The 124,577-nt window shown below is 26.0% G+C and overlaps 24 protein-coding genes across 24 annotated transcripts; 9 read left to right on the top strand and 15 right to left on the bottom strand.

Moving 5' to 3' along the window:
- Positions 1–1,159: 1,159 nt before the first annotated feature.
- Positions 1,160–5,528, top strand: OCT59_024261 (uncharacterized protein; the record flags this gene model as incomplete). The annotated part of the gene is made up of 10 exons (XM_066135305.1): positions 1,160–1,180; positions 1,255–2,232; positions 2,518–2,546; positions 2,619–3,126; positions 3,201–4,279; positions 4,470–4,675; positions 4,750–4,828; positions 4,902–5,055; positions 5,122–5,259; positions 5,334–5,528. The coding sequence occupies 10 exons, from the start codon at positions 1,160–1,162 to the stop codon at positions 5,526–5,528; spliced, it is 3,387 nt and encodes a 1,128-aa protein (XP_065991340.1).
- Positions 5,529–10,878: 5,350 nt separating this feature from the next.
- Positions 10,879–11,457, top strand: OCT59_024262 (uncharacterized protein; the record flags this gene model as incomplete). The annotated part of the gene is made up of 3 exons (XM_066135306.1): positions 10,879–11,061; positions 11,220–11,332; positions 11,412–11,457. 3 exons carry the CDS (start codon positions 10,879–10,881, stop codon positions 11,455–11,457), a joined length of 342 nt encoding a protein of 113 aa, XP_065991341.1.
- A 3,660-nt stretch (positions 11,458–15,117) lies between these two features.
- On the bottom strand, positions 15,118–16,695 carry OCT59_024263 (uncharacterized protein; the record flags this gene model as incomplete). Its single annotated transcript, XM_025315737.2, has 1 exon — positions 15,118–16,695. One exon carries the CDS (start codon positions 16,693–16,695, stop codon positions 15,118–15,120), a length of 1,578 nt encoding a protein of 525 aa, XP_025182138.2.
- A 1,069-nt stretch (positions 16,696–17,764) lies between these two features.
- On the bottom strand, positions 17,765–18,052 carry OCT59_024264 (uncharacterized protein; the record flags this gene model as incomplete). Its single annotated transcript, XM_066135307.1, has 1 exon — positions 17,765–18,052. One exon carries the CDS (start codon positions 18,050–18,052, stop codon positions 17,765–17,767), a length of 288 nt encoding a protein of 95 aa, XP_065991342.1.
- Positions 18,053–20,198: 2,146 nt separating this feature from the next.
- OCT59_024265 (uncharacterized protein) lies at positions 20,199–22,453 on the bottom strand (the record flags this gene model as incomplete). The annotated part of the gene is made up of 5 exons (XM_025325218.1): positions 20,199–21,295; positions 21,375–21,735; positions 21,826–21,998; positions 22,075–22,147; positions 22,226–22,453. 5 exons carry the CDS (start codon positions 22,451–22,453, stop codon positions 20,199–20,201), a joined length of 1,932 nt encoding a protein of 643 aa, XP_025182139.1.
- Positions 22,454–24,284: 1,831 nt separating this feature from the next.
- On the bottom strand, positions 24,285–25,351 carry OCT59_024266 (uncharacterized protein; the record flags this gene model as incomplete). Its single annotated transcript, XM_066135308.1, has 9 exons — positions 24,285–24,298; positions 24,371–24,439; positions 24,501–24,560; positions 24,631–24,675; positions 24,769–24,822; positions 24,923–24,955; positions 25,031–25,072; positions 25,160–25,171; positions 25,255–25,351. 9 exons carry the CDS (start codon positions 25,349–25,351, stop codon positions 24,285–24,287), a joined length of 426 nt encoding a protein of 141 aa, XP_065991343.1.
- Positions 25,352–27,968: 2,617 nt separating this feature from the next.
- OCT59_024267 (uncharacterized protein) lies at positions 27,969–28,877 on the top strand (the record flags this gene model as incomplete). Its single annotated transcript, XM_066135309.1, has 4 exons — positions 27,969–27,971; positions 28,415–28,465; positions 28,550–28,631; positions 28,702–28,877. 4 exons carry the CDS (start codon positions 27,969–27,971, stop codon positions 28,875–28,877), a joined length of 312 nt encoding a protein of 103 aa, XP_065991344.1.
- A 5,966-nt stretch (positions 28,878–34,843) lies between these two features.
- Positions 34,844–35,056, bottom strand: OCT59_024268 (uncharacterized protein; the record flags this gene model as incomplete). The annotated part of the gene is made up of 1 exon (XM_066135310.1): positions 34,844–35,056. One exon carries the CDS (start codon positions 35,054–35,056, stop codon positions 34,844–34,846), a length of 213 nt encoding a protein of 70 aa, XP_065991345.1.
- Positions 35,057–35,780: 724 nt separating this feature from the next.
- On the bottom strand, positions 35,781–37,301 carry OCT59_024269 (uncharacterized protein; the record flags this gene model as incomplete). The annotated part of the gene is made up of 6 exons (XM_066135311.1): positions 35,781–35,813; positions 35,997–36,269; positions 36,342–36,620; positions 36,706–36,767; positions 36,828–36,989; positions 37,097–37,301. The coding sequence occupies 6 exons, from the start codon at positions 37,299–37,301 to the stop codon at positions 35,781–35,783; spliced, it is 1,014 nt and encodes a 337-aa protein (XP_065991346.1).
- Positions 37,302–37,940: 639 nt separating this feature from the next.
- OCT59_024270 (uncharacterized protein) lies at positions 37,941–38,294 on the bottom strand (the record flags this gene model as incomplete). Its single annotated transcript, XM_066135312.1, has 3 exons — positions 37,941–37,976; positions 38,045–38,207; positions 38,272–38,294. 3 exons carry the CDS (start codon positions 38,292–38,294, stop codon positions 37,941–37,943), a joined length of 222 nt encoding a protein of 73 aa, XP_065991347.1.
- Positions 38,295–40,303: 2,009 nt separating this feature from the next.
- On the bottom strand, positions 40,304–40,591 carry OCT59_024271 (uncharacterized protein; the record flags this gene model as incomplete). The annotated part of the gene is made up of 1 exon (XM_066135313.1): positions 40,304–40,591. One exon carries the CDS (start codon positions 40,589–40,591, stop codon positions 40,304–40,306), a length of 288 nt encoding a protein of 95 aa, XP_065991348.1.
- Positions 40,592–40,811: 220 nt separating this feature from the next.
- On the bottom strand, positions 40,812–41,302 carry OCT59_024272 (uncharacterized protein; the record flags this gene model as incomplete). The annotated part of the gene is made up of 2 exons (XM_066135314.1): positions 40,812–41,011; positions 41,146–41,302. The coding sequence occupies 2 exons, from the start codon at positions 41,300–41,302 to the stop codon at positions 40,812–40,814; spliced, it is 357 nt and encodes a 118-aa protein (XP_065991349.1).
- A 2,305-nt stretch (positions 41,303–43,607) lies between these two features.
- OCT59_024273 (uncharacterized protein) lies at positions 43,608–45,292 on the bottom strand (the record flags this gene model as incomplete). The annotated part of the gene is made up of 6 exons (XM_066135315.1): positions 43,608–43,621; positions 43,704–43,733; positions 43,813–44,079; positions 44,437–44,524; positions 44,594–44,680; positions 44,774–45,292. 6 exons carry the CDS (start codon positions 45,290–45,292, stop codon positions 43,608–43,610), a joined length of 1,005 nt encoding a protein of 334 aa, XP_065991350.1.
- A 3,371-nt stretch (positions 45,293–48,663) lies between these two features.
- OCT59_024274 (uncharacterized protein) lies at positions 48,664–50,037 on the bottom strand (the record flags this gene model as incomplete). Its single annotated transcript, XM_025315741.2, has 1 exon — positions 48,664–50,037. One exon carries the CDS (start codon positions 50,035–50,037, stop codon positions 48,664–48,666), a length of 1,374 nt encoding a protein of 457 aa, XP_025182146.2.
- A 3,924-nt stretch (positions 50,038–53,961) lies between these two features.
- Positions 53,962–55,005, top strand: OCT59_024275 (uncharacterized protein; the record flags this gene model as incomplete). The annotated part of the gene is made up of 1 exon (XM_066135316.1): positions 53,962–55,005. One exon carries the CDS (start codon positions 53,962–53,964, stop codon positions 55,003–55,005), a length of 1,044 nt encoding a protein of 347 aa, XP_065991351.1.
- Positions 55,006–57,220: 2,215 nt separating this feature from the next.
- Positions 57,221–57,927, bottom strand: OCT59_024276 (uncharacterized protein; the record flags this gene model as incomplete). Its single annotated transcript, XM_025315742.2, has 6 exons — positions 57,221–57,237; positions 57,329–57,397; positions 57,470–57,523; positions 57,594–57,641; positions 57,711–57,776; positions 57,858–57,927. The coding sequence occupies 6 exons, from the start codon at positions 57,925–57,927 to the stop codon at positions 57,221–57,223; spliced, it is 324 nt and encodes a 107-aa protein (XP_025182148.2).
- An 8,725-nt stretch (positions 57,928–66,652) lies between these two features.
- Positions 66,653–67,681, top strand: OCT59_024277 (uncharacterized protein; the record flags this gene model as incomplete). Its single annotated transcript, XM_066135317.1, has 1 exon — positions 66,653–67,681. One exon carries the CDS (start codon positions 66,653–66,655, stop codon positions 67,679–67,681), a length of 1,029 nt encoding a protein of 342 aa, XP_065991352.1.
- Positions 67,682–70,609: 2,928 nt separating this feature from the next.
- OCT59_024278 (uncharacterized protein) lies at positions 70,610–72,978 on the bottom strand (the record flags this gene model as incomplete). Its single annotated transcript, XM_025331796.2, has 5 exons — positions 70,610–71,822; positions 71,886–72,246; positions 72,328–72,500; positions 72,592–72,664; positions 72,751–72,978. The coding sequence occupies 5 exons, from the start codon at positions 72,976–72,978 to the stop codon at positions 70,705–70,707; spliced, it is 1,953 nt and encodes a 650-aa protein (XP_025182150.1). The 3' UTR covers positions 70,610–70,704.
- Positions 72,979–79,407: 6,429 nt separating this feature from the next.
- On the top strand, positions 79,408–82,219 carry OCT59_024279 (uncharacterized protein; the record flags this gene model as incomplete). Its single annotated transcript, XM_066135319.1, has 6 exons — positions 79,408–79,698; positions 79,790–79,856; positions 79,946–80,114; positions 80,426–80,477; positions 80,559–80,736; positions 80,955–82,219. 6 exons carry the CDS (start codon positions 79,408–79,410, stop codon positions 82,217–82,219), a joined length of 2,022 nt encoding a protein of 673 aa, XP_065991353.1.
- A 746-nt stretch (positions 82,220–82,965) lies between these two features.
- On the top strand, positions 82,966–84,085 carry OCT59_024280 (uncharacterized protein; the record flags this gene model as incomplete). Its single annotated transcript, XM_066135320.1, has 2 exons — positions 82,966–83,857; positions 83,922–84,085. The coding sequence occupies 2 exons, from the start codon at positions 82,966–82,968 to the stop codon at positions 84,083–84,085; spliced, it is 1,056 nt and encodes a 351-aa protein (XP_065991354.1).
- Positions 84,086–86,324: 2,239 nt separating this feature from the next.
- OCT59_024281 (uncharacterized protein) lies at positions 86,325–88,668 on the top strand (the record flags this gene model as incomplete). Its single annotated transcript, XM_025330221.2, has 5 exons — positions 86,325–86,564; positions 86,652–86,724; positions 86,806–86,981; positions 87,059–87,395; positions 87,464–88,668. The coding sequence occupies 5 exons, from the start codon at positions 86,325–86,327 to the stop codon at positions 88,354–88,356; spliced, it is 1,719 nt and encodes a 572-aa protein (XP_025182152.1). The 3' UTR covers positions 88,357–88,668.
- A 6,070-nt stretch (positions 88,669–94,738) lies between these two features.
- Positions 94,739–97,115, bottom strand: OCT59_024282 (uncharacterized protein; the record flags this gene model as incomplete). The annotated part of the gene is made up of 5 exons (XM_025325220.2): positions 94,739–95,943; positions 96,013–96,373; positions 96,452–96,630; positions 96,728–96,803; positions 96,888–97,115. The coding sequence occupies 5 exons, from the start codon at positions 97,113–97,115 to the stop codon at positions 94,826–94,828; spliced, it is 1,962 nt and encodes a 653-aa protein (XP_025182154.1). The 3' UTR covers positions 94,739–94,825.
- Positions 97,116–98,336: 1,221 nt separating this feature from the next.
- OCT59_024283 (uncharacterized protein) lies at positions 98,337–100,884 on the bottom strand (the record flags this gene model as incomplete). Its single annotated transcript, XM_025331798.2, has 5 exons — positions 98,337–99,744; positions 99,812–100,172; positions 100,254–100,420; positions 100,501–100,576; positions 100,648–100,884. 5 exons carry the CDS (start codon positions 100,882–100,884, stop codon positions 98,624–98,626), a joined length of 1,962 nt encoding a protein of 653 aa, XP_025182155.1. The 3' UTR covers positions 98,337–98,623.
- A 9,555-nt stretch (positions 100,885–110,439) lies between these two features.
- Positions 110,440–112,384, top strand: OCT59_024284 (uncharacterized protein; the record flags this gene model as incomplete). The annotated part of the gene is made up of 3 exons (XM_066135321.1): positions 110,440–110,545; positions 110,851–110,964; positions 111,024–112,384. The coding sequence occupies 3 exons, from the start codon at positions 110,440–110,442 to the stop codon at positions 112,382–112,384; spliced, it is 1,581 nt and encodes a 526-aa protein (XP_065991355.1).
- Between the last annotated feature and the right edge of the window lie 12,193 nt (positions 112,385–124,577).

Below are 124,577 nucleotides of genomic sequence, written 5' to 3' on the forward strand. Positions count from 1 at the left end.
CTAATAATCTTTTATTACTTTATTTCTGTGTGTATGTTATTACAAAAAACAAAAGTAATGTAACTAGAATCGTAAAAAATGGATGGAATGTTTTGGTTATCTTCTCCTTTTCACGAAGTGATGATGTATTTTTTGATGTCGTAAGATAATCACCCGATGGGACTGAAATGACCACCTGTTTTTCATGGACTATTTGTTTGCCCATATCTGTATCACGACATGTATTAGTTATTTCATTCAACTTATTATTTAGTCAAATGGTAGTCTATCAGGTGATTTTGGTATTACAGACACAATTTTGGGCAACGAAAATTATGAAAATCTTTCAGATTAAGCATTAAACGCAAAGTAACCAAATCCGCCGGTATAATATTTTGTTATTATATTAGGTATAGTAGTTATAGTAGTTTTACCATAGCCTGTTTCTTCTGAAATGGTTCGTACAGAGTCACCAGCTTCGTAAAAACCAATAACTTTTCCACACTCAAAATCCGTTGGTTCTCTTTTTCTAATCATCTTGCATTTAGAATGAAAAAAAAAGCCAAAACTTCGTGTAATAAACATTACCATCATAAATAGTTTTAGTTGCATCCCTTTTTTGTGTGCTGTGCCAGGTTCGTGGCACAGCCAACAGATTGTGGCGCAACGAAAATCATAATTTTTTTAATAACAGATAACATATAACTTCAAAAATTACTAGATAGTTGTAATTTTTGCTGCTCTCCAAGTTTACTTAGAGCGACAAAGGCGATTTTAAATATCATTATTGACTTATTTAACAAAAGTTTTTCTTTCACGAAATCCATTTTTGGAAATGATCGACAAAGACGGTAGAATCAATCATTTATATGTAAAGTCAAAATCGGCATTCATAACCTTCTTCCGAATTCTAATTAAACATGCAGAGCAGGTGAAATTACATCTACAATATAAGTTTAAAAACTTTATATCAAAGAAAAAATCCTTAATGATGTTTTTTAAAAAGTTTCTGCGCCACGAACCTGGCACACAAAAAAGGGGTGCGTTTTAGTTTAAATCACACAAATACATGATCATTACTGTTTAGGTTATGTTTATGCAGATCTTGGATGGTACTGCATTTTGATTATAATTTTACTTAATAAAATTTTTTCTTTGCTTCTTTTTGTAATAAAAAAATATGGAAGGAAGTTCAAGTCAGGTAAATTATTATTTTAAACAATATTAAAATTTAATTAATTGCATATCAATAAAACTAACTTTATATAATAATAGAGTGGAAATTCTTCTACTAATACTACTTCTGGTAGCTTAGAAAATAATGACCCTGTTTCATATAAAACGATTTTGCATAAAAATATTCTCAATAATCATATCCTTCTCAAATTAGAAGAGGATGGTTTCACTACGCCAGATGACAAAGTGGAAGAACTTTTAAAAAATCTAACTAAACCAAGTTATTTGTATGCACTTAAATTACTTTTTGAAAATTTACAAAATGAATTTTCATCTCAATCATTAATAAATTCGTTAGAAGCTCTAATTGATTCCACATCTTTTAATTATTATTCCAAAGAAAGCATGGCTAGACTAGAATTACATTTAAGGACTTGGGTGACAGTCTTAGAAAGAATTTGTTTTTCACCAATAGTACTTAGTAAAGTACTTCGAGATAAAGTTTATAATTCTTTAGCAAATTTTGCAGAAATTCACCGTAAAACAACTCAAGTTATCGAAATAGGACTTGATAAAAATTTTAGACCAAATTTCAATCAATTCAATCAACAAAACAATAATCAAGATGAACAAATTATTAAAAAACGTAATTATAATATTGATTTTTTATTAATCCATTTGCGAGATACTCTTCATAGTCTACGTGATGATGAAACTTGGTTTCAAGAAATTATACGAAGGACTAAAGATTTTCTTAAAGCTGCATTAAATATTACACCAGGAATTTTATCAATAACAGGAGTTTCTCTTCCAAATGATAATTGTTCAATCTTATCATTGCTTAATCAAGTACGTCAGAGTTTAAGTTTTAAATATCCAGTAGCATCTTATTATGTAGATTGGAGAATTATGTTAATAATTCAACATAATCTTTTCATTTGGTCTGAAAGTGAAAAGATTATAAGTAAAAAATTTGGAGAATTAGTATTAATGGAATATATTTGGAGCTTTTTGGAAAGAGAATGGGTTAATGCTGTGGACAAATCTATTTTAGATTCTCAAACAAAATTTGATGAAGTATCAAATAAAGTCACTAAAGCTTTGAAAACCCTATAAAAAAAAATTTCTTTAAAATGTACTTAAAATATACTTATATATTTTTAAAATATATCTAAAATATACTTAACATTTTAAAATATACTTAAAATATACTTAAAATTGCAATTTTAAGTATATTTAAAGTGTAAAATTTTGTACTTAAATTATACTTAAATTATATTTAAATTGCAATTAAGTATATTTTAAATATAATTTAAGTATAAAATTTCATACTCTAAATATACTTAAAATTGCAATTTTAAGTATATTTTAAGTACATTTAAAAATTTTAAGTACATTTTAGATATATTTTAAAATATATAAGTACATTTTAAGTATATTTTAAAGAATTTTTTTTTTCATAGGGAAAATACTGGAGGCTTTTTAAATGAACTTGCTGGAAATGAACCTATAGCACTACCACATAGTTTGTGGTTTGGAATATTAGATCTTGCACAAAATCTTATCCAAAGATCATCTCGAATAGCAACATATGGTCTTTGTTATTATTTAGCAATTGAATCACTTAATAAAGCACCAAGCAGTTTTATTCAATTTAAATCTATTGAATTATTATTAAATTTATATAATATTGATAATAAAATGTTTTCAATGATTGAAATTGATTTTGATCAATACACGCAAAAATCAAGTGAAAATAATTTGGAAGATTCTTTAGAAAAATTTCAAAATTTATTAACTTTTGTTAAAGAGAAATATCTTGAAGATTTAAAAATTCTAAGTAATAATGCTGGAAAAGGAAAAGAGGGAAAAGGAATAAACTTAAATCAAAATTCATATTTAAAGAAAGAACAAATATCAAATTCTAACATTTTAGATGTTATAGCAGATGAAATTACTTGTCCAATTAATGTGAACCAACGGATCAATTATGTATTTTAAAATGCCAACATATATTAGCATTAAGCAATTTAAAAAAATTGAAGCAAAAAATATGTCCTAATTGTCGAGAAAAAATTGAAGATAATGATATTAGATATTTACCACAAAATTCAATTTATAAAAATTTATATACGAAATTTTTTGAATCTGGACATATTTTACCTTCAATTGAATTAGAAAATTCTGATCAATTATATGACAGTGATGAATCAGATAATTCGGAAGTTGAACTCATATTAACTAAAAAAAAGAAATTTATGAATTCAATTATTAAGTTAAATTCAAAAATATCATCCCCAATACTTTCAAGAATCACAAAAAAACAACATCCAACATACCAAAATATTATAAAAGAAATAAATGAAAAAAATTATGAAAAAGCTGAATCTTTATGCAAAGAATTTATAAATTTTTTTCCTAAAAGTTATTCTTTAAGATGTATTTTAGCGTATGTTTATAGATGTCTTAACAATTACGAACAAGCACACTTATTTTTAAATGAGGCTATTGATTTAAATCCCAAAAGACCAGTTGCTTATTTTATTTGTGGAGAAATATTTTTTAGACAAAATGATTATGATGAAGTAATATATAATTTAAAAAAGTCAATAAATTATAAAGCAAAAATAAATAACTCATATATATTACTCGGAAATAGTTACTTATTACGTAATTTTCTTGGTGATTATGCAATAGCTATAGGAAATTATAATATTGCATTAAAAAATGATCCAAATAATTATTTATGCCTTAAAAATTGTGCATACGCTTATGAAAAAGAAGGAGATTATTTAAGTACATTAAATTTATTAGATAAATTATTAAATATCAATAAGGAGGATTCTTTGATTTTATGTTATTATGGAGAAATTTTATATAATATGACACAATATAGAAAAGCTATATCATACTTTACAAAAGCTTATACTATAGATCCAGAAAACATTCATAACTTGAATAGGAGAGCTATTACATACTATATTATTAAGGAATATGATAAAGTATTATCAGATCTTGATAAAATTATACAATTAGATCCATTAAATAGTTTAGCATATTATCTTAAATGTTTAACGTATTATACAAAGAATGATAATAACAATGCTAAAGTATCATTTAAAAAGTATGCAGAATTATTGAATTCTGATAATATTTTAGCAAAGATTCAGTTATTACATCTAGAATACTTACTAAATAAAAATAGTTCTAAAGATTTAAACGATATATTAAAAAAAAATCGATCAAATTTTTGATTTTAAAGATTATAATCTTTTTGATGGAGATAAATTATATAAATTACTATATTTTATTAGGTACAAAATTTATATTGAATTAAAAGAGTATAGTAAAGCAAGACTAGCTTTAAATGATACATCGTACTATGAATTTGAATCTATTAGTTATTTTATACAAGATCATCCAGATTTTTGGTCATATTTATATGAAGATTGTGAAATTAACAAAAACGATTTTACCGAATTTGGAATTGTCGATGAATTTAGTAAATTTATGTATAAAGGTAAGAAAATATTTAAATTATTTATTATTTTCTATTAGTTAAGTTAATGATAATTAATATCTTAAACTCATTAGAAAAACGAGTATATTTTATTTCAAATCTTACAAATTTGAATAGTGAACTTTGTCAATTTCAAGAAAGTGATATAAGCAGGTAAGGTTTACTCATAATAATACTTTAAGTCAAATTGTCTTAAATACAAATAATCATAATTATAAAATTAAAGTTTATCAAGGCTGGTAATGTCTTCTAAAAATGAAAATCTTCATTTGGTTTTGCCTAAACTAAAAAATATGTATGATTATAATTATCTCATTTGTAAAATGAATGTTAAAAAAATATTATCCAAGGATTGCTTTATAAAATTTATATTCAATGACGTAAGTTAATTAATTAAAATCTCTATTGTTTTGTTTAATTTTAAATTAATATTAACTTAATCATAGAATTATCAAAAAGATCATATGTTAAAACATAAAGATGTATCAAAACTTGAGGGGTTAGGTTGGATAGAATATCAGACTTCAATAATTGGCCTACCTTATGATGCTCAACTTTCAATTGAAATAAATTCTATTGAAATGGTTTGTTCCTATTTACTTATTCAGATTAATTTCCTTTTTAGAACAAAATATAATAATATTTTTTATTCACATAGCAAATAGAATATATTCGATTAGAAGATATTCCATACACAATAACTCACATTACCAACATAAATTTAATGGGTTATTTGTTTCCAGTTTATCGTAAATTTTTCTCAAATGTTCCAGAAACTTTCAAAGACAAGTATTTTTCAAGAAAAGAAATGGAAAATTTGCTTGATTTAAAAGATATCCTTGACAGCTTATAATTATTTACTTTTCTTAATATTACCATTTTTGTTTTATTCAAAATACTTTGAAAATTTTCTAAAATAGAACCATTTTACCTGTAAAAGAAATCTTTCGTTTCAGAAATTTTTTTATTGAAAAAATTAATTGATACATATTGGAAATTTACTATTTACTCCTGGAATAATATACAAAAAAATTTGTATGGTGTAGAATACTTCATAAAATATTAGTAACTTCACTTTATAGCAAATGATATAATATTATGTAAAATGTTTTTTCAAACAAGAAATGAATATCCCCTTTGTGACAGATTTGTTATTGTCACGAACAAGGGAAAAAGAAGGAACAACGAAAATAACCCTTTGTAACACATTTCTCCAATTATTTTCGCAAACAAGGAAGGAGGAACAATAATAATAACCCTTTGTAACAGAATATCGTCGCACAACTTTCCTGTCTATCATTAGCCGCAGTACCGCAGTAATGACAAACTACCATTAATACGAGGCCCATCAAAGATGGAACTGCCATGCCTTTTAATTTCCAGAAGCCGTTTGGCTCAGCCTGGTTGACTAAACTATTAAAGTGGAATCCTAAAGGTAAGGTAAGAAAAATAAAAATAAATTTATCCTATTAACTATTACTTGTTTTTCTTTCGCCAAAAGTGCCACACGTAAATGTTGCCAGGTATGGAGGCGCCAGGTGTGTATAGGGATTACCACTTTATTATTAGTTTTATAAAAGGCCAAAGGAGTATGATGCTGCTACTTTGATAATATCAAGCACAATATCAAGCGACGCGACGATCGCGACGTTTCTCAAAAGTGTGATCAATGATCAGCAAATTTCCAACACGTGACATTTAACCATACGTCAAATATCCCTTATGACAGATCAGTTTGAATCTTCGCTAGCGAATTTGAGATGAAAACCTGAGAATCGTTATATCGAGAGCTGAAATTTTATTCTGATCAGACATTTCGAATCCTACGTTGTTGGGTGTTATGGAGGTTATATTTTCCATTTGGATGACTTTATTTCAAGCGGTTGCTGATTCTATAATGTTTTTATTCGGTAATCATATAATGTTATCTCACAAATTAATGCAATGAAGTGTTTTTAAAATAGTCGTAAGAAATAAAATCCAAGGCGAAAGATTTTGATCTTGATTTTTATTCATTTTACTACGATTTCTATTATTAATTCTTTCTTTTCCTTTTCTCTCTTCCTCTGAAAGGAGAAGGTTTAAATGTTTTATGGATTTCCAAATTAATATATATAATAAATATATGTAGTAGTTCGTACATTTTAATGCCAAACGTAAATATTGATTTCTATAAAAAGAAACTATTGTAAGTTTTTTGTAACTAACTATTCATACTGAGTTAAAACTTCTCTAAATAAAGCAAACGGTGTAACTAAATATCTAGATTATCATAAACACCAAATAATTATCCGCAGTGACGATAGTTTAGCTTAACGATTAGTTTTTGAGTGATTTCCATTTTAAGATGCTGATCCCCCATCTTTGGTATTGATTTGCTGATTATATAAATACATTTCGAATCAAGCTTTTCTATTTTAGTACGATCGGCAACTAACAATTCTTTTAGTGTTTTAATAATGATCTACAAGGGTTTTTAAAAAAGGATGTTAATGATGAATGGGATTCAATTTGCACAAATAATAAAAAGATTGAAGTTAATTTGAAAGATGGTATAATTGGAATTAAGCTATTTAATGATAGTGATATCATTATATTAACAAAAGTTGGTCTTCTTATTTATCATTTTAATGAGAATAAAAATCCATTTAAGTGATAATCATTTCCGAAACTGCGATAACAGGAGTTGATGCCTCGAAAAATAATTAGCCGCAAAATGATCTGGACCCGGCTCATGCGTAGATCGTCGTGGAATTCCAGGGGATTTTCTGCGATTAAACCGGATCCGGATGATCGGCAATCAGGAATTCGGCTCCGTTTTTCGGCTAACTACACCATTATTAATATAATATATAAAATAAATATAATAAATGTACCTCCTTAGAACTTTGTGTAAAAATATGGAGACATAGTCACCAATTGATAAAATAAAAAGGTCATTGTTCACAACACTAACTGATACTTTTTATTTAGGATATTAAAAGTTGCAATCGAGAAATGAAGGTGTGTGATCGATGATTTTTAATCGATCAATAAATTTAAGCCACTATCAATATAATTAAACATACCACGAATTGCGTTTACAGAGGGTGCATTTAAAGAGTCAACAATCGAATTCGATATGTTTCTTAAGAAATACTTTACTCTTGATACAGTGTAGGACCAAACCAAATTACCTGCTCAATTCCAGAAAGGGAATAAATTATTGTGAATCAAAATGTTCGATCATATACTGTAATTGTTAGTAAAATAAAACTATATCCTTCATATCCTTCTCACACAATAAATATAATTGTCATTTTTTTTGACAAATTTACATAACAAATATTATAATATAATTTTCGTTTCTTTTGACTTGTAATTTAGATAAACGCTATATAATGTATTACAAAGAGAATTATTTATAAGCATATTTACCTTCCAAAAAACTTTCTTAAATACTCATAAACATTTTGACTTTCTAAAATTTCAAAATATAATGAATGTCATTGGATATTTAGAGTATGGGAAAAAAAAAGATTAAAAAAAAAGACTTTATTTATTTGTTAAAAACATTTCTTTCTCTTTACAAAAATTATTATTATACATACGAATTTAAATTATTTTTATTAGCAAGACTGATTATTACTTTGGTACTAAAAAATTTTTCAAATTACAATTCTCACATTTACAATTTCTCGTTTACATATACCAACTGGATAAAAATTCTTGAATTTTGTTAGAAAGGTTTATTTTGTAAAGTAACTCAACAAACTTTATTTATTTGCGTACATAAGTTTTTAACGTTAAAAACGCACCAAAAGAAATAGCAGTTTAGCAGGATTCTTGGCAAGTAAGGAAGGAGAGGATTTATTGCAGTAAATTTACAAAAAAAAAAGTTTTATTGAATTAGTTGTGATCATATGATATCGAAGAATACTATGGTAAATTAGATTCGAAACATGGAAAATTTTTGGGAAAAGTAATACATTATATGTAAGAAAAAGATTTTATTAAGTCAATTTTTCTCATATAAATTTTAAAGATTTATAAGATCGAAATATAATAATATTTGATAAAAAATATCAAAAATCGAGACATTCGCAAAATTATGTTAGAAAAAAAATTTAACCTCGTTAAAAAATAGGTGTTGGAAATGTTTAGGATATTTTACAAAACTGATAAAGAAACATTTAAGTATAGATTTTCAATACATGGTTTTTTCCGAAAAAATACCAATCAAATTAGATCATACATTAACGACTTTGAAAAATAAAATTAAAGAAAAAAAATTCGCTCCACTTCTCTTATTTTCAGTCATTATTCATCATTAACAAGGGTGGGTAAGGCTTTATTTCATTTAGTCGACATCTAATTATTTGTTAGTATTAAAAGGTGAGTTCAAGACCAACCTTTTAATGTCTGACAAAATAAACTTGTTTATTTATAAATTTCATTCTACGAAATGAGAAAAGTTTTTTTTAACTGACTTTGAACAAAATATTTATAAATTTATTTTCACCACATATTTGTTTGATCCACCAATTTGTGTTGGTTTTATTTACTTTCCATTGACAGGCGAAAATAATGATGTAAGTAATTTCAATACATATAGTATGACACTCCTCCTCTATATACAGGTTGTGTATTTCCTAAAAAATAAATTTGATTTATGCAATTTCATATATTTTAATTACATACTTACTTATATGAGTTAATTTTACGAGTTAATTTTACAATAATAATCTACTATTCGAATTACAGAAGCGATTTTTGATAAAATATTTACTTCCTTTTTATTCTTTATTATCTTTATTAGGAATTGGCGCTAAACTTTGATCAAACTTAGATGGAGTTAATTTATTTATCTAGTTAAATTTATTTACCAGGTGCTACATTACGTAATGAGGCTAGTGGCTTAGACATGAATATCTTACCACATTAGGAATTACGTTCTTGATTGTTTCTGATCTGTCTGATCTTTGCCTCAAACGCGTAACGCGTAAAATAATATTCTCTGAAATGTATGACTCAATAATTATACAAGATGAGTAGAAAAAAAAAGTATATATACCCTATATTTTTTCCTTTTGTCTCAATTTTTTTGTCTTTTCTTTATCCTCTTTATTCTTAAGCCCCTTTTCTTTACGTCTTCCTTTAGGTATGTGTAAGTTTGTATATGGTTTGTGTGTGGGTGGTCTCTTTCCCTTTATCTTTCTCTTTCACTTTTACCTTTCCCTTTTGCTTTGTTTTCCCTTTCCCTTTCCCTTTTGTTTTTCCCTTTCCCCTTTCCCTTTCTCGTAATTTAATTCATTTTTCGTATGTTTAACGTACTTTTAACAATATATATATATAATCTATTGTAAAATTATTAAATACCAAATGTTATATAATAGAACAGCATTGAAGGGTTGCTAATAATATAGTTATAACATCAGTACATACAAAAGGATTAGATATATACCAAATTCGTCATACCTATTCCCGTTGATCCTACTGTAACTAAAAACGCGTCTAATAAAGACAAGAATCTTTTATTGGTCCCTTTCTTAATTCGTAATCCGCAACAAAAGTAGAGAAAATTATGTAAGTTTACGGTAGTGACAGTAGTGACAACGCGTACTCAGTAGTGACAACGCGTACTCAGTAGTGACAACGCGTACTCAGTAGTGATGATGCGTACTCACGTAGCAATTATAATTTAATATATATAGACCAACTCTTGCTCGCAATTTCTCTTTGCTTTGAGTGCGTTTGCGTTTTTTACTCTCTTACTCTTCACTCTTCACGACTACGACTAGGCAAGTATAAAAAATTTTGTTAACCTCTTTTTTTGTTTAGATTGCTTATAAGGTCTATCAGATCCGGAGGAGGGTTTGATTATGTTTCTTCTTTGTAGCAATGTGAATATAATATCTATGGGATAAGTGTTCACCACGAGTACTCTTACGTATGGATTCTTGTTACCATAGTATTCATGCATAATTTCTCACCACGATGTGCTTCTCTTGTGCATTGGTTCTCACTACTACATCTACTACGAGTTCTTTTGTGCATGAGTTCTCATTACCACGAGTTTTTATGCATGTGTATTTCAAGTTTTCTTACAACATGAGCAGTACTCACCACGAGTGCTAATCTTTGTATGGCATTATATTCATCTGAATTTTTATCATACTTGCTTATATTATCATCTAATCACTTGATTTATTTTATAGTTTATTATGGAAAAACATATAATTGATTATCTTAGAACAAGTGAATATCGAAGTTGGGGTGTCCTAAGTGTTTTACAATATTTGTCTGTTAATATTAAATACACGAATGACAATATCAAAGAAAATTTCTCGGATATTACAACAACAATTAGATGTAACATTACAGGATCCCAATATCTTCAAGTTAGCGTGAGATAAAGCAAAAAAAATTTCAGAAAATTTAGCATTAGATATAAATAAACCGGAAGTTCAAGATTTTCTAAGCGTAATGGTGGCTAGTTATAAGCTTACTTTTAATGTTTACTACTAAAATTTATTAAACTAACTATACTAATAACTGCCAATAGGAACAAGAGGAAGAAGAAATACCAGCCCAAGACGTTCAACCTTCTCAAGACAAACCAGAACTTTCACAAGAACTTTCACCACTACCATATACGTTATATGAAAACGATATGCAGTTTGTATTATTTATTTCTGTTGTAAAGGATTTGCATTCAATTTTATATATATTTATGTATTTTTACTTTATTTTACAGTTATACAATCATTATTTATACTCCTAGTATAATTTCAAAGAATTAATTAACAATCGGAGTAGAAAATAAATTACTAGTAATAGAAGGAAGTTCTTACATAAATGATGAAAGTAGCAAATATGGGAAAATAATAAAAAATTCATGGCCCCTAGGACTCAACTTAAAGATACTACTTCCGACTAAGTAAGTTGTGATAAAAATTGGAAGTATTTTATTAATATTTAATATATACTAATTTGCTTGTTTTTTGAGCAGAGTCGATCTAACAGATAAAGTTGTAGTTAACATTGAACAAAAAGGGGTAACAAAACTGGTAATTAAAAAGTCGCGAGTAATGCTAACAATAGCATAATTTAAATTTTTTTTTGCGGTACCTCGAGCAACAAACCAGTAAAAAAGATTTGGGTTTGATATGATTAAACATTTAGCAAAAAGACATTATGAATATAATTATTAAAAAATGAATTAAGAATAATATTATGTTACAAATCTACATTTCTTTTTGAAGCAAGAAGTTCTTTTCCTTATGTTTGACTAAGCTTATATAGAATATTTGGATTAGTTAATTGTAATTAAATATTATTTTGTGTGGAGATATTTTTACTATGTACAAGATATCTTATAGGTTACTTGGATATAGTTTTGTAACTTACATGCACAGTTCTTCATAGTATTATTATATTTTACATAATATAGTGCTCAAATAATTAATAAATTGATATCACTTTTAATTTTTAATGAAATATGTTTAGATTGTATTTTATTTATTTATTTGTATGTTATTATTATTTATTTACAGCGCATAGCCGTAAACTATCATTTTCACAAATCATTTTTTGACTAAAAAATGTGTATTGATTTTTTAATAAGGATATAAAATATCGATTTTTGGAAACTGATCCGATCTTGTGGATACGATAAACACTTCTCTTTAATAATAATTTTATTTTACCAAAACTCGTTCTTGCTGAGGGTAATTACTTGACAAAATTCACAGCAGAAGAATTAAATGGATTCTGGGGAGGATATTTGGGTCAACCTCTCAAAGATCATACTCACATCATCATAGAATACCTTATTTGGTTTTGAAGCAAGAATTAACAGGAGTATTGGCACGTATAGAATTATGGGATCGAGGTAAAAGTTCGTCTAGGGTCTAGAAGTGTCTAATAATTATATATATTCGTACTATACTTTGTTTTACACTCTAAACTATAAATTATCCTGTTACTATCACAAGAATGCGACGAAAAGCGGTGGAGTTAATTGTCTATTATTGACATATTGTTATTAAAAAAAAATCCTAGAAAATTTTTTTATACCAAACTATTACTAAAAAAAATCTAATTAAATTTTTTATAAATCTCACTAAACACAATCTATTGTTATAAAAAAATCTTTCATTAATTTATTAGTAGTATTAGTATAAAACTCACTCACTATATCCAAAAGTACACTAGTTTATTAATTAAATCTAACAGCCAATGTTTTATTATTTACGACAAACATCACTAAAACAAATGTATTGTATATTACTTTATTTGATATAATAAATTTTATTTAACAAATTATAAAATCTATATTTTAATCTTTACTAGAAAAAAATATAAATTTATTTGTCATACTCCCATAGACCGAACATAGCTTTTAGCCTACCCCCAAATTAAGATAATTTTAAAATTCATATATAAAAAGGCTTTTAGCTATAATAAAATGATTTAACATTTAAATTCCATAGAATGTTTCAATTTCAATAATATTAATAATTTCATTAATAGGCGAATTATCCCAACATTTTATCATTAAATCAAATAAGATTTTGGAGTTCCTTTAATATCGAAAATTCATTACGTAATAATAATATATCATATTATAGTATAACACTATAATTTGAATCTTCCAAAAAGATTCTGAAAAATTCTTATAAAACGTTTCCCATATGAAAATCGCGATGTATGTATCCATGATCATGTTTAACTGCTATTTCTAATAATATTTCTAATCAAGTTGAAAATATTAGAAAGGGAGAAGAATGAAATATAAGATCTTCGGTATGAAAGCCATCTGATCTACTTAATCTTCCATCAACTTGTGTCCAAAGAACTTTCTAACATTATTTACAGTTATACTAAAAAATATTCGAATCTCCGTTTCATTACTATTGATTTCTTATCTATTACATTCCATACGGAAATGACAACAATTCACATCCTAAAAAAAATGGAAAAACTCCACTATATCATGACACGACAGAAATCTAATTACTACAAGCAATCTTCTTGTAAAAGCAAACAGTGTAATAATGATAGTAAGGTCACTTCCCGCAACATTACCTAGCAAGAACTACCGTTCCAACATCATCACCCAGAATGAACCTGAGTTCTCTTTGATGTTTGACTCGTCATCAATACCATTTTGTACCTCTTAGGATGGTGAATGGTGTCTAAATCTGAATGGTAAAAATTCTGGTGGTATGCGTTTATTTTATTGTCAACAAATTATTTCTATTTTAAAAATAAATTTTTTTTTTAGCTCTATCAATAAAGAATTTGAAGTGATCAGCCAGATTGATGTGCTACGGTAAAATTGCTTAATATTATTAATTAGGCAATTTCTATTTGTACACGGGGTGTTTAAACACGGGTCATATTAGTAGATTAAAAACGGCATTCAAAACCTCCTTTAATGCCTTAAGTAAATTTGCAGAGCAGGTGAAAATACATATATTTATCTGTAATATAATAAGAATAAAAAGTAAAAGAGTATAATGTTGGTAGCATTCAATTTCAAATTAAAAAACAAAAAATTAGTCTATTAAAAATTATATTTATATGACCCGTGTACAAACACCCCGTGTAAACTTAGAAATTTTCTATTAATTATTAAATTTCTACTATATTTTTTTATTATTATTAATAAAAAAATACATTAACAGTTAAATTAAAATTAGTGTATTTTGTAGTTATTATTAATTATTTGCAAATTATTTATTAATAAAGTTCGAATCAAATGAATCAAATGGAGAATTTTGAAACGATCAGCAATACTCTCTATCGTGATTAAAATAGTTGGTCGCATTTTTTAAGGAATTGATCACATAGCTAGCTGTACGTAACAAACAATATTAAGAATTACTTGGCGGCTGTTATTCGTACTCTGTAGTAAACCATGTGATTAGAATCACGTAAATTGTCAGTTTATTGCGCCAGAAGAGATCTTTCTTGTTTTGAGTTGGTGGATCAAAGAGAAAATGCACTCTATGCCAACAGTCTGGACATAATTCTCACACTTGCCAATTAAAGATTGATTACAAGGAGGGTGTACCTCCTAAAATCTAACTTAGAACAAAAAACTATATATATATAATGAAAATATTATTTTTAAATTTTATATAAAAACTTAATAAAATTTAAACTTGGTTTAATTATTATTCAGTCATGGAGTAATAGTTAGAATGGATTTACTTTATTTATTAGGATTAGTTGTTTTGAAAAATTAATGAAGGATCCCGTTGAAAAGCACATTATTTTTATATAAACTTCTGAAAATTCATAAGCAATATATACTAAAACAATATGTGGGTGAATCAATTATTTAAAATATTAGAAATTTCATATTACTTGTAGTAGGACGTCCAAAAATTTAAAGAATAAAATTTAAGTTTATTTATAAAATTTACAAAATTTTCTATGTTATACCACTAATATTAAAAATCTTCCAATTCTTCTACAAATTTTAATTTAGAATCAATAATTAAATCACGATATTTTTGAATTTTAATATTATATAACTCAAATTCCTTCACTTCATCTTTCAATGAAAACAAATCAGTAGTGATATTAATAATAGCCAAATATTTGACTCTTTTCTTTTTCATAATATATTCTTTTATATAGGATAATATAAGATCATTAGTATCATCACAACCTTCCTTATCTTTACTTCCCCTATTATTGATTAACAATTTTTTAATAAAAGTATTCTGAGAATTTTTTAAGAACATTTCAAAATCATTCTTATATTTAATACTAAGAGTTAAACTTAAATATTCTAATTTAATAGGAAGTAATTGACCTAAATTTTGTAATATAATTGAACTAAGTTCAATAGTACTTGAAAGACCATAACTGTCAAAGATATTAATAGAAAGATGATTAAGATTTTGTTTTAAATTTTCAATTAAATTGAATAATGGGTAAATAATTCGACTATTAAATACAGTCAAATCAAGAAATTTGATACTTTTACAATATTTTATAATTAATTCAAGTAATTGTTTCTCCTTAGATAACAAAGCAGAACCAAATCTAAATCCAAAATTTTCTAAATAATCACCATATTTTTGTAATAATGATTCAACAATTTGTAATTCATTATTACTATATAAGAATATAGATTTTAACTTAAATGGTCTATTTAAGTTAATTATTTGTTGAATAAAATCAGTACCTAGAATACAATCAATGATATGAACAGATTCTAAAACATTTAACTGTTTAAATAGTTTGCCTAAATTGGTCATAACTTTGAAATTGAGGCTAGAAAATATGATTGTATTTAAAGTATTTGATGAATGATTATAATCTTTTGATAGCAATGATGATTGATATATAGGAAAACTATTATAAGTCAATGAAATTTTTTTAAGATTTTGACATAAATTAATCATTTGAGATGTACGATTTTTTGTATGGCTAAATGAGGCATCAGTACAACTGAGTTTTAAATTTCTAATATTATGAAAGAAACCTGGGTTATGTAACATTAATTCAATCATATCATCTATATAGGAATCATAACAGTGATAATAGGTGATGAAAATATCAAAAGTATGTATGTTTACTTCATTTTCAATAAATATTTTAAATAATGACATGTAAATTAATCTCTTAAATTCAAGTATTGAGCTATTTTCAAGTTTTAAAATTCTATCAACATCTTTAGACCATTCTTCAATAGAAGAAATAATTTTTTGTGTATACAAATATTTTAAAAAAATGGGATAATTAAAAAGTGTATTTGAAGGAAATAAATTATCATCAATTTTATATTCATTTAATTGTGCTTTTAAATCACCATTTAAATTATATAAATAAATTCCAATAAAATTATAATTTTTGTTAGGAATTGAAAATGGATTTTCCCATAATAATGGAATCGCTAAACGACACCATAATCTGTTAACTAATATACATGAATGTAAAGTTGAAAAATCATTCTTAAAATATTTTATAACATCATATGTTAATTCAGGTAAATCTGAAAATATTTTTGAATATGACATATTGTAAGCGGTGAGAAATAAAAGTGGTATTAGTGTATGGGAGTATCGCTTATATTAATTTCAGAATTATAATTTCCGAGTATTGTCGATCCATGTGGTGTAACATACTCAATAATAGGGTATTAAGTTGTATTATGTCAATCAAAGTTTACCGATGATGATCACGGAAATTATCATTTGACGCTTTAATACTCAAAAATTTTATTTATTAAACCATTTCATAAAATAAATAGTATGAAATGGAATACACATATTATTAATTTCTTATCAATTATAAATTATTTAAGTTGGTCTTTTTTTTAACGGAAATTTGCTAAACGTCACATACATATTACATAATTTCTTTATTTGATAAATACATAACGAATTTATTGTGAGAAATCCAAAGTCAAATTTTTGCTGGAAAATTTTAATTTGATCATTTATTATTGAGAAATTATTTTTGGTTTATCTACTTTTAAATTTAGATAATTAAATGGGTCGGATACCATAGAAGTAATGTTTCTTGCTAAAAATTTTTTGATTTTTTTTGGCTGATTAGCTGGAATCACTTACGTATTACATTGATTTATTATGTCAATCTTAAGACTATTAGAGCGCTAAAAAAAGAAAGTTTTTCAATATTCAATACTTTACAATTTTTAATTTTAACTATAAATAAATTATTCCGAAATAAAATTGGTATTTCTACAATTTACCGTATATTTTTTTTCATCGGTAAAATGTTTATCATAAAAAATAAAAAAACGAGGAAAAAGAATTTGAGATCAAATCATTCCAAAATAAGTTTAGATAATTTTAACTAAATAGTTTATTTTGAAACAAGGTATAATTGAAACTTGGAGGCTTAACTCCGAAGTCCACTAAAATGACGTGACGATGTACAATATAGATTATAAGTTACTCATATCAGTCATATGAATAACAAGTGAGTCACAACACGTCATGAGTAATTGAGTATATAATTTAAAAAAATATAAATATCTTTTATCTTCTTTTTTTTCATCTTCTTTATCTTCTTTTTTTTAGGTCTATTTTTTTCGTCCAGGTCTTCTCTTTATTAGGTCTCTTAGGCTCCTTTCTTTACGTCTTCCTTTAGGTATGTGGGTTGGGAGTGTGGGTTTGTGTTGTGTGTTGGTAGTGTGTGTATTTTTCGTATTCCCTCCTTCCCTTCGTCTCCCTTTCCCTTTCGTACTCCCCTTTCCTTTTCGCCCTTTTCGTACTCCACTTCCCCTTTCGTATTCCCCTTTCCCTTACGTTCTCCCCTTTCGTTCTCCCCTTTCCCTTTCGTATTCCCCGTTCCCTTTCGTATTCCCCATTCCCTTTCGTACTCCCCATTCCCTTTCGTATTCCCCATTCCCTTTCGTATTCCCCATTCCCTTTCGTATTCCCCTTTCCCTTTCGTATTCCCCTTTCCCTTTCGTATTCCCCTTTCCCTTACGTTCTCCCCTTTCGTTCTCCCCTTTCCCTTTCGTATTCTCCGTTCCCTTTCGTATTCCCCTTTCCCTTTCGTATTCCCTTTTCCCTTTCGTATTCCCCTTTCCCTTTCGTATTCCCCTTTCCCTTTCGTATTCCCCTTTCCCTTTCGTATTCCCCTTTCCCTTTCGTATTCCCCTTTCCCTTTCGTATTCCCCTTTCCCTTTCGTATTCCGTATTTCCCTTTCCCTTTCGTATTCCGTATTCCCCTTTCCCTTTCGTATTCCCCTTTCCTTTCGTATTACCCCTTTCCCTTTCGTTCTCCTCTTTCGTATTCCCTTTCCCTTTCTTACTCCCCTTTCCCTTTCGTATTCCCTTACACTTTCGTATTCCCCTTCCCTTTCGTATTCCCCTTTCCCTTTCGTATTTCCCTTTCCCTTACGTTCTCCCTTTCGTTCTCCCCTTTCCCTTTCGTATTCCCCCTTTCCTTTCGTTCTTCCCTTTCCCTTTCGTTCTCCCTTTCCCCTTCGTTCTCCCTTTCCCCTTCGTTCTCCCCTTTCCCTTTCGTATTCCCCTTTCCCTTTCGTACTCCCCTTTCCTTTCGTTTTCCCCTTCCCCCCTGATCAATGTTGCTGCACCTCAACGTGGTGATCAGGTGACAACAAGTTTTTTAAAAGACTTGGCTAAGTCAGCAACAAATAATCATGAATGGATTTAATAGAACATGCCGCAAGTTTTAATTTTGAAAGAGCCGTTTATATTAACTTATTAACTCGTTTTCCGGAGATCCAAATACTATCGTAAATATTATCATTGAAGCCAGTTCAGAATTCGGATGAATATGGAAGTATGTATATATATATAAATTTCAACAAGTTCTGTGATTAATAACTATTTAATTAATATTTATTAGTTATAATAGGTATTATCAACTTTTGTGTGGTACTCTTCAGAGCTACTTCCAAAATACGCATTGAAATGTCCTTTCCCAACTTTGTTTTTTTATTATCCCATTTCCTGTCAGTCCATATTGCTTTATAAAAACACCTTGAAAAAACCCTGACCTTAATAAACCAAATATAATGATCTACATATAATTCCGAATGATTTTTCTATTCCTAATTAATTTATTATTATTCTTGAAGAAATTAATTAAATATATAAACAAAATTAAAAATGCTTGTTTCAATAATAATAAAAGATCCCTACAAAAGTTTCTAATAATAGTAAGTTCATAGAATAATTTTAACTTCTTATTAAAAAATTTAGTTGCCATTCTTCAAAGAATTTCAATAATTTTTTTACCTGAATAAACACATTGTTTATCAACGATTCTTTTCATTCATTAGCTGAATAGTAAATAGACATGAATATTCTTTAAGTTATTTCAAAATTCCTATAAGTAATACAATACATTCCTTGGAAGACCTTTTTTTCCTTTTTAATTGAAGGTAAAAAACTTAAAGACAGAAAAAAACGATTTATTCATGTTTATATGATATAATTTATAATGCGGATTATATACACTCTTTTTTTTTATTTTAATCGTTCTGCCATGATGATCTTGAGAATAATATGATTTCTTTATCTGTTATACAGTAATTGCTTTAGTTTGCACTCCAATTTTCTTAAACTTGATTTATCTCCCTTTAAAAATCAACTATATAAATGATAAATTTAGAAAATTTTATAGGATTCTAATATTATATATAGAGAACTAAATTCTATAAAAGAAGAACTTTGAGTGATTAAATACGAATGTTACAATTAATTATTCAATTAAAATTCAAGCAATTATTCCATTTTTATAATTGTTAAGGTTAATAACTTTTATTTATTTTATTAATTTATTTATTTATTCTATTTTTTTTTGATGGGAAAAAGTTAGAAAAGCTAAAATCAAGTTTATCAAAAATCATTTTGTAAATGTTTTACGTTTTTACTTATTTATTATCTGAGTTTTTTCTTATAATTTATTTTTAAAAAATAGAAAAGAATGCAAGCATTAAATTTTTATCCTTTTAAATTTCAATATTTGAAAAATATTTTAAATTAAAAACGAAAGATATATTATTATTAATAATAAATTATTGATCATCTTGAAATGTCTTTAATTTAATTTGTGCATCTAGATCACCTTGTTCGGCAGATTTTTCATACCAATAAATTGCTTTTCCTATATCTTTTGTAATTCCATCTCCTTCTTCAAACATTAAAGCAAGATTATATTGTGCCGTATTACTTCCTAAATTTGCAGCATTTTGATATAATTCAAATGATTTTTGTTTATCAATTGTAGTTCCAATACCTTTATAATAACAATATCCTAACATTGTTATTCCATCTGGATAACCTCCTTCAGCTGATTTCTTATATAATTCAAAAGCTTTATTATAATCTTTTTCAACAAAAATTCCATCTTCATAAAATCTACTAAGACTATATATTGCTATTATATTACCATTATTTGCAGCTTTTTCATACCAATAAAAAGCTTTTTGATAATCTTTTTCAACACTTATTCCTTTTTTATAAAAATAACCAACTCCTAATTGACCACTTGAAAAATTTTCATTAGCCACTTTTTCATAATAATCAAAAGATAATTTTTCATTTTTAACCGTTCCATATCCATGAAAATAACAATGACCAGTAAAATATTGTGATAATAAATGATTTTTTTCTGATGCATTAATAAATAAATTAAATGCTTTCTCATTATTTTCACTTATTACAATACCATAATGATTAAAATATCCAAGTAAAAAAATAGAATTTAAACTATTTTGATTACTTAATAACCAATTATAAATATCTTGTGAATTTATATTATGATTATTAAAATATTCTATAACTTTCTGTTTCACTGAATTTCTTTCAAATCCTTTATTCATTAATCTAAAAATAAAATCATTTATTTCATCAACTATAATATTATAATCTTCAATTGCTTGTTTACTTAATATTACCATAGGATCAACTTCTTTTATATTAATTCTATCAAAATCTTGAATAAGTTGAGATAAATCTCCTTGTGATTCTGAATTATTATTACTTAAACAAGCTTCTTTATTTGATATTTGATGATTTTTTAATATTATATCTGTTTTTTTAATTATGCCGTTTAGCCAATCAACTACTTGATATATCGTTGGACGATTATCTGGTTCCCCATCCCAACATTCTGAAACAAATATAATTTAAAATTAATAATGATTAAATTACAAAAAATTACAAATTTTAAAATTTAAAATACTACTTACTAGTATAGACTTTAACATATTCATTAGGAGTATCAGGAACAATAGTTTCTCTAAGACCTTGCGAAATTTCCAAAGCTAAATCAATATCATATTGTTCATCCTCAACATAAAAGGGAGGTCGCCCACTAGATATCTCCCATAATAATACACCAATACTGTAATTATCACTTGTTTCATTTAATGTGTACATCTGTATTGATTGGTTATTATTATTTCCTTGTCTACTAAAGCTTTTTGGATCGACATAAGGAACCATCCCAAACAATTTAGATTGAAAATTGGATGATGCTTCAATTCTTTTGGATAATCCAAAATCCGATAATTTAATTGTATTATTATGGACTAATATACTACAGGAGTGCTATTAGAGAAACATACAGTATGTATATTCAAATGAGTAATATAAATAAATGTATCATTATTATTAATCATATAATGTTAAATGAATTACCAAATCATAATGCACAATTTCTTTGTTATGTAAGTACGATACAGCACAAGATAACTGGTATGCCATATTATATTTGTCATTCCAAGTAAGCTTACTAAAATTTTCTTTCAAATAACTTCGAAGAGTACCACCGTTAGCATATTCCATCACTAACTGGTAATTATTATGATTTTCTAATGAATAAAAAAAAAATAATTAATAAAATGAACTTTATGAAATTTTGCAATCAAAAGATATGCTTAATAATACCTGACTCAAGTTTCGTTATTCCATAACAACGAATAATGTTATTATGAAAATCAACTTCACGCTGAATTTTTAACTAATGAAAATTTTTAAAAATAAGTATATTAAACAAAATCATTAAACATAAAAAAAAATGTATTTTATATTAAATTACCTCACGAATGATCTCTTTCATGGTGATGTTATCAAGATTAAAAAAAGATTTTAACGCAAATTGGGTTTCTGAATTTTTCCAATTTGCACGATATACGCTTCCAAATTTTCCAGTACCAATATGTTGAATATTATTAAATTGTTTATATTCATAAAGTTTTAAATATTCCTTATCAACAGTTTCTTCAATCCAATTAATCCATTCATTTGTATACTCGGTATCTTGCATTTTGATATTATCAAATGACATCGAACGTATTGAATAATAATAAGTTAACAATAAAGTTGGAAAAAAATAAAAAGTAAAAATTATTGAGTATGCCTATTTTATGAATTTATTTAGTCGTACAAGTTGTACAGTGTTTCTGAATTACCTTTTACTAAACAAAGGTACAAAGGCGTCACCTGTTACTAAACAAAAGCGTCCAATCAATCATGGTACCGCAGTACCGCAGTATATAATGACATCATCATGAAATTTTTAAATTTTTAAGAAATACTATTAGTAATATCAATGTCGTAGAATTTATTAAAAGTATTATTTCAAGCCACAATTATTTCTGGGTATTATTAAAATATATACAACTTCTTAGATAATCAGATTAAAGAAAATGAAAAAAAAAGCTTTAACTCCTACCGTAATCATTCTAAACAACGTATTGAAAATCAAGTTATCAAAAGTAATCATTATAAAGTTTACATTTATATTGTTTAGAAATTTTATCAAAAAAAAAAAATATCATGATTTTATTACATTTATATCAAAACAAATTATATTTTTTAAATATTCTAAAGGTTTTTATCCAAAAATTAAAAAAAATATTTAGTTCTAAATTAGTAAATTTTATTACCATGTGGTAAATATTATTAATTACAAATTTTTAAAATTTAACTTTATTTATAGTTAAAAGTCTAATATCTCGAATAAATTTAATAATTTATAATAAGATTAAAGAATCGTTCGATAATTTAAATTGTTTATTGATTTTTTATTTTTTTTTTGGAAAAAGAAAAAAAAATTTTATTGAATGTTCGAATCTAAACTTTATCTAATAAAGTGACTTTTAATTTATACTATCGTAAAAATATTAATCTTTTTTCTTAATAATAATAAAAGAATCAAAATCAACAATTACCCTGTAAAAAAAAAATGTCCGGAAATTGTAGCTAAAAACATCCGGAAAATGTCCGTGTGTCCGGAAAACGTCCAGAAAATTGCAATATTCCGGACACTTTTCGGACGCCGGGTCTGAACCCTCCTAGACATTTTCTGGACATTTTCCGGAAAATGGAAATTTTCCAACGTCCGGAATATTGCAATATTCCGGACATATTCCAGACAAATAAACATTTTCCGGACGTTTTCAGCTACAATTTCCGGACATTCTTTTTTTATAGGGTTAAATAGTATACTAATTCATTAAGAAAAAGTTGGAAGCTATAATATATAATTACTAATATGATAACTTAAAATTTATCAGATAACAAATAATAAGCTAAGAAATTTTATGCATGGAATCTTATTATTCTAATCTTAGTATCGAAAATATATCATTTATATCACCAAATATTAGGATTATTGTAAAAAGAATGTTTCGTTACTTGTTATGTGAATTTTTCTGCATACCAAACTACTTTATAAGTTTCTTAATACTTTTAATGCAAAATCAATATTAGCAAGAGGTTATTGTAAACATAAACTATTTATTATAAAAAAAAATAAATTTGTTAATATAGAACGTGTGCACAATATCTTGTTATACTTTCATGAGGTTGATAAGATTCTTACAACTTGTTTTAATAAATTCATATATAACGAATAGAATAATCTGTCATGATTCTATAATGACATAAATTTACGTTAAGATACTTAATTTTCGCCTAAATTAGTAAATACATTTAATAATTTGAATAAATTTATTAAAATTATTTAAATTACAAACTAAGAATTTTGTAAAACATTTACTACTCTAATCTTAGTGTTTAAATAATATAAGATAAATAAATAAATAAATAAATGATAATAATTTAAAATATAAAAAAAAAACATTGTTAAATGATTATTCAAATCCATCTAAAGTTAAAAAAATAACAAATTATAAATTAATTATTTGCTTTAAAAAAAAAATCTTATTTAAGAACTTACCATCAGGAATTTCGAATTCATCTTGTTCTTTTGAATGAAGATTTGGATTATTATATACTTCGTCTTCATCTGTAAGAAATAAATAATTAAATTAAAAAATAACATAAAATTAAATTAAAAATTAGCATACCATCAATATCATCAATATTTTGTCTTTTCATTTTTTGTTGAATTATTTCTTTTTCATCATCTAAATATTTAAATTAAAGCTAAATTAAATAAAAATATTAACAAAATAATTTTTACTTTTTTTTGCTTACCATCAATATCAATTTCTTTCCTTTCCATTTGTTGTTGAATTATTTCTTTTTCGTCATATTATTTTTAAAATAAAGTCACGTTATTTAATAAATGAAACTGATACAATGAATATTTTTTATTTTTACTTATTTACTCACCATTTGAATTTATTTGTAACTTTATAAATTCTTCAGGTAATTTTTCGCTATCACCTAAAATTAAGAATATAGAAATAGATTTTAATATTTTAATTTATTATTTCAAACAAATCACCTTTAAAATATTTATTAATTATACTTGATAATTTCTTACTATTCTGTTTATTTGATTCATTAAAATCGTTAACTAAAATAAATATTAATTATTAAACATTATTATATAATATTTCAACGCTATAACATTAATAAATACAGTACTTACTATTGTTAGGAATGTTAAAATCATATAATTTACTATGAAACACTATTAGTAGTAAAATAAAGTATTTTAAAAACTAAATTACTATAGTAACCAAAAAATGGTAGAAATTATTATTTATACGGTTAATACCTTCTTGTTCTTCTATTGCAATATAAATTCAGATAATATTAATAATGTATTTTTAAAATAAATACATTCGTTAATAAAATATTATACAATTATACCTTCTGTTGCATTTTTTGGTTCAGGTAGATTTCCAAAGTTGTGAATTTTACTTGTAGATAATCTGCTGCTCGTATAATTTTCTTCTACTTTATTCATTTCTAAATTATTTATTTCTGATTTTAATAATTCATCTGACATATTTTGATAATCTAAATTAATTCTTTCCATTCTTTCCCAGAGTGCATAAGCGACAGGTCTTTTTAATGGATCAGCATCCCAACATTCTTTCATTAAATTTTTATATTCTATTGGAGTTCCTGGCACAATTTTTGGTCTTATACCGTTAATAATATTCACTACAATATCATTTTCATGTTCATAATTTATAAATGGTGTTTGTCCAGATGAAATTTCCCACATAAGAATTGCAATACTATAAATATCTGATGCAAAAGTATATTCTCTTCCAACAATAACTTCGGGTGCTATGTAAGGAAGATTTCCATATATACTTGTTGAAGATTTATCAGCAGGTCCACAAAATCCAAGATCACTAATATACCAACAATCATTAAATTGTGAATATAATATATTTCCAGAATGTAAATCTCTATGAATTGCTTTCTCATCATGAATATAATAAAGTGCAAGAATTATTTCAAAAGTAATATTAATTCTCTTTTTCCATGTAAGTTGATTATGATTTTGTTGTAAATATTTTCTTAAATCTATATCCATTTTATGCATTACAAGCATATAATTTCCATTTGATGGATTTTGCGTTAAACCATAACATCGAATAACATCCGCCCATTTATTACTTATAGTTAAATGTGATTTAGCCTAAATAACAACATGCTATTGTTAATATAAAACACTTAAATTTTACGAATAAATTTATAAATACAATAATACAAACCTCTTCAAACCAACTTTTATTTGCACTTTCAACATTTTCTAATTTTTTTAATATTACTTCGAAATCTCCAATTCTTTTTAATTTTTTTTTTTCAGAATACCATTCATCATATCTTCCATTTATCCAATCTGCTGTATAAATTTCTGAGAATCCACCTTTTGTTAAATATTTAATATTTTCTAAATTACTATATGGGATCCATTCAACTACCATATCTGGCGCCAATGTTTCCATTTGACATTCCTGTATTAAATTATCAATTTCATCATTCCCGGATGTCCAATTTGGAAAATTTTCTTGTAAATAATTTCGGACACAATATTCACAATATAATGTAGCTAAGCATTCTTGGTTACAATTTTCACAAATTCTTCTTGTACCATCATCTTCCATAACTTTATCTCGATCATAATTGTCAGTTAAAACTCTTATCGCTTCAGTTTTTTCATCATTTGTAAGAATTTTATCAGCAAGGATTGTTTGTTTATGAAATTCAAATTGTTTGTGTATATCATTGTAAATATTAGTATCTGTTAATGTTGTTACTCTACTAATTGTTGCAGCAATTAACCCATTTCGAAGAGTGGACATAATGCAATCAATAAGAAAAAAAGAAATAATTATTTTAAGTTCGTTACTCCGAGATAAATTAGTAAAATGCAAATTGTTGATCAAAACTTCATGTTGTGCACACATAAATTTTGTGATCTTGAGGGCGTAGTATTTTACGCCTTATAACCAAAAAAAGAAAAGTATTACTACCATTTATTATTGTACTTTCTATACTTAGTATAAAATTAAAAATTCTTTTTTTTATTTTTTTTTTCAACGAATACAATTTGTGCTTAACAAATTTGATTGTCATACTTAATGAATAGATATTTAGTATCCCTGATTATTGATTAATATTCAAATAATTTGATAAACAATACTTATTAATTTATTATTATTTTTCAATCTTATTTAAAAAATCAATATAAACATGATTGATGAAAAGTCAATTTAGTTATTTTCAATTGAATTTATTTGAAAATAAACAACATGGCGAATAATGAACATGAAAGATTATAAGAAACTATTCAATTTATTATTTCTACTAAGAAAGTCAAATCTAAGAGAAGAATTCCTGTAAAATTATATTTATTATTTTTTTTTTTAGGATGTAGTGATGGATCGCAAATATAGGCTTAAATAAAAATATATGGTTTAATAAAAAAAACAAGTTTTAAAGAGAATTATTACGTAACGATTTAGTGTAATAATAAATAAGGAATAGATCAGGCGCAAATATGTCACAGGGTTTTCATATTATGGCACGGGTTTTCATGTTACACAATTCAAATTATTTATATGGAGACTATTCTAAATGGCAGAAAAAATTTCTTTTAGTTTATATATAAATTAGAAAAATTTTCATTCGCCAATTAAATGAATATTAATTAAAAGGGATTACTGATTTTATGGCCAATAAATGTATATTAAATGATTTATGGCATGAATAATAATTTTTTTAATTTTTGAATAAGAATTTCATTAAAATACAAAGAATTGGTCATAATTCTGGCCAAAAAATTGCACAGTAAAAATTAAGGAATTATGAAAGAAATGGATTTTTAACCAATTTTCTGATTCTACCCTGAAAATGAAATTTTGATTAGGTATAGACCATTTTACATTCGAATATATAATTATTTTTTGCAAATTTGGCATTTTAAAAAATCTCAAAAAGTACCTGATTACTATCTTAATACTTTCTATTTAAATTAAAATCAATTTTTTAGGCATTTTCTCATTAATTAACTTCCATTTAAAATTGAAATTTTATTAAGCAAATTAATTTTTGTGCACTTTATAATGGTAAAAAAGTCAGTAATTTTTTCATTGGATTTTTCAGAATTAACCATCAAAATTTTTTTTAAATAGACGACCTTTATTTAAATTATCTAACCTCAATTTCAGTCAGGATTTTGGCTGTCAAGATTTTAGATTATCGGGATCTGTTACTACCAGGTTTTTGATTCAATCGGGATTTGGGTTTGTCAGAATTTTGGTAAACTGTCGATATTATGGTTGTCAAGATTTTTTGGGGATCCACACACTCAAGGTAAAAAGTAATCCGAGAAATGGATTTTCGAAATAAAAAATGGGAAACCACATTATTTCTCTTTATCCATAGATATTAAAATGTGAAATCACATTATTTCTCTTTCTCTGTACTGCGTAGATCTCAGAAAGACCAATTATTAATAATTTTTTTCTTGGCAATCTGGTGAACTTTGATTATATAAAGAAGTCTCTAGGTCCCAATTTCAAGAGCAAGTAAACTGCTACAAAGTGAAAAAAAAACGAAAGTGAGTTATATGAGTGCATTTTAAATATTTTTTTCTGCTACTTTATACCGAAAACATAATAAATTTTTATTCTTGTTAATATAGCACTTTTTCGCGATTACAATGCAATATTCTACTCTCACTCGTATTATTATCATCTATCTCATGATTGTTCACATGTCTCAAGGTAAAAAGCCTAAATATGCATAGCAAATATAATAATGATGCTAATTTTTTGTTTATTTAATAACACATAGCGTACACACTTTCGGTTTGCCTTGATTTTTTCGCGGTCTGTCATGTATACATAACAGATTGTCATGGAACAATTTTAAGAGATGCTGGAAGGAAAAGTTGTAGTCAAAATAAATTTCACTGGCCTGATGCTCCCGACACATATTGCTTACATATATATCCTGTAACAGAAAGATAATAGATGGTGTCAAGGATGGAAAGATGATTGCTTTGAAGTAACTGGTAACCTTGGCGAGTGGAACATATATAGATGTCCTTGCGATAATACTGAATTTTGTGGAAGAAGATGGATCCCCTTTATCTGGTCATATATGCACATAAATTTTAATATCTTGTCCCTGATTTATTATTCCTATGATTATATGTAATGTACATTACAAAAATTTATAGCTTTTCTTGAGAAAAGTAAGACAGTTAATACAATCATGCCTCCAAAAAGACGTAAATCGAACATTAATTTAAAGCAGCTAATTTCAAAAAAATAATTTGCATTTCTAGTGTAAAACAAAGATAGATCGTTTACTACGCCACATTACTGCGCAATTTTAATTTTGTGAAGATATAATTTGATTGACGAATGACGACAGTAATAAAGACTAACTTTAAATATTTCGTAATAACAATGTTGTACCAAATTATCATCATCATTAATGCCATCTTTATTATAGTATGAAAACATATTTTTAAATTTGAGGATGTTTGATAATTTTCTTTTTGAAAAGATTCACCATCTGTCTGACACATGATTACAAGAGAATTTTTTATTTCTTGTCAAATCATTTAATTATCGTTCTTCCAGCAGTAATTGCAGTATAATACAACAAATCGTCATAACAATTTATTAACAGTTAATTAATATGTAAATATGAAAGTAATGATTCTTACTGAAAAATACTCAAAAGATTTCGAATTTAAAATGGGAAAAAGTGAACAATTATTTATTTATACTATTTACTTTTTTATATTATTATTTTGTATTTTATAACAAGCCTAGTTGATAAGAGTCTATTTTATTATTAGTTGCCTTCAAAAAACTCTAAAAACTCTTTTAAACTTCTTTTTAATTTACTTCTTTCTTTAAATAAACCGTACTTCACATAAATTCTAATAGTTGAAGTTCTAAAATGAAAAATCAATAAAATTAATTAATAAATAACTACTAGCAGTAGCCCGTTGCTTCGCACCGGGTCCAATGAATTTGTTTAAATAGAACAATTTAGTATTATAATGTAAATTAAAGATGGACTTTATTCATTGTCTTATGTTTTTCGTATTTGTCGGCACCTTCTGTCCTTCTTGCATCATTCAATATCATCGGCTATTGTAGCCGTTATTTCTTCCTCTAAAACTGGCTTCTTCTATATCCATTGTAGTGCCATAAACCCAGAATTAACTTTAGTTTAAATAATAGAGTATTTCGGAATTATAAGGATTATCTATATTTTGTGTAACATTGATAGTCCGAAGTAATTTGGATCAGAAATGAAGATCATCCTATTAGTAATAATGATGTAATAAGTTACAATTAATTTACGTTGATCAAAGGATTAACATGTAAATTATTATAACTTTTTGACTTAGTATTAGTAGTTCCTTTTTCTTAGAAGTTTTTATTAGTTCCTTTTAACTCCTTTTATTAAAAACAAGTCTTTTTAATTATCATAATTATTCTATAATGTCCTGACGAAATTTTATGATTATATTATTTTACATTTATAAATAACTGTGTTATGATGACATATATAATAAAGAATAAACCTTTTATTAAATTATAAATTTTATGACTTTCATCAGCAAGTTTGAAAAGTGTTGATTCACACCAGTATACGCGTTGATCAACACCAGCTAGTTGTTCAACGCGTTTTACAATATTAATCAACACCCGTATACTAGAGTATATTAACGCATAATGCTAATATACGCGTTGTTCAACTCTAATGTGTAGTTCAACACATTATGCATTGTTGTTCAACGCGCTGTATATTAACACTTAATTAAATTAAATTATATTTATTTTTACTCACCTTAGGAATTGAACCAACACCTCAACTTATACTATTAATTATCTCACGATCTAACCACTGTACTATTTAATTTAAGTATATATTATATATATTAAAATTAATATTTAAAAAAAATTATTTCGGCATTGCGTAATGTACTCTATATCATGTGTATCACGTGATAATGGATTATTAATAATTACCGCTGCGGACTGCGGTATGGCGAAAAAAAATTAAGCTTTTTTTAGCAAAGCTTAATTTTTTTTCGCTTCTCTTTCACTTTCGTTCTATTTCTCCTTTCACTTTCGTCCCATTTTCCCCCTTTCACTTTCACTTTCACTTTCTTCCCATTTTCCCCTTTTACTTTCCCCTTTCACTTTCGTCCTGTTTCTCCTTCCACTTCGTCCCATTTTCCCTTCATTTTCTTCCCGTTTTCTCCTTTCTCTCTCATTTCATTTAGTTCCCTTCACTTTTCTTTCCATTCTTCCTTCGTTTTCCCCTTTCCCTTTTCGTTCCTCCTTTTCTCTTTCGTTCTGCCCTTCCAACTCCCGTAAAATGAGCTCCATTCAACGGAAATGTAGATAATTTGATAAATTCCGTAATATAAGGTTATTAATTCCAGAGATATAAGCCTTTTACGGAAAAACTTTTGGTAAGTTTCGCAACGAAACGTTGCGAAACTATTTTTCATTTTCTAACGAAACGTTGTTTAACGTTTTGAAATAATTTTTTTTAAATTTATTTAATCGGAACGTTATCTAACGTTCTGATTATTTATTTTCTTTTATTTTTTTAATCGGAACGTTGAAAAACGTTCCGAAATATAATTTTTTTTAATTTCTTTAATCGGAACGTTGGCTAACGTTCCGATTATTTTTTTATTTTATTTTTTTAACGAAACGTTGAAAAACGTTTCATTTATTCTTTTTTTTTAACTTCTTTAATCAGAACATTGGTTAACGTTCCGATTTACATTTTTTTCTTGTTTTAATGAAACGTTTTTAACATTTCGTTATTAACTTTTTTTTCATTCCTTTTAATCGGAACATTGAAAAATGTTCCGATTTACATTTTTTTTCTTTTTTTAACGAAACGTTTTTAACGTTTCGTTAATAACTTTTTTTTCTTTTTTTTAATCGGAACGTTGGCTAACATTCCAATTTTTTTATTTTTTATTCTTTTTTTAACGAAACGTTTTTAACGCTTCGTTAATAACTTTTTTTTCATTTTTCTTTAATCGGAACATTGGCTAACGTTCCGATTATTTTTTTTTATTCATTTTTTTAATCAGAACATTGAAAAATGTTCCAAATTATTATTTTTTTTATTTTTTCTTTAATCGGAATGTTGGCTAACGTTCTGATTCTAGTTATTTTCTTTTATTTCATTTTTTTAATCGGAACGTTGAAAAATGTTCTGAAATATTAATTTTTTTTTCATTCTTTAATCGGAACGTTGGCTAACGTTCCGATTAATTTTTTTATTTCATTTTTTTAACGAAACGTTGAAAAACGTTTCAAATATTCTTTTTTTTAAATTTTTTTAATCGGAACGTTGGCTAACGTTCCAATTTTTTTTATTTCATTTTTTAACAAAACGTTTATTAACATTTCGTAATATAATTTTTTTTTTAATTTTTTTCAATCGGAACGTTGGCTAACGTTCCGATTTTTTTTTATTACATTTTTTAACGAAACGCTTATTAACGTTTTGTAATTTTTTTTTTCATTTTTTTTTCCTTTCTTCTTTTAGGTCAGCGGGTGGGCTTTCAAGTTCTGAAGAACGGAAAACCAAGATTCGTAAGATAAGTACGAATCTTGGTTTAATTTTTTTTTCTTTTTTTTTTTAATATTATTAATGAACGGTTACTAATAACCGTTTTTTTCTTTTTTTAGGTTTCGGGTGGGCTTCCAAAGATCGGAAAACCCCAAAGATTCATAAGTAAGAATCTTCATATATATATTTTTTTTGTTTTTTTTATTAATGAACGGTTACTAATAACCGATCTTCTTTTTATTTTTTTAGGTTCGGTGGGCTTTCAAAGAACGAAAACCCAAAGATTCGTAAGTACGAATCTATATTTTTTTTTGTTTTTTTAATTTTATTAATGAACGGTTACTAATAACTATTCTTTTCATTTTTTTAGGTTCGGGTAGCTTATGGTCTTTGGAAAAAGTGGAACCAAGTTTCGTATTACGAATCTTGGTTTTATTTATTTTTTTTTTAATATTATTATAAATGGTTACTAATAACCGTTCTTTTTTTTTGTTTAGGTTCGGGTAGTTTTCCAAAAATCAGAGGAACCAAGATTCGTAAGTATTCCGAATCTTGGTTTTAATCTTTTTCTTTTTTTAAAAAAAATACTATGGACGGTTACTAATAACCGTTTTTTTCTTTGATTTTTATAGGTTCGGGTGATTTCCGACGAATGGATGAACCAAGATTCGTAAGGTATGAATACGAATCTTGGTTTTATTATTTATTTTTTATTATTATTTTGGAACGGTTTACTAACCGTTCTTGTATTTTTTTTTATAGGTTCGGGTGGGCTTCCGAAGAACGGAAAACCTAAAGATTTGTAAGAAATCTTTACTTTTTTTTTATTTTTTTAATTTTTTTATTATTACAAACGGTTTACTAACCGTTCTTGTATTTTTTTTTTAGAAGTTCAGGTGGGTTTCGGACAAACGAAGGAACCAAGATTCGTAAGTACGAGTACGAATCTTGGTTTTTGTTTTTTTATTATTATTTTGGAATGGTTTACTAACCGTTCTTTCTTTTTTTATAGGTTCGGGTGGGCTTCCGAGTTCCGAATAATGGAAAAAAAAACCAAAGATTCGTATTATGATACGAATCTTGGGTTTTTTTAATTTGTTTTTTTTATCTATTTTTTATAGGTATCCGGTTCCTTCAGCGTTGGACTTTTAATTAGATTTCTCAACGTTAGACATGGCGTTGCTGTAGATTAGCATTTTGGAATGAATTGGTAAGTTTTGAATAAAACTTACATTTTTTTATTTTATTTTTTTTATTTTTTTTTTAAATTTCTCTTTTCTTTTTGTAGTCCTCAGTCAGATTTTTAGAATAAGATTGTGTAAGTTTCGTTAACGAAACTTAATTTTTGTGTTTTTTTTATTTGAAACCTTATCTTGTTATGGTTGTGTTACCAGGGGCGCTTTGTCAATGGAAATTTAGTACGTTGATCGCTTAAAAATCCGCGGCAATCCAATTATAACAAGAGGAATTGATTTTTCATTAGATAATTTGATAATTTAATGTAATTTGTATTGTAACTGTATTTATAAATAAATTTACAATTAATGAAATGTTAATAATATACAATAATATATATATTAATAAATTAATACTATTAAATTAACTACATTGCTATACGCGTTTTTAATATCAATATACGCGTTTTTATACATTATATACACGTTATTAAACTAGTGTTATTTTACTGTATGTTGTTTTACACATAAAACACTGTTGCACTACGCGGTTTTCAACATTTTTAAGTGGTGTTGATTGACAAAGGGTTTGTATCTTTACACTTTTTGGTGTTGAGCAACACATGGCATTTTTCAACACTTTATACGCCTGTTTAAAACTTGCTGATGTTATGAAAGAGACGAAATTCTTGTGGTGACAGAGTGGCAGAAGCTGTCATTGCACCATTATATTCTTGTCATCATCCATTGATTGGTATATGATTTGCTCCTGTTGCATGTTCATTTGTTGATTGTTGTCCATGATGACTGTTGTTCTCACATTCGTTTCCATTGTTATTATTCCTTGGTTTATATTTATCATTGTTGTAGTTTCCTCTATTTCCATTGAATCTTCTGTTTGTTTTATATTTTCCTTCGTTGCCACTGTATGACTGTATCTATTTCTTCCATTATAATATCTTTCTCTATATCTAGTCTTTTCATTATAAGTTTGATATTATCATCTTCTGTTATCAAATCTTCCTACTTTATTGTCGTAACCTCTTTGTCCTTTACTGTAAGAATTTGATCTTTGTCCATAACCACGAAAAAACTGCTGTTTATTATAATAATAATTTTCTTGCGTTAGCCATGTATATTTCTCTGAGTCACTTTTTGTATATCATAATAATGACTCTTAAAGTAAATTATTAAATCAAATCTGTTACTCCGTCCATATCTAGCAATAAACCATGCATTTCTTGGATATTTATGTTTTCGTTGAATCCCATAATTGTTGCTCTAAATTGTGAACTCATTTCTTTTTGTCTTTGAGTTAATCTAGCTGGTGTAAAATTAACTCCTATGTTTAAATTCTTTATTTGTAATGACCATGTTTCGAAAAATATTCTGTCTGTGCACATGACTCGTAATTCAACTTGTGTTCTTCAGAATTAATATTTTCAAATTATGCCCACGTGAGCGATTGATTCAGTTAAATTATTTTTGTCAATATTATTAGTCTTATAAATTTTCCTAGTTTCTCCTGAATTTCTTTGTGTTCGAGATATTTATTCCTCAATTATTTGCGCAGGTAAACATTTGTCCGATTTAAAAAAAAAATAAACATTTGTCTGATTCTCACACCCATATTAGTAATTAGTAATTGATAAACATTCTTTTCTATCATCATCGTTATATTGTGTCTCATATTTTTGGAATTACAGTTTTTAGTAGTTATTAGTTCTGTGTATCAAATTATCTAAATTTAGTGGTTTATTTCTTGTATTCAAAACTATTTGAGCTTTCTGATGTATATGTCGATCATTCATCATTAATTGTTCTTTCCCTTTATTGTTATTATTCTTATGGTCAGAAGTCATTTCCATCTCATTATCATAATCCACATGTCTTCCATCTAGACTTTCCCAATCAAGAACTTGTCTTCTTTGTAGAGAATATTTGAAAGGTTAAATGCGCCGTTTTTATTACTATCATATATTTGGCTAGCTTTAGATGCTTGTATTTGGTTATTGTAGTTCCCTTGTTCTGTTGCCAGTATGTTTCTTTGGATCTACATTTTTATAATAATTGTCAAGGTCACTTTCTAGCGCCACTACTCTATTTTGTAAAAATGTGTTCTCAGCATTATTGATATCTAGAAGGATCATTGCTATTAAACTGAATATATGATAGTTTTAAAACATTCACATCTCCAGTATCAGAAACAAAATATATCAAGCTTAGATAGTCATATTATTCATCTAAAAGTGTAGTTGTCTGCTATCTTACGTGAAATAAACTTCCATTCTCTAGCTTGCCAGGAATTTATTTATATGGTAGATGTGGTAGATGAAAATTTACCTTTTTATTAGGCTCTTCAGGTGGAATATCATTAATTTTTGCCAAAAGTATTCCACGAATGGTCGCAAATAGTTTGGTTACTTCACTTTTAAGGTGTTCATCATTAACCTTAACTTTGTGAAGTCCGAGTATCAAAGGCTCTTTGGTTACTGCCACAAATTTATTTTTGAAAGTGACCATTGTGAAGTACCACTTATCTCCTGTCATTACCATACCATATACATATTCAAAATCATTTTGATCTCTTTTTCTCTTGAGATCTTTAAGGTTGTGCTATGTGTGGAATTTTATAATTTTTAAATTCACAATTCATACTTAATACAAATAAAGGAATATAATACTTACTTGACAGGCAGTTTGCACTTGAATAAAATTTTCACAAAATCCATACTCTAAATCCACAACCTTAACTTCTGTCACACAGAATATTTTTTTAATGTATGTAATGGCAAAATCTGTATGACCTTTCCCGTAAGTACCAGATATATTAAATTCCCGATGCATCTTAATATTATAATTTTTGTCAAATGTTGAAACCACTCCACGTAAAATAGTTGCAACAAAATCTGTGCGTTCTGCCTCATTCTCACATTTGTCTAAGCTTCCAGATGTTTTTAAGATTAGCTTAAGAAAATCAGTATGAGTTAGTGAAATTAAACATTAACCATACAAACACAACTGCATGATATAAAAAGATTTTGAAGCAAACCTTTATGTAAGCTACAGCCAAATTGATATTGTCATCGTATAATGACATATCCGCACTAGGTGCTTAAGAAGAAAATAAAAGTCAGAATTACAATTAAAGCTACTAATTATCAGATTACTTACGAAGTTCTAACTGCAGCAATTCGTTCATTCTCTCTATTGATACCCCAAAGATAGACTCCAATTGTAAGAACTTCTTATAGGCAGAGTTCATTCTCTCTATTGATACCCCAAAGATAGACTCCAATTGTGAGAACTTCTTATAGGCAGAGAAATCTTGTTGTGCTATATAAAGTAATTAAAAATATCAGAAATGATTGAGTTAATGCATGGAAATGTAGTTTTACAGGTGGAAAAATGATGTATTAATTAGAATAAAGTTAAATACTTACAACATTCCACTTTGAAAGAAATTTGTTTTAATTTCTCATTATGATCAGGATGGGCTTCCAGGAACGCTATAAGCCCATCCTGATCATTAATTTTTGCAATTAAATTAAGTGGAATTATCAAAATTGTTGATGCATCAATGTCTTGCAACAACTTACCATATTCATTTTTTATTTTTATGGTAAGTTGTTGCCAGACATTTTTCATATTGGAAACAAAAAGAAAATTTTTTTTATGTTTCCCACAAATCGGTTCGGATCATAGTTTTCTTAATGTATTTACACCTGGTGTGGCACAGAATGCTGGTCGGTGAGTACGAATTCACATGATTACGTGAATTTCTTTGTGTATGTGAAATTTTTGTTGGATTGTTGGGTACACTTCGCACATATTAAGAAATTTTCTATATAATTACCTTTTCCAAAAACTTACAATCTGGGCTCTGTTCCGTTCATTAGTAAATTTCTAAAGGTCAAAAAGTCATTAGAAAACTTCTATGACTCAGTTACTGACTATACCAAAAACAATTTTTCCACCCAGGATAATACAATTCCTATGCTCCGCATTACGTTAGGAGTGGATCTCCATAATTGCATGCTGGCAGGGCCACCCAAATATGCGTGATAGCACGAACCATCATCACATACCCGAAGATAGTACTATAGTTTCATACCTTCCGCATTATCAGGCGATCCACTCCATGAAAATGCTGGCATGACCCCCCAAATATGCTAGGTTATGTAAATATTATATATATGTATTGTATATATATATATATTCGTACTTTCTTTTGATTTTTTGCAAAGTAAGATACATAACTGACCCTCCTCTGGAATCAGTAGATCTTTAATCAAAGAATGTACGCGAACCATCATTACATACCTGAGAATAGTACAAATACTATACTGGATTAGAATAACTGTTTGGTACTTGGGGAGATGGATACTTACTTTTATTGCATTACTTGCTTGTATTTTCTTTTCTGGTACATTTTCTAATAATTTGAGAAATCGCAAGTAGTTACGATGTTCAATAGTTTGTGTTTCTAACACACCTTTCTCCTTGCAATTACACAAATATCCGAACAATGTCCAGTTTTCGGTATCAAAGTAGCTACACATAAAAGAGCTTTATAAGTATTTTAACTATTAAAACTTCTATATTGACCATTACGTACTCTGGGAAATTTTCTTTGTCCATGATGAGAATAAAAATCGCGTTTACTGAAAAATTATTGAAAAAAGTTGTGATATTTTTATACTTTTTTATATCAACAAATTCATCAGTAAATAAATAGTATCGTTTATCAAACTCAGATCACATCAAGCTCAATCAACGTGACACCGCGCAGTTTAATTGAATTATTGTATTTTTATATATACTGTATTTTATAATAGGCAGTTAATAGGCTTATGACGATAATAGAAATCATTTAAACATATTACCAAGCTCGTTAATAGTGCTAGTAACAATCTTATGAATAAATGTTTTAGGATTACAATATCATAATTTCTGGCCCATTGTAATAAGTTTAATTTATACAAGATGATGGGTGCAATATATAAATCTCGTCATTGCAGATGAAAAGCTAGCAGGAACTATTTGGGGAAAATGAAAAGTATGCTTTAATGGACGGAAGAAAAAAGTTTGGTACGAGATGGTGAATTATTCTTTGACGCAATGGACCAATTAGAAGTTGCAACATCAATCTACGTCGATTGTTAACCATAATCACAAGTAAAGAAGTTGTGGAAGAATTTACGAACTAGAATAAAGATTTTAGTGAAAGATTACCGTTAAAACCGTTAGTTACAACGAAACCAAAAGAAGATAATCTAAGTTCGGATGATTACGACGAGACGAGGGATAGTAATAAGAAAAGCGTAAAAGAAAAAAGTGATAACGAGGGGTGATATTCAGATTAATATAAATGATATACATGGAATATTGAAATTATTAGTTGATAGAGTTAATATATATTCATACAAATTGTAGTAAAAATTTATAAACTTTATTAACTTTCACAAATAATTTTAATTTTTAATATAGTTATTTTTAATTTTTCTTATTTTAGGTTACAATTAGTAAGTAGAGTATTTAGCATACCATTCGGTAGACTGTTTAGTTATAAGGTTATTCAGTTTTTTTTTTAATTGTTTACCTCTATGTATTTTTTAAATAATGTAATGTATAATATTATAATTTATAAATCAAGTAAACTTTAAAGGTATACGATTATGATTTAATAAAAGTTATTATGTGGTAAACAAACAATAATTATCAAATTGGTATTTTTTCAAAACCTCGTAAATTGATACAAGTTTCCTTTATGCTTCCAAAAAATATTTTGTGCTACGTTTCTTAATTTTGTTACACCATTAATCTTTAATTGACCGATTTATTTCGTTTGTTTACTGTTTGGATGGTGTTACACACCGTTTTTTTTTGTTTACTGTAGGACTTATTTCGGTAGCTTGTGGTGGTAAACGTCTTTATGACAGGCACAAGTTTTATTAAATTTAATAAAAATTACTATAATTCCCGAGTTTCATACTAAAATAAAAGTTAATAATAAACTGAAAATTTGAAGAAGGAAAATAAAATGATAAAACTAATTTTAAGAAAATTTGAATATCTAATTTAAACGTTAAAGAACCAATTAAATTAATAAATCCCTATTTAAGATATCATATAAATTAATCATTCGAAACTACACCAATTAAAATAATAATTGCTTTTTCAAGATGTCATAAATTATTATTGGTTCGTTTCCTACTGCCTTCGTCACAATTATGTAAATCATTTCCAGGGTATTTTTTTTTTAATTGATAATCGTATTTTATTCATAGTAAATGTGAAAGAACATATTACATATATATCAAAAATACATTGAAATTTAGCTAACATTAATGAAAACTAAATCTCTCCATATCAAAATTGCCGTATAATAAAACAGAGTAGAAGCTACACTAAAATTTGAATACTAGACTATATACGTTATCCTAAAATTTTATCTAAAATATTAAATTTTTAACTATTATCTGATGTTAAATTATCTATCTAATTTCCTACCTCCTTTTGTTCAGGTTGTCACGATGCCTAAAAATTGACGATGACTCACTTTGTTGCCAATCCATCGAACAACCATTATCTCTTGAGGTGGCATTCTTACCTAAATTTCTACGCTGATTTCTTTGTAATTTTCCATCTTAGTTTATAAAATCGTCTTGTTCTTTAACTTGCAATCCAATTCCATAGTCTTCACATCTCCACGAACCTCCTGTCGCGTTCCTTAAGGCGTTCTCGCCTTTGAAATACAAAATGATGTGGCGAGCCTTACAAACTCTAACTATTTTCCCAAAAAATGCCGTATATTTATTCACATATTCTTTGATAATTAAACTATCCACTTTCGAATTATCATCCGCTATTCTTTTACTTGCTTGCCAGCAAAATTTATTTCTCATTTGATGATACGTCAATCTTGAATCAAACATCCTAAAGAAAAATTTCCGATTATTCTTTGTGATCGACACGTTAACGCCACCATCTTTGTATATTTGTTCGTAAGCATTACTAAAATGAATGTGGCATCTAACCGTCTTATATTTATAGCATCGTTTGATTCGCATACTTTTAATTAGTCCTACATTATTTATCAAACGTTCGTAAATTTCCATATCGCTCCAATACTAAGGAATATCGTAAAACGTGATATCACGTGACATCTCGGCAAAATTGTACACGCTTCCTATTACGATTCGATCTTTTTTTTTGTTGTAGTCTCGTTATGACTTCCATAACAGTATTTGCCACTGATTTCCCATTACTTCCTTGAGCTTTGAATTTTCCCCGTATCCTGTTATTTTCTTCCGTTTTTTCCAATATAATTCGTTCCTTTGCCGTTACATCAGCTTCTAGATTTTTTGATGTCGTCATTTCCCTTAGCTATGATTTGTTCTTTCACTTGCACTTCGGCTTCTAAATCTCTAACTCTGGCGTTTAAACTAACTATCCGATTTTCATAATCAATGATCATTTCTTCAAATACCTTGTGTTCTTTGGTCCAACTTTAGATCTCTTGCTGTTACGTCAGCTTCCAATTCACTAATTTTATCTTGTAGATCTTTGCTTCCATGCGCAGTAAAATTCTCACGAAATATATTTTCTATTATTTTCTTGAGGACCTCTCCGCTCCATTTTGCCATGAATAACACTATAAAATAATACACCGAAGAAACTTTCGTCTCTCGTTTGTTAAGCCGTATAGGTGTTTTACCCGGTTTACTAAAAGCGTTCAGTCCCAAAGTCTTCTTTTCGTACTCTATATATTCGTCTACTTTTTTAAGCTCTAATATATCACTATATATTTTGTCGTATATATCTTAAAACTGTTCATAAAACTCTTTCAAATAAAGTTTGGTATCAACTTCTATGAGCTCCTCACAAGTTTCTTCGTTTGTTTGCGTCATATTTTTATGTTTTGTTAAGCGTTTTATATATAAAAATATGTTTTATTTTTCTCGTAAATTTTTGGTATTGAGGATCGTCAGCCATTTCCAGGGTATTCACTTCATCAAGTACCGATCCCCAAATATATGTAACAAATAAAAGTTTAAAGTTATTACCCACCGTTTCCACGATAAAATATCTAAAAATGAAACACTAAAATTCCCAAATAAAAACAAAATGGTAGTTTAACGTCATTCCGGACCTTAAATGATCCCTATCTATTACCACACTTGACCATCCTAATTCCCATATTAATGATAGTTTAAGGCAGCAAATTAAAAACACTTTACACTTAAACTAATACAATACTGCGCCCAAAATTAATATATTCACTAGACACATTACTTAAAATAGATAATTATAATCATGCTTTTTCGATTTCGGAAATTATAACTAGTTTATGATGGCGAACTTCAACATTGGTGATCAGGAGGTGGAAATGAGTTTTTTTTAAAGACTTTCATCAATAGATAGATTGTATTATATAAATAAAAATATAAAAGTTATAATTTCTTATACATTTTTATTCATATTAATAATATATTTGTAAAAATTTAAAAATTTACAAGTTTTGATATAAAACAAAGTTTATTAATGTGAAGCGCTTATAACAATTTTGATTTATTATCACAAACAAATTTAAAAAAGTATCAAATAAAAAAATTTAGCATATCAGATATCGTCAAAAATATTAAAAATAAAAAGATATTATCAATAATAAAATATTATATATCGATATTAATAAAAAAATATGACAATTAAATTTTTCAAGTGGTGTTAAATTGCATGATTTCCATTAACCTTAATTATTATTTTCATTAATAAAAAGTATAAATAACTAATAAAAATTATTATGTATTAAATAAATAATATATTAATTTTCTAACAAGCTAAATAGAAAAAAAAATAAGCAAGAGTAACTAGCAAATTATCCGATTTTTGATATGATAAAAAAAGTTGCATAATAAATCTTACGATTATAATTTTCTTTATAATTTAAATTTATACATTAATTTATTTTCTAAAACGTGATAATACTGTCTTACTAGTTATTAGTATAAAGAAATGTTTATGTAAGTACAGAGCTGTGAGCTTAATAAATAATTATTCGTTTTCTTCAGTCAGGGATTTGCATATGATACAGAAAAGAAATTATTTTTAAAGATTTTAAAGCAACCTTATAATAATTCACATTATTATTATTATTCTTATTCCATTGAACAGTTTCATAATTCTTTTTTTCTTTCCAGATTGCTTTATATATTATTTCCAAAACCTCCTTTTGCAACATATTCAATATTTCATATTCAATCCATTCTAATTTTTCCAAACTATTTCTTGCATTAATCTGAGAATCTCGAATTAATTTATCAACATTAAAATTTCCACTTGTCCAATTTTTGAAATTTTCTTGAAAATGTTTAGCATTACATGATATAAAAATAGAAAATTTAACGTATCAATATGTTAAAAATTTTTTTTAATAAAAATTATTTAAGCGAAAATGTGAAGTGGTTTAATAGTTTAGTCGACCAATGTTTTTTTTCAATAAATTTGTGTCATTCAATGTACTTCAAAATTGGTAATGATATGCGGTAATGCGCCACACACCAGGTATATTGGTCACAGAAATAATCACATGATATTAAGTTGTTTTACATTTTTACATCTTTTTGTATTAGATAATATGATATTATTGTCTTTATAAATGTACAAGTTGTACTACGATAAAGCGATCAATATAAAAAAGATAAAAAATCATTTTTTAAGTTTGAATAAAAATAAAAAAAAAACTATTTCAACAAATAGTAATAGTCACTATTTATTTTTCACTAAAATAATGAATCTATAGATTGTTTTATTTACCAATGCTTATAATTTATCATATAATATTGATTAAAAACATTAGTCCCGATGCGAAACAACGGCATGATACTAGTATTCCAATAAAATACATATACTGTAGTAGTAATAAAGAAATTTATATTCCTTTTCTTTTCTTTAGCTATTTTTATCTATAAAATGAATCATTAAACAAATTGTTAATATTATTAGTAAAATTATACATGTAGGAAGCAAATTAATATAAATGAGTACCTAGGTTGAGTTTAGTGAAATCTATTGCTTCTATGGATAAAGATAATTTTACATCAATAATTTCAAGAATTTTAAGAATTTTATAAAAATAAACTAAGACATTAATTACCTGAATATTTAAATGAATTATCATCATCTTTGTCATCAACAGCATTTTTTGGTTCTGGTAGATCTTTAAAGATTAAAAGTCTACTTGTGTAAACTGCTTGAGGGTTCGTAGTATATGAAAGAGTAGTACCATTATATGGTAATGAAGAAGAAGTAAACTTTTCATTAATTTTATCTGCTTCTTCAATTTGTTTATTGATTTCCTGATCACTCTTATAATTTTTACTTGAATAATATAATTCAAATAATGAATTATGTAATTCTTTTGCTTTAGGTCGTTTTAAAGGATCAGCATCCCAACATTGTTTAATTATGTCCAAAATTAGTTGAGGAATTTTGTAATCAGATTTTGGTCTAAGCCCTTTACAAATGCTAATTGCTAAGATTTTATCATGAGCAATATCATGATAAGGAGGAAGCCCTGTACAGACTTCATATGCAATAATTCCAAATCCATAAATATCGCTTTCTTGAGTATATTCTTTTACTCTTAAAACTTCAGGCGCTACATAAGGTAATACTCCATATACTTTTTTATACTCATCTTGAGAAGATTTTACATTTGCTGGCCGACATAATCCTAAACCAGTAATACGAATATAACCATCATGATTTAATATATTACCACAATGAATATTATGATGAATTAATCCTTGACTGTGAATATCCTCAAGTCCATTTGCAATCCTTTGTAAAGAGTTCAACTTTTCTCCCTATTTCATTGAATTAAAACTATTATTTAAACGTTGTCTTAAACTGCCATCTTTTGAATATGGCATTACCATCATAAAATTATTAGATTCTGGATCTTTAGTAATACCATAACAAAAAGTTACCTTATCCGAAGAAATCGTAGTATGTAATTCAATCTAAAATGATTCGTATATAATAACAAATAATAATCAGTTTAGTACTTACAAAAGGAAAATATCTAAAAAATTATACATAAATAAGTAACTTACTTCTCTTAAAAAATCAACTGTGACATCTTGCGAATTATGTAAACATTTTAAGACAACTGGAAAATTTTCGTAATCCTCAGCCCAATATTTACTTCTTCTCCATTTATTATTTTCAAAATCCCATTCTTCTATATAACCATCTTTCCAAATTGCTTTATAAATAGTTCCAAATCCTCCCTTGGCCAAATACTCAACATTTTCAAATCTATCATATTCAATCCACTCCAAAATTTTCTCATATCTATTAGCTTTAAGTTGTGCTTTTTGAATAAGCTTATCAATTTCATTATTTCCACTAGTCCAATTTTTGAAATTTTGTTGAAATTTACATTGACACCAAGCAAAAGTAATTTTAGGCTGCTTACAATCTTTGCATAAACCATTCCTTTTATAACGTTTTTTTAATTCTTCATTTAATATTAGCTTATCAATTAACAAACTTTGTTTATTTGTTAAACGCCGATGCTTAAAATCTTTTATTTGCTTAATTACATCGCCACTGAGCATAAATTCTTTCATATTTTTGGATAATAAAAGTGATATTAACTTTATGTTTAAACAGAGTAAAAGGACTTTTTATTTTTTAAAAAAAAACCCACGGCATTATAAAACGTATTACAGTCGCACAGCAGCGATCGACAAACCTTGAAAATCAGCTGACGAAAATAATTCCGTTAAGAAATTTCTTTTTATATTCTACGTAATACAAATTTCGCAAAAAATAATCGCCAAAATCACTATTTGTTATTTATTATTTGTGATCATTATGAGGTTACTGTACAGTACATAGATATCAATTAATTGGATAATATATTTTGTATAAAAATTTTAATTTAACAATTCTAATGTGATTTTTAAATTATTTTAATTTTTGATGCATGCTATTATTGATAATGATAATCCTTTTATATGTTTAAGTTTCAATAAATATAAACCAAAAAAAAAAATTATTTAGTCATAATTAGAAAAAAATGAATTCAATTATATATAATATATATGATCATTCATGTTCATGAAAGAAAAATTCAACCGCTGGTAAATAAAAATAATTATTGCTACAGTATTATAAAAAAATAAATATATAAATAAATTAAAATTTCCATTTATCTTAACACCATTCTCTTTATTAACGTGAACTTTTTTTGTTAATTTATATTTCTTTAGTGCTTCCAAAGCGAAATAGTATTTAATAACTACATTTGCATAATCGTGTAAATGGTGCCAGGGGATAATAGAACGACGACCATCATTTAAAATGCTATATATACAATTTATTGAATTTAATTTATATTTATATGAATTAAACATAAATAAAACATAGTAATAAATAATTCTTTACATAATATTATTAACAAGTATTAATATAAATCAGGTCATTTATAATTTTTTTCCTTTTAAAACCTCGGGTGCTACATGCAGTAATACTCTTATTCGCTGGTTTGCATAATCCCAAATTAGCAATATTGGCGTAACTGAGTAAACCTTTAATATGTTACCACTATGAAAATCTCAATTAGTTAATCCCACTTTATGAATATTATAAAGGCCATATGCAATATCACTCAAAATATCGAGCTTATTCTTCAAGCTTAAATAAATTGAAATAATTATCTAATTTCGTCTTAAATTACCATAATCTGCATACTCCATTACTATCAGGAAATTATTTGATTTAGAATCTTTAGTAATACCATAAATTTTAATAATACGAGCTGAATTATTTACTTTCAAGTGTGAATTAATATATAATATTACTACCTCATTTAAAAATTCTAGCGTTATATCTTTTGAATTATATAAACATTTTAAATCAACAATTATTTTTCCATATCTATTCCATTGATTTGTTTCATAATCTCATTATCTTCTTATTTAACCAATTATAATTAGTATTGGATTGTTTACATTCTTTACATAAACCATTCTCTTTAATATAATGTTCTTTTAATTTTAAATATTTGGATTTAACTGAAGAATAAAAATTGATAATTGATAAATTAATAATAAATGAAGAATCTTTTATTTGTTCAAATGTATCGATACTAATATATTTTTTTGTTCCATAATACTATAAAATTAAAATATTTAATAGGAAAAATACCACAATAATAAATTGTTTTGATATATTTAGTCCGTAGTTTGTAATCACTAAATGTCAAAAGTAATCACTGCATAATTTTATGAAGGATCAATATAAAGTTTATAAATGTTTCTTAACAGACTTATTTATATGTAAGTTGCTTATAATGTAGGCGTTATAAGACAGTTTTTTTTAAAGTAATTAATTGAGTGGCAAAAGAAAAGAAATCATAACATCTAATAAGTTCTATCGAATAAAAACAGAAATGATGGAAATGTTAAAATATACAACTACTTTCAATTTTCGTTTTGATTAATGAATGAATAAAGGAAATTTGTAATACAAATTTCACCATAAATTTCTCACGGACGTTGCAGTCACTGTTAGTGAATGATTTCTAATCACGTGTATATCCAATCAATTATATCACACGTGACTATTAAACGTGATCAATTTTTTTTTTTTTGGATCAATCATTCATTAAATCCATTAATTTCAATATTCTTTTTTGGTACAATTTTCATATCACGAAATTTTAGAATGAAAATAAATTAACAGTTTTCTCTTTTCTTTTTATTATCGGTCACCCACATTTTTTGAAAAGGAAGAAATTAATATCCTTTTATTGATGATATAATCGATATGTGATTTGCATGATTTTTAAATACGATAAATAATTTATTAAGAGCCGAGAAAAAATATGTTCCATTAAGTTAATGAGTCATTTTTATTAGACATTAACATAAGCGGACTATAAACAATGAACTCTTGCGTATTTGACTAAATCGGATAAATTGGTCTATTTCTATCCGTTGTTCCTGAACTGCAAATTAAAAATATACGGTAACTTGTTGACGTATTTTGATATTGATTTATTAATTTATCCTATCCTCAAATCTGTTAAAAGAAACTTTTTAATAATGATTCTTGGCGTGATAAAATAAAAACATATATATTAATAAAAATATTTATTTATTTATACTTTAATCGCATATAAATAAAGTAAATAATAATAATAATAATAATAATAATAATAATAATAATAATAATTTATTTAATAGCAAATATCAATAATCCAACTATAAATAATATTAGTCAATAAATATCCCTAAACCTTTTTGCGATATGACTGCAACGACCATAATTTAGTTTGACAACTTAAAATATACCGTATTCTATCTTAACGCCTTAAACAGCTAAATTTGGTTACAATATAAAAATCAATGGTATTTTCAAAATTTTCTCAATTAGCAAATTATTCATTCTAACCCAATACACAGTAAAATTCGATAAACCGGATCTTCGATAAACCGGATTTGGGCCTAAACCGGACTTTTTTGCTGGAACCAAATCACGTATATTAAAATAGGCTCGATATACCGGAGTTTACTAGTAAAAGCTCGATATTCGCTATAACGGATCAATTTTCTAACCAGCAATAGTAAAAATGATTCGATAAACCGGATCACATGACTGGGAACCAATAAAATTTAAGTAACGTGATGCGGTAAATCTTAAATTTGGCCGGAATTATAAAAATCTTAATTCCGGCTGAAGTTAAGTATTACTTATATATCAATTAAAATATTTTATATTCATTTTCATGACCTCTATATTCATTTTCATGACCTCTATAACTTAAGTCTTGATGAAAAAATCAAATTATAGTGTATATTAGTTTTATTAGCATGAAAATTTTTTAAAAATTCAATATAATAGATTTTCAATATATCGAAATTTTTTCGCTAAACCGGATATCCCGATAAACCGGATATTTTTAGTGGAACCGATAGATCCGGTTTATCGAATTTCACTGTGTACTTTCAACTTCCATCAATAATCTAAGCCCTTCATCTTTTTCATTCTCATCTTCTTTATTAAATAAAATATTTCCTAATTTTTTCTTGGCGAAAATATCATTATTATTACTAAATTCAATAGCCTTCCTAAAATAATATTCAGCCTGTTTTTCATCCTTTTTAATACCATCATCACTTTCATAAAGTAAACCAAGATTATAAGCGGATTGACTATCATATAAGTCAAAAGATTTTTTATACCACTTAAAAGCTCTTTTTAATTTAATTTTAGCTAAATTATTAAGTTTTAAATCACTTAGTTTTTTTACTTTGGTAAGATTATTCACTTCTAAAGGTCTTATTAAATGGCTATTATGATATATTGAAGCCATATTTCTCATGGCAATTCTAGATAATTCTTTTTCTTCATCATTCTTAGGGTATTCCAATTTATTTATAACATCTTTAAATAAACCTTTTGCTCTCGTTGGATCAAAAAATAATTTACCAATAGAATGCATATAACCTAAACATAATTTTGCTTCAAGAGAACCTAATTTTTCAGCTTTTTTATACCAAGACATAGCTTCCTTACAATTTTCTTTTGGACCTTTCATATAATAACCTGCTAATGCCATCTTATATTTTATATCATTGTTTTTTTTAGCATATTCTTCCCATTCTTTTAAAACTTTATCGTCAATTGTATAAAAATTATTACTTTTATCATTTTCACCATTATGAATCCTTTTTATAAATACTTCGTAAGTACCATCACCTTTTATAGGTTCACCATCAACTAAATTTTTAATTGATTCATCTTTTATCCATTCAGGAAAATTTTTATTTAAATTTCCACTACTATTCCAATGACTGTTACCTTTACCTGTAATAATAAAAAGTGAAGCATTTTCAATGTAAGGAACATTTTTAATTTTTGTAATAACTATATTTTTCGCTTCATCAACAGATTCTCCTTCGTGAAAATCAATTCTAGCAGTAGATAAAGTAATCTTTGGATTTAATAATTCTGAAGTATTTAAACATTCGTAATAACCTAAAAAATCATTAACCTTATTTTTCTTTATCCTTTGCTTATCACTTGAAAACCAATCTTTTAAATCGTTTTTAACTTTACTACTAAAATCATTAGGAATTGTTATCTTATCTATAAGAGATATGACAAATTTTTTCAAACTTTTATTACTAGAAGGTTTTTCTTCAGTAGATGCAAATGTGATATCCATTTTATCTATTTCTGAAATATATCTTGTACTAACAGTTTTAAATGATTGAGCATCTAAACTTAAAGTATCAAAAGATAAGATATCGGAAAGGCCAGTAGAAATCTTATCATTTTCTGAATTTTCTAATGTATCAGTCATGTTACAGAATGTATGTTACAAGAAAATTGGTTTAAAAAATTATAATAAGTAAATAAACCTAAAACAACGATATTTTTTTTTTTTTTTTTTTTTGCCGGAAAAAAATGGGACAAGATTTTTTTGTACGCTTTGATTATCATTACTTTATAAGGAATTGATAAACAAAAAACTTGTTTTTGTCCTGTTTTAATAAAACTTTAAATTTTTTTTTCGGAATTCGCCGTATCAGTATCAGGTATGTCGATCAAAAAAAAAAAAAAAAAAAAATATAGTAAAATATTTTTTTTTACGAATATTCGAAATATTTTATAAAAAGATATATCGTTTAAAAGTTCCCTTGATTAAAATAATATTAAAGTTAAAATGGAATGAAATAGTTTAATAATTCATAAAATAATTTTTTTTTATACGAACCCAATCATTTGAAAATTAATTGAATCAATGTTTAACTTCCTTTAAAAATAATTCCAAAAACATTGCATTTTTATACCTATGTGCAATATATCGAAGTTGCACCATTTTATTGCACAGAATGCCAAATAATTTGATAAAAGCCCTAAATATTTCAAAATTGATTTTAACGGGACCTTAGACTATGATTAATTAGTCAAAGCACAGATATGCTTCTCCACAAAGATAAAATTAAAAAAAAGCTTATCTATTTTCTTAATTTTTAAACACATGGGGAAAAGAAATGAAGAAAAATACCTTATAATATTTAAGAATCTAATCTGCGAATACAGAAGTACTATATGATATAGATTTATTACATTTCCAATAAATCAAGATCGTCTACAATCACTTGTAGTCTAGAAAGTTTATTATATGACATCATCTGAAATAATGGCGTTTTACTAATATTAAACTGTAAAACACTAAAACAAACTCCTTTTACATTTAAGTGATACCTCATTCTAAAAGTTGATGTTTCTGCAGTGTTATAATAAAACTGCAGACACAGGTGGCGCAGTAATATGAGCCATTTAATGTTATAAAAAAAATATAATAGACATCTATATGGAAAATTTCTTAATGCGGAAATATTGATAATTTTCTGCGCCATGTTTGCATGATTCTATACTAAATTAAATATTTTTTAATCAAATGCATTTTTAATATAATATATTACTATAAATAACGGGAAGTCTCTAGTATATTTTGTAAATCGTTGATTTTCGAGTTAGTATAAACTACGCTTTGTCCACCGGAAGAAAGAAATAAATCATTAATTTTAAGAGAATCTAGAAAATTGAAATAAATTTTTTTTATCGTCGTAACATTCTGCATCTAGTGCTGATCGAATACGATAAAGCATAAATTTTGTTTACGCAATTAAAGATAATTCGTAATAGTTATTTCACTGGGAACTGTGGATATTGTAATGCCGGAATTTATCTAATGAATTATTAAATGTGGGCGCAGTACTATATTTAGTTTAGATAGAAATTTTGAATTTTATTTACTGCGGTCCGCGATGACCTTAAACTATGATGAATATTTTCGTCCATACACATGATATTAAACTGTATCATAATTATAGTCCGATTTATTGGATTATAGTTCTTGTAATTATATTTTTATTTTATTTATTTATTGGTTCGTTTTGTTTATATAGTATAAGACATCATTGTGAATGTGATTTAATCTGGAATGTGATTGTGATAATGGTAATGTAGATCAGATAATACAATGAACTTCGGAATTGCGTAGTGATGATCATAGTAATTGTAACATTACAATAAGAATATGAATATAATTTTGGAAAAATTTGAACTCATTACAAAAGACAAAATTTACAAAGGAATAAGAAAATGCGTAAACAAAAGAAATATTAATGCATAATATCCAAAAAGAGTAATATTGGATACAGAACTACGTAGGAACTTGAAAATACATAAAAAGAGTGAATTTTGGAATTTAGAATAAGGCGTAGTATTTTAATAGCTTATGGGGAATCAATCGATAAAATGTTAGTAAGGTGGAAATTTGAATAATTTAATAATAATTTTGTCGTTTTGATATTATTTTATTTCATGAAATGCAATACGAGAATAATGTTAAGTAGGGAGAATTATCGCAGTCTGAAAATGATAATCGGGATTTTGAAGTTTTATTAATGTATTAAGAAAGTTGTAATATGTTAAGTATGGGGAAACTATCAAAAGCAAATTAAGAAAGTATATTGAGTAATGAATTTTGGATGAGAAAGTTATTTTTTATTATTTTATTTTAGTTTTATTAATATTATTATTATATTTTATATTTAGAAATCAAGCATAGACCTCGGGATAATTTTAGTTGTTTTGTATTAATTATCTTTATGAATAAAAGAAACAATGTTCAATGACGTGGTGGCAAATGTACAATAGTACAGGCACGTCATTACAATATCAATGATTTTCACGGCGCAGCCGTGAAAATCAGTGACTCCGTGAAATAACTGATTTATCTCACGGTATCCGTACCATAAAGCCCTTTGATATACTTATTTTGACTAATAATGATAGACTTTTTGTTCCAGGCTTTTTATCCATCTTTTTAAATAAACCCACCCGCGAGAATATCAAGAAAGAAAAATAACAAATTTTAACTAGGACCGTGGGATAAATAAGGTATACCGCTATAGGATTATACTAATATTATTTTCTTATTATCTAATTAAATACCAAACTGTGTTGTACTATAATGAAAATTTAATGATACGATTGTAAATTTTGATTTTAATGTTTTAAAACATTAGGTTGTAGAATTTAAGACCTTTTAACACTGATTAATAAAAGTTATCAATTGTAAACTGATAAAATATTAATTATGTATCTCTGCTTTGTCAATAACATATTTGTTATTACTATACTTCAAATGATGATAATTTCATTTCAGTCGGAATTATTGTAAATTCCGGTGAATAAACCAAAATTATATCGTTGTTATGGAATACTGATGGAATTCAATTTTATTAATTATCATTGGAATGATAAGATTTGCAAATATAGTCAAAAAAAATTTAAAGATGAAAGAAATAAATTTTATATTTGATTTACAAAAAAATTGTTATGAAACTTGCTAAAAAATTAGTTCTTAACAAAGTTTATTTTGAATGTTCGTGAAATTTCGTGTAATTTTAAAAAAATAATTTATTATAAATTGATAGCGGTAAGTTTGAAATGTACTAAATACATCTTTGAATTTACATTCTCAAATAATACCAATTTTATTAAAGATATCAATACTTTCAATTGAACAATTAGTGCAAAATTGTTTCTATATTTCAATAGATTGAACGTAGCTAGACGTGGTAATACTCGTTCTAGCCGTGAAAATAATATCTTTGTTCCTTTAATGAACGTTCATATCCAAGAACGTAGTTATGGTTGTTTTATTCGTAGAATCTCATTACCACCGAATGTAAAATCAAATGATGACACAGCTGAAACTTCCTAAGAGCTTTTCTAAATCACTATCTGATATAGTAGGTATAAAGATGTAATGGGTAGATGAAATAGAAAAAGAAAAGAATAAAGGACGATAAAAGAAGATATAAAGCAATACAAGATAAAGAAGATGAAGTGACATTTAGGAAATAAAATGCAGAAAAAAAGAAAAAAAAATTTAAAATAGAAAAAAAATTTAATTAACAATAATTAATGTACCGACGTAAATAGAAAATATTACATAGTTTAATAGCGTAAAAATTTAGTTATTTAATGAAAATTACTGCGTACTGCGGTACCAAGGTGATCATCGACTGGAATGTTTGGTGATACGAAATAACGCTGTACGCTTGTACGACTATTATCGGAGAAAAAAAATATAAAATAGGCAGACACAATAAACTTTAATAATTATTACTTTTCATTTTTTTTCTTAACTTTATTGTTAACTTATCATTATTCAATACGTTTGATAACGCTCAATAATATCAAAATGCAAGATACCGAGCATACAAATGAACGAGAATTTAATGACACCTCTTTAAGTATTAATAATTCAGAATTTCAAGGAGATTTATCTCAACTTATTCAAAATTTTGATAAAATTAATATAAAAGAAATTGATCCTATAGCAATATCAAGTATACAAGAAAATCCTTCAACTGAAATAGATTTTAACATGATAGTTGATGAAATAAATAATTTGATTTTTAAATTATTAAATAAAGGATTTAAATTTAATTTAGTGAAACAGCAAGTTATTGAATATTTTAATGATCATAATATAAGTTCACAAGAATTTTATAATTGGTTATTAAATAATCAAAATAGTTTAAATTCTATTTTTTCACTTGGATTTTTTAATTATCATGGAATTGAAACAAATAAAAATGATGAGAAAGCATTTAATTTGTTTATTAAAACTTCAGAAAAAAATCATATATTAGCACAATATTTTGTTGGTGAATTTTATTTATATGGTTATGGAACTATAAAAAATGGTAAATTAGCTATTGAATATTATAAAAAAGTAGTTGATAAAAATTTTACACCTGGACAAGTAAGCATTGGTTATTGTTATTCAAATGGAATAGGTGTTGAAAAAGATTTAATAAAGGAAATTTATTGGTATAAAAAAGCTGCAAAGAATGGAAACTTAATGGCAATATATAATCTTGGTATCATATATGAAGATGGAATTGGTATCGAAAAAGATAATAATAAAGCTTTTAAATTGTTTAAGCAATCAGCTGAAGGAGGATATTTAGATGGAATAATGATGCTAGGATATTGTTATGATAATGGTATTGGAACTAAAATTGATAAATATAAAGCATTTGAATTATATCAAAATGCTGCAAATTTGGGAAATGATATAGCACAAAATAATCTTGCTTTATTGTATGAAGAAGGAGATGGAATTGCAAAAGATACAGAAAAAGCGATATATTGGTATGAAAAATCTGCCAAACAAGGATATGGGTTAGCAAAAAATAATTTAAGTAACCTTCTCGATAATTTATACTTTGATTATTAAATTAAAACATTAAATTATTTTATTTACAGTGTTTATTTTTTCTAAAAATTTACAAAGATAGTAAATACACTGCTTTAAAAATAAAATAAATAAATTGTTATAATTTTATTATATATTTTATATAATCATTTTTATATACTTTTCTTTTATGTTTAAACATATTAGTGATTTTGTGTATGCCATAGTATCTTTCAAATGTCTTTCAAATATGTTTGTATTTTTTTCTATTTTAAAAATAAATTATAGGAAAATAACTCAATTGTAAAATGATAATAAGTAAGTGAAACATAAATCTTAAAGCTAAAATAAAGGAAAGTTAATAGTTCAGTTTTCAATATTTTAGTTTTCTAACTTTTCCCAATAAAAAAAAGGATTCATTAATTAAAAGTTTTTAAACTTAATTGCAACTATACTTATCGCCGTTTTCAAAATAGTGTACGCAATTTATTTGTGGTTGTATATTCGAATACCAATATTGGCCGGTTTTCGTCCGTTTTTTGTCCATATTTCGTCCGGTTTTCGTCCGGTTTTCGGTTTTCTTTTTTTTTTATTCAATTTAACTGAGTACATCATTTTGAAAACGGCGATAATACTAACAATTATAAATATACAACGAATATTACTGAATTTTAATTAGTATTTTAATTATTCAAAAGCTTTTCTTTTACAGAATTCAATTCTTTATAACTAGTAGTCCTTGAAAATGAAGATTATCTGCAGCGGCAAAGACTTTAAAAGAATCTGAAATGTCATGTACATTCAATGAAAGAATACCACCATAAATATACCTACAGTATATAACAAAAATTTCATGAACGTGAGAAACAATTTTTATTATTCGGTAATATAGTGTATATTTATTAAATTCAATTAGAAGAAATTACTTACTCTAAAATAATTTGAATTCTGGTGAAATTTTTGGTAATTTTATGTGAGCCAATAAATTCGTCGTAAATATGGAGAACGGTAACACAAAATATTCATGTGAGCACGAAATAATTTTACGTTAGGATCTTCACAAACTTCAATTGTAATATCATAATATTCATCATCCTTTAATAATTCAATGTAATTTCGACTTAATTTTGAAAAAAATTGAGCAGACATTTTGTTAAAAAGAATAAAGTCTTAAATTGGAGGAAGACTATTTATATTTGTTTCATATTCGACCAAATTAGATATTTGTGTACAACTTTAAACTCGTTACGCCAATCTCCCATAACCTGTGACTTGTTTTCTCAAAAATTTGGCTGAACAAAAATTTACTTTATTTAAGAAAGTCTATTTTAATTAAGCAAATTATCGGTTCTTTCGATCTCTTGGAAAAAAAAAATGATTCAAGATCGACAAATTAAAATTAGCTGAAATCAACTATTGTGCAGGCTGAAATTATTATTCAGATCACGAGATAGTTGACGTCATGTTTTATTTAGTGAGCATAATAAAAGAAGAAGCGAGAATAAAAAATGAATAAAATTTATATTCCATATTTATTAGTATATAGTCCAAAATATTATAAAACATTATTTAATTCATTAATAAGCAAAATTAATAAATATGAATCTTTTCCTTTACTAATTAATCTTATTTTGTTTTTTTAAAACAAACAAGTTGGTTGTGAAAAGAAAATATCATTACAAAGACAAAATAGAATCAGCGAGAAAATAGACGAATTTATAGATTCTAAGTATAATGTATTACGAATCTATAAAACTTTGTTCGTATTATAGATTTAAAAAAGGAAGCTGTCTAATTATCTTCAAAGTATGACTATGATATTAAAATTATCAAAATTTTTTTTTTAGATATGATTATATCAATTTTATAATAAACTCTTCAATTACTAGTGGTAAATTTATCCATTCAAGAATTCACTGATTATTAAATTTACAAAAATAAATAAAAAAAATACAAGCAATTGAAATAATTGCTAAAGTTTGACAATAATTTGTCATCGCTTGTAAATAATAATGTAAGGTGTAAACTATACAAACTTGAAATTTTATTGTGACAATTATCAAAAATAAATATTTCATTAATTTTCGTAACTTCTATAAATCAATAGTATATGATTTTAATAATTTTATAAAGTAATTTATTAATACAGTAAGTTATATGAAAGAAAAAAAAAATTATTTAAATTACAAACTAAGAATCTTTAATCTTACTACTCTAGACTTAGTGTTTAAATGTAATAGTGTAATACTAATGTCAGTTAGTTTTCATCCATATCTAAATACGTTAAATTATTTTAAATAAAAAATCGAATTTAGTAATTAAAGAAATTTTTGACTAAACAAACTTAATCTTTTAAAATACTTACTCTCGGGAAGTTCAAATTCATGTTGTTCTTCAGAATGAAAATTTGGATTATTATATATTTCATCATCATCTATAAATAAGAAATTCGGAAGTATAAAATTAATTAATTATCATTATTACAAAAAGATAATTATTTATGTACCATCAATATTAACGTGATATTTCTTTATTTGTTCTTGCATTATTTCTTGAACATCTAAAATTAAACAAAATTACATTTAATATTAAGTGATTAAGTTAATACGTTAATTTATTAATTTACTTACCATTTTTTGAATTTCTCTTGAATATTTTTAATAATTTTTTACTATTAACTAAAAAAATTTAGCCATATATTATTATTGATTTATTTGATTAATTCCAATAAAAAATAATAAAATTACCTTTGAAAAAGCTACTTATTTTTGATGAACTGTTCTTCCGAATATTTAATTTATCAAAATCATCAACTAAAAAAAAGAAAACAATCAAAAAATATTTTAGAATTATTAGATTTATAATATTAATGTTACAAAAAATCAAATACTTACTATTATTAGGGATATGAAAGTCATATGATTTGTTACTGTGAAATGCTAATAAAAGGAGACAATCTATCATTAATTATTAATAAATAAAAATTGTAAAATAATTGCTTAATTTATACCCTGTTGCTCTTCTATATGTTAAAAAATGAAAATATTATATTAGTTATTGAACTTTTTTATAATATTTAATACTAAAATAAATACCTTCTGTTGCATTTCTTGGTTCAGAAAGATTTTCAAATTGATGAACTTTACTTGTAAATAATCTGCTACTGCTAATATAATTTTCTAAGCTATTCATTTCCGATCTATTATCATTTTCTTCTAATTTAGTTGATTCATTTGAGTTAGAATTTTGGTAATATAAATTAAGTTCTCTTATTTTTTTCCAACTTGTAACAATGTCTGGTCTGTTTAATGGATTAGCATCCCAGCATTGTATCATTAAACTTTTATATTCTATAGGAGTTCCTGGTACAATTTTTGGTCTTATACCTTTAATTATATTCATTGCAAGATAATAATCATGTTCATAATTAATAAATGGTGGTTGGCCAGATGAAATCTCCCACATAAGCATTGCAATACTATAAATATCAGATTTAAAAGTAGTTTCTTTTCCTGCAATAACTTCTGGTGCAATGTAAGGAAGATTTCCATATATACTTTTTAATGGTTTATCTGCAGGTCCACAAAATCCAAGATCACTAATATCAAATTTTTGACTTCTTTGAGCAAAAAGTATATTTCCAGAATGCAAATCTCTATGAATTGCATTTTCATAATGATGAATTTTATAAAGTGCATCAATTATATTAACAGCAATTTGAATTCTTTCTTTCCATGTAAATTGATTATGATTTTGTTGTAAATATTTTCTTAAATCTGTATCAAATTTATCCATTACAAGCATATAATCTCCATTTAATAGATCTTGTGTCAAACCATAACATTGAACAATCGAATCTGACCATTTATTACTTATATTTAAATGTGAAGTAGCCTATAAAATAAAGAAATGTTATAAAAGCTTTTAAATAAATAATTGTAACATTATTAGATTACAAACCTCTTCAAACCAACGTTTATTTGCACTTTCAAAATTTTCTAATCTTTTAAGTACCACATCTTGTTCCCCAAATCTTTTTAATTGTTGTTCTTTAGAATCCCATTCATCATATCTTCCATGAATCCACTCGGCTGTATATATTTCAGAGCATCCACCTTTTGTTAAATAATTAATATTTTTTAAATTACTATATGGAATCCATTCAACTATACTATCTGGTTCAATTGCTTTCATTTGACATTCTTGTATTAAATTATCAATGTAATCATTTCCAGATGTCCAATTTGAAAATTTTGCTTTTAAATAATTTCGAACACAAAATTCACAATATAATGTAGCTAAACATTTTTGGTTACAATTTTCACAAACTCTTCTTATTCCTTCATTAAAAACAATTTTATTACTGTCATAAATTTTAGTCAATTTTCTTATTGCTTCAGATTTTTCATCTTTTGTAAGTGATTCATCGGCAAGAATTACTTGTTTTTGAAATTTATTTAATTCATGTAAATTATTGTAAATATTATAATCTATTAGTGCATATGCTCTATCAATTGCAGCATTAATTAAATTTTCTCTAATAACAGACATAATGAAATAAATATACTGTAAAATTTTTTAAAATAAGCTTGAAGCAAAAAAGCAGAAAAAAAAATATTTTTGGAATGGTCTCTGAAATTCTATTTATAAAGTTATATTATAAACATTATGTAACCAAATAATTCATTAAGTAATCTATCTCTAGTACAAACTAATTATTGTAGAGTAAAAAACAGGCAATAACTTTTTTCTGTTTGGTAATCTGTTGTACTCTTTAAAATACTGTATTACAATTTTTTGTGTCAAAATGATGATCATATCCCGGAATGCATTAGATCATTGACAATCATATCTTAAAATGAAAAATTGTGCGTTTTTATGGATTAGTTAGTGCATTTTTATGGATTAGATTTCTAACCATAACGATAAGTCCAAATAATTTTATATATATGTTAGTATAGTAGAGCAATTAATTCTTATCCCCCCTTAGTTAGAGCTTTATTTTTGTAACTCGCGTTTTGTATCTTTATTTTAAAAATAAATTTATGAGTTGAACCTTAAAAAAAAAAAAATAGCAAAGCTAACGTTTTTTAGATTTTTTTTGATTGAAAAAGGAAATAATTTTCTATTTTTGCTTTAATTTATTCTCTTTTCGTAAAAAACTTTTTTTTTTGTTGAAAAAAAAAATAAAAAAAATTTATATATTTTTTTTTCATGAAAAAAATTTATAAAAATGAAAAAAGGAAATGGGTTTCCTTTTTAATTTATTTTTTTTTCCTTTGTAAAAATTTTTTTTCGTAAAAATCAAATAAAAATTTATAAAATGAAAAAGGAAATGGGTTTCCTTTTTAATTTTTTTTTTCTCTTTTGTAAAAAATTTTTTTTGTTAAAAACTTTACGAACTCTTTCCGCTAAACGTCTGGACCATATTTTTTGAAAAAAAATAATTTTTTATTTTTTATTTTTTTATTTTTTCGCTTATTGTTTATACACTTTTATTTTATTTTTACATACTTCAAGCAAAGTCTTGACAGCAATGAAACCCATAGCGGTTTTATTTTAGTATAGCCAAAAATTTTTATTTTATTTTTTGGACATTTCTTACGCGTTTTTTTCTCTCTTCTTTGTGGTGTTCCTGGACTCAAGACGGTCTGGAGAGGCGTATTGCCTAGAATAAGCAAGCTTTGAGATAACGACAAGATGTGGACACTCTTAAGCTACCTTTTTTAAGCGGAAAATAATACCTTCGACATACTATTATTATAATCATTAATTAATGTGAAATAATTAAATTTAACACTACCAAAAATAAATTTCTTTTTTTTTTCCTGAAAAACTAGAATTGAGACGCACCGGACCTTCTAACTGTTTCATCGCTAGTTTATTACTTAATTATCATTTGTAGAATCATTTAATTTAATTCAAGAATTAAAATTCAAATTCAAAATAGTTTTTAATGCAATTATATAGTAAATAATTCATATATAGTAAAGGATTTTACTGGTATATTATATATTGCTTTTTCAACATTCATGGCTTATTGTAAGGAAATACTTCTAAGGAACAAAAGTTTAATTCAAATTAAAAAGTTGAAGTTTATAGAAAATCTGTCCATAATTCTTTATTTAATTTAGAGAAAAGAAGAACATATATGAAAATTTTCAATAAAATGGAGAATACGGTACATTATTTTTTAATCCCTTATTTTTCTTCATAATACGAAATTCTTATTGAGGATTATTTTTTTTAATAAAACCAAATAAAAGCTTATGGTTTATCACTAAATGGCTATATTATAAGTTACCCGCTACGACGCTACGTTTAACTTCGAAAATAATGACTAAAGTCACGTATGCAGAATAGACCAATAAGAAAGCAGAATAAGACTGGGATATAAATTAATAAAATGGCAAGTTGATTAGTATAACTAAAAAGTTTTTTTACGCTGCAATTAACAGTAATGTATATTTATTTATTGTATATATTTAATTAAGTTTTTATATTACAGCGTTAACAAATTTTTAAAATAATGACCAATTATGTACCTTTAAAATCAGTTATAAATTGTAAATGAATTAAAATTAAAAATAAAAATGGTTGTTATATCGGTCATGAATTATTTTTTTTTTTATGATGGATAACAAGACAAGATTTTCTCATTTAATAATGTTTAAGACGAAATATCTTTTATAATAATATTTGTTAATATTTCCTTAATTATTTTTATTTAGTTATTGTTATTTATGATGTGATTCGTTTCAATTAATTAATAAAGGCACCAAAATCTGATTTTAAAGTCTTTAAATGGACTAAGGATAGGTTGATAATATATACATATATATATATATAGTTTTTACTTCAAATCACCGGGGGTGATCATCACCGTTGGCCAGAATTATCAATTTTTACCGGCACTATATTTTTTTAATGCTGGTCGATTGTCATAATTTCAGTCACCGTTGATCATCACCCCGGTGATAGTTAGGAAAATTCATTTTTTTGCATTTTATCATAAAATTATATAATAGAACAACTGTTTACAGAACCTATAAATGAAATTTTTTTTTTTAACGTAAAAAAAATAATCTTTTTTTTTTCATGCATATCACATATCATAAATTGAGGTGGTACATTGTTGTTTTATGTAACATTTTTTGGGTTACGCTTGGTGAACTCAATAAATAGAATTTCGGAGTCATAATTCCAGCTCAGCCTTTCTATTCTTTTTTTTTTTTGTTTCAAAATCCATAACAGAAAAATTTATTTTAAAGAAATTAAACCTTTATACAGTATATATTTCATTATGTCTTATGATGAAAATCAATCAGTTAACGCTGCAATTATTAGAGCAATTGCATTAATGGATTATAATATTTGTAATAATATACACAAACAATTTGAATTTGTGCGACAAACACTTCTTGATGATAATTCACTTACAGAAAATGAAAAATATGAAGCAAAATTAATATACACTAAAGTTTATGATTCTTATAAAATTATGAATAATGATGGATCAAAAAGAATTTGTGATAATTGTAATCAAGAATGTTTAGCTACATTATACTGTGAACTTTGTATTCGAAATTATTTAAAAACAAAATTTTCAAATTGGACATCTGGAAATGTCAATATTGATAATTTAATAAAAGAATGTCAAATGGAAACATTAAAACCAAATAAGATAATGGAATGGATTCCGTATAATAATTTAAAAAATATTAAATATTTAACAAAAGGTGGATTTTCAGAAATTTATACAGCAATCTGGATGGATGGGTATTTTATTGAATGGGATTCTAAAGAAAAGCAACTAAAAAGATTTGGAAATCGATGTGTAGTGCTCAAAAATTAGAAAATGTTAATAATGCAAGCCAAAGTTGGCTTGAAGAGGTTTGTAATTTAAACTATTATTTAACATTTTGACAATATTCTAATAAGGTATTAATGAATTTTTTGATAGGCTAAATCCCATTTAACCCTGAGCACTAAATACCCAAATATTGTTCAATGTTATGGTTTAACACAAGATCCATCAAATGGAAATTATATGCTTGTAATGAATGAAATGGATACAAATTTAAGAAAATATTTACAACAAAATCATAGACAACTTACATGGAAAGAAAGAATTCAAATTGCTGTTAATGTAATTAAATCAGTTAGAATAATTCATAAAGAAAATGCAATTCATAGAGATTTGCATTCTGGAAATATATTATTTAAAACTAGATTTTATATTAGTGATCTTGGATTTTATGGACCTGCAGATAAACCATTAAAAAGTATATATGGAAATCTTCCTTATGTAGCACCTGAGGCTATTATTGGAAAAGAACAGACTTTTAAATCTGATATTTATAGTATCGCAATGCTTATGTGGGAAATTTCATCTGGACAACCACCATTTATTAATTATGATAATGATTATGATCTTGCAATGAATATTGTTAATGGTATAAGACCAAAAATTGAACCGGGAACTCCTTCAGAATATAAAAATTTAATGAAACAATGTTGGGATGCTGATCCATCAAACAGACCTGATATTAATACACTTCGGAAAAAAATAAATGAAATTAATTTATTTTATCAAAAAGAATTAGATGAACTATTAACTCAACCAGAAGAAAATAATAGTTTCGAAATAGAACATCATACTAGCAGTAACATATTATCTACAAGTAGACTTCATCATTTTGAAAATCTTCCTGAACCAAGAAATGTAACAGAAGGTATTATATTATGAACCTTGTATTAAATATTTTAAAAAAGTACTAATATCACGCTAAATATAATTAATGATATCTTTTTATTTATTAAATCGATAGGGGAATTAGAGGGTATGAATTATTTTTAAATTCATTTACCTTTTATAAATTATTAAATAATTAATAAAATTTATAGAATTTTATAGTAAATCATTTAACTTTTACATTCCTGACAATAGTAAGTATTATTGGATTTGTATTATTTTATACTTTAAAATAAAAATATTTCATCAATATAAACTTTTTTTTTAGTTAATGATATTGGTAAATCGAATAATCAAGAAAATAGTACATCAAAAATAAGCACTATATTTAAAGGTGATTTGATATTTTTCATAAATAAATATTAATTTACGAATCATTTAGTTAATAGTAAAAAATTATTCAAAATATTTAAAAAGATTTTAAAAAATGGCAAGTAAAATGATTATTAATTATTTTAGTACGTTCACTAAATTTTTAGATGTTCAAAATGAAGATAAAAGAGAAATGATGCAACAACAAATAAATAAACATCATCATAATGTTAATTGTATGTAATTTATTTCATAATAATAGTAATTGATTTTATATTATTGTGTTAATTATAATATATTTTTACAGATGAAGATGATGTATATAATAATCCAAATTTTCATTCAGAAGAACAAGATACATTTGAACTTCCTGATGGTAAGAATTTTTTTTTGTAAATATTAAATTTTTTAAATAGTCCTTAAATTACTAAAATTATTTTTGCTCCTAGATATTTAAATATAGCGGATGATGAGATGAATTTATAAATATTATATATTATACTATTATCATACTTATTATTTATTATTATGATTTTTAAAGTTTATATTAAATATTATTTAAACACTAAGACTAGAGTACGTAAGATTAGACATCTTTCAAAATTCTTAGTTTGTAATTTAAATAATATTAATAAATTACTGTATAAAATTATTTCATGAACATACGTCCGTATATTTAACAAGTGTAATTTGATAAAATTAATCAAATTGTTGATTTTTTCGAAATAATAAGTCCAAACCCGTGAAAATCTAATATTGCTAAAGTCCCAAATGACTTGCAATACTTTTTCGTTCGAATCTGTTGCAATTTTCGTACTTTCAACATGAATTATTTGTCAAATCCAAACCTATATTTTATTTTCTTAGGATAATGGCATAATTTTGCTACAAAAAAAAAAAAACTTTGAAAAATTCATTATCTTTTTACTTCAATAGTTTAGCCTCCATTTCTGATTACACTATAATGTTACCATATTCAGTTTCAATTTTATCCGCCCTTTTATTGAGTTACCATATTTGTCATTCTGTCGCTTAATTTGATCAGTTAAATAGTTAAATCCTTCATCTTTCCCTTATTCGGACGAAAAGTCCTTTTTTAGGCAAGACTAATGAGTGAGGTAGATAACAAATATAGATTCGCTATAATTGTTATTATTATTATTATTTTACAAATTTTGATTTAAAATATGAGAAATCTTGATTTTACTCGTGCTATATGATATATCTGTTATCATATAATAACTGACGTCAGATATCGTGTCAGAAAATCCTGACAGTCAAATCTCGAAGATTTTTTTTTTAAAAAAAAGAATAATTTTTTAAATTAAGCGTATTAAAATGATGTATTATATTCGGTCATTTGAATCGCTAATAAAATTACTATCACAAAATATACAAAATAATTAAATCAACACAAAATTGTATTTTTTCAAAACAATATGTAATTTGCGAACTTGTTATAATGATAATATAAGTATTTTAATCTTTCAAAAAATTCGAGAGAATAAAATTATATACATCAGACAGATGGTGAATCTTTTAAGAAGAAACTTTTATAATTTAGAAATTCTTGAACTTTGTAATCGCAATTACTTTAATTATTTGCCAATTCAAGCAATTTCAAATTTATTAATTTAACAAAATTGAAAGTTTGCTAATGATAATAATTTAAGAGGAATTTATTTGCCAATACTTGATATTTTCCTTTATATATTTTAGAGAAAATAATTTAATATTCATTGCTAAATAAATAGAAACCACAATGTAACAATTGAAGTGGCAACAAATAATACAAAATATACAATTGATACAACATAGTTATTATGAAATATATCTCCATAATTTCCATAATCATCGTCAATCGTATTATATTTTCACAATTAAAATAACATTTTCAAATATTGAAATTTTACCGGTGTGGTTAGGGTCGACATCTTTGAAATTTTAATAATTTTAATGAAAATCTTGTTCATAACGCAAAAAAATTTATTATTCATGCCACATGATATTTTAACCAAAATAATTTTGTATTTGTTGGTTATAAAATCGTCATCCCCCTTTTGAATTAATTTTTATTTAATTTAGAACTAGAAAGTTTTTTTAATTTATGGAAAGAAATGAAAACTTCGGAATTTTTTTCAAAAAAATACTAACACTTATATTAAATCAAATTATACTAATAAAACTCCAATATGTTATGGAAAGAATCATTTATTCAATTTTATTCAAATAACGTCAACACTATACCGAATAAAAAAATTTGATCTTTATTAAGAAGAGAGTTATATATATCTTAATAACACTCTGTAAATAATTATGTGACTTAATATTTTTATTATATTCTTTTTACGGTACGACATTTAATAATGTTATATTTTTTTTTATGGCGTCATTATATAATAAAAATTACTGCGTACTGCGGTACCAAGGTGATCATCGACTGATTGTTTGGTGATACTAAATCACGCTGTACGCTTGTACGACTATTGTCGGAGAAAAAAAAAATATAAAATAGGAATACACAATAAAACTTTAAATAAATTTTTACTTTTCATTTTTTTCTTAACTTTATTATTAACTTATCATTATTCAATACGTTTGATAACGCTCAATAATATCAAAATGCAAGATACCGAGTATACAAATAAACGAGAATTTAATGACACCTCTTTAAGTATTAATAATTCAGAATTTCAAGGAGATTTATCTCAACTTATTCAAAATTTTGATAAAATTAGTATAAAAGAAATTGATCCTATAGCAATATCAAGTATACAAGAAAATCCTTCAACTGAAATAGAGATAGTTGATGAAATAAATAATTTTATTTTTAAATTATTAAACGAAGGATCTAAATATTTAGTGAAACAGCAAGTTATTGAATATTTTAATGATCATAATATAAATTCACAAGAATTTTATAATTGGTTATTAAATAATCAAAATAGTTTAAATTCTATTTTTTTACTTGGATTTTTTAATTATCATGGAATTGAAACAAATAAAAATGATGAGAAAGCATTTAATTTGTTTATTAACTCTTCAGAAAAAAATCATATATTAGCACAATATTTTGTTGGTGAATTTTATTTATATGGTTATGGAACTATAAAAAATGGTAAATTAGCTATTGAATATTATAAAAAAGTAGTTGATAAAAATTTTACGCCTGGACAAGTAAGCATTGGTTATTGTTATTCAAATGGAATAGGTGTTGAAAAAGATTTAATAAAGTCAATTTATTGGAATAAAAAAGCTGCAAAGAATGGAAACTTAATGGCAATGTATAATCTTGGTATCATATATGAAGATGGAACTGATATGAAAAAAGATAATAATAAAGCTTTTAAATTGTTTAAGCAATCGGCTGAAGGAGGATATTTAAATGGAATAATGATGTTAGGATATTGTTATGATTTAGGTATTGGAACTAAAATTGATAAATATAAAGCATTTGAATTATATCAAAATGCTGCAAATTTAGGACAAGATTTAGCACAAAATAATCTTGCTTTAATGTATGAAGAAGGAGATGGAATTGCTAAAGATATAGATAAAGCAATATATTGGTTTGAAAAATCTGCCAAACAAGGAAATGAGTTAGCCAAAAATAATTTAAGTAACCTTCAGGAAAAAATCAATAATTTATAGTAATTTTTTAATTATTAAATTAAAACATTAAATTATTTTATTTACAGTGTTTATTTTTTCTAAAATTTACAAGTTAGTAAATACACTTTAAATATAAAATAAATAAATTGTTATAATTTTATTATATATTCCATATAACTAGGAAACGGAAGCCGTTGTAAGTCCGGAGCGAAAAAAAAAGATAAAACTCCAGATTTGCATTGGATGATGTCACGTGAAGGACAGAGAAACTCACGTGATCAATCATTTTTCATAATGCGTAGACATATATGGTCCTTCGCTTCGCTCCGGACAATCATTTTTATATGCTTTTCTTTTATGCTTAAACATAATTTGTGTATGCCATAATATCTAAAAATTCAAAAGTATAAAATTTTAATGCTTGTATTCTTTTCTAAAATTATAGGAAACTAATTCAATTCTAAAATGATAATAAGTAAGTAAAACATAAATCTTAAAGTTAAAATAAAAGAAAGTTACTAATTTGGTTTCGATATTTTAGCTTTTCTAACTTTTTCCCAACAAAAAAAAACAAAAAAAAGAATTAATTAATTAAAAGTTTTTAAGCTATACTTATTAAACTAACAATTATAAAAATGCAACGATTATTACTGAATTTTAATTATGTAATATTTCATTCCTAATCTATTTATATTTTAGTATTTTAATCATTCAAAAGCTTTTCTTTTACAGAATTTAATTCTTCAAGTTTCATATCTAATTTGAATAAGAATTTACACAAAATGACATAATATCTATATATTAATTTATAATATTCATTAAATAATTACTATCCATTTACTGATGGGCATTTTTTTTCTAATTTATCATTTATATAGGTGATTTTTAAAGGAAGATAAATTAAATTTTTGCGAAAATAGAATAAAAAGCAAAACAATTATAAAGAAGTCATATTATTCTTAAAGATTATCATGGCAGAGGAACTAGTAACTGAAAATAAAAGGAAAATATATAATTCATAATGTAAATTAAATCGCATAATATGAATAAGTCGCTTTTCTTTGTTTCTGTTTTTTCACCTTCAAATAAAAAAAGAAAACAATAGGTAACTTTCAAAGTATGTATTGTATTATTATTAAACAAATCATGGAATATTTTTCAGAAATAAACTGAAGAATCTTTATATTCATGTCTAGTATTTACTAATGGAAAGTAATCTGTGATAAATAATGTATTTATTCAGGAGAAAAATTATCGAAATTCTTAACTAAAATGTTTTATTAAAAAAATCAAAATTTTCCTCATTATTTATTATTGAAAAAATAATAAAAAATGATTTTTTATTATTACAAAAACACCCACTTTTAAGGTTAGTTTACATATTCTTCAAGAATAATAAATTAGTATGAAAAGAACGTTAAAAATTAAATATTTTAATATGCCAAAATTTGTGTATTTTCGAATATTCTGCATTGAAATCTTTATCATACTTTTAATTTTAAAGATTTAATATTATATCCTGTCCTGAAGAAATGATTCATAAATTAAAACGTATCAATTTTTGATTGCGATAATATTAAAAATATTAAATCTAAAAATTCAATTATCATAATAATATAAATGATCTCTCAAACTCAGACTCAGAAGAAATTATGTCTGAAGAAAGTTTAAATTATAATGATAATATAAGTATTTTAATTCTCTCAAAAAAAATTCGAGAGAAATAAAATTATATACATCAGACAGATGGTGAATCTTTTTAAAAGGGTAAACTATTCTAATTCTTTAGGAATTCTTGAACTTTGTAATTACAACTGTTTGAATTATTTGCCAATTCAAGCAATTTCAAATTTATTGATCTAGCAGAATTGAAAGTTTGCATTTATAGTTTTGATTATACGATGATGATGATAGTGTTAACGATAATAATTTAAGAGGAATTTATTTGCCAAAACTTGATATTTTCCTTATATATTTTTAGAGAAAAGGATTTAATATTCATTGCTAAATTAACAGAAACTACAAAAGGTACTTTAAGAATTCTAACTATTCATTCTCATACAAGCAATGCAACAATTGAAATGGCAACAAATAATACGAAATATACAATTTATACAACATAATCATCGTCAATCGAACTATATCTTCACAATTAAAGTAACATTTTCAACTATTGAAATTATACTGGGGTGGTTAGGATCGACATCTTTGTGAAAATTTTGGATAAAATCTTCAAAAAATTTATTTGATGATATTTTAACTGAAATAATTTTGCATTTGCTTGTTGGTCATAAAATAATCATCCCAATTTTATTTAATTTAGAACTAGAAAGTTTTTTTAATTAAAACTTCAGAATTTTTTTCAAAAAATAACATTTATATTAAATCAAATTATATACCAACAAAACTCCAATATGTTGTTGATATGATTATAGTAAATTCATTCAATTTTATTCAAATAACATCAACATTATAGCGAATAAAAAAATTTGATTTTTACCAAAAAAGGAGTTATATCTCTCCTAATAGTACTCTGTAAATAATTATGTGGCTTATAATACTTTTAATAAATTCTTTTTACAGTACGACATTTTTTTTAAAAAATTTCTTAATGTCTACTTGTTTGCAATAAAAATAGTAGTTAAGATTAATTACTTTCCATTTATTTATTCATTTATTTTTATTTTTTTTTTGACTTTTTATAAAGAAAAAAAGAGTAAGAAACTGGAATGGTTTTTAACCAAAAATACTTATATACAATATTAAAAATAGACTGGTTTCATTTTTTATCTCAGCTTTAAATTTTTATATTTTACTTTTTATTATCTGTTATCTGTTTATAATTGATTTTTTCCCAAAATTATTTTCTGAAAATAAAAAAGAACGAATTTCCACGTTTTTAAATTTCTGTTGTTGATAGATAGTATGGCAGACACAAAACACGTTTTAGCATGAAATAAAATATATATAAAAAATAATTATAATAGTTTATTTATGTTTCTAAATTTTTAAGAAAAATAAATGCTGTAAATTAATGATCTACAATTTTAAGGAAAATTAAATTATTGATTATTTTGAAGTATCTCTAGTTTATTTTGTGCATTCTGATATCCTTGTTCAGCAGCTTTTTTATACCAATGAATTGCTTTATCTATATCTTTTGCAATTCCATCTCCATTTTTATACATATTACCAAGATTATATTGTGCTACATCATGTCCTAAATTTGCCGCTATTTGATATAATTCAATTGCTTTTTGTATATCGATTTTAGTTCCAATACCATAATTATAACAATATCCCAACATCATTATTCCACGTGAATATCCTCCTTCAGCTGATTGCTTAAACAATTCAAATGCTTTATTATAATCTTTTTCAACACCATTTCCATTTCTATAACAATTACCAAGGTTATTTAATGCTAATATGTTTCCATTATTTGCAGCTTTTTCATACCAATAAAAAGCCTTTTTTAAATCTTTCATACCTATTCCACATTTATAGCAATAACCAAGAGTTAATTGACTATATGATAAATTTTGATTAGCCACTTTTTCAAAATATTTTAAACCTAATTTTTCATTTTTCATAGTTCCATTTCCATCTTGATAACAATAACCAATAAAATGTTGTGCTAATAAATGATTTTGTTCTGATGCATTAATAAACAAATTAAATGCTTTCTCATAATTTAAACTTGTTACAATGCCATGATAATTAAAATATCCAAGTAAAAAAATAGGATTTGCATTATTATTTTGATTAATTAATAACCAATTATAAATTTCTTGTAAATTTAAATTTTGATCATTAAAATATTCAGTAACTTTTTCATTTACTAATTTCCATTCAATACCTTTACTTAGTATTTTAGAAATAAAATCATATATTTTATCAACTATTATGCTAAAACCTTTTTCAGTTGAAAGAGTTTTTTGTTCACTTGATATTGCCATAGAATTAATTTCATTTGTATCCATTTTATCAAAATTTTGAATAAGTTGAGATAATTCTCCTTGTAATTCTGAATTGTTAGTACTTAAAGAGGCCTCATTAGGTTCTTTGTTTGATAATTGATAATTTTCTTCTATTGAGTCTGTTTTTGAAAATATGCCATTTAGCCAATCAATTACTTGATATATAGTTGGTCGATTATCTGGTTCTCCATCCCAACATTCTAAAAGTCAAACATAATTAGAACTAATAATATATAAAATTCAAAACTAAAAATATTACTCACTGGTATAAATTTTAACATATTCATCAGGAGTATCAGGAACAATAGTTTCTCTAAGACCTTGTGTAATTTCCAAAGCTAAACCAATATCATAATGCTCACCTTCAGTATAAAAGGGAGGTCGTCCACTGGATAATTCCCATAATAATATGCCAACACTGTAAACGTCACTCTTTTCATTTAATGAATACATTTGTGTTGACTGGTCATTATTGTTTCTTTGTCTTCTAAAGCTCTTTGGATCAACATAAGGAATTATTCCAAATAATTTAGATTGAAAATTAGATGATGCTCCAATTCTTTTTGATAATCCAAAATCTGCTAATTTGATTATGTTATTACGGACTAGTATATTACAGGAGTGCTATTAAAGAAACATATATATATTCAAATAAGTAACACAACTACACTATTATTAATGGTCAAATAATGTTAAATATATTACCAAATCACGATGCACTATTTTTTCATCATGTAAGCATGATACGGCACAAGATAACTGGTATGCCATATTATATTTGTCGTTCCAAGTAAGATTATTAAAATTTTCCTCCAAATAACTTCGAAGAGTACCACCATCAGCGTATTCCAATACTAACTGATAATTATTATGATATTCTAATGAATAAAAGAAATAATTATCAAAATGAACTTTGTGAATTTTGCGATAAAAAGTAAATTATATTTATTAAGGTGACTTTAATAATACCTGATTCAAGTTTTGTTATCCCATAGCAACGAATAATATTATCATGAAAATCAACTTCGCGTTGAATTTTTAACTGAATAAAAAATAAAATATTTGAAATAAATATATTATATAAAATTTTATAGACGAAAAAAAAAAATATATTATATATTAAAATACCTCACGAACTATTTCTTTCATGGTGAAGCTATTAAGACTAAAAAAAGACTTTAACGCAAATTGTTTTTTTGAATTTTTCCAATTTGCACGATATACATTTCCAAAACCTCCGGTACCAATAGGTTGAATATTATCAAATTCTTTATATTCATAAAATTTTAAATGTTCTTTATCGATAGCTTCCTCAATCCAATTAATCCACTCATTTGTATTTTCGGTACCTTGCATTTTAATATTATTGAACGTTATCGAATGTATTGAATAATGATAAGTTTAACAGTAAAGTTAAAAAAATAAATAAAAATTTTTAAAGTTTTATTGTGTGTGACCATTTATAATTTTTTTCGTAGCACAACGTTATTTAGTATTACCATTTGGGCATCCTTAACGTACAGTAGGGGTGTACAATATTAACGTACAAACTGGCCCGCGTTTAGGAGTTATGCACTTGCACGTGATAGCGTTAACGTTAATTCTGGTCAGTTCGTACATTAATATCGTACACCCCCACTGTACATTAAGGAATCCCTTACCATTTACCAAACAAAAAGTCAAATCCTCAGTACCGCAGTAATTTCAAATAATGACGTCATCATGAAAATTTTTTTGAAAAAAATATATCAATGTCATTAAAGTATTTTTTTATTTTTATCAGAAGTACTATAGGCGACATACAGCTCCTTTCTTGACAAAAATCTGATATTATTTGAATAAAATTGAACTACCACAATCATTTCAACATGATATTGGAGTTTTTTTTCAGAATGTATAAGATTAAAATAAGAACAAATAAATGAATTTTAATTGAAGTGAGAAGGTAATGATTTTATGGCCAATAAATTCATTACTTGAATAATTTATTTTAATCGTGAGAAGATTTATTTAATTCGATTAATGATGCCATGATGGTGATGGTAATTTATTTCGTAATAATAATTTTGTATACTGTATTGTATTATTTATTATTATTTCAATTTACATTATTTGTATGAGGACGAATATTAATTCAGCAACAGATTTTAAATCTTTCTCTCTAAAATATTTAAAGAAAGAATTTCATGTTTTGGTAAATAAGCTCCCTTTAAATTAAATATTATCCAAACAAAATTAAATATGTATCTTTTCAGAACGAGATATAATATTAATACTCTGAAGAAATTATGTGAATATATATAATAATTTAATTTTCCAAAAAGTAAACGCTTATTTATAGATCTTATTCGAATTATGTGATGTGGCGTACAATATTGAAATGATAAATATTTACTCCAGATATTTACAATATTCATTGTAAATTTCCGTATATATATCAAGTCAACTAATTAATAATAATAAAATATTATCTGATATTGTTGGATTTAATTTCTAGTAATAAGAATATAAAAGAAAGAAAAAGTTTATTGATAAATACAGCCACTTCGTGACGTTAACCGATATACAATAAATACAATATTCATAAAATATTTGATCATTCTACTGAATAATCTTAAATTAAGAATAATATGACTTTTATGAACTCTAATACTTTTGCTAAAATTTGACATACTATATCTTCCCAAAATTAGATTATTTAAAGATTTATTAGTATGATATCAATTAGTTAATATTGTCGTTTTATGGAAACTTTTATTAAAATTAGATATGAACCTCTAATAATTATGAAGAAATCTTTCAATTGGAATCATGTTATTATTCAATTAAATTCATAATAAATAATTATTATTATTTTCTAAATGATGCGACTAAAAGAATATTATATTTATTATGGTAACTTTAATAATACCATAGCAACGAATAGTGTTATCATGAAAATCAACTTCATGCTTGAATTTTAACAAAATAAAATTCAAATTTTTGAAATAAATATATGGACTAAAGATCATAGACAAAAAACATTATTATTAAGTTAAATTACCTCATGAACGATTTGATGTTGTCAAAGATTTTAATGCGAATTGTTTTCTGTTTTTTACTAATTTGCACGATAAACTTTTGTAAAACCTCCGGTACCATATTGTTAAATTGTAATTGTTTGTATTCATAAAATTTGAAATATTCTTTATCGACAGCTTACTGTATCTTGCATTTTGATATTATTATCAATAAATATCAAACGTATTGAATAATAACAGGTTTGACGGCAAAATAAAAAAAACAATGAAAAGTTGCACAACATCGTCAATAACTTGATGCACTTAAGTTTCGTGGGCGCGGTTTGTGTCGATCTTCACCATATAAGGACCAAGTGACATTTAAGTGTCACCTGATCACGTGCAGCTACGGGTTCAAAACATTAAGTATCTGAGGAACTTGGTTTTTTTTTTAGTGTCAAAAATTTATTTGTCACCCCGTGATACAAAAAATACGCCCACAAAACTTGGGTGCTAAGTTGATACATAATGACGTCATGAGATTTGTTTACGGAATGATTTTCGTTCAAGGTCGAACGATGATTTCTAAATATTACGCAAAAATTTATCGTTATATCGATAAAGTAATCTATTTTTTTAATATAAAATAATCTAGATGTTGCGTAATATAATCTTCCTTGGTTTAATCTTTGTATAGATAAAGTTGCAACTTATATCTAAAAAACTCTGACGAATCAAACATTGATCCAACAATAAACATACTAAAAGAAGGTAAATACGTTATGATTAGGTAATTAAAAGCTACAATATAATCATATTTGATATTGTTGTGTGTTGATATCATTTATACTTATATGAAAATCTTGTACAACAAAAAAATAATATTTATACAGTCTTTTTCTTTTTTTTTTTTAATACACCCATCTCTTTCACTCCTCCTTCAGACACAACTAAATAAATACTTTCTTTTCAAATAAATATCTAATAAATACCTTTTTTTTACGCGCAAATAAATACCTTTTTTTTCATACGCAAATAATAAATACCTTTTTTTTTTACGCGTAAATAAATACCTTTTTTTTCACGCGTAAATAAATACTTTTTTTTCTCACACATATATAAATACTTTTTTTTCACGCGTAAATAATTATTAAGGCGGAATATATATATATATCAACATCAAGAACTGTATTTACTGGCGGAACTGCCTTTGGATAACATATGGGTATGAGTTTCACTAGCTATTGGAAACTTGTTTTGTAAGTGAAAAACCACTCCAACTACTCCTGTCAGTTTAGACGCTTTGTGGTTCTTTTTTACATGTTTTCTGCTGTCTATCAAATTTTTTAGGCAGATCAACTGAAGCGGTACATTTAAGATAATGCCAAATTTGGTATCTATTGCGATAGAGGACAAGCTAACATTAAACGAGGCTGGGTCATATCATTAAATGGTGAGTATAAATAACAGTTGCCGGATGGAAGTACGAGTACGTGTTTACCGGATGAGGGATCGCAGAAAGTCTTCCGGATGGTGGATTGTTATGATTGACATAGAGGTTTATGTGCTCGTAGTACGTACCATTTGCTACTGGCGAGTAGTCATCTGCTTTGTGCACAAGTCGTAGCTACAATGACGCCACATAGGTGATCCCCAAGCCGATCCATATGGGAGGGCAGGCCGTGGTGCCCGTGGAAATGACACATATTTCTATGCCATGACTCATGACACTTACTTAGTTGTTGTTATTGAATACTATATGAGATTGCCATAGATCCTATGATGGCCACATAGGTGTCCTGGGGTTCCCTGCTCATGCATAATTAACAGGGTGGTAATTCTTATATGGTATTAGGGGATAGTGACTAAAAAATTTTGAAAATTTTGTAGGGCGTATATCAATTCATTTTGTCCTTATCTCTGAAAATATGAGATAAATCTGCATTATGAAATTTCTGAATTGGAGTAGGACGAATATTGAAGTCAAGATAATAATTTCAATTTTTTCAATATTTTATTATATGATAAAGAAAAATATATATTGATTACGGATCGATAGGACTCCGAAGAATTCATATAAGTTTCCATCAATGCTGATATTTTGAATGTATAGTACAAAATAATATTTATCGTAATTTAAAATCTGCAATTAGATTAAAACTTTTATCAATTTGTTATTTATTTAGTTCTGATGTATTTCAGGTTCTTTTGCAATGCAAGTTAATGGCTTCACCAAATTTTTAGGATGAATGTTAATTTTAATATTGTATATAAACATAAAGCAGATAAAAAAGAAATCTTTACAATATATTTTATTTGTTTCACAATTTTCTAATGATCTCTTATGGAATGGTTACCAAATAAAACAAATAGGAAATTTATTACAAGTAGAAAATAAATTTAGTACCGATCTACCTTTTTTAAAGGCACAAATCGGACTCAAACTCGTAATACAACGCTAAGAAATTGAGAAGAACGATAAGTTATAGTAGTATTGCTTTACTTGTGAAAGATTTAAAAGGATAAAGATATTAATTTAAGAATAATAAAAAGTTCGTACTCATTGGCAAAGTTTCAGTTGATTTGATTAAACTTGATCTTTAAGTACATCCAATTGTTCGAATTTTTTAATTATCTTAGTAAATATGTGATACATAAAATGAGTAAATAAGGAGTTAACTAATGTGTTCAAGGCTCTCTTTTGTATGGATTCTATACAAACATATCGTAATTGTCACAATTATCATAAATATATTGTGGATTTAAACTGAAATCCTAAACGGTTCATCCTAAATTTAATAATAGATAATAAATAGGAATGGGTTATAACTTATAACTGTAACTAATATTGATTGGTTAAAGTTTGACTGATACCCTGACTGGCTATTTGACCAATAATGATTGTAATTTAAGTTACGCTGAAAAAAAATTTTTAAAATAAGTGATCACACGATGGGTCTCGTGTGATACAGGAGAAATTCTCACATAAGTACTCAAGTATTTTTTCGCAAATAATTTCACTTTGCACTAATAACTTTATTCTGTCTCATCAAAGTTAATACAATCGTGAACGCTTTCCCTGTTAAAATAAGTAGGACGAACCTATTAGTGAACTAAAGAAAGAATTTTTCCGCAGACAAGTTCAAGCTATGGAAGGTGGCGATCGCGACAATTATTTGAGGAACTGAAATTAGTGGCGAAGGGTTTAAAGTCAAATTTCTTGGTACGGATTTTATATTTGCAAAAAATGATAATGACCATGCAATATTTGTAGGTGAAGAAAGAGATTTTCAAAAGGGGTAAAAGCAGTGTATCCTATTGATGGTATGACCTATATCAATTATCATGATAAAAAGATTTATTTTGAACAGTATTATAGTTGACGAAAAATATATTGATATTATAAAGCAATTATTTAGGTTACATATTTTCACATTTACATTGAAATTTGCCAATTTTCCTTACATAGTAAAATAAAAGTATGAACAAAAAATGATTTATCTGTTAAATAAATAAATGAATAATTAAATATACTTAATAATTAATAATTGTAAAATCATTGCTCCGATAATTTAAAACCATAGTTTGGTAACAGTAAGATAAAAAAAGATAAAAAAAGATAAAATAAATTTGTCAATTTTCCGACTGGTCACGCAAGGTCGCAAGGTAGAGACAAAAAAAAAAACAATAAAAAACGTGTAATCATCGTAATGCATGTAATGTAACACAGAAAAGCTTTGAAGTTGATACAAAAACCAAATGATCAACCAATGGCGTAATATTCTACTATACCCCTTTTATAACGTAATAAGATTTAACATAACAGATAACTATGATTTTGTATATTACATGTATTTTTCTTGTGTTTTTAAAATTTATTTTTTTGTTTTTTGTCGCCACTTTACTTGATTGACATCAATTTCAACTATTTTGATTCATGCACTACATCAACAACAACATTAAACAAAAATGCAAACGTGAGGCGGAAGTTGCAAATTTCCCTTATATACTTCTTTATCAAGAGATTTAATCATCATTTTTTTTCATTCAAATTATAAACGCCAAAATTAAAAATTAACACATAATATTGTCGCACGAGGATTTGTAGAACATTAGAGTATAAATATAAATATATCCCACTATTATGGTAAAAAAAAAGGTCCGTTCTTTATGTCATTATAAAGAAACTAATAGTATTTAACTGGTAATCTTTTATTGTCTAGTTTGAATGATTTTTTAATCGGTTAAATTCTAACCGGAAAGGACTTAATGTACTTTAAAATAATTTCTATCAATGATTTTATGTAAGTCCTTTGAAAAAAATAGTCATTTAAATTTTCATTTAAATTTTCAACAACATACTGTACGCTATTGCTATTTATAGATTTATAAGTATATTTAAGACATTTATGTAATCAAATTTAAAAAAATTTGATTCATGTAATCGCTTTAATAATAAAACGTAATATAATAAAATAAATAAACAAAAATTATAAACCATAAAATTGAAATATTCCAGAAATTGAAATTTTTAAATTTGATAAAATAGTTTTTCCCGTCATTCAAGAAGTTCCTAAATTTAGTTTATGCCGATCTCTGTTTATGCAGTTGCGGCGATTACAAAACTTGGCAGCTGACCACAACTTACACAAATAAAGCCTCATTTCATTTGTTACTTTCTCCTTTTTGTTTTGAATACGTAACAAAAACAATAGATATTTAGATAATATAAATAGATTATGCTAGCAAAATATGAAAAAAGAAAAAAGAATAAAGAAAATAAAAAATGTCCCTTAATAAATATCAAACTTTTCCATTGGCAAAAAATTCAGACTTATTTAAAAACGAAATTGAAAATAATGAAAATACAAATATATCAATAGATTGGATTGAGGATGCCATTGAAAAAAAATATATAAAGTATTATGATTGCAAGTATTTTAGTGATATTCAAGAAATTGGTACTGGAGGTTTCGGCAAAGTATATCGTGTTAAATGGAAAAATTCGGAATATTATTTAGCGTTAAAAACTTTTAAAGATCCTGACAACGTTACTATAAAAGAAATTGTTCGTGAGGTAAATTTTGAAATGTAGCGCTTATATTTTTTAACGTTTTTTTTTCGTTTCTTTTTTTTTTAATACTTTACGTACCTTTTTAATTTTTTAGCTTAATTTTCAACGAGACGTAGATCATCATAATAATATTATTCGCTTCCATGGAATATCAAAGTCAGGTATTAATACAGCATATTATAATAATGTTCAAAGTTGATTGAATAAACTTAAAATCAAATAATATATATATATTTTTTTTATTTACCAGTAAATTCAAACAATCAAATGAAGATAGATTCATTAGTAATGGAATATGCCGATGGAGGTAATCTTCGAGGCTATTTAAAAGAACACTTTAATAACCTCACTTGGAATGATAAGTTAAATATGGCGCTTCAATTGGCTTGTGCTGTATCGTGCTTACACAGTGTTGGCCAGTGACTCAAATGACCTCAAATGACTCAAATGACTGGTCACGTATCATTTGAGTCATTTCAACATTAAATGACAAATGACCTAGTCATTTAAAAATTACATCATAATTCTGGCCAAAACTATTCATACAATTTCACTATTTCATGGATAAAATTTTCACATGATATTAGAAGTTCATAATTCTGGCCGGCATCATTAACTTGGCCTGAATTATAAAGCATTAATTTTAAATGACTCAAATGACAAATGACCTAAATGACTAGGTCATTCGTAGGTCATTCGGAGGTCATCTCAAAATGGGCAAATGACCTAGTCATTTGCCATCACTGTGCTTACATGACGAAGGAATCGTTCATCGTGATTTGGTAATTTATTCAATAAATTTATTTGATAATTGAAATAAATGTTTACGTTATTATGTTATTAATTTTTATTTTTATTAATAGCATTCCGGTAATGTGTTGGTTCATCAAAACATCATCAAGTTAGCAGATTTTGCAAGAAAAATTGAAGAAGTATCTAAAACGCATTCAGGTTCTTTCGGCGTCGTGCCCTATATCGACCCAAAAAAGTTTAATTCAGAACCATATACCTTAAATAAAATGAGTGATATTTATAGTCTTGGTGTGCTATTATGGGAGATATCGAGTGGTCAGCCACCCTTTAAAGATGAATTGTATGAATTTTTACATGGTTGAATTTTAAATGGTCTTAGGGAAACGTCGGTTTTAAATACACCCGAAGACTATATAATAATTTATACCGGTTAATGAAAAAAAAAAAATTAAATTTACAGTCAACACATCATTTTAACTTATTGAAAAAATTTTATTTTTTTTTAGAATGTTGGGATAGTGAACCAGATAATCGTCCAATTATACATCAGGTAGTTTCTCGATTGAAAGAAATAATTACAAAAGAATATGGAGTAATGGGGAATCATCACCTTTTGTCACCAAATAAAAGTAACGGTAATTCATCGCGAAGTACAAAATCAACAACGATATCTAGCAACCAAATTATCAATATTAATTTTACGTCTGAAAAAGACGTTAGAGGATTCCGAAATATACGTTCTCAGAGTATGCGTGCAATTAAGCGAGAAATTATGCATGTCTTTTGTTTGTTACGAACTTATGTAATTTTAACGTTGAAGAAATGTGTAGAATTAACAGCAAATATATACCGATATATATTTTGGAGACCCGATGTTAAAACAATGGTTGATAAAACCGTCGAACTTATCTTTGAATTAATAAATGGAGGGACTGAATGGAATTCGGAAAAGCAACAGATTCTTAATTATCTTAATAATAATAATGATCATAATATAAATTCAAAAATAATTTATAATTGGTTATTAATTAATCAAAATTATTCAAATTCTATTTTTTTACTTGGATGTTTTAATTATTATGGAATTGAGACTAATAAGAATTATGAAAAAGCATATAAATTATTTGTCAATAAGTCGGTTCAAAATCACATATTAGCATTGTATTACGTCGGCCATTGTTATATGTTTGGATATGGAACTTTAAAGGATGAAAAATCGGCATTTAAATATTATGAAATGGTTGCCAATAAAGGTTGTGTAGGAGGACAGAACAATGTTGGTTATTGTTATAGTCATGGAAAGGGTGTCAAAAAAGACTTAAAAAAGGCTATTTCTTGGTATGAAAAAGCTGCAAATAATGGGAACGCTAACGCTCAAAGAAATCTTGGTGTAAAGTATATGGACGGCGAAGGGGTTGATAAAAATGATAATAAAGCGTTCGAGTTATTTAAGAAATCAGCTGAAGGAGGAAATTCAAAAGGAATAATGATGTTAGGATATTGTTATGACTGTGGAATTGGAACTAATATTGATAAATATAAGGCGGCCGAATTATACCAATATGCCGCAAATTTAGGGAATATTACAGCTCAATACAATCTCGCTATGTTGTATGAAAATGGCGAAGGAATTATACAAGATATGAATCTAGCGATTTATTGGTATAAAAAATCTTCTGAGCAAGGAAATCAAGATGCTCAAAAAATGTTAGACAATCTTATGAAATTAATAGAAACAAAAAAAGAATTAATTTATAGAATAAGTTATTAAAGTTATTACGTAATTTTTGGAGTCAATTTTACTTAATTGGCATTATTACGTCATTGCCCTTAATATACTTTACAAAGTAAATTCTACTGTAAATAAGCATCATATTAGCGCATTTTCAACATACTAGACGTTGAAATGATATTAAAATTCATATTTTTAAAAAAAATTTATTCTCAAATATTAAATCTTATTTTTTTTTATATATAAATATTCTCTCATTGATAATACATTCTATTTTAGTATTATATGTAATTACTATTAATCATTTAAATAAATTCTGCACTGATAAAATTTTTTAATTCATATATAAATTGTTAATTCTGACTTAACTTGTCCGATTCAATTAGGAATATTTATAATATGAGACAAGTTATAACAATGTTTACTTGTTCTCATCTCGAATTATTCCTGAATTGATTTTAGTGATGATTAAAGTAAGTACGTAGAGTACTTTCTTTAATACGGAATTAAAATAAAATTCACATACTATACGTTGTGAATAATCATATAATATAAATAATCAATTTTAAATTGACAATGCGTCAATGTTCAATACTGCGGTACTGCGGCTAATGATAAATAACTTACTTTGTTTAGCTGTGCGACAATATTCACATGAAATACTTAAAAAAAGGTTACCATACACAATAAAAAGTTTTAAACTTTTGACGTTCAACTGTATCGGTTTTGAAAACTTTTCTGTCAATTATTATTATTATTCAATATATATGTCTGATAATAAGAAAATGCATTTAATGCAAGATACCGAAAATATGAATAATTGGTTTGAAGAAAAAACAATCATTACAAAAACAGATATAGTAGAAAATACTCAATTCTCAAGTAATCAAGAATTTAATAATGAAGAAACTTTAAGTATCAATAATTCAAAATTACAAGTCAAATCATCCCAACTTATTATTCAATATTTTGATAAAATAAATTTAAAAGAAATTGATCCTATAACAGTATTAAATAAAAGAGAGAAACTTTCATTTGAAAAAGGTTTTGATATAATAGTTGATGAAACAAATAATTTAATTTTTAAATTATTAAGTAAAGGAATTGGATGGCAATCATTAGAAGATCAAGTTATTGATTATTTTAATAATCATAATATTAATTTACAAGAAATTTATAATTGGCTATTATATTATCAAAATGATTCAAATTCTATTTTTTTATTTGGATATTTTAATTATAGAGGAATTGGAACGAATGTAAATAAAAAGAAAGCATTTAATTTATTTATTGATGAATCTAAAAAAAATCATATACTTGCACAACATTTTACAAGGGATTGTTATGAATATGGTAATGGAACTATAAAAAGTAAAAAATTAGCAATTGAATATTATGAAAAAGTGGCTAATAAAAATTTTCCATATGGACAATTTGAAACTGGTTATTGTTATTTTCATGGAATAGGTACTAAAAAAGATTTGAAAAAGGCTTTTTATTGGTACGATAAAGCTGTAAATAATGGAAACATAGTGGCAATGTATAATCTTGGCCATTGTTATAAGGAAGGACTTGGCATTAAAAAAGATAATAATAAAGCTTTTGAATTATTTAAACAATCAGCTGAAGGGGAATATCCAAGTGGAATAACAATGTTAGGATATTGTTATGGTGAAGGTATTGGAACTAAAATTGATAAACATAAAAGCATTTGAATATTATCAAAAATCAGCAAATTTAGAAAATATGATAGCACAATTTCTTCTTGGTGTTATGTATGAATATGGAGAAGGAATTACAAAAGACATAGGCAAAGCAATTTATTGGTATAAAAAATTTTCCAAAAAAGGATATCAAAGTGCACAAAATAAGTTACTTAAACTTCAAAATATCAATAATTTGTAAAAATATAAATCAATTATTAAATTCTCTACAATGTTTTTTTTAAAAAATTTACAAAATAGCAGGAATAGTACTCTATATAAATAAGTGTTATTATTATTTTTATTGCAAGCAATTATTTTTTTTTCTGAAATTAATTGAACTTAAAATAATTAGCACTTATCTTTCATATATGTACATCATAAAGTAGTAATCGTATATATGAATAAAAAGATTGTGAAAGATGATACTATAAAAGCAATACTCTTTTTTTATTTAAAGCAAAAAAATTTCAAACTTTTTGTAAAAGAAATTTTTAATAATAAAATATAAATGACAATTTTTTAATAACAAAACGAGATTTTTTTGTTTATTGAAATTATGTATGTGTCAAAGAGACTTTTGTGATGTTAATTAATATTATTCAATAATGATGTATGCTTATTTTAAGTCAATTGGTCAATTGATACTTTCAACGCGCTAATATATACATATCCGGTATCCCATAAATATTAAATATTAATGATTGTTTTCATGTGCCACGCAGTGGCACAATGACGGCTAATCATTCGACATCCACCTCCATATTGAATACTCCGATTACTCCGTGCCTAGTAACTATAAATCAAATTGACTATTCTAAAAATCATTTTAATGTATTGTCAGTATTGATCCAAATAAAAGGTTAAAATAATGGTTTTGGCACGATTTCCCGACGGATGATTTTTCGACGGGACATTTGCCCGACAGGTTTGGCCAGAATTATGCAGGGTAACGGCCAGCGTTAGGCTGTCATGAAAATGCTCTGTTGGGAAACGGTCCGTAAGCGAAAATAATTACTCGGTCTGGATAAAAACTTTAATTTGGTTAAAATTTGAATTATACTCAACTATTTAGAAATTTTGTCACTATATGATCATAATGCTTAACACTAAGGGCCTCTGAATAAGTTACAAAACATAAAATCCCGATCATTAGCTCATGAAATATAATTTCATGTTATCCGAAATTTTCATCTATCTGAGTAAATCTATCGGATTTTGGAAACATGTTAGCGTTACGGGTGAACACAAGTTTCGTGATCTATTTCCAAATTAGGATTCCAAAAGAAGTTCACTTTTAATATATAAATAAACGGGACCTTTTCCAAATCCAACAATAACTACAACCTGGTAAGATTGGTTATTTAGTAGTATAATGTTTGAAAATTATGTATTGATTAAATGACACGGACTTATTTATACAAAAATATGCGATTACCTCGGCTATAAGTACTTAATTCCTATAACAACCTTTATCAAATTATTTAGATTTATAACAATTATGATAATTATTAATGGTTTATATCTATTAATTGGGATGTCTAGAATGTACATTACATTAAATGAATTAACTAAAATTTAGAAGAGTCAAAAGACTAAATTATTTTGTACATCTTGCCCTATAAATCAAAATCATTCAAAAAATGTGTTAATTCATATGATATTCATGCGATTTGGCACTATTTTATCCAATAAACATAAAAAAGCAATTTTAGTTAAATTTTAAGCATTTAAATATCCTCCGAAAATTATTTAAAAAATGTACAAAAAAAGTCATAAATAAAAGCATCATATTAACAATCAATTAATATACAATTTTTAATTGAAAGCTTTTATTGTATTAGGATTAAGATACAATGAATTTTTTTTGATTAATATTTTATAAAGAAATTTTTGTTACAATAAAATTTTTAGAATATTATTAAATTATTAATCAGAAATATAAAATTAATCTCTTTCGTAGATTATCCCAATTAGTCATTGTAGCTTAAAGATTTTGATCTTTGTCATATTAATTATAATTCCTTAGTTTATAATATAATAAACAAAATTTTATTGTTGAAATATAATGTTTCTACCATAATTGGCACATTTTTGCGGAGTAAAAAATAAATTTTTAAAATATTTATTGATAAAACATTTAAATTATTTAAATGAAGAGTTAAAATAAAATTATTAAAAATTCATTTTATTAATTACTATTTTACGCAGACAATTAAAAATTAGAAGTTACACACACTGATTATTAAAGTTTGGTGACCTAACTTAAATTAGAAGTAAAATGATCGACAGTTACCTTTGGCGTTCAGTGATACCATATTTATAAATAGTTAAAAAAATTATAAATATGTAAATAGTTGAAACAAAAAAAAAATATTTCTTCAATTTTCGAAAAGCATAAATTTAAATTCCGCAGTAATAATTTTTTTTCGTACCCAACAATGTCTAGTAACGCTGAACTTGTTAGCAATTCAAATGATTGGAATAAATGGATTGAAGAAGCGATTTCTAAAAAACTTATTAAGTATTATGAGTATAACCAATTTTATAATATTCAAGAAATTGGTTCCGGTGGTTTTGGAAAAGTTTGTCGTGCTAATTGGAAGAATTCTCATAAGCGTTATGCCATAAAATCTTTTTTTAATATCAATGATGCTACAGTCAAAGCATTAGTTCGTGAGGTAGTTAACTAATTATAGTGTCAAACATTTTTCATTATTATTATAAATATTGAAATTTTTTGATGTAATAATTTATTTATTAACTAGATTCAACTTCAACGTGAAATTGATTTTCATGATAATGTTATTCGTTTTTATGGTGTCACAACTTCTATTAAAGGTATGATATATTCTAATATTATTTATTTCATAAAATATAATAATTAATTGATTAATAACAAAAAATTTTTTTTTTTAAAAGAAAATCAAAGAAAAGAATATTCGTTAGTGATAGAATATGCAGAAAATGGTACCCTCCGAAAATATTTGAAAGAAAATTTTGAAAATCTCACTTGGGATGATAAATTTAATCTCGCATTTCAATTGGTTTATGCAGTATCATGTTTGCATGATGATGGGATCATGCACCGTGATTTGGTAGTAGATATTTTACAATTTATTATGTGTTTTATTTTAATGTTTCTCTTATTTTAACGTCAATTTAATATTTATAGCACTCCAATAATGTGTTAGTCCATAAGAATACTATTAAGCTAGCAGATTTTGGTTTATCAAAAAGAATTGAGGAAACATCTAATTCTCAATCGAGAACATTTGGATTAATTCCTTATGCTGATCCAAAAAGCTTTAATAAAAGTACAAAAAAATTATATTTATTAAATAAAAAAAGTGATGTTTACAGCATTGGAGTATTACTATGGGAGATATCTAGTGGTCGGCCTCCTTTTCATGGTATACCGTATGATGTTGGCTTGGCTCAAAGTATTCTACAAGGACTCAGAGAGATACCTATTCCAAATACGTCTATAGATTATATAAAAATTTATACCGGTAAATACAATTTAACTATTACTTATAAATAATGTTGTTTTAATTAATTAAAGACGTTCTTTTTGTAGATTGTTGGAATATTGAACCTGATAATCGTCCAACTATTAATCAAGTAGTTGATGAATTAAAAGTACTTATAATAAAAGAAAACATAAATATAAAGGATTTTCATTTATATGATGATCACAATACTGTCCAATCATCAAACAACTATCAACTACTTGATTTAGATGTTAAAATTTCTGAAAGTACTAATTCATTACATGGAGAATTATCTCAAGTTATTCAAAATTTTAATATGATAAATACAAAAGAAATAGAACCTTCAATATCATCAAGTAACCAATTTGGTGATAACGTTAATATAATAGTTAATAATATGTTCAATTTATTTGATAATTATGATGATAATGTAGCAAAACAAAAGGTCTTAAGTTATCTTAATAAACAAAATATAACTTTGCAAGAGATTAATAATTTATTATTGAATAATCAAATTAACTCAAATTCTATTTACTTACTTGGAAAATTTAATGATTTAGGAATTGGGATTAGTATTGATGAGCAAAAAGCATTTGAGTTATATCAAAAAGCAGCAGATTTAGGAAATGTATTAGGAATAAATGATTTAGGATATTGTTATAAACATGGAATTGGAATTAATATTGATAAGAAAAAAGCATTTGAATTATATCAAAAAGCAGCATATTTAGGAAATTCATTTGGAATAAATAATTTAGGACATTGTTATAAAAATGGAATTGGAACTGATATTGATAAGAAAAAAGCATTTGATTTATATCAAAAGGCTGCAGATTTAGGAAATTCAACTGGAATAAATAATTTAGGATATTGTTATAAAAATGGAATTGGAACTGATATTGATAAGAAAAAAGCATTTGAATTATATCAAAAGGCTGCAGATTTAGAGAGTAATGCACTCAATATAATTAACTGTTAAAGATATAGATAAAGCTATTTATTGGTACAAAAAATCAGCTGAACAAGGAGATCAGGATGCTCAAATAAATTAAAAAACTAGGTGATGATTCGAGAGAAGTTGACCCGATGGATATTAATGTCACTTAGCTGGAATCTGCCCCAATAAAAAGTTTTTGTTGGGTTTTTGTAAAAAAAATGTAAGATAAGTTAATATAACCAATTTCGTACAATTATGAGCATTCGTTTGTACAATGTCTGTAATATTTTTGTATGGTATTTAAAATAAATTTGTTATAAACATGCATTATTTTTATATAGCATTTGAAAGTAATTTATTATAAATGTGTAATAAACTTGCACTTTATATTTGTGTTTTTTGTTTATTCTTCTAAATTTAAAATATAATAATCTATTGAACTTGATTTTTTTGGTTTGTGCTTTTGACCAGAGGTGCCAATGCTAATTCCTGAAATTAATATGTTTTTGGATATTATTCAACATCAGCAAATTTAATAAGGTGTAATATTACAAAAATTTACACCTGCAAAATACTCTGTAAATTTACAACCTTCAAAAAATAAGTGCAACCATATATTCCATAATTTTCATGCAATATTTCCGCAAGTTTACAAATTAGACAATCTTATATCAATAAAATATAAGACCAAAATATTAATAAATCTAATTTTGTAATATAAACAAATGTTTTAATCAAATATTATAAAAAAAACTTACACAAAAAATAAATACATGACATTTGATATGCAACCTATTTTATAATCATAAATAATTAAACCATATTAATAATTAAAAAAAAGGAATGCATCATTACATTATATTATTTTCATAAATTAGATAATACATACTAGTTATTCCATGGGTATCAATGAATAAAGAAAGTTATCACACAATTTTTTCCTAATTGCATCAATAAAATTATGACTGGCGAGTTAAAATAAAAAAAAAAGATTGACAGATCACCTGGGAATTACGGCTGATTTGGAAAAATTTGTAGATACTGTCACTACCGATTTTATACGATTCGTCAGGTAGTAACAGAAATAGAATATCAATTATTAACGTAATGTAACAATATATCAATGGGAAATCGATAATAATTGGTAGTGAAAGATGGGATAATATTCGATAAGGGTATATGAAATAAATATAAGTTTATGATGTACAGTATAATCGACAAATGATCGACAAAGTATTTATCAATATATCACGTTTTATTAATAAACTAATAAACTTGAAAATAAATAAACTGTATATAACAAAAAAAAATAATAAACAATAAATAATAAAATGTATAGTTAGGAATCGGCAAGAAACAGTGTGTCTTTATTAACAATTAACAAGAATTGAAAAGGAATCGACCATATTACTGCCTCACTCGGCGCTCTGTAATATTCGTTATTCCTTTACAAGGGTGAATTATCACTTGAATATTGCTAACTATCCTCCAAAATCGCTCCTCCCCCTATTCTTTAAATATCTCCCAAAATTCGGTACATTTTTGTCTATCGTTCAAATGGTCCTTTGGCCAATTAGTCCGCAGTACAAATCGTCCTTTGTACATCTTGTTCAAAGTACAAATTGTACCACTAAGCCTCCGATGATCATCCTTCAGCCACTAATTATCTAATCTTCCGATTCCGTCATTTAATCCAATAAATATATAAACTAAAAATATTATAAACAAATAAAAATAAACAATATCTAAACTATTCAATGAAATAACCTAAATTAATCTAAAAAAAAAATACTAAAAAATTTCGTAACAATACGCATATTTACCGATGACTAATTTGTTTTTGCCAATTTTTTTTAATTAACCAATTTTATTTTAAACAATTTTTTTCTAATTAACTAATTTTATTTTAGTATTCTGATTAGTTTGATTAGTTTACTAATCTTAATAAACTATACTAAATTGAAAAATTGATTTACCATTTTAGGTTTGATCTTGTGACTTTATTGGTAAATAACATTTTGACAATCATCCGTTTAACAATATCATTATTTTTTTTTTTCTTTGAATATTATTAATCAAGCCACTTCTTTCTACCATTTTGGGTTTATTCTTGTGGCTTTGAAATGAAAGAAAACTGAATAAAACGTCGATCATGTAATACAAGTAATACAATTCCTTTTCTTTTTTTAAAAAATTATTTTTTGCTTTTTTTTTAAAAAAAAATGTCCTTTGAATATTCTCAAGAACTTGCTGATGATTATGAAAATTTACTTAAAACTGATGGAGAATATAACGTTATTATCTACGCCGGTAAAAATAAAAATGTAGAAGAAATACATTCACATTCAATTATTTTATGTATCAGGTCTCAATATTTTCGTACGGCTTTTTCTAACGAATTGACCAAGAAAAAGGATGGAAAATATATTTTTAATTTTCCTAACATTTCTCCTCAATTCTTTAAAATTATTTTAAGGTAATGAAAAACAAGTAATAATAAAGTTAAAAGTAAACATAATATTATATACAGTCTATGTCAAAATTAATGACGGAATATTCATTTAATATTTAGGTTTATTTATTGTGGAAAGATAGATTTGGAGAAATTGCAGGGACCAGATATTCTAAAGCTTTTGGTGACAGCGGATGAACTTAAAATCCAAAGACTAGTGATTTGTATTCAGGAATATTTGATTAAACATCAACATGAATTTTTACAACAAAATCCTACCGAAATTCTTGAAGCAATCTATTTACGTGAAACGTTTACAGATTTATGGAATTATTGTTTTGAAGAAATTTGTACTAAACCAGATTTATTATTTAAATCTGATAAATTCATCAATTTAAAAGCACCTTTATTAGAATTACTTTTAAAAAGAGATGATTTGTCATTAGATGAAATTATTATATGGAATAGCTTGATTAAGTGGTGTTTTTCTCAGCATCCTACTATTCAACAAGATGTTAATAAATGGAATAAAGAAGAAATTGTAATTATGGAAAGAACCATTCATAGATTTATTCCGTTGATAAGATTTTATCATATTCCCTCAGCAGATTTTGTTACTAAAGTATATCCTTTTAAAGAAATATTGCCAAAGGATATAGTTAATAATATACTTGTATTTCACATGGCACCAGATGAGCAATTGAATGTGGATGTACAATCTCCCAGGAAACCAAAATGTGTTTATGATTCAGTTATCGTTGGTAACAAACATTTTGCTATTTTTTCTAACTGGATTGAAAAGAAAAATGAGTCTTACTATGATGTAAAGAATGTTCCTTATAATTTCAATTTACTTTATCGTGCTAGTAGAGATGGTAATACAATTGCGACATTTCATGCTAAATGTGATAATAAAGGAGCTACTATAGTTATAGTAAAGATTGCAAATTCGGAGCAAATAGTTGGAGGATACAATTCTCTTTATTGGAATTTAAGTAGCGCATGGAAGTCTACAAGAGATAGCTTTATATTCTCATTTGCAAATAAAGATAACCTACAAAGCGCAAAAGTAGGATATAGTAATGGTGATGAGTCTTCTATATATAGTGGGAATATTAACTATGGTCCGTTGTTTGGTGGTGGAAATGATTTAGGCTTGTCTGTTAACAATGGATGGTATAGGAGTTATAGCAATTCTTATCCTGATGTAGACATACCGTTAAATAAATTTAAAACGGATGATTATGAAGTTTTTCAAGTTGTTAAGAAATAATCAAATTTGTGTATTCACGGTATACTTATGGGAAACTTTAATAATAAAGATTTTATGATTTATGAATAACTAAATGGGTTGTTTACACACTAAAAACGCTAAGCGTTAAATGACTTCTTATTGTCAGAAGAATGATTAATTTATAATTAAATTAGAATTTCAATATGAACATATTTTGAATTTTTATTATTTACTATTGAACTCGTTTCTTTGTATATTCATATAGTTTCATTTAGAGTGTATTGTGTATAACATATTTATTATTGATTTATAATCAAAAACGACTAAACAGAATGAACAATATAGTAAGTTCATAAATTATAATTTTTAATAGTTAATAATAAATCTTGTGAGAAATTTAGGTTATGTACTAATGAGTACGAAAATGACTTAATTCCGACAAATATAATGTTCATACAACATTACCAAAAAAAGATGAAAATATATTTTTAAAATTTCTCATTTCTCCTCGATTTTTTGAAATTATTTTATTGAGCTTGTATGGATTTGTAACATTGAATACATTAACTACAATGATAATTTAATATGATGTGAATTTTTTTTTTTTTAGGATTTGTCTAAGATAAAAAAAGGTTATAAATACCAAGTCGAACCTGTGTCTCGTAGAGACTAGTATTCTTTATTATTCTAAAAAAAAAATTATTTTATCCCTATATTGGCCTGAATACGTAATAATTCGTGAGGTTTAAGATGACATTTTAACATTTTTACAAATCATCAATCTATTACATATTTATATATGAGTAATATTTACTAAAAACTTAAAAAGGTTAGAGTATTCGGTCGCCATATAAACGTAACACTATGTCAGGTGATAAGTGGGGTGACAGATTGTGTAGATAATTTATTTTAGTGTAATTACAATACAAGCTTTTATTAAACTCAGGCTTAGGACTAACTGGTTGTTAATCCCGGTATGTTTTATGTATTTTCAGTAGGTAGAGCCTATAATGCCATAAATTATACTCAATTAACTCAAATTGGTTAAATGTTACACCGGAATTTTTTTAAATTTACTACTGTAAGGTATAAACAGCAGAGGTTAAAGTCTCACTGACAAAAAAAATACTGACTTCTGGTAACAAATGTTTAATTTCATATGCAAGCTTTTAAATTCATGTATAATGTAATAGAATTATGTGATAATCATATTGAACGAGAAAAAAACTACAATTAATGGATTATATAATCCTGTTTCTTGAAATATAAATAGGATATTTATTAATAATTCAAAATGGATATTATAAGTTTGTAACGAATAAAAATTTCTTTCGATAATCACGAGCAAGTTTTAATTTCTTTATTAGGATCAAAGCACTACAAAATACTAATTTGACTAGTCTATGAAACGCCATAATAATAATAACTGATTTAAATCATTTAATTTTGGAATTTTTTCGAACCTACCAAGTAAACTTTTTAGTATAATCTTGCATCGCATTATTTTCGTAATCATTATTTCGACTTAACATTTTGTATTTCATAAACAAGTCGGACTAATTTCAAGGTCGAAAAAGTTGAAATTCCATTTAATCGCACGCAGAAATATTGTTATTTTCAAGACGTAATTTGGTAAGTGAACCTGAAGTTCAAAGTTCAAACCATTCGGGATTTGATATGTATTGCTTATTAATTTTTTCAAGAAAATTTGTTTGATCATAAGTGAGTCTATCAATTAACCTTTTCTGTGTTAGTAGCCTTGTTACAATGAGTAAAAACAGGCGTGATATAATTCATAGATCGGAAATCTAAGATATCAAGGTACAGCTTTCCAATTATTTCTTATCGCGAGCTTGTATAGCGCCCAATAATGCTGAACGATTAAAACCAAAATTCCAAAATTGTTTAACAAAATGAAATTATTGGCGTTATAACAGGAATAATGAAAAGGGCATAAATCTTACGAATAACAAATAAAACAGATCGTGACAGAACCTATTTTTTTAAGTCTCATCATCAGAAGCAACAATTGGATCTGAAATCAGGTGTTTATAACGGAATAAGAATTATAGAAAACTCCTTGTAATATGATTTTGATTATTCCTTTTTTCATATATAATTTTAAATGGAATGAAATGTCATTTAAATATAGATACGTCTAAATCTTGACCGCGATATAACATGTAATTTTCACCCATCATGTCCTTCCGTTTTTCACTATTGTATTCTGGGAACGGAATTTTTTTCGATTTGAGAGTTCTATTTGCTACCTAATATTTTCACAATTTTGGTTTTCTAATCATGCTATAATACTACTTGTCAAAGATTACGTGATCAAACCCGGTTTTATAGACATTTCATTTATAGATAACTTTTTAATGTCGTTCAAATCAGTTCCTAATTTGTTCCTTTCATTTTCTCCATATTGATTCTTCAATAATTTAACGTTTAATTATTCCATTTTTCTAAATGATTTATTTAAATGTATTGATTATCCATATAAATAGACTTTTTTTAATATCATAACTCTATCAAATTTCTAATTTGCTTTTTCCATTTTTCTATATTGGTCCTTGAATGAGTTACTAAAAGACGCCATGTTTTAGACAAATAGAGAACAAAAGGTCGCATTGTGTTAAAACTAACAATTATTTGCAGCTTGTTTATATAGTAAAAAATAAAATGAAAAATGATCATACTATCTAACTATCATATATGTATAAGAATGATTATAAATTAAGTACTATAAATTTTTAATAAACTTTTTATTTATGTTTTAAAGAAATATCATTACATTTAACAATCTTTGTAATTATAATGAATTCTTATAATTTTTGAAGTATTTCTAATCTATTTTGTGCATTTATATGTCCTTGTTTGGAAGCTTTCCTATACCAATGTATTGCTTTGTCTATATCTATTGTAATTCCATTTCCAAATTCATACATAATACCAAGATTACATTGTGCTGTCATTTCTCCTAAATTTGCAGCATTTTGATATAATTCAAATGCTTTTAGCTCGTCAATTTTAGTCCCAATACCTTTTTCATAACAATATCCTAACATTGTTATTCCACCCGGATGTCCTCCTTCAGCTGATTGCTTAGACAATTCAAAAGCTTTATTATGATCTTTTTCAACACCATTTCCATTTAAATAATGAATACTAAGATTATGAATAGCCATCATATTTCCATTATTTGCAGCTTTTTCATACCAATAAATAGCCTTTTTTAAATCTATGTTAATACCTAATCCATTTTCATAACAATAACCAATTTCTAATTGTCCACGTGCAAAATTTTTATTAGCTACTTTTTCATAGTATTTAAAAACTAATTTTTTATTTTTTGTAGTTCCATGTCCATGCAGATAACAATCAGCAACAAAATATAGTGCTAATATATGATCTTGATCCGATGCATTAATAAATAAATTGAAAGATTTTTTACGATCTTCACTTGTTCCAATTTCAAAACGATTAAAATATCCAAATAAAAAAATTGAATTTGGACTATTTTGATTATTTGATAACCAATTATATATTTCTTCTGAATATGTGTTATAATTATTAAAATACTCAATAACTTTTCCTTTTATTAATTTCCATTCAATTCCTTTATTTGATAATTTATAAATAAAATCATTTATTTCATCAATTAATCTACTAAAATCTTCTTCAGCTGAAATATTTTCTTGTTTACTTAAAACTATCATAGGATCAATTTCTTTTGTATTCATTTTATTGAAGTTTTGAATAAGTTTAGATAATTCTCTTTGTGATTCTAAACCATTAATACTTAAAGAAGCCTTGCTAAATTCTTGTTTGTCTAATGATTGAAGAATATTTGCTATTGCATCTGTTTTTGCAATCATCTCTTTTAAACAATCAACTACTTGATATATATTTGGACGATTATCTGGTTCACCATCCCAGCATTCTAAATAATAAATGTAATTTAAAATTAAGAAAAATAATATTTAAGTAATTACATTTAAAATTTACTTACTAGTATAAATTTCTACATAATTTTCGGGTGTATCAGGAACAACTGTTTCTCTAAGACCTTGTAAAATCTCTAAAGCTAAACCAACATCATATTGTTCACCTTCAACATAAAAAGGAGGTTGTCCATTGGATATTTCCCATAGCAATACGCCAACACTGTAAACATCACTTTTTTCATTTAATGAGTAAATTTGCGATGTTTGATTATTATTATTTCTTCGTCTATTAAAAATTTTTGGATCAACATAAGGAATCATTTCAAATATTTTGGATTGAACATTTGATGACGCTCCGATTCTTTTTGATAATCCAAAATCCGCCAATTTGATCGTGTTTTGATGAACTAATATATTACCAGAATGCTATTGAAAAGTTATATGTAAACTTAGTAATGCAAATATAATATTATAGACAATGATTGAAGAAGATAAATGAATTACCAGGTCACGATGGACAATCCCTTCATTATGTAAGCATGACACAGCGCAAGCTAACTGGTATGCCATAATATATTTATCATCCCATGTAAGTTTACCAAAGTTTTTTTCCAAATAGCTTCGAAGGCTACCATTATTAGCATATTCCATTACTAACATATAATTATTACCAACATGATATTCTAAAGAATAAAAGAAAATAAATTAAATAATCAATTAAAATTCATTTTTTATGAATAAAATACGTAAATTATATTAATTAAAGTATAATTATAATACCTGTTGATTCAAATTTTGTTATTCCATGGCAACGAATAATATTATCATGATAATCAACTTCACGTTGATTTTTTAACTAAATAAATTCAATTTTTAATAAATAAATTTTAATAAACAATGTTATAATGATAAAAAGAAAAATTTTTTATTCAAAAATTACCTCACGAATAATTTCTTTTACGGTGATATTGTTAAGGCTAAAAAAAGATTTTACCGCAAAATATTTCTCTAAATTTTTCCAATTTGCACGGTACACTTTACCAAAACCTCCGGTACCAATTTCTTGAAAGTTATTAAATTCCTTGTATTCATAATATTTTATATGTTCTTTGTGAATGGCTTCTTCAATCCAATTAATCCATTCATTTTTATTCTCGGTATCTTGCATTTTGATATTATCGAACATATTGAATAGTAATAATTGACAGAAAAGTGTTTAAAACGATGAAAAAAAAAAATCATTTCAATTTAATTTCCGATAGTCGTACAGTGTCACAAACAAAAGGTGGATATTTTAGCCGCAGCACAGCATAGCCGCAGTACGCAGTACCGCAGTAACGATGCGTTACAAAGTGAAAAGTTAACCTATTTCTAGAGAAGTGAGTTTGATATTACCTGAATTAGTTATATTGGATTTCAAAGTTATTGAAATTGATTGATTTTACATACATCTTCATGATATTTTCCGCACAAATTCCTGTATAACGAAAATTTCATCCTGATAATATACGCAAAATGGTACGTAGTATTTTGGAATTAACTTACGTATATTAGAATATAGAACCCATAGGAAGGATAGTAAAAGGAGCAACAGATTGAATTTTAGCACTAGAATAAGAGATTTTTTGTAGTCAAATTCGATTCTTTTTACTATTTTTCTTAATTTAGATTTTTATTCCGAAATATGTATGTTAATTTTAGTTAGATCTAAATTTTTTGTTAGTTTTACTTTTATTTTTATTTTATGTTTATTTTTCTGGGATACAAAAAAAATGCGAAGTTAAATTTATGACAGTCAAGCAAATTGATATTTATAGTTATACTCTAAAACAATATATTCGGCATAACCTGTCACATTTCGGACGTGCCTGAAAACAATTCACACTATATGAAAAATTTTTAGATTGGATTATCACTAAAAAAAAAAATAAATTTACAATTATTAATTATTCATTTTATGAGCCATACAATGAAAAAATCATTTTGCAAATTTAATAATATCAATTTCATATTATATACTAGTGTCATATTATTAGCTACAAAAAACTAATAAAATTATAAATCAAAATGACAATGTAAAAAATGAAAAACTTTTAATTGTCTCATTTGGTTTCAGTAAATCCATTGCTGTATCACAATTATTATTTAATTAATGCATGATATCAACTACTAAGAGAATCTTTTTAAAAATAAATTCATTGATAAATTATTATGAAACAAATTGTGCTTGAATTTTATTCAGCTATGATTATTCAGCCGAATAATATTACCAAATGAAATGACACATTTTAACAAGAAATTAAATTATTCTGGTGATATAAAAACTACACGAAAAATTTATATATACAATGCACCAAAGATATAGTACAGTTCAAACATTTTTCATTTATCAATGAACATGACAATTGCCAAACTACGTTTTATTGAATTGCAAATGAATTAATTAATTCATTTTCTATAAATATTAAACAATGACTAATTTGAATAGATTAAAATACAGTATCACATACATAAATAACTTTTAATAAATACAAAAATATAAATTTCTTTATAAAATGAATAAATGAAAAATGATCCCACTAACTACCATGTATAAGAATGATTATATAAATTAAGTACTAATTTTTAATAAACTTCAGTTTTCACGTTTAACAATCTCATAATTTTAATGAATTTTTATAATTTTTGAAGTATTTCTAATCTATTTTGTGCAGTTTTATGTCCTTGTTTAGCAGCTTTCCTATACCAATGTATTGCTTTGTCTATATCTATTGTAATTCCTTTTCCAAATTCATACATAAGACCAAGATTATATTGTGCTATCATTTCTCCTAAATTTGCAGCATTTTGATATAATTCAAATGCTTTTAGCTCGTCAATTTTAGTTCCAATACCTTTTTCATAACAATATCCTAACATGGTCATTCCGCTTGAATAACCCCCTTCAGCTGATTGCTTAGACAATTCGAAGGTTTTATTATCATCTTTATCAACCCCATTTCCATTTAAATAACAAAGACTAAGATTACACATAGCCATTATATTTCCATTATTTGCAGCTCTTTCATACCAATAAATAGCCTTTTTTATATCTTTATTAATACCTATTCCGTTTTCATAACAGTAATAACCAATACCTAATTGTCCGCGTGCAAAATTTTTATTAGCTACTTTTTCAAAGTATTCAAAAACTAATTTTTCATCTTTTGTAGTTCCAGTTCCATGTAGATAACAATCACCAACAAAATAATGTGCTAATATATGATCTTGATTTGATGCATTAATAAATAAATTGAAAGATTTTTCATGATCTTTATTTGTTGCAATTCCAAAGCGATTAAAATATCCAAATAAAAAAACTGAATTTGAACTATTTTGATTATTTGATAACCAATTATATATTTCTTCTGAATAAGTGTTATAATTATTAAAATATTCAATAACTTTTCCTTTTATTAATTTCCATTCAATTCCTTTATTTGATAATTTATAAATAAAATCATTTATTTCATCAATTATTCTATTAAAACCTTCTTCAGCTGAAATATTTTCTTGTTTACTTAAAACTATCATAGGATCAATTTCTTTTGTAATCATTTTATTAAAATTTTGAATAAGTTGAGATAATTCTTCTTGAGATTCTAAACCATTAATACTTAAAGAAGCCTTATTAAATTCTTGTTTATCTAGTGATTGAAGATTATTTGCTATAGCATCTGTTTTTGTAATCATCTCTTTTAACCAGTCAACTACTTGATGTATATTTGGCCGATTATCTGGTTCACCATCCCAACACCCTAAATAATAATGTAATTTAAGATTAGGTAAAATAATATTTAGTAATTAAATTTGAATTTTACTTACCGGTATAGATTTTTACATAATTTTCAGGTGTATCAGGAACAACTGTTTCTCTTAAACCTTGTAAAATTTTTAAAGCTAAATCAACATCATATTGTTTACCTTCAACATAAAATGGAGGTTGTCCACTGGATAGTTTCCATAATAATACTCCAACACTGCAAACATCGCTTTTTTCATTTAATAAGTAAATTTGTGTTTCTTGGTTATTATTATTTCTTTTCCAATTAAAAATTTTTGGATCAACATAAGGAACCATCCCAAATAAGTTGGATTGAACATTTGATGACGCTCCGATTCTTTTTGATAATCCAATATCCGCCAATTTGACCTTGTTTTGATGAACTAATATATTACCAGAATGCTATTAAAAAGTTATATATAAACTTAGTAATGCAAATGCAATAATATTATAAACAATAATTGAAGAAAATAAATAGATTACCAAGTCACGATGGACAATTCTTTCGTTATGTAAGCATGACACAGCGCAAGCTAACTGGTATGCCATAATATATTTATCATTCCATGTAAGTTTATCCAGATAGCTTCGAAGATTACCATTATTAGCATATTCCATTACCAACTTATAATTATTATTATCATGATATTCTAAAGAACGAAAGAAAATAATCAATTTTTATGAATAAAATACGTATATTATATTAGTAATTAAAGTATCATTATAATACCTGTTGATTCAAATTTTGTTATTCCATAGCAATGAATAATATTATCATGATAATCAACTTCACGTTGGTTTTTTAACTAAATAAATTCAAATTTTAATAAATAAATACTATAATTATAAAAAGAAAAATTTTTTTATTTAAAATTACCTCACGAATAATTTCCTTAATGGTGATATTATCAAGATTAAAAAAAGATTTTACCGCAAAGCATTTCTCTAAATTTTTCCAATTTGTGCGGTATACTTTTCCGAAATTTCCGGTACCAAAATTATTAAATTCTTTATATTCATAATATTTTATATGTTCTTTATCAATAACTTCTTCAATCCAATTATTCCATTCATTTTTATTCTCGATATCTTGCATTTTGATATTATCAGACATATTGAATAGTAATAATTTGACAGAAAGGTGTTAAAACGATAAGTTTGAACGATCAAAGTTATTAAAAGAAAAAAAAATTTTTTTTTACTATACAAGTATTTTCTATGCAATTTAATTTCCGAAAGTCGTACAGTGTCACTGTCACAAACAAATGTCAATCACTTGGTTTTAGCCGCAGTACCGCAGTAATCGCAGTATTTATACATTACAAAGTGAAAAGTTAACTTGTTTTTAGAAAAAAATAGAACCATAATCCATATTTTATGAGGATAAAGTAGTATTACAAGTCCAGGTAAATTAATTTTCAATTATATGTAAGTTTATTGTCCATGAATTAATCAACATGAACATTTTAATAGGACGGAGTTGATAAAATAATTTTAAATTCATATAGTGTCATATTATTAGATACAATAAATCTGATTTAGCTGATTTATAAAATTATAAAAATGACTTTTAATTTTCTCATTTAAAAAGTTATAAAGTAGTAATTTAGCAAATATATATGAAATTTAATTAATTCAAGATAAGTAATTTTTTCAGATCTTATATGTAGAATTTTTGTAATATTTCTATCAATTTATCAACCAGCTTATGATGCAGTGCACAAGCCTAACTATATCGATCATTTGGATGGCTGTAGCGTTGTATGACAAAGATTAACGTAAAGCAGTTCCTTGATATCCAACAAGGAAATCAAATTATGAGAACAAATTGCTTGATATAATTTAAACATTTTCGAGTAGAGCATTAAAAGTCTATACAACTATTAATTTTTATGGCTATTAAATGTTTAAATATTCAGTATGAATAACTATGATTATACGTTATTCACATAAATTCATGCAGATTTAACATATTTTGGTCGGTTGTCTCATATTACAATAATAAAATTATTGATATTTTACCATGGCCCATCAAATCTACTATGTAAAAACATTTGTCATTTTCATAGTTAATTCATTTATTTACAAATATTTCTATAAACAAATATAAGGACTTAAAAAGTGGTGTGCTTAATTTTTAGTAAAATTTTAGATTTTTTCACAACTTATCAGGTTAAAATCTTTACTTTCTAATTCCATTATTGCATCAATATCTTTAGAATTAAAATTAATTGATACTTTATTGTTTTCAGAAATAATACTAATTTCTGAATTACTTAATCATTCATCTAGTACATATTTTCAACATTCTATTTAATAAATAAATATCAGCTTAGATTATAAAAAAAATAAAAATCATATATATATTTATAATAATAACTGAAAGAAAAACGAATTTACCATTTGTGTTTGATTGGGATAAGATTTTCACCTATATTACTGAGAATATCAAAACATTTTTAAAAGATCAATTATTGTTTCAAAATCAAAAGGTAATAAAAAGTATTATGCCATGTTACCCACGTAGTTTAAAAAACTTCTTAATAACAATCATGCATTAAAATATTTTTGGGATGCTAAATAAATATTTTTTATTAAGATATTTTATATTAAATATATAATAATAAATTTAATAACTAATTTATAATGTATATCCTTTGATAAGACAGATAAGAGTAGTAATCATACAGAGAATATTTCCTTTCTTCTCATTTTCCTTATTTTCATTTCTCTGTTCTTCTGTCAGAACATTTGCATATCATGAGCATTCATTATTTACCTGTTGTGAAAAGGGAAATTGATTTTGAGTAGTAGTTCGAGGATAAAGATTTATTGAAATTTTTAAATATTCTGAATTTACCATAACATTACTTTTATTTAGATATTACAACAAATTTAGAATAAGCTGCTATGATATGATGATCGCCAACTCCAATGCCTATTTCTACTGTTATACCATCAAATACTCCTACAGCAGACATTATAATTAAATACAAAAAATGTTTCAAATATAAGATTAGTGATAAAATTATATTAGTGATATTAATAATACGGTAATTGTTAGTTTCCACGTGGTTTAATACAAAATCCTATTACCAAAGAAGAATGAAAAAATGGAAAAATTATATGACCAAAAGAGGACTGGAAAGATTTTCTCTATTTATCATATGATACATATTGGACTTATCGGGCAAGTATTAATTTTACATTTTGAGAAGTCTTCGTGATAACTGAAGCTAAGTGCTATTTGTGAAAAAGGAAAATACGCATCAGAACAAACTTTGGGTAAAATTCAAAATGTCATTAATAATATAAGTTATATATTTATATCATCCATATTCTTAAACTTAACTAACTTTCTAAACTGTTATTTAGTTTAAAACCGATTTTCCAACATTTCCTATTGACTTTGTTTTGCAAAAAATGACTGAAGATATCGTTGGAAATTAGGGTAATTATTTAGTACGTTATTATTATGTACAATTTTATCTGATATTAATATAAATTTTATAGCTGAAACTGAACACAAGAGAAAAGTTAAAGAAGCTCATTTACAAGGTATTGATCCACCTTCCAAATGAAAAAATATCACTCCCCTAATCTAAAACTCAAGAAAACAAGGCCAAATTCATGAGCACCAATTCCTGATAAATCATCATCAAGTATTGATATTAATGTCCAATTGTCCTCACCCGAAGTTATTAAGGAGAAATCTGCATCAATTCCTTCTAAATAATTATTGAAGCATCTTCAAATGTAATTCTTACTGAAAGAAGAGCTGATGTTCAATTAGTAACTTCACAAATACAAGAGGATTCAAGAAATTCTGGTAAATTTATTTTTTGTTAGTGTTTATAATATTTATAATATTACAATTTATAATTTAATAAATATAGGAGGCAATAAAAGTTCAACTATAATGACGAGATCAAGTTTAACAAAAGAAAAAAACAACTAATAACCAAATTGCTACTCGCAAGAATCAAAGAAAGCAAAAAGATAGAATATTATTATTCATATACTCATAGATAAGTACTTTCAGATAATATCTAGAAAATATAAATATAAATAAAAAGTACTTGTAATCTGTAATATTCAATAAAATTTTTTTCTGAGTACTTTCGGATAATATATATTGTAAAACATCTGACAATATTCCGGTTATATTCATAAAATTTACCGAGCAATTTTGGGTAAAATCTGTAATTATCATTCTGAAAAATGATCACTTTCCGTAGTAAAATCGGATAATAAAAATTGGAAAATTTTCGGAATACATAAACCAGATAAAATCGGAATACATCCAAAAAAAATTTTTTATAGGGTTAACTATTGAACAAACTTAAAGAAGTCCTTAATCAACCCAATCCTCAAAATTTTAGAATTAGAACCAATTTTAACTAAAGGTGTAAAAGGCACGTAAGAAAATGTCATTAGAACCATTATAGCCTAGAGAAAGAATACAGAGAATTACAGATTGTGATAAGCAACCTTAGAAAATATAGAGAACCAGTTGAATGTTTTAAACATTCTGCTATTACTTATCATTTCCAATATAATTGTAATAAATCAAAATGTACAAAAATGTGGATCATGGGGACATAGCAAAGAAATGTGCAATGATAAATTATATTATTGGAATTGTATAAATGTGATGGAAAAATTGTAAAAGACAAAGATCAGAAGCCCAAGCAAGGCAACCACTATTGCACTTGTCAAAAACCAGTCATCTTTTATGATGCTTATAGCAATTATAATATCAGAAAATTGAGATGTAATGAATGTTATAAAAGGAATAACAGCAACAAAAGACAACATTCCCCAGATACTGATGAAGGAAATAAGAAACCCAAATTCAACATACCAGAAGCAGAAGATCCAATGGAAGAAATGGAATTAAACCCACAAAAACTCAACAAAGGAAAGAAAAAAATATAATATTCTAAAGTTAAATGCATGAATTGTAGTAGAGAAAAAAGTACTACTAATTATATTAATAGTTTAGGCATTTGTCCAAAATGTGATGAAAAAAGAGTGAGATTAGAGTTAACAGGAAGTACATCCTGTATAAAATCTTGTACAATTTGTCAATTAAGAATGAATGGCTTTGAATCAAGGTCATCAGAAGCCATAGTTTGTGGAGAAGAATATAATAGTGTATTAACTATTATGAATATGGTACATAAAGATAAATCAGGAAAACTCCAACCTCAGTTGATACAAGAAAAATTAAGGATCTGGATAAACAAGTTTGGATATGATTCAGAAGATGAAAATGAGAGCAAGATAAATTTAATAAAATATTTGAAAAGATACAAAAATATCTTAATGAAGAATTTAAGGAGAAGTTGTTCGTTGAATACACAAAGAAAAAATCAAAAATGTTTTAGATAACATAGTTCCTTTAAAGATAACAAGCAAATATGATAACTGAACACATACTAAAAGAAAGTAATTTAACCCAAACTGAACCCATTAAAACTATTGATGATACCATTGAATGAACTGAAGAGATTAAACAATCATAAGAATTGAATAGAGAATTTACATGGCCAGAAGGAGAGACTATAGAAGACCCCATCTTTGAAAGAAATGAAATTCAAGAAGTAAATTCTATTGATAATAGAATAATTGAACTTTAGAGTCATATTGCAAAATTAGAAAATGAAAATGAAATAAAAAATCAATTAAATGAAGGATTAAGAGGACAATTAAAGGAAACCCAAACTCAACTTAGTGAAACTGCAAGAAGATGCAATTAAAATGCAATTATGGTAATGGATGCCCAAGAATGGATAAAATATTTCAAAATTAAATATGAAAGAAGGAACAAGCATGTAAATGAGTTGGGTAATATTTTGTTAACAAAATATGTTTAACAAAACTAATGATTTAAAAGATAAAATAGAAGAGTTAGAATAAGAAATAACTTTTGAAAATGAAATATTTAATCAAATAATAGAACTTAACATGACAATTAGCTCAGATATAAATATAGAATCTTTCATGGAAAACATAGAACTTTTAAAATGTTAATTAATTTTCTTTTATAAATAGAGCCCAATTTTACAACCCCAAAACTCAAATTTTAAAATGAAACTAAAATATGTGAAAATAAAAGATAACTGGCATTTTAATTCTTATACTAAAAACCCAAACCTTGAATTTAAATATTTTACAGATAACAAAGTGATGTTACTTAAATTAGGAGAAGAAACTAAAGAAATTTTATTAAAACAAATTAATAAGAAGATCCAACTCATCTTAATAATAATCGATGGAGTAGATGGTGTAAAAAAAACTACTATAGTAAATAATATAATTAAGAAAATTGAAGCCCAAAACCTTAAGATTATTTTTAATACTTTCAAGAGAAGAAGAGGTGATAATAAATTATTTGAAACCCATCCATTAAATATGAATAGTAGATGTTTCATAAAAAAGTAGTTGAACAAATTAATAAGAGATTAGTAATATATACTAATGAAGATATAATTATAGTAGTTAAATCTAAAGTTCCAAATGGGTCAGGTCAGGTTAGGTTATATCAGATTATCTGTTTGACCTGACCTGAACTGAAACCTGAAAATTTTCAGGATTTTTATTAAAATATCAAAAAAAATGGTACAAAACATTTTTTTTGAAAATATTGCAACTTACTTTTTTTATATAAAATCAATATAAAAAAAGCGAATTCCGATGTAACTCTAAATATCAAGATAATCATGTGATTGGAAGAATAACTACCTGAAGGATGAATAATATACCGAATGGAATATGGATAAACATTCAGCCAATGGAAGAATATTTAACCAAAATAATTAGAAAATACATTATTATAGTTGTACAATAGTTAGTAATATTTATTTATAGTTCAGTTATGAACTATGAAGTAAGTATGGGGACACACCGTCTTATTATACCGGATATAGGTCTGTGATAGATTTAGTCACAATCATCTCACGTGTGAATTTTGACGCGTCCTTGATAATTATTTATATTATTAGATTAGTTATTATTAGTTTAGTATAAATAGATTATTATCACATTAATGAAATGATATAATATTAGGAGGACTTTGACAATTTAATTTATGGAATGGACAAATTATGGATAATACCAAATTATGATAAACAGTTTGAACAAAGTCATGGAAGATGATAAATTGTAATGGAAAATGATAAATTGTAATGGAAGATGATAAATTGTAATGGAAAATGATAAATTGTAATGGAAAATGATAAATTGTAATGGAAATGATAAATTACAAATGGAAATGTTAAGTTTTAAATGGATAATCAAGAGATAATCAATTTATCGCAGTAACTTGAAAAAATATTTAAGATCAAGGTTTTGGAGTTAATTGAACGATACCAAGTTTCGACTTGGAATTGGGAATAATATTGGGGATTTAGGAAAATATAATGATAATTAATAATTGTATTAGTTATTAATATAGAGTTACTAATATGGCTTCATATTAGAAAATGTTTATTAATTGATAAAATTAATATTTGAAATAAAAATTAATAAAACAAAATAATGAAGTTATGAAAGCATTAAGGGAAATTATCGCAGTTTGAAATTTTGAATAAATTAAAATGATAAAATCTAAACCAAGCAAGGAGATATATTTATAAATGTTAGGATTTCGTCTATCAGTATGTGGCAGGTGCCAGTGACACTGATACCGCAATTCACTTTTTATATATAAAATCAATATAAAAAAGTGAATTATAATACCATCACTTATATTATATAAATCATAGTTTCAGGTCAACAGGTTATTCAGGTTATATTGATGTTACAACCTGAACTGATGCTAAATTGCAATTGCTAAACCTGATCTGATAAATTCAGGTCAACCTGTCAGGTTACCTGAATTTGGTCAACCTGTTCGGAACTCTAGTTAAATCTCCATACTAGGGATGGCAATGGTCGGTCATGGTCAGTCATCGGTCAGTTATAACCTATCAGGAACCTTTGACCGACTGACTGACCGTTTGACCGACCATTTGACCGATCTAACCACTGACCACTTTCGCAATATTTTTGGTTAAAAAAGTTTGCAAAAACTTTTTTATTAAATTTAAATTTCTATTTTTATTTAAAAATATTGCAAAACATTTTTTTTATTAGATTACTTATTAAAAAACATTTTCACAACATTTTTTGTTAAATCAATTAAAAATGTTTGCGAAACCTTTTTTTATGAAATACTTAATAAAACGTTTTCGCAACATTTTCTATTAAAATAATTAAAACCTGTTTGCAAAAAAATTTCATATTAAAAGACATTTCGCAAATATTTTCAGGATCTGTTAAACAGTCAGTCAAACAGTCAGTTAAATGGTCAGTCAGACCGGTCAGTCAAACGGTCAGTCAGAGGTCTTTGACTGACCGATATTGGTCACGGACATGACCGGTCATAACCAGTTAATGACCATGACCGTTGCCATCCCTACTCCATACTGTGAATATTTCTATCAAAAAACAAGTAGTTTTCAATAAAACCTTTTAAAAATTTTAGAATGGAACAAGAAATTTTCAAATATAAAGATATAATTTATAATGTAATACTTATATTTCCAGAAAATGATGCACGTTGGAAAAATTATATAGGAAGAGAGCTTGATGGAGGACATAAATCATCATATGATGATACACTTAAAGAAAACAAATATATTGAAGTGGTCAAACATTTTTATAAATTAACATAAGTAAATCCTTTTTTCCAGGTTGTCAGTTGTCGATCATCACAAATATTACTCACTAGCAAAGAAAGGCCTAAAAATATATTATAATGCCCATTTAAAACTAAATGATTATCTTTATTCAGTTGGTTAATAGTTGAAAGGACCTTGAAAGGTTTGTCATGTAGAATAATAGAAATCAATTTAAAATTAATAAATCTTCTATTCCTAGAACATTTTTACATTTCAAAAGTATGGTTGTGTAGAAGATTTATCATTAGAATCAGGACGATCAAAAATTCTTAAAGTTGAAGATACAAAATACTTAGAAAGCCTTTTAAAAGAAAAAGTAGATTATTATTTGTGGGAACTACAGTCTGAAATGGAGTTATGATTAGACCACCAAATTGGTTATTATATACAATATGAAAAGCCATACATCAACCTGGTTATACACATAAACAGGTAAAATTTATACATACTGTTTATATTCATTTCCTTCCAATGGGGGAAGTTCCTTACTATGGTTCTGCCTACCTGAGGAAAAATAAGTACTCGGTAGTGTGGTTACCTCTTAGGGATGTTAGGGATACAGGCAGACCTAACCCTCACATAGGGGGTGGGGATGGATTAGATTGCCTTTAAATGTAGATTCATAGTTTATTATTTATTTTTAGTTGTCTAAACCACAAAAGAGCATAATGAAAATGAGAGATTAAATTTTATAACACACATGTCACAATATTCTACATTCCAGCTAGTATTTTCTGATGAGTCGGCTTATGATAGAAGACTTCATTATCATTATGGATGGAATTTTAGGGGGAGACATGCATGTAAACCTACATTTTTATCTGTGGAAAAAGATATACCATAGAAGGAGGATTATGTCTTAATGGTCTTTTAGCTTATATGATTCAAGAAGGGCCCATGAATAGCACTGATTATAATTATTTTGTTGAGCATATTTTGGTAATTATTAATATAATTGTTTTTTTTTAGTAACTATATATAATGGTAAAATATTCATCAAAGATTCCTAAGATGAATGCATATCCAGGTCCCTAAATCTTGCAAATTATTTATGTGAAATTAATTTATTTATTTAATTATTTAGATGAAAATACTAACAAAAGTTAAATGAAATCCTTGAAAGTGAAGGTTCACAATAATGAAATGCTAGTTAATGAAGGTTTAAATAATTAAAGATTAGATAAATACTATGATATATAAAAAAATTAATTTTGCAAATTAATTAGTAACTTTATTTATTTAATCATTTATATATTAAAACAGATGAAAATTGACTAATTGTTTGTGTTTTTAAAAAAAAGATTTATAGTTGATATTTGATATCATGCATTTAACAGAAATTATTCTTTATTTTATTCTTTTTGGATTTATTTAAACACTAAGGTTAGAGTACTAGTAAAATATTTTACAAGATTCTTAGTTTGTAATTTAAATAATTCCTTTTTTTTTATATTTTATCCAAATATTAAACATTGTATTCTTTTTTTAAGAATTATTTAAACACTAAAGCTAGAGTAGTAAATATTTTACAAATTTCTTAGCTTGTAATTTAAATAAATCCTTTTATTTATAACTTTTCAACTATTAAATATAAATTATTAAGATAATAAGTATATAAAACCATTCCTAATGTATAAAATTAAAAATAAATAATGAAATTTTTTTTTTATTTTTATTTCAAGAATTGATTGTATTTAATTTATATTGCTGACTTTTATTTTAGTATGATTTAAATATTTTGGGTTAATGTAAGGTACTACACCAAAAATATCTGCTGGTTTATATGACAAATAAGTAAGTCACTGATCATATATAGTGCACATCACCATCACCTTTTAGTCTTTATGACATATGATATATATCTTAATTTTCATTTCTGCAAAAAAAAATTGCTTCTTTTTCTAATAATTTGTGAAAACTATTCATTTGCATAAAAATCATAAATGGCTTCTGCTCGTAAAGAAATTGGAATCACATATGATGACTTATTGGCTTATATTGTTGTCAATCCTAATAAAGTAACCGAAATTGAAGAAACCCTCGGATATGGTAATGATAGCGTTAAGCTCAAATACTTGAGAAAATTGTTATCTTCTAATATTGTTTTCAAGTATGCCTGACTTTGTCATTCCGTCTGCCAATAATATCAAATACTTACTACTTATTCTTGTGCTTTTCTTTCCTCCTGCTTATCATCAAACCTTCATGTTATCATAGAGCAATCCATTGCTGGTAAGTGAGTTGTAATGAATTAGTCAATGTGAGTGAACGCAACCTAGCTTGATTTTCTTCTACGATAATATCGAATATTCTGCTTTCAAATCTCTAACCAGTAATATTAAATTCTTTTGTAGGTAATTTTCCTAATGTAGCTTCCCTACAGAAAGAAATTGAGGATCTTAGTCTTAGAGCGGAAAGTGGTTTTAAGAAGGTACACCACCTTGTGGAAATATCGAGCCTTTCATCAGGTATGTTTTTCATCTGGTCCATCAATCATTTCTACAAACACCATTAACGTTTTGTGTAGGTTTTGTACCGGAAACTGAATTGGGTAAAGAAGTAATAGACAATGGAACAGAAATTACCTTCCCGCTCAACATAACGCAAAGTATTAAAGGACGTGCACTTGGAAGGTTTTCAGAAACACCTGGTAGAGATGCAAGTGAAAAAGAAATACAAGATTACTTTATGAGCGAATGTTATGAACTAGAAAATTATGAACCTATAAAAAAAAAGCTTAAGCTTATTGTTAAAGATACACGCCGATCACTGGTATTAGGAACTCGGAAACCAGATTTTGTATTTATTCAAAAAAATACAAATGTAGATTACTTAAATATTATGGCCGTTGGTGAGGTAAAGAAACAATCTGGTGAAAACTTTAGCAACGCGCAAATAGGACAAGCAATATCATTTGGTGAAAAACTACTTCAACTTCAACCACGGCGAAGTTCTGTTTTAGTACTTTTGACAAATTGTATTATCATTAATATTTATAGGGTGACTAGGGTTGATTTTGATCAACAGACCCGGTACAAATATGAATTTGTGCCACCCCAGCCTTTATTATATAACTCTAATAGAAGTGACAATGGATGGAAATACCTGGTAACAATTATGGAAAGCTCTCCTCAAGACTTGGGATGGGTTGAACCATCATTGAAATTTGGTAGTAACACTGTAATACTGACTCGACCTATTAGTATGGGTAGAACAAGTGTTGTTTATGAAGGAAAACATAATGGTAAATCTGTGGCTGTGAAAATGGCGAAGAAGACAAATTATTATTCTTATTTTGATAGAGAAAGAAGAGTATTGGAAAATCTGTCAAGTTTGGAATCACCTCATATTCCAAAAATCCTTTTTTACAACGATGATACCCTTGTCATGACTCCACTTGGTGAGAAAATTAATAATTTGCGAAAGAAAGATGTCAGAGATATCATTACCACCCTCCAAAATGTTCATTCACTTGGTATTATACATAGAGATCTTAGGAAATTCAACTTTCTTCGTAATTTAAATGATTTAAATAGTAATATTCTTATTGTCGACTGGGGTTATAGCACGAATAATTCTGAAAGTACCTTACCATTTGCAGGGGCATTGGAGTGTATGCCGGACTATGTCCTGCAATCATTAATTAACGAGGAAGAGATTACTTATGAACCACAGGTTGATTTAATCTGTTTCGTGCGATCATTTTACCTAATGCTTCATAAGCCATCATTAACCTTTGGTAAAGATGATGATATCAAACAACGAGCAAGCGTGTTGTTAAATTTCTGGAAAGATTGTAGACGATCAGATATATGGGATAATGTTTATAATACAATAGAAGCCTCAGACTACGAGCAATTAATTCAACATCTTGAAGAATTGTTTTAGATTGCTAAGTTTCGAGTGATTTGGATTGTATCGTTAATTGCTACATCTCTTCTAATGGCTTTATATATCCAAGAAATTAAATGTAATAGCTCATTGTTTCCATCATATATCAATAAAAATTAATAAAACATAGTTCTCCCTTGCGTTTTTTATCTCGTATATGTGTGTACCTATTGCATTGGAATGTTTAACTTATACACCGATTTTATTTCTTGCCAGAATGATCAGCTTTCTGAAACAGAACGCGTACGTGATTATTAAATAAAATCTGATTCTTTCACAGCAGTACAAACTAGCACTATATTTTCTCCTATGGAAATAACTAACGAAACTATTCTATTTTTGGTCGTTATGACAGAATGATAGACAGTAGATTTAGTTGAAAAAATAACCGGGATAATCATAGTTTCCTCAGATTTGCTATTGCGTGAGTTTTTTACGGGGATAAATTAACGCTGCTACTTGAATCTGATTTATCAATTCAAGGTTCGTTTTTGAATTTGAAATAGAAACCAATTGCCGATGGTTAACTAATCGATTCTTGTAACTACTATACTTCGTACACTCCGTGTAGATGCCTTTAATTGGTACAAATGAAAACATTTATTGCGATTACCTCACCTTTTCTTATCGAGAAAATCTTTGTGATCATGGGATCGCCATGTTGTCGAACAAAAAATTGACAATGAAACCGATGCACGTAACACAGAAATTAAGAAACTGAGAACAAAATTAATTCCTATTATACTGTGGAAATCGCATTTATTCAACGCTCGTATTGGAATTGAGTCGCAAGGAAATTTCGATAGGATTAAAACATCGAACTAATCATTAATGATCTCTACGAAAAAAAGACTTTATGCCCTTCTACAGTTTTCGACTGAAGAGCACAGAGTCAATCAGAATGAAACGGAATCAATTACTTCATCTGCCAGCTCTTCGTCGTCCAATATATCATTTAAAGTTGTTACGTACGATATTTGGACCCGTTTTAAACAGATTGTTGATAGGATTATGACTGAAGAAGTTTTGACTTTGAATGAAATTTGCAGTAATATTTTAATCGTTACAGGTTGGGTACGTTCTGCGCACAAACAGTAAAAAATTTTTATAATAGGGATAAGAATAGATTTTAGCGAAACATTAGACAAGATTAGCATATGGGTTCAGAAAAAAGAAAAAAATGAGTAGTGAGAAGGAACTTCCAAATAATGGTCTAGGGGGCCGGCAGTAGTATGAATTTCGCCTCCTCCCTTTAAACGCCCACTACTCATTTTCTTTATTTTGTATTAGTTACAGTATTCCATTAACTTAAAACTAGATGAAAAAATCAAATTATAGTATTGCATTAATTGCAAATAAAAAAAAAGTTTATACTATTTATTATGTAATTGTTTTAAAAGTCGATTTATGTGTGTATGTATACGCTGATCGCTACATATTTTCTGTTAACGTATAGTATGTTATACTGAAAAATGCAATATAAATAGATAATTGCCTCGCAATCGGTTATAAAAACTGACGTAGATACTTGCCAATTTCCAAATAATGTGACTGCGTTTTTCCGAAGAAGTATATGTTTATTGGGCAACGTTTCCCGAACAGGAAGATAATCGCACTCCTTTAATGGGATATTGCCTTGTAATTGATTTTTTGCATCGGAAAAATAACCGCACTTTGCCTTTAACATATACAGTATATTCCGTATTAATAATAATAATTTGTTTTTATTTATCCAGAATATGAACAATAACAACAACATAAAAATTATTATTGTGTTACGTTTAACTGAGGCAGAGTATAAAAATGAATAATCGGTAATACCACCTCCTAACGTTTCTTTATTCTGTTTCTCTGGAACGGAGCTTTGCATCTGAGCTCTGCTCACGAAATGATATTTTTTTTTTATTAAAGACTGTTCAGCCATATCAGATACGTGTTGTTTGTAAAGATTGCACTCAGTTTAATGATCTGTAACTAGAATAGCTTTGACGAAAGTTCCAATGTCTTTAATGAAAGTTTAGAATCTAAGGTATGTATTTCCGTTATTTTTGACGATAAAATATACTCTAACTAGCAGTCACTCGTTGCTTTGCACCGGGACCAATGAGTTTGTTTAAATAGAAAAATTTAGTATTATAATGTAATACTGAGTAAATTAAAGATGATTACAGTAGTTTATTGTTTATAATTAGGAATTTAATATGGTAATAATTAATTAACAAAAAATAATAAAATAATATGTATTAGAATGATATTATATTTAGGATAATGTAGCTGCTATTCATATAAATGATTTAACGTTTGAGTGTAAAATGAAATTCGGATTAATTAGGAATTATGAAATCAATAAAAATTGATTGATTTTTTTAGAAATATTTTTGAAAAAACTTTAATATTATAAATTTTATAATTATTTCTTATTATTTTATATTACGTCAATTTTAAACTTATAATCAACTAGGTAATTTGGTATTGTTAGTGAGTTATAATATAATTATTGCATTATTCAGTAATTATTTATATATATTTTAAGTAATATAATAGGGTTTATATTAAAAAGTTGATTTGTATTTTGTATTTTTATCAAATAATAAATTTTATGGTTTATTTTGAGTTTATTAGTTTTATTAAAGAAATATTATATTTAATGATCAAAATGAATTGATCCTGTAACATGTTAAGTGGTAATAATATAAAGATAAATATAAATATAATAGTTTGTATTAATTTTAGTAAAATATTAGATATGATGATAATGTTAAGTATAGTGATTTAAAAAAATTAGATTGGATGCTATTATGATAAATACATTGTATTGAACTTCTCCTGTAATCTATTTAATTCTGACAACATTGCATCATCTACTTTTATTGCATTTGGATCAAAAGATTGGATTTCTAGATTTTCCCAAGATGTGGCACGACTTATTGCTACATAAGATTGCCCATGAGCAAACATTTGTTCATCCAATGATACAGTTACATGGGGTAATGTAAGGCCTTGTGTCTTGTGTACAGTTAGAGCAAATGCATTTTGAAGTGGAAATTGTGTTCGTTGTGCTGAAGCTCCATGTAAGTTAAAATAAGTTGTAATTTTTTCTACTATAACTTGATTTATCCCATTATTTATTGGAAATGCCACTTCTACTTGATTTTCATTTATTAATTTAGTTACCACACCAATTGATCCATTACAAAGTTGTTCATTAAATAATTTGTTAGTTAGAAACATTACTCTTGCTCCTTCTCTTATTATTAATTCAGATGGTAAATTAGTATAATGTCTAAATTGTTTATCATATTCTTTTGGTATACATTCTTTTTCATTAACATAATCAATAGCTGTAGAAATTAAAAATCCAGAGGAGATATCTTTAAAAATAGGAAGATAACCACAGATTAAATTATTAATTGAATCTGCACTATGACGAAATCCAAAAATATAGGTAGTATCAGTTGACATTTCATTGTTACTTTGATATGATTGCACTTTTTCATCAATTAATCTTCTTGTTTCTGAACTTATATTTATAAATTATAGTGCTTGTAGCGATTAATATTACAATTATTAACCAATGCTAGCAGATGATTGGTAAGGATTTGGCCACGTAGTGGCCAAATCTGTCCAATCAGAATGCAGCATTGGTTAATAATTGTATATTTATCAACGCAAGCACAATAATGATATTATCGTGTGACATTATGATGTTTTATTTAAACTTTATTAAACTCGAATTAAACTCATAAATTAAGCTTTTATCATTTTTTTTCTTTATCCAATTTCATTTCTCTCCATTTCTGACTCTCTTTTTTACACAAAACCTTTCTATTAATATTTTAAAGATGCAAGATAACAAAGATAAACGACCTTGTAAGAAATTAAAGGTGAACTTTACTTATAAAAAGCCTACTGATGATGAGCTTCGCAATCTTATTGATAGTAGCCGATGTAAAAATACTGATTATTCAACTTCAAATTGGATACGAGCTTTGGAAAAATTTAGAACAGATGTTAATTATCAAGGATTAATTGAGGAAGTTGATACAAAAGAAGAATTAGAGGATCAGCTTTGTAGATTTGTTCATGCAATGAGAAAAAAAGATGGTTCTGAATATCATGTTTCTTCAGTTAATAGTTGCATGTTTGCAATAAATAGACATTTGAATAATAAGTCTGTCCTTTCAAAACCTATCAACATTATGGATAAAGATCAATATTACAAATTATGGCAGATTTTGAATGGTAAAGTTAAGAGTCTTGTGAGTCAAGGTCGTGGGGAGCGTAACGGTGCTGATGGATTTACTGAAGATGATCTTCTTCAGATTCTTGATCATCCAGCAATGTCTGGCAATGATCCTGCCAGTTTATTATATAGGATCTTTTTTTTTAATGCTATTTTTTTAGGGTTAAGGGGAGGAGAACATTTCAATTTGCAGCTTCAAAATTTTATACGAAGAAAAAACAAATATGGTGGATTTGATGTTATCATTTACAAATCAAAAACTAATCAACGCGGTGCCAATAATATTGAATCTCAAGGTGATAAGTTATACATTCCCGAAATACCTAGTATCATTGAAATGTATGAAAATTATTTTACCAAACGTCCAACCCAAGCTGATCCACATTTTTATTTAAAGCCATGCAATATTAGTGAAGGTAAATATTAAAATTTTTTTTTTTTTTTGACAAATCTAATGTCAAAATTTTTATTATTTTTTATTTCATATTATACAGTTGAATTTAATGGACAATGGTATCATAAGCAACATGTGTCTGAAAAAGAAATTAAATCCTTTATGAAAAAAATTGTTACCTTAACCGGAATTAACGTGGATGATCGCAAAATTAGTAACCATTCAGGTCGGAAAACGCTAGTACAAATATTAAAGCGACGAGGATTTTCAAATTCTGAATGTATGGGCAAGTACACGACATAAGTCTGAGCAAGGGCTTGCTAGATATGAGCGTCCAGAAACTGAAATTCAACGAAATAATGCTTTTAACCTTGTTGAAGCATTTGGTTTTAATAAAAATAATATTCGATCAGGTAAAAATTTGAAATTTTTAATCATTAATAAATGACCTGCATTCTAATTTTCTTCTATAGAAGAATCAATGGAACAATCAACTTTATCAACAGACAATTTCGTTGTTGCAAAATCATTGCTTAATGGTAATATTCTAAAATTTTATTCTATTTTTTGATAATCAATTTAACAAAATTGAACTTTTTCTAGATAATCGTGAAGTTATTAATTCGGCAAACAGTAATATTAAAGTTACAAGAAGGCCATTAAAAGATTTAAATGAAATTCAAGAAAATAAAAGTCAAAATTTGGAAGAATTAGTTTCGAAATTAACAGCTGATAAAGTTTTTATCAATTCTGTTATTATTTTCAATAATAATCCTAATAGCCATAATTAATAATTATAACACATGTATTGTTTATAGCTTAAATATAGTTTATTGTAATTATTAAACTTACGCATAAAAAATAATTAAATTACAAATCATCAACATCATACAGCGGAGCACGATAATTCCTATTCGCATTTCTTCTAATATATTATAAAATGATCTATCTTGTTGGCGATGAGAAGTTGTAAGAAAAAGTGGGAAAAATTCTTGCCATTCTGGAGCATAAAAAACTTGTTTACCACTTACAGGTGGAAGTTGAGCAATATCTCCAATTAGTAAAGTTGGAATTCCACCAAAAGGTACTGGTGATTTGTTAATTTTTGCAAATAATGAACTAATAAAAGATAAAAGAATTGATGATACCATTGATACTTCTTCAATTATAATAGCTTTAATCTGGCTAAGTTTTTCAAATTGTTGATTATTATAATGAGATAATGTTTCAAAATAGGTTTGAGTATTTCTAATATATAGTGCTGAATGTATAGTTTTTCCATTTATATTTTGTGCAGCAACACCAGTAGGAGCCATCAATAAATATTCAGTTTTTTTATCAGCTAAAAAATTTTTAATTAGATGTATCATAAAAGATTTACCAGTACCTGCTGAACCAGTTAGAAAAAAATAAGGATGTTTAGAATGTAATCTTTCTCCCCAACTATTTGTAAGTATATTCATTATTTTATATTGATCTTCAGAAAGTAGCATAGATGAGAGATTTAAAGAGCGAATAGGTTGACGTAACAAATTATTTAACTGATTTCCAATAATTTCTTGTAAGTTTACATGCAATGAAGATATCAAATTATTAACTAAATTTTGATAATTATTTGTATATCTTTGAATATTAGATTGCATTGAATTTTGTACAAAATTTAAAGTTAATGAATATTCAGTAGGATATTTAGCTTCAAAATGAGCTTTATAAGTTTGATATAAGCTTTTTAAATCAGTTTCACTTCTAACAGGTAATCTAAGTAGTAATTGTTGATAATAAAATGATTCTGATTGCTGAATTGTTAAATGTTGAAAACGTACAAGAATTTCTTTTTGTCTTTTTCTTACAAAGCGGTTTTTTTTATCTATATAATATATTCCATTTTTTGGCTGACTTTTTTGTATAGTATAATTGCGATGATAAAAAGGATATGTCATACTATCAAATTCATTATCAGATGGACGATCAAAATATTTATCAATGGCATCATCCCAATAGGGAGATAATTGTTCTTCTTGTTGTAATAAATAAAGTGGTTTTATAGATTTAGTTCTTATTTCAGGAGGAATAGAAGGAAGAAATTCAACAGCAATTGATGATCGACATATTGAATATCCAAGTAAAAGAATCATTAATTCCATTGATTCAAGACGTCTTGCTAAAATATGTTTTCGAAATGCATCAGGTTCAGAAATATCAAAATATTCTGATGGTTCAGATTTTGTAATATACTTAGTCATATATTTTGCAAATTGATGTGTTGTTACATATTGAAAATTAATATGACCATTCCATAAAAATAATGTTGGTGCATGATATGGAATAACATATAAATCTTCTTCTTTAGTACGACGATAAATATATCTTAAGGAATTAGGATCTTCATGTGTAGTATCTGAATATGGTTGAGGAAAACCTTTTTTGCAACGTGAACCAGATGGAGCTGGACCTCCACAACGTGAATTACAAGTATGAATTTGATGTTTTTTAACCAATTCATATAATTCTGGTTCAGAATTGGGATCTGGCATATCTGCTCTAATTACATTAGAATCAATTAATTCAGAAATTGATTTAGATAAATAAGCTATACCATGTGTATGAATTGCTCCATGATTTTGAAATTCATCACGTTCAAAATGATGTAACCAGTTACCCCAATCAGTTAAATTTGGATTTTTCCAAAGATATTGATGCATTGATGCTAAACGATGATGATAATGCAAGTAGGTATGAAATGGACGATTAGAAGGAAGGTGATCTTTGTTATCAGTTTTTAATAAAATATTTTTTAAATGTGACCAATGATTTTCAGCCATAGTCATAGTATAAAAAATTTGTGGTAAACCAAATCCTTGAACCATAGTATTAATATGATGTTCTTTTTGGCGAAAATAAGAATCTCCTGTTCTAATATAAGAAGGTATAGTTGTTGTATTTTTTTCATTAATTATTGGACGTCCAGTATAAATACTATTGGTAATTAAATCTGCTGTTGTTAATTGATGTGATAGTGAAGTATTATATTGATTTAAAATTCGATTTCTATTTTGGTGATTTCTTAATTTTTTAATTGTTAAATAAATATAATGAGGCCAATACCAAGATAATCTCCATCTGGGATCAGGACAAAGTAGTAAAGATTTTGCATAATTACCTAAACTATCTGTAAATCGCCGATTTGTATTTTCATCATTTATATAAAATCCTTTTCCATATGGAAAAAGGTCAGGAAATAAAAGTGGTTCAATATTTTTATCATAAAAAGATATTGGTAATTTTTTATTATATGGATCAGTTAAAAATCCTGCCATTAATCGATTATAATGGTAATCTTCATTATGAATTTCTGCATCAAGTTCATAGGGAGGTAGTATTACAGCAGAAGGACGTGAATTAATGTTAAATAATGGTTGGTCTTGATTTTGAGAAGTATTACTAAGTGAGGCATTTGGAAAGATAATTGGTGCCCCATCCCATGTTCCACGATTAATTAAAGTTTGATATGGTTTAAAATAAGGATTATGATCTCGTAACCATCTTGCTGCATTATCAAGTGAAGAATGATACCATGAATTTGATTGATTATTATTTAGTATAGCACCAATGGTACCAGAATATAATGCAAGTGCATTAATATTTTTTGAGTAGTTAAAGGTTCCAGTTAAGTGACGATAGTTTGTGTAAGCATTGCTATTTGGAACTCGGCCTAATGAACAACTAAGATGAATAGGTGAGAGATAAATTCGATGATATAAAGGCACACTTTGAATTTCATCAGGTATAGGATCAGGAATTGGTATTTTAAGATGATTATTAGAATTATAACAAGAAGAACATGTTGCTATACGTGCAGGTTGAGAATCATCAGTATGAAAAACTAATGTGATTTGTGGATTATTTGAATAAGCTTCTTCTAAAGGATATTTAAATGTTCTATCATATAGTTCCCACTTTGCCTTTGTTGGATACTGTAAACAAGAACAATAACTACATGGAACACATGGATATTGAGTAAGAATAGTTGTATTAAACCGATCTTGTAAGTTACACAATTTTATAGAAGGTTGCCAGGATGGAAAATAAGCTCTAAAGGTGATGTTTGCAGAAGACAAAGATGATTGAATTGGAATTCGAGAATGATCTGCATTAGCTTGTTGACGAACTGCATAACTTGAAAATAATGAACTATCAAAATTTTCATGTTCTGAATTCAAATAAGATTCAGAATCATTATCTGATACTTCAACTCTCCAATGATTAACATTTGAATTAAAATATTTATTCAAAAATCTGGTGATTATTTAGAGAATTTTGGATATGGATTTGGTTATAATAATTTATTATTAAATTAGCAATTTTTTCAATTAATTAATTATAAAATATTGTAAAAATATCAATTTTTTTGATTTTTATGAATTTGAAAATCAAACTAATTTATCCAGCGTCTATCAACGTCGGTCAATTTTCCTACATGAGTACATGTCATATTGATTTTTTTTTAAAAAAAATAATAATTTTGTAAATTATTTTTTTATTTAATAATAATAAAAAAAAAATCTGGGGGTAAGAAAAAGGATAAAGAAAGAAATCGGTTCAAAAAAAAAGGGAATTTTTGAAAAAAAAGGATAATAATTCGGTCCAAAAAGAGTGAAAAAAAAATTAATAACAATAAAAAATTTTCAGTTTTGGAAAAAAATTGAACCTAAACGGGAAAAGAATGAGAAAAAACAAATTTTTCGGTTTGAAAAAAAACTAAACCGAAAGAAGAAAGGGAGAAAATTTTTTTTCAGTTTGAAAAAAAAACGAAAAATTTAAAATTAATTAATCAAAAAAAAAAAATTTCGATTAAGGTAAAATGTACACGGATAAATGGAGGCATGTCACGGGTTTTAATTATATATGGGATTTCAAGTTACACAATTCAAGTTATTTATGCAGAGACTAATCCAAAACGTCAGACAAATTTTTTTAGTTAGTTATATAGATTTATCAAAAATTTATTATAGATTTAATTATAAAATTATTAATATTGTTATGTATCAAACAAATCTCACTGAAAAAAAAATTTTCATGCGAATTTATTAGTCAAAAATATCATTGACTAAAAAAAATCTCACTAAGCATCGAAAAAGCTGTTAGGACATAGTTCTAATCTGATTATAGTCTTGAGTCTTGACCCAAACCAAAAAAGAACAAACAATATTTTTTGGGTTAAAAAAAAAATTCCAAAAATTTGATAAATTTCGATTAAAAAAAATCCCCTAAAAAAAAAATCCAATAAAAATAAAACAAAAAAAAAAGAATAAGAAAAAATTTTGGTTAACCAAAAGAAACAATTAAAAGGTAGATTCGGTTTTTATGGTAAAAACTGAAAAATAAAAAAAAATTAGTTAGTCGTGGTAACTAAAAGAGCGGAAATGACCACAAATAAAGTGCAATTAATAAGAAAAATTATACGTTTTTTTGTTAGTATTAATCCATCTGACAGTTAAAATTTTAATTAACCGGAAATGTATTAGTTTAAAGATTGGTTATCATAGTCAGTTAATTAAATAGACCGAACGCAAGAATATCAAAATTTTTTTAATTAGATAGATACTTCTTTACTCGTCATTCTTATATTTTATTACAACCTTTACACATGATCAAATCTGGTGAGTTATCTATCGTTGTACTATTTTTTGAAATCATGTGAATGTCCATTCTTTTATAATCATTTTTACTTTTAGACTGTTTCTTATCGACACAAAAAACTGGTTCATTACTTTCATTCCATGTAATAATTTCGTTTCTCTATTGTTTTTATCTACATCTTCATCATATCTCGATATGTCTTTATTATTGAATTCCTTTTTTATTTTAAATTCTCTTTTTAAATATCTACTATTACTATCCTCTGTCAATTAATTTGAACCATTTCGGTATTTTTCCCTTTAAGCCTTTATCTTTTTCCGAACATAAGTATTTCCATTTCATTAATTTACCACCATTGTATTCTATTAATTGATCGAAAAAAATTATTTCTTTCTTTTTTAATGAATTTCTCGCTCTTCTAAACTCCCTTTCTCCTAGTAATTTCCTAACTTCCAATTCACCTCTAATTAGATGATCATTTTTGCTACTTATAATTACACATATTTTAAATTTTTAATGTTCTCATCACTTAAAATTTTTTAACGCACCGCCTATATAACTATTTTTATTATTGCCCAAATAGCTACCGTTGTCACCCATACAACCATTTATCCAATTATCCAATTGTAATTGAATCATCTGAATTTCAAATAAATTTTTTAAAGTCTCATTACCGGTCGCTTGGTACAACATAGCATCTCCCACTTGTAAATCATATATATGTTTTAGACCATATATATCTTTGTCATACATAATAAAATTTGGAGTATATATAGCCCGCAACCGGCACTATGTTTAACTAACGTATTTATATTAATCATTAACTTATCATATTCTTCTTTTCTAAGAATCACTCCAGACATTTGATACTCGATCCTCGGTATAATCACTATACATTCCATACCGTTATTATCTGTTTATCACTTAATTTTTTCCATCTCATTAATTTGATCGCTTTATTTTATATTATCATTTTTTATTCTTTGAACGTATATTTTTCTTTTGTTATCATATCTGAAGTAGAATCCTAAATATCTATTATCTTCTATGTTGTTCATTTTACTTTATTGATATATCATTTATTTTTTGGATCCTTTCTTTACTATTGATTTTATTGCTGTTTTCAGAAATGTTGACATTAGAATGTCGATCATTTCTATAAATCGAACACACCGAACACACACCGAACACAGCAATTAAAATTAAAAAAAAACAAATTTTCCTTTAAAAAAAGCAAAATTAAAACTTTAGTAATATATTTTTAGGTAGTGTGCATAAAAAAATGTATAAAAATTATATTATTTGCATATATGTATTCACTTGTATTTGCTTGTATTTGCCAATTTTCGGTGTGTTCGGTGTGTTCGTTTGTGTTCGGTGTGTGTTCGGTACAAATTTTCATATTTTCAATTTTATTCATATCTAAAAAGTGACAAAAATAGTTTTTATATAAAGTTATGCATGAATACTTCAAGTTTGCATAATTTTTTGTATGTGTTCACGGTGTGTTCGGTGTGTTCGGTATAAAATAGTCAAAATTTCAGATTGTCAACATTTCTGAAAACGGCAATAATCAGTTCGTATTTTTGACGTTCGCTCGAATATCGTTAATATTGAAAAGCTCGGGACATATTTTAATTAATCTCTAGATTTTCTTTCTTTGCAATTAATGTCGTATATCTACACAAATCTCTCTGATTGGCAATTGTAACTTACACATGACTCCAGTAATATCACGTGTTTCGCATTATACAATTCTTTATATGGAGACTATTCTAAACGTCAGAAGAATTTTTATTAGTTATATACTAATATTAAGGAATTTTGATTTTGGATATAACTAAAGAGAATGATATTAAAATCGAAACTAATATTGATAAGCAAATAGTAGTTAAATTATATTAAAGTGAAGA

The sequence above is a fragment of the Rhizophagus irregularis genome, chromosome 4 (assembly GCF_026210795.1).
Source record: "Rhizophagus irregularis chromosome 4, complete sequence".
Lineage (NCBI taxonomy): Eukaryota > Fungi > Glomeromycota > Glomeromycetes > Glomerales > Glomeraceae > Rhizophagus > Rhizophagus irregularis.